Source organism: Python bivittatus, unplaced genomic scaffold, assembly GCF_059951505.1.
Source record: "Python bivittatus isolate LINGU-HERP-01145 unplaced genomic scaffold, Pbiv_v1 ctg000220_np1212, whole genome shotgun sequence".
NCBI lineage: Eukaryota > Metazoa > Chordata > Lepidosauria > Squamata > Pythonidae > Python > Python bivittatus.
This window is the reverse complement of record NW_028277048.1, coordinates 2,157,650-2,301,095: the sequence shown is the minus strand read 5'-3', so window position 1 is coordinate 2,301,095 and position 143,446 is coordinate 2,157,650. Positions and strand designations below refer to the sequence as shown.

The window sequence follows — 143,446 nt, the reverse complement described above, 5'->3', positions numbered from 1 at the left end:
GGAGGCTTTGTTATATTAACATAGGTTATAAATGAAGCAAACTTGCTTCAATGTTCCTACTCAAAATTGTTCTCTGTGAATATGTTGATGAACGTCAGCTATTAGAACTTTTGGGAAATGTTTGCTTATTTGACATTATCATGACATCCAGTGAAATAAGGCTATATAACATTTTCTTGCTGTGGGACCTTAATCCAAGGAGGAAGTTAGGAGATGTAGAATTGAGGGCACTGATCTAGCCAATGAAGGACGCCTCCAAGTCATTAACCATTGATATATACTTGTATGTTTCTTTATGGGAGAGTGGTTGGTTTGAGAGAGACTGGTTGGTATATGCAAATGGGGGGTCACTTAATTTTGTAATTTTTCTGGCAAGTAATTTTAATTGATTGATTATGTTTCATCAAGTTGGGGTTGACTCTTAGTGACCACATAGATAGATTTCTCCATGACGATCTATCTCTAACTTGGTCCTTCAGGTCTTCCAACAGTGCACCCATCACCACTGTAATGTGAGTCCATCCATCTTGCTTCTGGTCTTCCTCTTTTTCTCTTTCCTTCCACCTTTCCCAGCACTAGAGTCTTCTCCATGGAGCTAGGTCTTCGCGTAATGTGTCCAAAGTAGGATAATTTGAGCCTGGTGATTTGTGCTTCAAGTGAGAACTCTGGGTTGATTTGTTTGATGATCCATTGGTTTATTTTCTTCACTGTCCACGTTATCCTCAGGAGTCTTCTCCAACACCAATTTAGTAGCTATTAATTCAGTTAAATTAATTTTTTTCTTGATCCTACCCTTTTTGGGAGTGTGGCTTCTGGCAAGTATATATGCACATAAATAAAGTACTTTTGTTTGTTTATGGGGTTTGTCCGTTGCCTGAAACCAAAAGGACTCAAGGCAGCTTAGATATGAAATGAAGTACAGATCAATATAATAAATAATTAAAATAGTAATCTAATGAAGTCTTGGTTTAACGCTAAAAATAATAAGCTAAAAGTTATTAAATGTGATACTGCTGATGTAATTAATCCCAAAGGCCCTCCAGAACAGCCATATTTTAACCAGCTTCTGGAAGAACGTGGGACTAAGGGTCATCCATACACTTATATAGTACATATACACACTTATACAGGTAAACCTTGCTTAACATCCACTAATTCAGCGACTGTTCAGAGTTACAGTGGTGCTGAATGAAGAGAACTTATGATGGGTTTTTGTAGTTGTGGCTGTTGCAGCATCCCCACAGTAAAGTGATCATGATTCAGGCGCTTTGCAGCCAGCTCACAATTACAACATTGCAGCATCCCGCAGTCACATGATTGCCATTTGCAACCTTCCCTGTCAGCTTCCAACAAGCAGAGTCAATGGGGAAACTAGCAGGAGGTTGCAAATAGTGATTAAGTGACTGCAGGATTCACCCAGTGACAGCAACGGAGATCACTGGAGCTGCCATCGTAAGTCAGCGTGGTCATGTGCCATCATGCTTTTCAACTGTGTTGCTTAGCAGCAGAGTTCCTGGTCCCAATTACCATCAGTAAGCGAGGACTACCTGTACAGTGTGTGTATACAGTAAGTGTGTCATAGGCATGCATTTCCTGGCTTGATGGGATGGAATTGGCAGGATACATTCCATCTAGAGTTGGCAACCCTAGATTAACAAATATGGTAGCATTCTTGGCTCCCCAGAAGATTCATATAGGGCAAGCAAAATGGAATATAATGTATTTCACCTCAGTGCTAGAGAAGAGGGAGGAAAGTACAACACATTCTGTTCTGTACTAATACAATAATTTTGAGTCAGCTGATTAAGCAATCTAATTTGTGTTCACTGCTGCCACTCAGATACCGCACCCAACCTCTTATCTTGTCTGCAGTAACCATATTGGTTGGAAGCTGAAATTCAGGCCATAGACGCATGGGGTTTGATTGAGGCCCAGCCTGTCATTATTAGATGCTCAGTATATTGGATAAAGTGGAAAAATATGTCATATGAACCTAGCCACTTATTCTGTTCCCCCACAATTTATGGTACTCTTCTTGTTCCCTTTCAGTGACTTCCTTAGAGAATAAAATAATTTCTCTTGAGACAAATGCGCTTCTAGAGTTTTATTTCAGTGTGTTTCAGTATTTGAGAGTTGTCTTGTGTAATTGCTGGCTTTTGTCATCCAGAGATTAGATTTTGTGTTCATTTGTGCACAAACTTTGCATATTCCGGAATTGAGAAATAGTTTCAGTTCATACTGTCACCGTGTCTGTTTGTTGTTATCTGATTATTTTTGTTGGGGGCAGGTGTGTTAGAGAAAAGATCTCCCCCCCCAAATTTCTTGCATAGCATCGTCTTCATTGTAATTTTTTTCTCCTTCTGCACTCCCAGGGCAGAGTTTAGGCTACGGCTTTGTCAACTACGTTGATTCCAATGATGCTGACAAAGCAATCAACACCTTGAATGGGCTCAAACTGCAGACAAAAACAATCAAGGTGAGGAGCGTGCGTGAGGGAAAACTCGTCTTGAGAGGTGTGGGAAAGGGAGGCAAAGCGGAGCTCAGAAGGGGCAGGAACCCTCCACTTGTATGCCCAATTATGTTTCATCCATTATCAGCCTGCAGTATAATACAGTGTTTCTCATGGCTGGCTAGGGAACTCTGGGAGTTGAAGTCCACACATCTTAAAGTTGCCATGATTGAGAAATACTGGTATAATACTGTACATCAATACAAATGATAGGAGACCAAGTAAGTGTGGTAGTCTGCAAGCAAGACTATTGTTACTGCACTGTGAATAGTAGGGACCTTTAATTTTCTGGGTCTGTGGCTCTTTTGGAGTTTTGAGAATGCAGTGTGTGCTGTCACAAGATGGCTGCCGGGGACACTCGCCAGTTCCCAAATGGGCTGCCCCAGGGGGCATGTCTTATTACAAAGCACAGATTTATTGTAACACTTTTTGCTCTCCAGCCCCACAGGAGATGTTCTTTACTACCCCTGCTTACTGTTGTCCCTTTTCTTGGCAAATGGGCACACTTTCCCACCAAACACCAGGCTGCAGCTTTTCTTCATTTTTACTGTATTTTCTAAGAAAGCTTCCTGTGGCCCACTTTTACTCCTTGGAAAGAAGGGTAGTACTAGAGGTTGGCTCTTTGCTGCGTGCCAGCTTCTAATTTTGTAATTAAAAGATTTTAAGGTAAGAAGTCGGGGGCTGGGGGGGGGGAAGGGAGATACCCACAGGCATATTGGCATTTCCTTGGGCCCCATGTTGAGGCCCAACATTCATCTCTACCAAATAATCATGGAAAGGAGGGTTCCTGCCCCACGGAGCTTGCAGTTGAGATTTTGCAGAGAAAAGCTGTAGAGGAAGGAAATAGAGGTTAAAGAAATGGAACCAATAAGATAGGAATCCTGGCTCCCCTTGAAAGTGCGTGCGTGCGTGCGTGTGTGCGTGCGTGCGTGCATGTGTTTCTTTCTTTCTTTCTTTCTTTCTTTCTTTCTTTCTTTCTTTCTTTCTTTCTTTCTTTCTTTCATGGTAGAAGGTTGCTTTTTTGATGTGTGAATGGAATTCAGAAGACTGTTCTTTGCTTCTTTCTTGAGGTCCCTTGTAACCATGCCCTCCATCCCACCAGGTGTCCTATGCACGGCCGAGCTCCGCTTCTATCCGTGATGCCAATCTCTACGTCAGTGGCCTGCCCAAGACCATGAGCCAGAAAGAGATGGAGCAGCTCTTCTCACAGTATGGACGCATCATCACCTCCCGTATCCTTGTGGATCAAGTCACAGGTAACACAGGAGCAGGGACTCTGTCCCACACTGGTGTCATTGTTGGGAGATGGGTGCCAGGGGGACAAAAGCAGGAGTGTAGGGAGAAATAAGTAGGTTATATTAGATATTGGGGGTTGTGCATGTATTGTAAGTATTGCTATGTATGTAAAATAAATAATTTCCCTCTGTGATGCTGCTTGTATGAAGCCATGTGCTCATATGTACATATTTTGCCGCTGATGCCTATCTCTCTGTTATACATGGGTCGCTCTTAGTCTGCGCTGACGAGCAAAAAACTCTGCCAAATGGTTCTCATTTTGGAAATGAATGGGAACTCCCATTCATAATATCATATAGAAAATTCTAAACTCCATATATGCCCAGAAACATTTAAGCAAGTTCCTGGACTGAGCTTTGGCTCAGCTGAGTCGACTTGAGTTGGAACCACTGGGCAACATGGAGTGTAGGCAGTGGTTCCAACTCAAGCTATAATATCCAGCTAGTAAAAGAAAAGGAAAGGAAGTTAGCTCAAGGAGATGCCTAAGAGTAGCAATTGATCTATAAAGATTGCCAAATGCATTTCAAACAATTGCCTTCCTCTGGAAAATTAAAACCAGTAACAATACTCAACAAGAGACATTACATCCAATTTCAGATACTAAAAGATGAAATCTCTGCTTTAGCTAGGAGACTTTGCTGCATAAACAATCACAATATGCAGTACTCAGCATTAATGCCCCCATTTCTCCATTTGTAGGTGTATCTAGAGGTGTGGGATTCATCCGCTTTGACAAGAGGATAGAAGCTGAGGAAGCCATCAAGGGGCTGAATGGGCAGAAACCGCTGGGTGCTAGTGAGCCCATCACAGTCAAGTTTGCCAATAACCCCAGCCAGAAGACAGGGCAAGCATTACTCACACACCTGTATCAGACCACAGCCCGGCGGTACACAGGGCCTTTGCACCACCAGACTCAGCGATTCAGGTGAGACATCTTCCCTTCTCCTTTGCTGGAAGGCTGAGTGGTCAGGTCCTCTCCTCACCCAGTGCCTTGCAGCTGTTGTCCCTCTGTTTAAGGGAGGTATAGGTTTCAGATCCCATGCTTGGAAATACTCATCTTTAGTCTCTATGTTAGATCTGGGTACCATTAGTCCACAAATACGCATGATAGGAAAAGCTTTTGTTTCCTTCTACAGCCCCATGACACTATCATACTGGCTGCTTCTTAAGAAACTGTTTCTTGCCAAAATAATCCATTGGGCTTGGGTCATATGAATGGTTCTCATCTTGTAGACTGTTCCCTAAGACATCTTGGATCCCTTCCTATTCTTGACAAAGCCTTATATTTAGGCCTGATGGCCACGTAACAGCAAAACAGGAGAGAGATTGTTTCTCCCTGTAAATATGTTCATTGTGCCAAATTATGTGGGGCAAAAGAGGACAAAACTCAGAACAACTTTATGTGCTTTGCTGAGTCTGCCAAGTCTTGTTCTTGTGAGGAGATCTCTGGCCTGCTAGATTGCTGCAAGGAGGAGTGCTGGAGCTACCATTCCAGAGGTAGAGCACACACATCTGAAAATTGCTCTTGATAAAGGAGATACCGATAGGACACGTAGTTCTGAGTCAAGTAGCTTTTTAACACCTAACTTTCTCCTAGTAATTTTAGTAGCAGTGAACCTCTTGTCCTACCCAAGAATTTCCTGCATCTTAATGCTGCTAATGTAACTGGAGGTTGAGTTTTAATGCTGAATCTAGAGTATTGCCAGATTTCCCTTCCTTAATTAGAGAGCCATTTTTTTAAAAGAACAGTCTGGGCAACACTGTCCATCAAGGAGCAAGAACCAAGGCTCTTGAAAGCATTTACCTGTTAATTCTTAGGATCTTTTTCACCCTACAGGTAAATAGAAATAAATTTGAAAGAATCCTTTAGCCTATGTTCTGAGCCTAGTTTTGAAGATATTTGAATAACCAGAACAAAAATGGTGTAAAACTCTCACTCAGTTTGTTTTGGAATGTCTGCTTGCAGCTTGAAATCCATGTATATAGCACATATTCAATATTCAATCTGTTTTCTTCTGTGTTTCTCACATATTTTGTGTGCTAGGGCTCTTTCAGACATGATATGTTTTCCTCACAAAGCAGTACAGAGGTGTAGAGCAGCTCCCCATTATATAAAGATAATGCAGATGTCTACTTTTCAGTTTCTAATCATGGCTTATAAAGTTCAAATACAACTGGAAAAGTAGATACATGAAATTTTCACATCTGGTAGTGTAAGGTATGTGGATTTATATAACTCTTTCCCATACCCATGTGGGAAAATAATCATGTGAGATTATCCCTTTTCATAGTAACATCGTGTGGCACTCATTATATAGTATTTCCGTTCATCACCCATGGTATCTCCAAGGCTCAGCAGTTGCTCATCCTTACAATTCTTTAGGGTAGCTAATGGTCCCATTTTATGATACAGCTGAACAACTGAGACTGTGAAACACCTCAAACTATTGAGAGAGAGAGATAATTGAGAGAGTTTATATTGGTGGTACAGCATTAGTTTTTAGGTATGAATCCATCATATTTCCTACCCATCAATCTAATGCCAAGGGTAGAGCCCTCAGGAATGGCTGCAAAGCAGGGGGCTATTATGTTGCAGATTCCCCTTTACGAAATTGTATTTTCCGTGGCCAGCTGACATGACTGATGAAAGGGGATCAAGATGGGATGGGTGGTGTATTAGGCAGTTCCATAGTAGGCAGGCAGTACGGCCAAGCATAAGGGATTTTGGCATGAATTGTGCATCCTCGATTTTGGTAGGGAAGATTGCTGTATGAAAATAGCACACCGGCTTGTGGAAGAGGACAGGGCTAAAGCAGTGAGCATTTCTATCCTCTGAAAATTTTTTAAAAAATGCTTTGGGTTTTACTGACTTTATAGAGCAAGAAATATTTTAGCTTTGTCTTCCCAGGGAGCCATTATAGATGTTTCCTTCTGCTTCTGGAGATCATTACTGCATTATGAGGTGAACTCCTATGCTGTTTTCTTCTAAGAGGCTGACCTGGGCCTAATCTTCTGTGCTCTCAATCTATTGGGGGCTGTAAAATGATTTTGTATGGCGTTTTGTTGGTGTTTTAGACCTAGAGAACACAAGAGAGACAGAGAAAGAGACAATAACAACCCAACCTGCACTTTTGTTGCAGTTCATTTTTTCCAATTTTATACAAAGCATAAATAATCTATAGGTATTCTCTGGTATGCTAGTCAAGAGTTGGTTATCAGTTGCGGTTGAGTTGAAGACCAAAACCAGAGGATGTCTCATGTGTTGGTCATAAAGATCACGTGTAGCAAAGTCAGAATTTCTAAAATCCTGCTGATTGTTATGAATATACATCCTAGAGCTTGCTTGCCTGCCTGATCACTCCCAGTTGACTCGTCCTGGAAACTCAATAGCTAAATAGTTAGAAATGTTACAATGGAAATGTTTCTGATCCAATCCTGGGTTAGGAATCCATCTCAGACCTCTGACTTCCCACATTGTGGATGTGATCAGGCACTGTACAGCAGCAGGCTTACCCCTGATGCCATGCCAGGATTCTGGTTTAATGATTTGTGGGAATGCAGCCAATGTCTAGTTTATCCAGGAGGTGGGAGAGAATTCCTGAGGATAACAATCCCCAAAATGTAAAACTCAGGAAATTCCTTATACCCCAAAGCAAAGCAAAGCAGTTGTAACAGTCCTGCCCCCTTTGACTGAAATTGCGAAGAATTTCAAGTGATGGTTTTCAGCTAGTCCTGTAGGATGGAGCCAATAAGTGTCCTTTGAATTGTATCTTTTGTCTTCTCTTCTGGATGCCAACTAGCTTCGTGTGATAAGATGGCTAATTTAAATTTCTTCATTGATGGACTGAAAAAAGCAGCTGCTCACAATTTTAAAATGTGCTAGAACTACTTACTCATATTTCAATGGGGCACTTTCCTTCTAAACCGGTGTGTAGTGGATTTGGGGGTTGGAATACCTCTCGGGCAGAACGATCCATGTTTGATATTATCAGTGAGATAATCATCATGTAAGTTGGGGAGTCAGATATCTTTGCTATTCACGTCCCAGTTATTTTGAAAATGCATGTAATGCTTCATTGCATTATACTTGTCTTGATTTGTAGAGACAGAAGAAAAAAAATAGCAAGCCAGCACAATTATTTCCTGTTCTTTTGTCTAGATGATACTCTAACCACCAAATAATAGACTCTGGTTAATAGTTATGAATTTACAGAATCCAGGAGTCCCATCTGTCTATAAACCTCCCCAAAAAGCAAAATCATTGATCCAGTAATTATTATCTGCCAGACCTGCCAAAACAATCTACATCCAGTAGATGTAAACCCATGAAAAAAGAAATTTGCTAAGAATTTAGCTACACTTCCAATCTGTTTCTTAAAGAGCTGTGTAAGCCTTGTGTATGTACATTAAGATTGGACTGAATGGTAATTCAGGATCACTTGGTTTGAACTTGCTGCTCATGCATTTCTGCCCATACATAAATGTCACATATAAAAGCATGGCATCTGCATGGCATAGAATGTAAAATCCATACAAACCCATGGAACATGTGAACATAAGGTTCTTTCTTTTCTTCTTTTTCTGCGCCTTGGCTAATTTTACTGTTTTTGGATAGAGCCATAATATACAGACGGAAGTTCTTGGGCCTGGAAAATGTATTTCTGCCATCACACCATTAATTGCTGCACATGGAAAGCAGCAAAATGCCCCAGTTAAAAGGATCATAATTCTGAAATGATATTTACAAATCTGTAGTAGAAAAAACCGCTACATTATACAAAGTGAGCACATATTTCTATTCTTGTAAAATGCACAATTTGTGAAAGGAAGCTTTTAAAGTATTTTCCTTTTGTACAAGGTTCCTTGAAGAGCTGGGATGCTGGAAAAGCATACAAATACAGGTGATGAACACTTGAGATTAACATAAGAACAGGACAATTACAAAATCAGGAAAGTTAACTGAGAAAGGACTAAGATTTTTGATTTTGACAGCTGAAAGCTCTAACAACCAAGGCACTTTCAGATTTTTTCTAGCAACCACAGTGGCTATAAATTGCCTTTTCTGAAGAAAAAAAACCTTTTGATCTTATACGATAATGGGAATCATGTGTATTAGAAAGCCAGTGGGTAGATCCCAAGTCAAGAGAGTTGCTATATAAAATCTTGGAAAGAAAAATCCATCGTAAAAATGGGGATGGGATGCCAAGATGAAACTATTAAACATGTTTGCCATGTGCGCTTCTAGTCTTTATGTGTCTTGTTTTTAAAAGGAATGAGTGTCATAAACATCCTCATCCTCATTGTGATGTTTGAAATACAACGTTCATTGCCCTTTAGTACTTAATGCTTCCCATTTCCCACACTTTCCAGCATAGAAAAAATAGATGTGGAAAAATAGGTAGAGCACCTGACCCCTTGTTATTATTTTTGAACTATCCCCCCCCAAAGACACGAGGGCCTCAAGATGCGGTTGCGCACATTAAATGGCAACTTCTGTTAGTGACAGAATCCATGTGCTGCCTTTCTGCTGCACTGATAACCAGGGCAGATGACCTCGCAGGACCCTTTTGTTACGAAATTGTCTACTAACAATGGCCTCTCCTCATCTTCCTCTTCCTCCCACAGGCTCGACAATTTGCTAAACATGGCATACGGCGTCAAGAGGTAAATAGCCTTCCAAAGCCTACGCTCCTCGCCCCCTCCTCTTCCCCACCTTGGCCTACAGCACAAGGCTGGATTTTTAAAAGGTGATCGGTCAGGACAGCCCCCCCCCCCAGCCAAGAGCTTCCCCCTCCGCCTTGCCAAGACCTCCCTGCAGTGCAGCCACACTTCCCTTTTGTAGATACACGAAGAAAGCTGAGGGTTGTGATTGATCAGACCCAGCACTGAGTCTTGGAGGGGGCAGAGTCTCTTATAGTGGAGGATCATTTTCTTTCCCAGTCTGAGCCATGTTTAAACATAGACAACATTTGTTTGCTTGATTCAGTGCTTTTCCCCCTATACTGATGTTTTCTTTTTAATCACCAAAAAACAAACAAACCAACAACCCTTCCACACCTCCTTCAGTGAAGATGGGAATTGAAAAGGAAAAGCTAAAATTACAGTGTCCCTCCAATTTCTGGCTTAGGCTGTGGAATTCAAATGTGTGTGTCTTGGGGACACACTGTAGTCTTTCATATGTTCTTTTGGTTCTGTTTTGGGTTTGGCTTGAGAGAAGGGCTTGCTGTTTGCTCAGATGACTGGCTGTTCTTTATGATTTTTGGTCTTGTGTTTCTTAGATTTCATTGTGTTGGGTGCTTCTTGGTTTCATTTAATTCCATTGCTTGTGGGACAGAAGTTAGTGGTTGTTCTAAAAGTATATCAGAGAAGCAGTAACCCCATTTTGTTTTTCAATTTGTGGGCAACCTGTGAGAGCTAAAGGGCTGTCTGTGTGTTTGAACAGTGACGTTTACCCAGATACCCCACTCTTCCATAGAAAATCTGGCATGGCTTCCAGGGCTGCCAGGGGTCTCCCGTCCAGGCACTTATCTAGTTCATACGTTCTTATGTTCAACAATGCTGTAGCATTGTGTTTTTAAACTAAAATTACTCAGCATATCAGACCACACACTTCACTTTAAGTTGATATTTAAAAGATGTACAGTGTTTGCTGCCTTAGCTTCCTTTGTGGAGCTCCAGTCTGCCCTGGAGTCACCTGGCAACACCCAGCTGCCTCCTCAGATTCAGCAAAGAGAAGCTGCCCATTTTGTAGCGCCACCCTTCTTCAGTCCAGATCTACTGCCGACATGATGAGAAGGGAGAATTTTTATCAAGGGTGTAAAAGCATGCATCCATTTTCTGATTTTGCACCCAAAGGTATAAGAGCAGTATCTTATGCCTGCTTACTCAGAAATAAGTCCTACTGAGATCCATGGGGCTTCCTCCGGTAAGTGTGCATTGGCACTTAGCCGCAATCAGATGAATCCGAACACTGAACATGGATGCTGAATCACACAGCTACTCAGCTAGTTTGGCTTGAGGGAGAGTCACTTGACTGAGCCATTAGCCCAGTCAGTCACTTCCTGTTTGGCTTAGCAGCACACAATGTGATACTTTCTGGATCTAGAACAAAATTGATCCTGCATATACAAAGGGATTTGCACACTGTGCAAAATTATGGTTTATTGAATAAACCATAGTGGCTATGTTTGCCCAACCCCACAGGCCACAGACAAGGAAGCTATGTTGAAACTTAGCACAGTGCGTAAATCCCGGTAGAGACAGTTTGTGTGAATCAGTTCCTGGATTCAGGTTATTCAAGAACTTTTTAGTGAAAACTGTGTTGCAGCAGACAAGGGGGGAAGAAATTGGGGTGGATGGAAGACAGAAGGACAGGAATGTATGGTGGACTATCCCCTGCCACTATCACAAGGTTTGCTCAATCTCCTTCTGGTTTTTGAACTTCTATTGAAATCATCCTTTGTTACATTGAAGTTACCTCAAATAAGTTATGGAAACTAAGATCTTCATTATGCAAACAATTCACCAGATTCTAGTTTCCATGCTTGCATGATAAGTGATGGTTACAGTCCTTTTTATTATGAACCCTTCCATAATATGCTAGTATGCTTATTTAGCTATCAGGAAGCCCAATAGATAAATCAAAGGTTTCTTCCGCCTTGCAAGCAGAATTAACCACTTGAGAAGAGCCCAGGGTAGAGAGGAATGTATTTGAAGAATGTGGATTCAAATGTTAGCTTCTAGATTTGCCTTGGCATGTAGGGAAATTATGGAAATAGGAGCATACAACTTATGCCAGCTTTCTGGCATAGATAAAATCTTAAGAGAAACTGCCTTTCTGATGAGTGCCCTTTTGAGCTAAGAATGGTAGGATGAACAGTGGGCGCTGCTCTCTCTTGCTGGGCAGTTGGCACCACTGTCCCTAACCTCTCTGTAATGCAGTGAACTTATGCTGGCAGAATGCCAGCCTTACACCCAAAGTAGTCCTCTCTCCTTGATCTCCAGGTTCTCTCCTATCACGATCGACAGCATGACCAGCCTGGCGGGAGTCAATCTGACCGGGGCCTCCAGTGCTGGCTGGTGCATCTTTGTGTACAACCTCTCTCCAGAGGCAGATGAGAGCGTCCTCTGGCAGCTCTTTGGGCCCTTTGGAGCCGTCACCAACGTCAAAGTAATCCGCGACTTCACCACCAACAAGTGCAAAGGCTTTGGCTTTGTCACCATGACCAACTATGATGAAGCAGCCATGGCCATCGCCAGCCTCAATGGCTACCGACTGGGTGACCGAATCCTCCAGGTTTCCTTCAAGACCAGTAAGCAACACAAGGCATGAGTGAGCAAATGCGTCAGAGAGATGGGGGGGAGGGGGGAGCAACAGTGTGCTGGAAGCAGCCCTCTTCCCCAACTCGCCACAAGAACGGAAATGTTCATTGACTCAATGTTGCAGAATATTCAACCGCCAGACACCGTGATCTTTGGGAAGCGGGAGGCTCCTCCCCCTCCTTCTCCCCATGCCCGACAGCCCAGCGGGAAGCACGGATGCAGCAACTTGTCAGCCACTTCTTGAAAATCAAACCCTGCTCTGACAGCATGCAGGGGTGACATCTGCTCAGAATAGGACACCTCTCTTGTTTCTATGCTTGGTGACCCCTCCCCCTTTCAAGGCTTTCTTAACATACATGCCCAGGTCTGAAGCTTTCTCCAGTTGTCCATGTCTTTCCCTCTATGAATTCTGTACCTGTATGGTTCCTTTGGTGGACAGTTTTTCTGACCCTGGAGGATGAAAACAAACACTCCCTGTAAGGTGTGATAGAAATGCCCCCACCACGTTAAAACATTGTGGACCAACAAATCCAAGAAGGTCATGACTGTTACTCTGAGCTAGCCTAGGGGGAGGAATTAAAAAGATTCAGCTCACCACCTTTGTTCTCTTATGATGCAGAAAGAAAGAAAGAAAGAAAGAAAAAGAACAAATGTGGTTGGAGGAGAATGCTCTCATCTCATCTGTTGGTCTAACATGTTAGTGATACAGGTTCTTAATCCCATTATTTTGCTTGGCCCCTAATTAGAATGATGCCATATTTGGGAAATAAATCTAACCCTGTATGTCTGAAATGAGGGTACTTCCTGTTTGATTCCAGAGAAAACTCATTCCCTGGGAAAAGGAGATCCATTTTACACTCGTATTTTGTAAAATTTGCTGATCAGGTTTGAGTATTTGCTTATTTCTTCAACCACTTTAGATTGAAATGAAAGTTTGGGCCAGAGTGATGTAAAAAAGGGCAGCCAAGAATTTGGCACAAAGTCCAAGATTTCTAGAGTCTTTATGACTTTTAATCAGGTTGTAAGGACTAGATAAGTTTCTTACGGGTCAGAAGTATGGACTTGCTATTTGAGCGTTTAAGTGGCAGTAAATTAAACATTTTATTTTTCTTCTTCCCCAAAATGAAATGTTTTTCTTTTCTTGTAAACTGATCTTTAATGAAGAATTTGTAGAACCAAGCACAGGGGAAGGAAATCGACCCCAGAGTTGTGTTCATTGACAACAAAATAGATTGAAAGGTATTTTGGACAAAAGGGAAGATGGTTTAGTATGGCTGAGCTGATGGGTGGGGTCTTCCTTTCTCTTTTTAAATCAAACAAATGACCAAACAAGGGGAAAATAATAAATTTTAAAAGGTGAAACTGAAACAAAAAAGAAAACCCAACAAAAATTTTAAAAAGATTTTAAAAATCTATTTTTATAAAAAAGGAAAAGAGACCTTGCTGGAAATTTTTACTGGGATTCTTGAACTTCATACACAGTCACCAATAACAAATTCCAAAGGGGGGAAATGAACAAGCCACTAAGTGCGATTGCTGTGCATGGTCCAATCATTCCTTCCAGTGGGCCTTTTCAGATGATTAACAAAGATACCACACACCTACAGAGATGGCTAGCAAGTCTTAGGCGTCACCTGATGGGTGACACACAGTCCTCATGCACTGAATTAGGGTAGGGATGTTAGTATTGCTGTAAACTCTGTTGTTGACAGGGTGGGGATAGATTAGCCAAGGACTATTGGCTTTTCCGGTTCAAGCTGGAAAGGGTCCATCCTAAAACTGGCATCTTCCTCTTGGTCCATTCCACCCAGCTTAGTGAAAAGGTAGGGCAGCTCAGAGGTGGGGCTGAGTTGGCTTTTATATGTAGGACGTCTGAGACCAACATGGAGTGGGTCACTGTCACGTGATTCACAGGGGAGCACACAACACCTGAGACACTTTAAAAAGTTATAAAAGCCTGCCAATAAAAAAGAAAGTAATTAGCAGCAGAGGGATGGAGACCAGAGAAAAATCAGGTTCTTTGACAGAGATGTCAGGTCTACCTGTTCACAAGCTTTCTCAACAGTAACAGGCAGGTGCTGAGGCAAGGCATTTTCCCCAAACAGGAGCATTCCAAGAAGGTGTCTACACCATTTAAAACAACTAAGCATCAAATGCATGTTTTAAATTGTGTATTTTTCTGGGAGGAGTGGGGGGCAGGGAAGGTTGCCCGGAAAGGCCTTTGGATTCTTGTGCAGGAGCAAGACTTTGTGTCTCGGGTCCCAAAGATTTGAGTGATTCTGTCCCAACCTATCAAGGTCGGGGAATGAAGACAATTGCTTTTATTTATTTTTTATTTCTCTCTCTTTCCCTTTTCCCTTTGCATTTGTATCTTTTGTGGGAGGCGAGGAGGGGGCAGAGAGCTTGATTGTATCAGTAGATTTTCAGCACCATCGTTCTCTCACTATCACAAAAACGAAAAGGACAGGAAACTGACAGCAGTTTTGAAAATGAAAGTTGTGTGCTTAATAGTATAACCATTGGTTTTACTCACATCAACTTCCATAGCTTTCTTTTTTAAAAAATGTTTTCTTCTGAGTCATTACAGAATTGTTGAACAAAGAAGAACTCTCCCAAACCAGGAAATGCTGTTTATGCACAGATACTGATTTATGCCCATCCGTAAGCCTCCATGCATAATCTCTTTAGAAGGTATTGTTCTCCTTCCAACCAGGGCACAGCAGTAGGCTGCTCCTTTTGCTGTAGCTGAACTCATGAATCCAGAACTGACCTAGAAGTCCCTGTCAACAGTGATGGGAAGAAATGGGTTGTTCAACACTATTAATAGTACCTGATAAAGGGGGAAAAGAGCTCAACTGGTTAGGGTGAGGACGCCAGGCCGTGATTGTGCTTAATATACAACTCAAGACAGCGAGAGAGCATTTAGAAAGTTTCTGTGCAATTAATTTAGCTTAACAAAGTTGGATTCACTACAATTTTAAGCATAAAGAGCGTTTTGCTTCTCAGTGCGGGGCAGGGCTGCCCTAAAGAAGCAGCCAAGGACAGTTCTGGACAATGAGATGGTAGTGAGGTAGGAAAAAATGGTCCAGAGAAAGTCTTGAAGGTAGAGATTGGTTACTATATCTGGCAGCAGCATCCTGAAGGGCCGCTGTGCTCCTTCAGAAGAGCATAGCTACAGCAGGTCATGCTTGTTCTGGGGCATTATGGGATTCTTTCCCAAATTCCCTTGGCTTGAAAGGAAGGAGCGTGTGCTGGAAGGCACTGCTTTCTTTCTAACACACCTGTCTCTTTCCATACAGTTTGAATAGGTCTCAGGTGGAACGTTTGCCACTTGCCCTTTCCAGACAAGCTAATGCAACCCCATACTAACTCTTGGCCATCTTCCACCATTAACCATGGATTTGGGTGTCTGTTTTAATGCCTATATTTATTTTGCTTGTGTACTCTTTGGAAGACCAGAGTGTAACCCCCCAGGCCCACAATAGAACCTTTATTGCTTGTCTGGGGTGGGGGGTGGGGAAGGGGGCTAAAATAATTCCCAGGACTACTGCTGGTTGTGCAGGGAAGGAAGAAAGTGCTGGTGTGACAAGACATAGTGGTGCAGCATCTTCAGTAAAAGGCACAGTTCATTGTTCCTCGCATTTCCCAACTGACTTATTAGCAGGTTGTGGTGGGGACACTGGTAAGATCTAAGTCGTCATTCCATCTTAGCTAGGATTTTATAACCAGGATGCATTCTTATGGTTCCACTTCCATTCCCCTTAAGGTAATATTTTTGTCCCTTCTCCAAATTAACCAGACACAATCCCCAGCTCTGAAATGGGGCACGTTTACACCTTTCAGCTAGATTTAGAGCTGCTATGTAGTGGCTGATCGTCCCCAAGAGAGAACATATCCCTCAATGCCAATCACCCCTGTAAGCAACACTGCACTTTAGCATCATGGACTACCACAACTGAGACTCTGCTTTGATGCCCACCAGATGCTGGCTGGTGTGCAGGACTTTTAGATGCAGGGATCAAATCTCTCTTCTATGCTGTTAAGCAATTGTGGAGCAATCAGACCATAAGAAGGCCTTGTGATTCCCATGCTTTAAGATTTCTCTCAGGGGACTTCTCTTTTCCTTGTGGCAGCAATAAATCTTCTAGTCCTTTGAGATGAACACTCCTGCTTGGGCTCTTGGCCTTTTCTGCAGGCTGAGGCAGCATGGGCTGCTGGTTACAGTACAGGCCAGCATGACTACCTTGTGCTCATCTCACAGTAAGGTGGGCTACTTAAGACTGCCTTTCTGGTCCTTGCCAAAGACATGCTTCTTGTCTGCTTGTCAGACATCTAGCTTTCAGCCTGATATTCCTTCTCTAATTCTAACCTGATGGCATGTGCTCTCCTCTGTGCTTTGATACTGGACCACATTAAAACTAGTCTGGGTGTGTATGTGTATGTATGGGGAGGCGTGGGGAAGAGATGCAGCAATCCCATGTCCGTGTTGCAAACAGATACTGCCCTAGCAAAGATTCTGGAGCAGCCAGTGATGTAGCGGTGAGCTCCAGCTGTGTGGGTCCTTCTACTGAGAACACAAGAGCAACCCCTTTAGAATCCACCTGTCAAAACCCATGCACCTTTCATAGCACAGCTGGATCCTTGGCATTCACCTCTACCTGCAAAAACAACACAGAGCAAGGGATTCAAGTGCTTTGACACGGCTGGGGTGGTCGGGGTGGCGGAGTGCCTGCACATCTATCAACCAGGATTTTTAAGCAGATTCGTATTATGGAAGCCTAAATCTTCCAGGTAGCCTCCTGTTCTAGCCTTGCTTTCAGTCATTGGACCATGAATCACTGTCCCAAGTGATGGGCTTTTTCCCAGTCTCATACTCTGGCAAGAGATGATGCCCAGAAATTAATGAAGGGATTGTCTCCAAGGACACACCATCCTTTTTTCCTTTTTCTTTTTAACAGGCTAAGCTAACTCCTGGACAGGGACTCCTGTCCAGCAGGCCATCCTTGAACCTGTCTCTGTCTCATTAACATAAAACTTTGGTCAGGGTGAAGCTACAATACACTCGCCCACCACTTCCTTTTAATCGTCCTGTGTGGGGTGATGCTTTTTAATGGAAAGCCAAAATGATGCAAAGGTTTTTTTGGCTGCCTCAATATTTACCACCCGGCCTTTGTCCCATCAGCCTTGGCTTGGAGGATGCTTTCCTGGTAGGTCTTGATGCTGAATGTATTCTCAGTGACCTCATAATAAAGTGAGAAAAATGCTGGAGGGTGTCATCCTACAGTATGCAAGTTCTCCTGCGATTAGGAGGTGTTGTGACAGGCTAGCTGTCAAGGGGCAGAGGTGAGACTTCTCTTCTTCCTTGCTGTCAACGGACCATTTTTCAACCTTGGCTGTAGGTAGGTGGGGAAGAGAGGCAGGGGGCAAAGATACAGGCCAAGTCTTTTTCTCACGACAGGGCTCTGTAACATTGGCCAGCTTCTGTTTACTTGTTTGTTTAAAAGCAAGAAGCTGAAAAAAAAAAAAAAATCTGGTGAGTTTTTAGCCTGTCTGGCTGCCATAAATGCTGAATAAATACTTTTGTTGGAGTTTTAGCCATTTCTTCAGAAGGATCACTCAGTTTCTCAAATCTAAGCCAAAAGAGCCCAGAAGGATTTTTTAAAATTTCAGATGGTTTCTCTGTAGGGCTGCTGCTTAAAAATGTGTTTCTTTATGTTTCTGGCCATCTCCCTTCAGATTGGAGCCTTGAAGTGGGATGAATCTATTTGTAAAGGTTGTACTCCAGTGACATCCATGTCTACCTTCCTCTCCCCCTCTTCCTTCCCACATGTCGAAGGGAATGAGAATTTCTCTTAAAATCTAATAGTAAAAGGGGACAAATTGTGGTTGCCTTTCCCAAGGCATCTCTATGGATCTCTGTTAACAAATCACATCTTGAAAATGCACATGACCCATTTTCCATTTTTATTTATTTATTTATTTATTTTGGTTGGCTAAAAACGACGAGTCATCGATAGCACTCGAGCAAGGGACTTTATTTTCTTTTGCTCTCAAAGGAAAAATGGGGAAAAAATGAACAACATTTAAAAGATGAACTTAATGATAATTAAACATTTTAGCATTAGTTCGAGTTTTAATTGTTTAATGATTTAGAAATTAGTTTAGGATTTCTTGATTTTTTGACAATAAATGTGTTCACTTGTGTTTTGTAAGAGTCTGTGGCAGCTTCTGTTTGCGATAAAATGAGAAAAAGAACAAAAAAACTGGCACCATTAACTCTTGTATCTTTTTGCGAATTTTAGCTTCTTGTAGTTTTAACTTATTGTTAACTTAAATATTTATTACTGCCTTGTAAGAATACATTTGTGTATATTTATGTTCTCATCAGAGTTGCAAGTTAAATGGGAAATATTTTTAATTTGCTGAAAAATGATTATTCCTTATTTATTTATTAAATAACAAACAAAATTGAAACAATACTAAAAGCTTAAATGACAGGCTCTCCATCAGGGCAAAGTGCACAGAGGTAAACATTTTAAAAACAACCTACAAATATGGCATATAGAGCAAAATCTATAGACAAGTTTGTTTGTGGAATTTGATCACCTATTTTTGTCTTGTTGGAAAAAACACATTTTGAGTTCATTCTAATAGAAGGTTAAGGGGCGGGTGGGAGGGAAACGTGTAGCTTGTCCTTTCCTCTATTCTTGTGTTTTGTACCCTCTGGCCTTCACATGCTGCCACTCAGCATCCCTCCCACATGTTAACAAAAATTATTTCAGTGACAATTTGCTCTTTTATTTTAAATATTTTAAGCAAGCATCACAGGCAACTGATTTTTTTTTTTTATGTAAAGGACATTCCTAAACTTTTCTGGCTCTGATTCACTGAGATCCTTAAGCACAAAGGGAAATTTGTTTTGGTTAAGCAACATGGATAACATCTTGTGTTCAGTTCTGTAGATATTTACCTGAGGAAAAGTCCCATTGAATTCACAACATTTTTGCATATGAAGAGTAGAACTGGAACAATTTTAAATATGCATTTCCTCCTCGTGGAATATTGCAGAAAGGAAAGGTGCTTTGCTATGCTCTGTGACCATGCAGTAAGTGATTTTTCAAAATAGTAAGCCACTCCTTAAGGATATTCAAACTATCCAAGCAATTTTTGGCTGTCATGTATGTCCTTTGTTCATTGGAATCAACACAACTGTTTTGCTAAAGTCCCAGGTAACAATTTGAGAGAAGAATTATATTAAATTATTTTGAACAAAGAGAAATAGTGAAAATCATTCTTTCCAGCTTATTTTGATTTCTTCCCTGCCGCACGGATGATTTAGAATCATGCAGCAATTGGGGGGGGGGGAACCCAGGCATAGAATACCCCCCTTTGGGCATCTGCTTTAGATCCAGGAAATGGGGTCTGTTGCCAAAGTAGTCAGTATCTGAAATGTTTTGGAAGGCAATGATGCTCTGTATCAGTCCAGGTTTTTCTGCACAAAGAATATGAAGAAAAGTGCAAAAGACCTTGGAAGCCATGCTATATTTTTCTAAAAGGAAGATGACCATGATTTAAAGACAATCCCCTAAAAGGAAATTAGCTTGTCTACCTTTGTACCATATTCTTATCAACACTGAGATTTACTGAGAAACTATTCCATTTGAAAGGGTTAGTTTTTGAGAAAATAAAGCAATTCTTTCTTTTCTGTAAAGTGTTCAAACAGTTAAAAGTAGATTTCCTAACTGCTGAAATTTAAAAAGTTGGATGTTTATCCCCATTAAAAATAAATCTGAAAGTTTGCATAATAAAGTCCCTAAGAGAAGAATGTTGTGTCATATTCCTTGTTTTTAACTAGAAAGTGTGCTGTAAGAATGCAGTTTTCTCCTCCATTTGGTCAGTTTCATGACTGATTAAAAACAACTTTAGCAACAGTTAATTCTTACATCTAAAGCACCCCAAATGTTCTGAAGAACTCAGTTCAAAAGTCAGTTAAAGAACATGTACGTGATTTTTGAGCCAAAAGCCTGAGCTTGGTATGTTTGAACCAGAGGGGTTACCATTAAAAATATGATTTGACAAATCTTAATTACAAATGCTGGCTTGTGCAAATCCCAAATTGTGGTTGCTTTGCATTCAGAGAAGACAGGCTAGTGGTTTGGTGAGAGAGATAATTGCACTCTGTGAACTTATTGTGCGTCCAAACTTAGCCTCTGCCTGTTGGAGCAGCTGCCCCACGAAAGGCCAAGATGTGCAGAACAGCCCTTTCTGCAGATGTTGGGCAGCTCCCACTATCCTTGATAGATGGTCAGGCTATCAGGTTCATCTGGAAGCCCAATTCCCTGCCCATGCTCTGCAGCCATCCAGTGGGGCAAAGAGGCTCGGACATGCTCTTTACAGGCTGCTGCTGGTGCTGCGTTCTGCCCCTCCCCCAGACCCTTAATGTCTTTGTGAGAAATGGCCATAGCTTATTCATGGCACATGTTCAAATTAGCGCATATGCAGAAATGTTAAAGTCACTGATTAGCACAAAACCTCCTGTGCCATGTAGATTGTAAACACAAGTTTGCTTTATGTGTCATAATGCCAGTGTTTTTAATATATAACAAAACGGAGGCATTTTTGCTTTTCATCTGGACAACAGGCTATTGCAGAGTCAATTAATGGCACATAAGTGTTTTTAATAATGCATAGCAGGGAATACTTCACAAAAGGATTTTTATTACGAAAAGGTGCATTGCAAGCATAACTGTATTCTCATTCGAGAAGTGGTGTGGTTTCTCAGTATACTTCAAGCAATAGCTTAAGTTGTTTGTGCAGTTAGCCAGGCTTAAAAGGGAATGGCTAAGATTGCCCATCTCTGTCTGGTGCCTGAGAGATGGTCAAAATAGGGAAGGTCACCTCTTTTTAAATTTGGAACAAAGGAGGCAGGTAATTTTCAGGTTGTTCTTAAAAATAACTTCACAGCAGTACAACGCTTGCCTAGTCCCCATTTTTCAATATACCCCAGTATCTAAGGTTAGACCCTCAAAACAAGGAAGATGTGAATTGGATATTTGGACATAACCAAAACACAGCCTTTTTTAGGCTTCTTGGCCATCTCTTGAAATTACTTCTGTGCTTAAAGAGCTGTTATGAACTGGAGCCATCAAGTCAAGCTGCATACTGGCGTTCACGGCTATTAGTAGCAGGACCTTTGCCACCAGTTTCAGTTGCGTGATCCACCTGCTTTGCCACTGGTCAGATCCTACTAAATGTCTAACCCTGCAACCTTATCCTGCATTGCAACACGGGCATTTAGTGGCAAACAAAATTCTCTTTTAGGATCTGTTGATTACCAAACAGCTACAGCAATCTAGCCTTTTTCAAGTGTATTTTTTTCAAGTAGCAATAAGTGCCAGTTTGAGTTTACTAAAAAGTGAAGTGGCTTGATTAAGGATTGAATCAGGGCAGGGAGGAAAAGAGAGCCTTTTGCCTGGTGGCATCAGAGCAGGGAGAAGGGCTCATGAGACGCCCTTACTGTTGGCTAGGAAAATTTACTTCCAGTGGTGGGTCAGGGTGCAACATTGAAGGTAGCAGAGGGTTAAAGAATTGTCTGTTGTCATGGCGAGTTCCTAATAACTTTTACATGCCCCCTAGCCTCCCACCAATGTATTTAGTCATGGGATATGGCGGGGCTCAGGGGAGAAAAGGGTAAGTCTGGAGTGCCTGGCCCCCAGAGCTCCTTTAAGCTTCACACTTACGTATTGGGACAGTTTTTAAAAATATATTAAAAAAAAAACACATGAGAGTCAGTTGATGTGGGAAAGGTTTAAAAACTGTAAAAAAAAAAAAAAACACTTTGCATTTAGTTTAGACTATTTATTACTGGGATTTCAGGCACGGTGGCTGTATGAAACTTTTACATGGAATTGTTTAATTATTTGTACTTTTCATGCCAGAAAATAAAAAGTTCAGAATCTTATGAGGGTCTGTGTCTCATATTGAAGAGAATTCTAGCAAGTTCCATGGAGCTGTGGTTCCACACAGCACTGACCTGTACAGATTGCCCTTCACTCGTCTTATTTGGAACAGAAAAATAAAATTGTGTGCTTTCTGATTTTTACACTCAGCTCTACTCCTGAAGACTGACAACAAATGATGGTTTGCTTAATATACAGAACTACATCAGAGCCCACTGTTGTTCCAGTACTTCAAACGTAAGCAAGTGTGGAAAAGTGTCTACTACATCACAAACAGCAGCCTCAGCTGAATTTTAAGACCTGGTTTTCCAGGTACAATATGTAACAGTCACAGCAATCCTGTTAACATTGCTTGGAAGTCTCTGACATCTATGCCTCCAACAAGCTCAAAGCTTTGCTAGTTTTCACCTATTTTTGCTATTAAATGGAGAAATCATTTAGACCAAGGTTGTTTTTTTTCCCAGGTCAGAATAGATTAGCAGATCTGCTTCCTCAGGTAATTGGGAAGAGAATAGCTGTGGGGAGGTCTGCAGGGTCCAAGGAAAAAAGTTGGGTGCTTGGTTTCTCCCTGTGGAGCACTCTGCCTACTGAAGGGAACTTCAGGCATCCTATGACACCTGGGACATCCATAAGATTGCAGTCCCTGGCTGAGTTCAACACAATGGATTGATTGAGTCAAAACTGACTCAAAGGCACACACACACAAAAAATAATCCAAAATGTGCAAACTCTGGTGGGTTGATGGTTTGGTGTATTGTGTAAAACTGGATTAAATCCATAAATCCTGGTTAAAACAATGGGAATACCTGATGGAGTAGCACAATCCAAATATCCCTGTTATAAAGTAAACCTGACTTTCTAGCATTATGGGGGGGGGAGCCCTGGAACAGTAGTGAAATTTGATAGTGATAACAAGCCAAAGGGTCTGTCTCTGTCTCCTGGATCTGAACCTGATACTTTTCTGTCCTTATTCTGATAAATAGTGGCATATGCTGATTACTTGGGGCCACAGAAAAAGATTAGGCATAGAGGTTCTTCCTGCTATGAGCCTCTCATTAGCATACTGATTGGCACATCTGGAAACCAAGGACTACCCTCTATTTTCTCAAACACTGAAGCAATAAAGCAGAGCTCGGAGATGGTAACAGAGCTCTGCCCCTTGCCTATCTGGAGAGATGTAGAACTTGTTCAATCTCAAAGACCCCCGATAAGTTGTATTTGTGGGAGGATAGGAATAAAACTGCCTTACTTGCTGATTAGAAACTGATTCAAATGAAAACATATCCAATACGCCATGGCTAAACCTGGCAGTACTCTTCAGATACAGTGGGGCAAAAAGTATTTAGTCAGCCACCAATTGTGCAAGTTCTCCCACTTAAAAAGATGAGAGAGGCCTGTAATTTTCATCATAGGTATACCTCAACTATGAGAGACAAAAGGGGGGGGGGAATCCAGAAAATCACATTGTCTGATTTTTAAAAAATTTATTTGCAAATCATGGTGGAAAATAAGTATTTGATCAATATCAAAAGTTCATCTCAATACTTTGTTATATATCCTTTGTTGGCAATGACAGAGGTCAAACGTTTTCTGTAAGCCTTCACAAGGTTTTCACACACTGTTGCTGGTATTTTGGCCCATTCCTCCATGCAGATCTCCTCTAGAGCAGTGATGTTTTGGGGCTGTCGCTGGGCAACACAGACTTTCAACTCCCTCCAAAGGTTTTCCATGGGGTTGAGATCTGGAGACTGGCTAGGCCACTCCAGGACCTTGAAATGCTTCTTACGAAGCCACTCCTTCGTTGCCTGGGCGGTGTGTTTGGGATCATTGTCATGCTGAAAGACCCAGCCACGTTTCATCTTCAATGCCCTTGCTGATGGAAGATGTTCACTCAAAATCTCACGATACATGGCCCCATTCATTCTTTCCTTTACACGGATCAGTCGTCCTGGTCCCTTTGCAGAAAAACAGCCCCAAAGCATGATGTTTCCACCCCCATGCTTCACAGTAGGTATGGTGTTCTTTGGATGCAACTCAGCATTCTCTCTCCTCCAAACACGACAAGTTGAGTTTAGACCAAAACGTTCTACTTCGGTTTCATCTGACCATATGACATTCTCCCAATCCTCTTCTGGATCATCCAAATGCTCTCTAGCACATTTCAGACGGGCCCAGGCATGTACTGGCTTAAGCAGGGGGACACGTCTGGCACTGCAGGATTTGAGTCCCTGGCAGCGTAGTGAGTTACTGATGGTAGCCTTTGTTACTTTGGTCCCAGCTCTCTGCAGGTCATTCACTAGGTCCCCCCCTGTGGTTCTGGGATTTTTGCTCACCGTTCTTGTGATCATTTTGAGCCCACAGGGTGAGATCTTGCGTGGAGCCCCAGATCGAGGGAGATTATCAGTGGTCTTGTATGTCTTCCATTTTCTAATTATTGTTCCCACAGTTGATTTCTTCACACCAAGCTGCTTGCCTATTGCAGATTCCATCTTCCCAGCCTGGTGCAGGTCTACAATTTTGTTTCTGGTGTCCTTCAACAGCTCTTTGGTCTTGGCCATAGTGGAGTTTGGAGTGTGACTGTTTGAGGTTGTGGACAGGTGTCTTTTATACTGATAACAAGGTCAAACAGGTGCCATTACTACCAGTAACGAGTGGAGGACAGACGAGCCTCTTAAAGAAGTAGTTACAGGTCTGTGCGAGCCAGACATCTTGCTTGTTTGTAGGTGACCAAATACTTATTTTCTACCATGACTTGCAAATAAATTCTTTAAAAATCAGACAATGTGATTTTCTGGATTTTTTCCCGCATTTTGTCTCTCATAGTTGAGGTATACCTATGATGAAAATTACAGGCCTCTCTCATCTTTTTAAGTGGGAGAACTTGCACAATTGGTGGCTGACTAAATACTTTTTTGCCCCACTGTATGTGAGATCAACTTCTGTAATCCCTTACTGCTTGCCTTGCTGGCTAGGGCAGAAAGTCCAAAATATCTGGAGGATACCTAGTTGTCTGCCTTTGACATCAAATACTTTAATTTAAAGCCTGCTCTCACTACTAGTGGAAAATGCCCCCATAATCCAACAGGAAAGGGCAGAGCAGGAAATCATTTTTCTCACTCAAATACCATCTAATATGCTCAACATAAAAACTCCCAGAATCTCCTTCCTTCCCAACCAGCAGAGATCTGAAGACATATAGTAAAAATGTACTCCCCATCACCAGAGGGCCTTTTGTGAGAGGCACTGCTTGCCCCCTCCCATCCAGCCCCAGAAAGCAGCAGATGCTTTTTTGAAGAAGGGCTCAGATGGAAAACAATGGGGGCTGGGAGAGAAAGAGCCTCTGTTTTGTTATGGAAATGGCTGGGCTTCGACAGCAATCAAGGAGAGCAGGTGAAAGGCACCAGCTTTTCCCTCCCTTCCTCCCCCGCCCATCTTTATCAACAGAGGAAGCCCAGAAGAGCTTGGGAGGCCTTGTTCCCCAAGGACCCTGGGGGTGGGCGGAGAAGAGGCTGGTCTGTTGGCTGTAACCCATGTCCCCAATCCCCATTAATGCTTTTAGGCAGTTTCAGGGGAGGGAGATGCTGTGTGTTTGTATGGCTGATACCAGCTGGCCTAAACAGGCCATGTTTAGGCCATAGCTCTTTAATGCAATCCAGCTCACCCGCACCTTCAATTCCACAGAAACAGAAAAGATAGAAGGGACTGTTTCTTTATTGGGTGGGAATTTGTTTCTTTTTTCAGGAAGAACAGCAGATAAAAAACAGGCGGTGATTTTTGTCCCCTCTTCTTTCTTCATCTGTCCAAAGTTTCAGACTCAGTGGAAATCTGGCTCAGAACAAAGGCCAGCAGGGAAAAGCTTCAGGTGGACAGTATTGAGGTCTCTCCACTATGGGTGAGAAGTAAATGCATCTCCTTCTCCATAAAAGCATCAAATTTTGGAGTGGAGGAAACCTTCTGCCAGCAGAACAAGGCCCAGGAAGTTGTGCTATCCTAGGTGGATGTGTTCAGGGCAGATGATACCTGGTCACAACTGGGTGGATGGGGAAAAGACTTGTGTCCCAGTAGCTGACAGAAAAAATATAAGTTTTTCAAACCTCAAAGTCCACTGGGCCAGAGTAACACTAATCGTTGGAATCCATGAACAGCAGATCTCGGGGCAAAATGTGTGATGAATTCTACAAAGTTGCCTGGAATCATATGAATTAGAATCTGGCTTCTCTGGCAGGGGTGGTTGTACACAGCTGCAAGAAGAAAATGGCAGACAGGAGGAGTCAAGAAAACAAAGATGGAAACAACAATGGTGCTTTTTCAGTATAGTCTTTGAACTTAAGGGCTTAAGGGTTGAAGGGTGATGCCCAGTCAGTCAAATGCCCAGTCAGAAGGAAAGTAAATCTTACTTGAAGCACATTTGTCCTTTCATTTCCCTTAATAGTCCTCATGACTATTAAGCAAAGAATGTGGCTCTAAGCTGATGTAACTCACCTCTCTCAGAGTTCATCGTGGTTGATATCTTTTGGCTCATGGCAAGCTGCTGGGGTAACAAACTCCATTGAGTACTCGCAGCGGCTGGGCTCTGTTGTGGATGTGATTATTGTCTCCTTGCCACATGAAAGTTTCACCTTAGTAGGAGAAAAATCAGAACAAATGCCGTTGCCTCTTAAACCTTACTGTAATTCAAGCCAGCAATTGAAGAAGAGATTGACTCCCCATTTATTCCACAAGATACTACAGACAGTACAAGTAACTAGTCCCAGAATATCAGCCAACATTTGAAACTAATCTGCCCTGTTCCAACCAATGACATAATATACTGGTATCTTATCAGTATAGATCTTATTGTTATTTCTTATAGAGAAAAATTACTTGTTCCAAAATCTTTATCGAGCAATACTGAAGGGATGTAAGAAAGCTTCAGTTTTCCCAACCCGCACCAATTCAGGCAGCAGGTGGTGGTGGGGGGATTGCATGTTGGTTGATTATCCTCAGAAGAAACCTCCCCTTGCACACGAAGCCAAAACTAGCATGTGACAGAGATAGCTGTGCTGAATTCTGTCATGACATGCTCCTTTTCTAAGCACAGTAAACTGTTCTTAGCAAGGTAACATTCAAAACATTCTAGCTATCAGGAAGCCCCATGTCCACCTCCTTACAACTCAAGATGAAAATTGCCCACTAAAAGAGGATTTGTCTCCCACATTCCACTAGCTGAGGGATCAGCCTCTGCTGCCCAGCACATAATCTACTAGCAAACAAGCAAAATAGCTGATTTAAGCTTTCGTCAGGGGGGGAAATGTATCTGTGCTGAAAGTCTCTCACCAAACAGCTATGGAGGAAGGATAATCCCCAAGCTGGAGAGACCAGTCCAATCCAGAACTTGAAGTAAAACTCCCAATCTGTTTAATTTTTCAAATTACTAATGCAAGGAAAGCATGATCCCTTTCTCCCATCTTCACTGCCCAACCTCTCCAACTGATTCTCTGTACAACTGGAAGCCCAGTTATAGCCCACTCGTTTTCCACCATGTTCCAACAGCGTGTTTTATGCTTACTTCACTGCAAGTGTACACATGCCTTCACTGTATGGGATCTGGAGATGACATTTAATGGGCCTGCCCGGAGGTACATTTGATGGAATTCAGAATTCTAAAGTCTGTGAAAGTCAATATTCTTCCAAGTCCACAACGATTGGCTTCCCATAAGTCAGTTGTACCCATTTTGTCCCACTGAAACAACTCACCGTCGTAGATCGATTGGGGCCCTGCCAACAGCCTGTGCCATGCTCATACTTCATGATGCTGAATTTGTTATCATCTGAGCCAGCCCAGGATCCCCATGTACTAGGAAGAAAGTAAGGCAGTCAGTGCACCAAATCAGCTCTTGCCAATTGCAATCCAGGAAGTTTGTGTACCGTGAGAAAAACAGACACAACTCAATCAAGAGAAAACCATTTAAAGATCACCCAGTTTCAAGGGCCAGGAGAAAATTTGGGATGCATATACATGCTGCTCTTCCCCCTATCAAGTGAGGTCAGGTCATGAGTAGTAACAGTTTACAGATAGAAAAGGCTGAGGGTAAGTATTTTAAAAATATCATATGTTTAGTGAGTGGTTCTTTCCCAGTTTAAGGGAGAAAATATTTTTATCCTGACAGTACAGGTAGTCCTCATTTAGTGATGACAATTAGGACTGGCAACTCGGTTGTTAAGTGAAGCAGTTGCTGAAACTGGCTGTGCTTATGATCTTCCTTCAGCTTTCCTTTGCTTTACAGACCTGCAAAGGTCATAAGTGCGAGGACTGGTTGCGAAGTTACTTTTTTATCACTGTTGTAACTGCAAACAGATGCTGTATGAGGCAGTTGCTAAATGAGGACTATCTGTAAAGGGCAATATTCTTAATATACATACTTATAAAATGAATACATAGTAGGTATATAAAGTGTTCACTGTGCTTTAAATATGTGATACCTGATGCAACTATTACAACTGCCTTCCAAAATAAGTTAGTTGTACTCTTCCTTTTCAAAGACTGGGTTGGGGTGGGAGAGGAAAACTAGGTCAGAGTTTGATATGCTTAGGGACTTCAGGGCAGAAGCAAAGCTCAAACTAAGGGCTTTCTAATTCATTGCTCAGCCTTTTAACCACTACACCAGATCACCTCTCAGTTTAGTTCAGGAAGCAGATGACATCTGGTTGCTATGAGCAGCGTGGATGGTATGCCCTCAATCCTCAAAGGGGGTAACAGCATCAAAGCCTCTTACCCAAGGCTAGTCTCTGAGCCGCCTTGCTTAGGTTTTTGAGACACTCTGTTAAAAGGGCAGAGACGATAAATATATCTGGAAAAAGAAAAGAGCACAAAAGAGATACATGTGGTTCCTTGTATGATGGTTTCCATATCCCTCACATTAAGCAAACCAATTTGCTTCTAAGATTGATCATGAACATGCCTTCGCCATTAGTCCATCAAGTAAAGGCACCATTCCTGGGACTCTCTTCTTTCCCCATCTCAGAATTAGACAAATAACAGGAGTTAGTCACTGTTAATACTTGTATAAAACATCTGCCAACTTTAAATCAGTTATGATCAAAGAGAACTGAGATTGCTAGTTGCCTCTGCAATGGTTTGCTAGAACATCATGTAGACTGCATCCTTGAGTTGAGTATCCTGCAAACACTACCAGAATTGGTGAGAGCTAGAAAACAAAACCTTGCACCTGTAAGCCTGGGTATAGATAGGTCAGCTCATTTTCATCAAGATACAACTCTCATACTTACCTTTGATCTGGTAGGAACACTGAATCAGCTCAACAATCCCATATGAATAACTATTTACTACAGTTATCTGCAGAAGAACTGCACCTGATAAAAAGCTACTACATTCTTCATTGCTTGAGGGAGATATATAATCAAAAGAGATGTTGCTGAACTGAGGACAGAGATCACTCCCAACAGAAACACAATTTAATGGAAGGATATAGGCACCTACTCATTAGTGGTGAGTTCATAGCACTGGCCATACAAATAAGAAAATTCCCCATTTGGACCAAAATCAAAGGAGATTTCTTTCTCCAGACTCCTGGAAAAACAAACAAAAGAAAGGAAAAGAAAGATACTGTTAAAGAAAAACAAAGGTATACATAAAAACAATAAGACTTATTGCTGGACTAATAGTGGTGATTAAAGTTTTAGGAATATTTCTAGGTCCATTTAACAGAATATGGTATGATTTTCCAAATATCCAAAAGGAAATCCCAAGTTCCAAATCCTTTCCAAATCAATTCTCCTTGATACCCAACTTCTTCAAAACAATACTAAAGCTGTATTCAGACAGTAGCAAACCTTTACAGACACCCAACTCTTTAAAGTACCCATTGACGTTTGAGGCAAAACCAAGTGGCTGGAGAGGAAAGAAAACAAACTAAGGCAGCCCCTGGTAGTTCAGCTGATAGTTTTGGGGAGGGAGTTCATCACCATGGGGGAACTAAGGGGGGTGCAAAGAGCAGGAAGTGAAAAAAGAACTGCAGGCATCAAGGAAAGCTTTTGTGAAATATGTGCATTTTGAAGAAAGATGAAAGGTAAGCAGAGGATTTCTCTCAGTTGTGGGGGGGGGGGGAACAGACCACTTGTAACCTTATGCATTTAACCAAAATGTGAGAAAGGGGAACTTCCTCACACTGAGCCAAATCAGCAATCCACTTAGAGGTATTGGCCACTCTGATTGGTACAACTTTTCGAGAGTTTGCATGCTGTGCTCAGCCACCAACATTAAGATGCACAGAGAGGGAAATAAGCTGAACAGCAGCCTCTTCATTTCACCCATTCATGGCTCAAGCATGAACATGGCACCTATCCACCCCAACACACACAGAGTGGTGAAAGGCAGGCTTCACCTGCATCAATGATCAATACCCTTTTTGCTCAAACTCTTCCTTTAGAGCTACCATATCTGGGTTGTAAAGGTCCAGGCAACCACTAGATGGCAACAAGGAGGTAGTGCTTTCTGTATTCCTTTGCTTTCATCTAGTGGTCATCTGGATTTCTTTTGCAGCTCAGATCTTATAGCTTGAGCTTTGTCAAGAAGCTGCCTTTGTTTCTTGCCCTTATCATCTGTGTGCAGACCCGTGGGACCCCACAGAGCAGCAAGGCGACATGTTGGGGAGGCTGAATCCCATGGTTACCGCCCTGTCACCAAGGCTACCCCTAATTACGGGTCTCTCTCCCAGGCACACAGATGGATGCAAAGCTCTTTGTTTGATGAAAGGCCTGCCCTTAGCTAATGCTTTGCCCCAGTCAGATGGAAAGAGCTTTCAGGAAGAAGGAAGCATTTTCCTCTTCCCTGGGCAAAACTAATTCTATTCTTCATTCTTCAGAAGACTGATATCCTTCCATTCCTCTATCTTGTACACCCAAGCCAAGCTGGCAATCTGTCATGGCAGAGCATTCTCATGGCATGCATATGGATTCTTTAACCAAGTCTTGAGGGAAGTGCCTTTAACCACACGGCCTCTCTGCCAGCAACAGCCCCACCTGTCACAAGGAACAGCAGCAACCCTGTGCGAGGAGGTGAACAGTCCAACTCTGAAGAAAAGATAGTTGGTAACCCTAAAAAGTGAGTTTCAGGCACCCAACTTCCAGAAGGAGGATAGGGAAGGGTGTCTTCCATTCCCCAAAGAGAAAAACTGCTTTGAAAAATGACACCAACAAAACAGGTCTCAGCTGCTTCTCACAGCTTCCATTAACTGCTTGCTTAGCTAACAGATCCTCTTTGCCCCTCCTGTCCCCTTAAAAGCTTGCCTAATGGGCCAAACCAGAGAACTCCCTGGGGTGGGGAGGGGCAGGTTGTGCTGTAGCTACAGCTGAGTTATGGCTGGATGGAAACCACCCCATCTACAGCCAATTTTAAAGGACTTCAATTAAGGCTCTTGCTTTGCACCTGCCATTGCAAGCCACTTTCTCCCCAAGGTCATGATCCAGCATCTTGCTTGTACCACCTTAGATAACAAAGTGCTCCCCCCATAACTCCTTCAACCATTTTCTCTTTGGATATTTAAGTAGAGCACCAGGGACAAGGGTTCCAGCCTAGTATTTTCCTTGACATGCTAGTTTTCTCTGTGCTGGGGAGGAGACCTAGGTATGAATGCTTACCTGCCAATGGAAGTACCAGTGGCTTTCATGTGACTTTATAAACTTTGGAATGGAAATTATAGAGAGAAATAGGAATTCTGCTACTGCAGGAACTGAAGGCCCATATCCCTAAGTGCTCCACAGATCTAGGTCAACTAGGACTCAGCAATGGAGAGACCCAGCCACCCACCCTGGTAATTAGCTCTGCTACCCAAAAGGCTGGGCTCCCTCCCTCAGACAAAGCAGTCTGCATCTTTTGGTTTAAAGAGCCCATACTTCTGGGTGGAGGCATACGTATATCGGGCACCAAACAGTAAATATTTGCAGGGGCATGGGGGGGGGGGGAACAGGAGGATTTGTGCAAGAGGTGCTTCTGATAGCCTGTGATGGAGGCAACTATATTTAAGATGCATTCAAACTATAGAAGAGCTGATGTACAGAATGATGATGATTGATAATGATTGTTTTGATGATTGTCCTTCTCCAGTGACATTTCACAATATAAATTTACTTAAACACTCATCTCCCTCAGTGGAATTTTTGCTAGAAATTACATAGAGTTATATGAATGTGTGTGTGTGTGCGCGCATTATATACAGTTCCATGGGTAAAGGAATCTGTTCCAAAAAATTAACTTGAAAGGACTGGCTGGTTGAGTTGATCAGTGTTTGAACTGGAACAAATCTGTATTCACGTACTTGCAAATACACACAATTGTTTTCAGGATGAAGTAAGAAAAGGCTTGAAATTAAAAGCACAACCAGATAGGATACATTTAGAAGATCCAGTATATCTTGTATTATGTTTCTTGGGTTCCTTCCACTGAGAGTGAGGAATCTCCCGAAATAAGACTTCCCTCAATAGCTAAAAATGAAGTGTCTGTCACCAAGGTCAACCAAGCTAAGCATGCCGAGGTCTCCCATCTGCTCCCTGAAACAACCCTCCCAGCCTAAGAGCTCAGGAGTGGTGTGATTACTGCAATAATTATGTATGCAATCAATAGGAGACAGCTTGAAATTTATTTCTGGCTTCCATCCTTTCCCCTCCCCCACTTGAGACCTGGGGAGAAAAAGATGTGACTCGAATGACAAAACGGCGCCCAACACCTCCCCCCCCCAGAGCAAATCTTTTCGTCTTTATGGAAAATTCAAATGGAATATCCAAGTTAAGAAGTATCAAGGTAGCAAGAAACGATAGAGAACATCAGGTCTAAGAGAGGACTATACAAATCATTCTGTTTTTCTAATGTTCTCAGTCCCACCAACCCACTCACCCCCCAGGGTAGAATTCATGTTCAGATTTTCAGTTCATGAGCCCTCCAATATCCATCTTGCTGGGTTCCCAGAAAGAAAAAAAATGGCACCTCCCCATTCAGATTGAGTGCACAGGGGAATACAAAGGAAGGAGAGAAGACTAGCTCTCCAGAAAAGGTTATGAAAATAAGGTGGCTCTTTCAGTTGGCTACAAGCAAGCGGACAAATCTAGCCAAACCTTTGGATTCCTGGGGATCAGTAGGAGTTACCAATGCCAGAAACTAGTGGGAAGCAATGTGACAGAGGCTAATAGAAGATGGGCTTCCAGATGACCTGTAGGGAAAACTGCCACTTTCTGAACTGCTCAAGAACATAATGAGTCAGAAGATTGGTACTAAATCTGAAAGCCTTGGTGGGTGTCCCTGAACCAGGCTTGGGTATCTATTACTGAGGGATTGAGCAGCAAGAGGGTAAGATGTACCAGGAAGACATACAAAGATGGGCAAAGAAGCAACATGGATGTTGTTCATGCTCTTATTCACAGAAGCCACCACCCAGTTGAATAGTTACAGTTTTTCTCTCTAAAGTCCTACCTGATTGATTCCTCCATTTCTTTCAAGGACTTCTCTACCTCTTCAAATTGTTCTCTGGCCTTCTGGGCAGCTGGAAGACAGACAGAAACTAAGACTGGCTGCAAAATTGAATAAAATCATTACTTACCTTTGCTTCTCCACATAATTCCCTTCTAGGCAGTAGCACTGGAGCCTGGATAAATCACCATACTGTATTACTATTTCACGGAGAGCAATAGTAGGTGAGAGGGGAGGGAATGGATAAAAACGAAAGCATTTTCATGATAGCAAGCCCTCAAGCTGCCACATTTTCATTTTCAGTGATTTGTTGTTCTTGCTATCTAACCAGTTAAGCATCATAGCCAGCTGGAAAGGTAGGCCAGTATTCATCCCATTTACAGTGGACAGATTTCACAGTGGACAGCTGAAGCCGAGAACACAGCTCTATCATTTGGGTGAATGTGCAAATCTGACTCAGGATCATTCATTGGAGTGATTAGTGTTTTCTTTGCAAGTTTATTCCCTCTTCACCTTCAGCCTTTCCAAACCTAGTGTTTTTAGATCTAAACTGCATGTGGAATGTCCCAAACATCTTGAGGGCAGCAGAATGGGAGTGCATGTTCTTTAATTCTTAAGAACTGGGAATTGCTTTGCATGTTTCAAATGCAAGCAAAAAAGAAAAAACAAATGACTTAAATTTCCTCTCTTCACACCACTGGATCTTGTCCAAAGGAAGTAAGGAAGACAATATAAGAAATAATAGATTTGCTGCTCTGATTCAGCCTATTAATAACTATGTGAAAGGACCATTTCCTTCTTACTGCAAACCAACAGCTCACCGTCGGCCAATTTCCATACTCTTGGGGCACAGCTTAAGAGAGCACAAGGGATTCTGCTCATCTTTGCCCTTGGCAGAAAGGAACAAAGCTATGGAGAAAGGCAAAGGGATGTGCTTCAGCATCCAAAGCAATGTATTGACCTTGCAACTACAGGTCCATGTTTTCTTCATTTCACTTCTGTGTTATTGGTATCTGCTGAGTTATTCTTCAAGCCAAGCATTTTTGAATAGACCAACAAAATTAAAATCTAAAGCAATTTTCCAAAATTTAACACACAGTGTTCTAGCTACTTTAAGAAATTATGTCTGATTGATTGGCTTCTTTTCTTCTCCCTATCCAGTTCCTTACTAATTCTGTACTCATATCTTACAGATGGGTTTGAGCAGACACCTTGATTAAGTCATTGCTATACAGCACTTGGGAAATTATAGATACTTTATCAGTAATAAGCAAGAATGAACTACGTGGCATCATCATCAAGGAACACAATAAACAAACAAAAAAGTCATCAGATTGAAGGCCTAGGAAAAGTTCTTCTCCTCTATGTAGTTCGAAATTGGGGGACCACCACTGAAAAGCCTCCATCTTGAATCACTTTCTGTCACTTTTGATGGCAGGAAGACCTGGATAAATTAGCTGAAGTGGATTTAATATATGAGGTGGCTTATCTGGAAGACAATGGTCCTTCAGACACTCCACTTGTTAAAGCTAAAAACAAGTATTTTGAATGATGCTTGGAAATTAATTGAAAACCAGCAGCACAAGAAGTGTTCCCATTATGCTTGGTCTTACTCAGTAACCCAACTGCTGTGTTTGTTCCAGCTCCACTTCTGAATAGCAACCAATAGTAGCATTAAATACAATGCATTGCAGAAAACCAAACAAGATGTTACTAGCACTTGGATAATTGTAGCACCTACATTCTTTGCAACTACCCCATGAAAAAATGTGCAATTTTTCAGGTGCTGTTATGTCCTTTTGAAGCAATCTTGTGGTGTTAAGACTGCAGGTCTATTTAGCAGAAACTTGTCTAGCCCAACTGGTAAAGTTCCCTAGGGAAGGATCTTTCCCAGCCCTGCCAAATTTTTAACTGAACAGCCTAAGGATTGGATCTAGGCCTTCATGTACACAAGATCCTCTATTTCTGAACAACCTTTAACGAACCAATGGATGTCTCTGTTTTGCATAACATGCATGTTATGCAAAACATGGTTCATACAGAGTAGAAAAGTACAAGAAGGTTTCACTCATTTTAACATATGCCTGAACTTTTGAGGCCAATTACAGGCTGAAATCCAAAATATATGAAAAAATAAGAGAAGCCAAAACCACTTTTTTATTTTGCAAACTATTTCACCAAGAGACAGACAGACAGAAATGTTACAGGCTGGTGAATAATTTGGTATCAACGATCAAGATGCCAAGTAAGCAGTGGTTTAAAAATTAGGACCTGAGATAGAAGAGGGTTGTCCATGGAACTTCTTGGGAGCCACTGGGTAGCTAGGCAGAGAGTTTAGATTAGAAGAGTGCAACCTATGGCCCCAAAACCTTGGGTGCAAGCCAGAGGCCCTCTGAAGGTTGCCAAGGAATTATATTCCTCTAATAGGAAATAGTAGGTAAATGATTATGGGGAGAAATCATATTATGGTACCTAATAAATTTTAATTAAACCTATATTTAGATTTTGTTTTGGCCCACCACTTATCAAAATGCTGTTCAAAAGCCAAGTCTATCCTTTTGCCCCAAATGGTTTTGCACTGTTGGAATGCCTTGCTATGCCCCACAAAAAATCAAGGGAACAATATTGTTGGGGAGGAGGTAGAATATGGTGAAACAATCAGCCATAGAGGATACTTCTTTTTTCCCACAGCTCTGATTATTATTATTAATTATTTAATTATTAATTATTAGCTCTGATGTGGATTATGAATCCAGAACTGAACTTTCAAATTATCGCTCTTCTCTGTACCCCTCTTAACTCAGACTTTCTGTACAAGTAAAACCAATATATGTATTTTTTATCATAAAATTCAGTTTGTCTATTAAACTACTGAGCAGAAAGTGAGAAGGACAAATTGACTTCTTTGATTAGAGAAAGGTCATTATTGACATTCATCAATGACTGGAAACCCCTTATGGACTTTTTGCATGAGAAAGAAAATTATTTTGTGATTTATGGTTCTGATGATTAGAAAGAATAGGTTATAGAAAGATGGGAATTATGATGAAATTGGAGAAAGTGGCTTGATGAGAATTGTATGTATAACTGCCGAGAGGGATATCAGAAGCCATTTCTTTATATATGCTTTCTGTTTTTTTATTTTTTTTTCTATCTTCCTTTCCTTTCCTTTCCTTTCCTTTCCTTTCCTTTCCCTTTCCCTTCCCTTTTTTCCTTTTTCACACCTATTTTGCTATGTATTTTTCTTTGAATGCATTTCTTATTAACTATCTAAAATCTCTTAATAAAAATTATTTAAAGAATAAACAACTCAGCAGAAAGCATAAACTCCAAACCTTGGTCTTTAGGATTGGACTTCTCTTGGCACCTTCTTCATCAATGACTGCCTCTATATTTAGACCCCTCCTGGGAAAAGATTGTTGGATCTCTAATACCAATTTTACAGCTCTGATATTATTCGCCTTTCAGTTTAAAATAAAATAGCCCCCATCTATCTCCCCCCCCCCGCATATGTATCCATATTCACCATCAAGACCAAGTAAAAGTAACCAATAATTCTGCTATTTCTCAGAAAGAATTCATTATCTTGGATATACCAACACCATCTAGTGGATATCAGGAGAAGCAACAAGCTTAACAACCTTCAGTCATGAGCCAGTGACCAAAAGATAACAAACTCCCTTCCATATTTCAGGAATATTGAGAATAAGATTAGGACTTCATAGAGGAGGACCTGTAATGGAAATTTGCAATCCCCTAAAACAAAAGGCTATGTGCAAAAAACTAGAAAATGATAACATTGGGTGACAATCTTTGTAACCATAGTTTCTTGATTCAGTCATGACCAGAAATCATCAGCATGACAAGTTTATTAAAACAAGATATGTTATTTCTCAACTATGCTACTGTTATTTTTCTCTTCCTCCTCCAATCAATCAAGCAATATTAAAGCACCTCAGCTCTTCTTGCCCAGGCAAACTCAAAACATATATAAAATTAACCCAGCCATTACTTTAATGGCTAGATATGATCTATCTCAAATTTTTCTTGAGGCCAAATGTACCACCAAATCAAAATTTTAACTGAATCGTTATTTTGGATGTGTGTGTTATTCTGCTCTACTTACAGAATCCAACTATCTTCATTTAGAACAAAAAATAAAAGCTAAACCAGTTTTTCGTTTCAATGCTATTTGGTGCTGTATATGCAGGTAGGCTCCCCAAACAGCCAGACTGATGAAAATTAGAGCAAGCCCAGTGCTGATATATGAACTGGAATACCGGAAACCGAGGATCAATGTCTGTATTTCTTAAGATTCCAATGCCAAATCATCACACTGTGGCAATTTCCACTAGTATTCAGGTTGAGGCTAGAAGCAGAACACTCCTTTTAAGCTGCTGGAGCCACTTTAAGCAGCCAGTCCTGACTACCGATTGCCCTTTGCTTCCTGGATATGTGAGATCTGAGAAATGGTGCATCTGCTTAGAAATGCTAATGAGAATTAGCTATTTAGGCAGCAGATATCAGAATGCAAAGTGCAGATATGCCCTGGGCTTCCCAATTCATTTTATTATAGCTATAAAACTGCTTTTTTGCTTCATCAGATACATTTTGACAAGCTCTGTCCTATGGCACTGAGAGAGCCTGCTTGGAAACTGGACAGGCTTTGGAAGAACTGAGGAAGGGCCAATTTTGGGGAGCAGTAAAAACAAAAACAAATGTTTCTAGCTGTTTGGAAAAAGCCAGGAAGGGAAGGCCCCAGGTAAATCCCACCAAAGGTGCCTGACCCATTCCAGAGCATTAACATTTACATGGGGCTTAAGTCCTGTGCTGACACTGAATCTGTGCAGTGAAACTTTTGACAGGACAGGGGCAGGATGAATCCAACACTTCATGGCTCTCAGGAAATTAAAATGTTATGAGTATGAATTTCAGCTCTACTCAGAAAGTAGTTTGGGGAAACTCAGGAGAAGAATAGGAGGGCAGCTATGGTACCGCAACATACATCTAGTTGAACATACACAAAGCTGGCAAGCTCTATTTTTAGACCACAGGTAAAATTAACAACTCCTCTGCCCTTTCCAGGGAGGTGACTCAGCTTTTCCCGCTTGGTCTCCTTAAAACAGCAGATATGGTCAAGCAGTACATCAATTTAAGGTATTTTTATCCCACTTTCAAAGACATGTGGCAACTTACAGAAACCAATAAAGACACAAAAAACAATTAAGACTAACACCCTACCAGCATTTGAGCACTCAAGCATGTGACAAAATCAGTAACACCTTCACCTCCTGAAACAGCAAAGCCTCCCAGCTTCTACACATGGCCAGGGACCAAAAAAACAAAACAAAACATGGGCCATGGGTGTAAACCCAACTGAGGCATGATGGTTTAAGAAAGCTTACTTTGAGTCTGACATGATGTCCAAGGATTGTGACAGAGCCAACCAGAATCCAAAATCTTGTTTACAAATTAGAGTTTTTGCCACAATGGCTCAGTGCAATGTCGATGCTGACAAATTGTTATTAAAGTCATTATTTCACTTCCAAAGGCCAGCAACACAGGCATACTGGACAGAAAATAAAACCAAACAACTTTAAAATATGAGTTGCCTTATTATCTTCTAGTTAAAGCATGACCCCCCCCAAAAATTTCATCCAAAGAAGGTGGAGAAGGACTGCAAAGCTGGCTGGAGTCTAATGGGAACTGAGGTCCAAAATATCTGGAATGTACCAGTTACTATCCATGTTGCCAAAGCAGACACCGAACATTTTGCCAAACTGAGAAAGAGCCTTTCTGCACTCTTTTAATCTGGCCTTCCAGGTGTCTGAATACAGTAATTCAAATCATAACATAAAATGCTTTATATAATGTGGCCGAGAAAATTCCAAGAATGTATCCAGGAGTCAAACATGACAGCATTTCTGTTTAGTTTAATTTAACCTAATGTCCAGCTAGATGACAACACTTAGCACTGGCTGTTCTCAAACTGCTAAGCAGGGTCAGATCTATCTGATAATGGATAAGAGGCCACTACGAAAAGCCTATCTATAGACAGGAGTGGGAAATTTTAAAAAATCCCAGAAGGCAATGGAAAAACACTTTAGAACAGAAGAAAACTACATAAACTTCTGTGAAGTCAGCATGATTGAGCTTGACTTGAACATTTTTACAGTACTATACTGTGGTTTGTGATCTGTGCTGTACACACTCTTCTCCTTGAATCTAGAATTATCCACATTGATATGTGACTTCTGGTTGTCTTCAAAGAACCTTTACATTCAGATTCACAATCCCACTCTTTCATACCATCCACCCATTGTTGTTCTAAACCCCAACCTTTTCCCACTAAAACTTAGAGGTAAATTGTTGAGCAGTAATGCAAATTTCCATCTCAAAAAAGCATATTCAGGCTTACTACACTTATTTCACTCAGCACCCTCTCCCCAAAAGAAGTGAATAAAAGGCTACAAATTCCAGCTTGTGCCTTCTAGAGATGGTATTTTGTCAACACTTCCCAGTGGCCCCTGAAGCCTAGAAAAAAATATTTTGAAAATTGTTGTGGCTGGTCGCAAATGGTTGCCTGACCCTTATAACGCCTGAAGAAGCTCTAAATTACTCTTGAGAACTAGAATGGAGAGTTAGTTCTACGTCCTCTTTCAAATGAATAGTTCATATTGAATATGCAGAGTTATCATTTGGAGACAGGACTGCTGTGCCAAGAGAACTAGAAATGGCTCCCTCAGTCCCCTATCCTATCTTAACACAAACATTTTGAGAGAACCGGGGTGCCCTCTAAAGGCACCAAGATGCTTGAAGCTTTGTGCAAATGTAACGCATTAACTTCCCAACTGCCCCCCAAAATAATCCCTTTCTTGGATTCGTGTTTTATATACCTGACGTTTTCTCCCTCACATACATCTCTTTCTCCAATATTTCTGAAACTCTCAGGTCAACCAAACCAGCTCTAATGCACTCTGTGCTGGCCTCACCAAAAACTGATCATTGCCCCTGACTGTGATACTCCATTAATTCAAGTAAAGCTTGATACTGGATGGGAATCAAAAAAACAGAAATAAAATTCAAAACAATCTTAACAGATAGAGAAATGGTCTGAAAGCAACAGGAGGAAATGTTAAAGAAAGAAATACAAGTCCTTCACTGAGGAAACACAAATGAAATGCATGCATATAGGATGGAGATACCAGTTTGATCATGGTACTTCTGAAAAGGTCTTCGTATACACATTGACTGAACATGTGTCAGCAATGTGATACAGTTGTAAAAAAAATGACGAATTTAGATTTCTTCAACCAAATAGACCTTCCAGATAACAGCTCATTCTTTCCTTTTATTCTTCTTCTATCATATTCCATCTCTAGTACTGTGTCCAGTTCTAGACCTCAAAATTGAAGGAGTCATGGAAACTGAAATAAGGCCAACAAAAATCATCAGAATACTAAAAACTATGAAGTTTAGTTTAGTTTATTATGGTCATAGACCAAAGCAAATACTGATACATCAAAACTGAATATAACTAAAATAATAGAATTCATATTAACATAAAACACCACCTGGACTTAAATGGCCTACTCTATTTGAAGCAACTATTTACATTCTATCATAGCCAATAAACAGAACCTAGTTACACTACCTGAGATCTCCACCTCCTGATCAGCTAACAGGAAGATGAGATAGTCATCCTCAGTCCTGCCTAAATATTGTGCTGTAACTGAGAATTATATATAGCCCAAATATCTGTATAAGAGAGCACAACAGTGCATCACCAAGAGTTCTGATTTCTTCTTCACCACATGGGCTGAGACACTGTTCTTCAAAAATGTTGCAAAACCTGGACTTTCAGGGGGAGGTATGGCAAACTGAAGATGTCTCCACGAAAGCAGAGCCAATGACTGCAGCAAAGACAAAGGAACTGGTGAGCAGGCCAGTTCCTTGGAACCTTTCTGGATAAGGAGAGGACAGGAGATCACCCACATGTGCTCTGGATGGCTGCTCCTCATGAGGAGACTGCAGGACAGCAGTTTTCCAGGGGTTTGAGTGCTGGGAGACAAAGGGATCAGCCATCTTGCTTGCAACTGCAATGGAGCCTTTTAAAGGAACTAAGTTCGCAAATCTCACTTTCTAGACAGTTTTGGAAATTGCCTATTAACTATATTAAATCTATTAGAGACCTTTGGAATGACAAGTCTGAAAAGTCATCAGGTAAGTTTTATCTTCAAATCTGAACAAAAGAAAAATTAATTATAAGCTTAAGAACTTAAAGAATTTGACACAAATAACAAATAAGATTTTGATCTAAGAAAGTTATAACTGGATTAAAGGTCCAGATAAATTTTGAATATTTACTTTTACTATAAGATTTTGGAATTAACTATAAAAAATAAATAGCTTCTTGTGGGAAACAGACTTATTTTGGCTATCTTGGCTATTGCAAGTCATAACAAAGATAAATTATTTTATGATTTTAGAAATTGGACACTAGAGGGGATTAAAGATTCTAAGCAGAAGGAAAAAAAAAATACAAGCCTGTTCTTGATGTCAGTTAATACTGAGACTTACAAAATGACACAAAATGTTTTAATATCGGAAACATTAAAGGAGATCTTTGAAGAATGGAGCCAGAAATTAGTAACTAATACTGACAACACTGTCAGTAATGATGTCTGTTCTATGGATAGACTATGTCCAAAAGATGTTAATGAAGGAATGACAGATATGGAACAAATTTTATCTGACAAGACAGAGAAAGTACTGAAAGTCGAACTACAAATGACAGGCCAAGAGAATGATTTGGAAAAGGATGCTTTACTGGATATACAAAAGAAACTAGCTGAAGTTTTAAAAATTAAAAGTTAAATACAAATGATAAACCCAGAGAATGACCTGGAAAATGTTTTCTTACTGGATCTAAAAAAGAGGCTTGTTTAACCTTTGAAGAAATCTATGATGGGATAAAGAAGAATTGAAAAGAAATCAAATTCTATGACAATATTTGATTGAATTAAAGATTGAGACTGTTAAAAGTAAAAAGAAAGAATATAAAGTTGGTTTATTTGATCAAGGTTAAAATAAGACTTTTTTTGCAAGTTCTGGCAACCCTTTATGGACTTTTTGCTGATACCAGGATTGAAAAGTTGATATTTAATGGATGGGATATGGGATGAAGAAATATCTATTTGTAACCTTAGAGGGGGTGAAAATTTACTAAATTTGTTTATACTTGTTCTGATGAAGGTTGGAAGTCACTTCTTTATATATTTTTCTTTTTCTTTATTATATTCTTTCTTTTCTTTTTCTTCTTTCATTTTTTCTTACACTTTTTATTCTTTTTTCTATTGTCGTCTATTGTTTGTATTAGTTTTTACTACTGTAATCAAAATTCTTAATAAAAAATTATATTTTAAAAAAAGAAATGTTGCAAAACCTCCCCTCCAAAAGAGGAGATGGAATGGGTATTTTGAGTTGTAATATTAAACAAAAAATGGACAGGGGCAATACTTCTTTCTGGGATAAAGTAAGGTGGAGCCTGACTGAAATCATTCTGAAGATCAGTATCTCTGCCATGCTGCTTAAATAATTGTTTGGCCTGTTCAGAACCCACTGAGATCAGTATATTAGATGAAAGTCCATAATACCTCAGGGTGCACCTAAGTCTTTTCCACCAAGACGACTGGAATGTTTCTTGAAGAGTCAGAACAGCCAAACTACTTGGGTCAAAAATTAATTGAAGCTAATAGCTAACACATTCTATCTGCATTTGATTTTAATTGACACCATTCCAGCCTTAGCCTGAAGGACTAGGTTTGGGATCCAATGTGGAACCAAAAATATGTCCTTAGAAATCCTGATTAAATAGCTTTTAACAGCTCTATGTCCTTATAGGCACAAATTTAAAAGCCATAAAATAACTGTGTTCTTACTTTGGCCTCAAACACTTTCAGTTCACCTGCTATATAAGTATCTCCTTTTGTTCAGAAAAGCCTTAAGATGGTGGCTCCACTCTTTTTTACCTTCTCTTTTAAAAACTGAATTTGGCCCCTCCAAGTCCCTGTAATCTGATAACAAATCCAAGATATTTACCTCTTCAATAATATTCCTGTTAATTTGCCATCTATGTTTATATCTCTCTTTGAAAAAGCCATGATTTTTGCTTTTTGTTAATAACCAGTCACTATCCATGCACTAAGAAGCAGCTGATCTTAATGCCCTCCTCAGTCCAACAGGTGAAGCTGAGATAATGGTTGCATCACCTTCATATAAAAGTAATGCAATAGGTCTACCAGCCAGACTTGGCAGACAATATTCTGGTTTTGTGAGGTTTTCTGCCATATCGTGGATATAAAAATTAAATAGCAAAGGGGCCAAGATACATCTTTGTCTTAACACCCTTGGAAGTAGGCACCACAGCAAAAAACTGACCTTGATTGTCAAGCCTAATTTGGATATAGGTATTATTATCATGCAGCATTTTAATAAGTGCCAACAGGTGCCTGTCAATGTAAGATCTCCAATTCCTTCTGTTCTAGAAACAGAGTCAAAAGCTATTTTGAATCAGTGAATGCCATGCACAGAGCTTTTCTGGGGACTGACTGATACTTGTCAATACGAAGGTGTACTGTAAAACCAAGTACTGCTCCATGCTAGATCTCCCCATCCTAAACCCAGCCTACTGTTTGGCAAGTATGCTATTCTGCTCCATCCAGTGCACTAGTTTCCAAAATAAGTGCCTAGTATAGAGCTTACTAATAATATTTAAGAAACTGATTGGACAATAGTTAGAGGGGTCAGACCTGTTTCCTTCTACAAATACAGAGACAATAACCAAGGCATTGCATTCAGCATCCAGCACACGGCCATGAACAAAAACATAAAAATAATTAATTTGGGTGACGGGGGGATTCTTTAACATGGATTCCTGCACTGAGGAGGTTGGACTCAGTGGCCTAAATTTCTCCTGCCAACTCCATAATGCTACTTTCTGAGAGACCCCTTTTTAGCCAAGCACTAAAAGCAGCTGCTCATCTCCTCTTAGAGCAGAAGCCTTTTGTTTTGTAGATCATAAGCCTCTTTATGACATTTACTGAAACAAAGAAATGTGCACTGGCGTTATCATTGGCAGTTAATTCCATTAGAAGAACAAACAGTCCCAAACCCTCCAATCCCCTTAAAGAGTTTCTGCTAAAATGTACATGCAACTAAATGCATTGACAGTTTACAAACCAAAACAGAAGTTTAAAGTGTAGATTTGCCCTGGGGATAGGATAGTGATCACGGATCTGGAGTGCAAAATTACAATTTAGTTTTAAGTTCAGAATTCTGTTTCTTAATTACACCAATCCACATTGTAAAAGCATTTTTTTTAGCTCTTACAGATGGCAAAATATGTTTTAAAGCGATCTTTCCAGCACTAATAGCAGGGGGGAAAGTATTTGAGTTGAGTTTGCCTTATTTAAAGAATTTTGTTTTCCTAGGTGCAGAATGTGCATTTCCTTAACAACCAGGTTTTGGCCAGCCTTAGGAAAGCAAATTGACAGCTGCCCTTTTTGCTCTACAGCATCAAATTGCTAGATGATCTCATTGGGGAGTTTGGGGATTATAAAATGCCCAAGAGGACCACTGCACACACAAACAGACACAGCATGCCACTCTTCAATTAGCAGGCATCATTGAAAAGGTGAGAGCTTCCTTACTTCAATGGTAAGAGAGTCACATGCTAAATTTCTATCCACCATGAGCTGGCAAGGTTCACCAAATGCTTGTCTTCAACAAAGGTTGCTCTTTTTATAGAAAACCACAGACTAGGCATTAAAGCTATGCTATTCTTCAACTCCAGATCTAGTCAAGTGGTTTCTATTGGTTTGACTTATATACTGCCTTTCTCCCAGGAGCATGAGATGGTGTGTACTGTATACCTTCCTACTATCTTTCCCCCCACAACCACCCTGTGAAGTAGGCTGGGCTGAGAGAAAGAGAGAGAGAGGCCCAAAGTCACCCAGAGAGATTTCATGGCTGAAGGTGGGCTTCAGCTTGGGTCTCCCTGGTCCTAGTCCAGCACCTTACCCACTTCATGACACGGGGTTTCTGTGCCTAGAATTCCAATGGTCCCACTTGCTCAAGTAACAAAAAGCATCCTTCAAGGTAGCCTGAGAAAAAAGTTCCCAGAGTAGTCAAAGAGGTTGCAACCTGCTAGTAAACGCTACTCAGCACAGGGCAGCTTCATAAGACTGCAGAAGCTATTCACCTCAGCTCCTAGAACATGGCCCAACTGTTTCTTAGATGGGGATGCATCCCCTCAAAATACCAGTTGTCAGTGCCAGGCCATTCGTTTAGTACTGGGCCTATGAAGAGAGACTCCAAAGGACCCAGCAGTAGCAGCTCTGTCAATACTGTAAATGATTCCTTAGGAAACGTCCCTGAGCTAGCCAGCCACAATCATCAACATCAAGGTCCTACTGATCAGCATTTAAAATCAAGATATTAATATGCTTGTAGGTATCTTCCCTTGAACAAACAAACAAACAAACAAAGACTTGCAAATATACAAATCCACAAGGAGGTCTGGTAAACTAAGAGAGCCATTACTTTGGATTCTAATGACAAATAAATCTGTAAAAAGTGATATGAGGTATCAGCTGCCCCATATTACTCTCTCCAAGAAAGAGATCACAACTGCAAAGTTGCCAAAAACACCAGATCATCTCAAAGCTGAGGCACCCTTCCTGAAATCATCGTAGCAGGAATAATGCAAGAAAAACTCTGACTTGTAGCCTAGTCCTCTGTCTCAGGTGGAATATCCTAAAAAGATAATTTATGACAAATATTCTAATTGCTATTTGCTTTGACACTCCCTTCTGTAACTCTAACCCCCTATAATCTCTTCTTGATATTTGAAAATATTTACCATCATTTTGGTTACTTGTTTAAAGGCAGATTCCAGAGCAGACTATTCAGGAGTTTCAGTTTTATATGAGCTATCAAAATTAGTAAATGTATGCTGTGTTTGTAATTGTCATCTTCACCATAAAGTTTTAAGAGAGCAACTATGAACCAAGAGGGTTGTCTCTTTTCTAACCAACAAATCTATGTGCAGAAACTTGCTTCTCCCAGATCCCTTCACAATCATAAACTTTGACATGGTACTTTCAGCAGCCTACCATCAATTAGAGCTTGAGTGGCTTCATCATAAGGGGGCATCTTCTCTATTTCTTCCTCTGCTGCCTTGCCATCTGATGATGGCTTGGGTGGTGGGACCTACAGAGACATTAAGCCAAAAGAATGCTGTTAGTTCTTTGAAATCAATCAATACCCTTGTGGAACAATGGGAAGAGAAGAAGAAAAGCAGGATAAACTGAAAAACAAGGTTGATTTTATAGACACCATGTGACCCGAGCTTCCAAAGAAAGCACATTACCAAATCAGGAGGGAAAAAGTAATTAGAAACCCTGCTAAAGCTTAGTGGACAACTTTTTTTTTCTTTTTAGCATTTGTCCTGCTTCCCTGCAGGGCCCACTTTTTTACATTCTGCTTGCCTAGTTCACACAGCAAAGCCATCAGTGTGTGGCGCGACTAAGGGCCTGTTGTTCAGCCACCTTGTTACAGAGCCCAATGCTGTTTTGGGGCTGAGAGTATGTGAATCACCTAAGGTCTACTAGCTGGTTTCAATGCTTAAAGGAGAACTAGAACCTGGGTCTCCATCCTCCCAGTCCAGCACCTTTCCCACTTCACCATGCTGACTCTCATTTATGAATAACTCACTATTAACCATTAAACAATAGAGTCATTTCAAATATTGCCAGCTTCAAATGAGTGAATGTATTTCAACAGACATTGTAAAAAGTGTTTAAATACTGCTTTTTTTTTTTTACAAGAAGAATGCCATGGGAAAAGCATGCTGTGGTCTACACTGGGGATGGGCAACCCTCCTGGTTTCCTTTCAACAGCCCTCAGAGCTCTTCTGATCACGACTGCTGAAAAATAACGGCAGCACAGTTTCCCACCATTTTGAGAAGGAAAAACGTGAGAGTGTGTCATGTACGCCCTAAAAAAGATGTTATAGTTAAAAATAAATAAAATCCCCATACGTCCTCCCCCAAATCAACCCATTCTCATATTTAATGTGGCTCTACCCTCTCTGCAGTCCTCAGCCCCCAACTACAGGTACTACTTGGCCACCAAGGTTACCCACCCTTGACTTACACAAATGGCACCATTTAAATTGTTTAGCAGGCAGCAGGCAACACTGTCTTTGTACTGTCCAAAGAGGGAATTATTAATCTAAATAGTTTGCAAGACAGATAATGACTGCTGTATGCATGATTCTCTATGAAATATTTGGCTTTACATAGAAATGTTTTTTCAAATAAAGCAAAGCAATACATTTTTGACTCTATGTACAATCAGTACAGGTATGAGAAGAGGCAAATATTAAGGATCATTGTAAGTATTTTTTTTCTCTAGCTTATTTTTAAAGACTGGGAAAGCAATGCAGGGATTTGGGTAGCGCTGGAGATGCCACTGAATTATAACTCCCAGCAGCTCCAAATAGCCTGGTCAAAGATGTGGGAACTGTAATTCAATAACATCCAGAGAGACACAAGTTCCTTTTCTGTATTTGGAGAAGTTTCTAACATTAAAGAAAATGTTTAATGTTGCTTAAACTACAGATTTAACTACAGATTAAACAAAACCAGTAAGTTTCTATGTTTTAGGTCTTGATTAGTGCGGTTAATGAATCCCACAAAATGGTTACATTATTCAAATTTGCACTATTCGAAGTGATATTTCTATGGAAAACAAGGTAATTGGTTCCAGCTTGACAGAAATAGGCAATTAAAATTTTTAAACATAAATTTTTATATGTTTATTAATGAAATACTGTGCAACAGTAAAAGAGGATTAACCCATATCAAAAGTGTATCTGCTATCTCCTGTATTCTGCTGTAGTTCTTTAAAATGAGCCTCTTCTTTTTGAGCTTTCCTTGAACAGAACTTTTCTCCATTTTGCACACATGATTAGTATCTAAAATCCCACTGTCAACTGCACATGTGCTAGCCTCAGCTGCGCAAGTGCTACCCTTGTGTTAACTGAATTTTGGCTTGCTTTAAACGTGACCTGGTATCAATTTATAATTTACACTAAATCGAATATCACACTATTCAAATTCGCACTAATTGCAACTTACCTGTACTTTGTTCTATACAGCCTGAAGTGTCCCATTCCCCACTGCCCCCAAGAAGAGGGCAAACCTGGGCCCTTCCTGATTTTATCCACCTAAATATGAAATAGGACTATTTATCATCCAGAATTCCATGCCTGCAGAATTCTCCATGTCATTTGGGTTATTAAGCAATTTTGGAGGCTTGAATACATACACATAGCATCTGTAAAAGGCTCCAGAAGTTACTGGAGAGCTACCTCACTACTGATCTTTCATAAGATTTGGCCAAAGTTTATTAAAACATCTCTTTCCCCTCTCCTCAATACATAATTTACTGTTGACTCTTTTTAAGTCATACAAACTATAAAGAACTGAAGAAATAAAACAAACAAATCTGCATACATTTTCCTATGGAGCACAAGTTTGCAGATGGAATCTAGGAGTACAGTGAGAAACCTTGTAAATTTCATTGATAGACCTCATACAGTAGTTCAGTGTTGTACCTTCATCTCTTCATCCAGACTATCATCGTCAGCTTCCTCCTCCTCTTCCTCCTCTTCATCATAGTCCTCCTCAGGAGGTAACTGGTCCACTTGGGCATCAGACTGATTATCTGACTCGTCTTCCACTGGAGTATTTTGTGGCGGCTGTACTTCAGCCAAGTTCTGTAAAGGAAAAACCAAGTTCAGCCTAAACTATTCCTGTTCATGTGCTCAGTTATCAAACTCAACTTGGCTCTTCAACAATTTGAGAAGCAATGAAAAATGAGTACTACAGATGTTATTTAGGAATCCAAAATAATAAGAATCTATCTTTCCTCCAAGGCTTCACAGAACAGAAAGAGCATTGTCTAGGATCTTCAATATTGCCTCCCCATACTATCTTGGTCACATCAAAGACTTTTCTCCATATCCTGACTATGGTGCATGTGCAATTGTTAGAGAAAGAAACTTCTTCATAGAGCTTTCGATATGTGTCACAAGAGGCTAAACTGGTATTCTCTTTGAGGTCTTTCAACAATTGGTGGACACTTCATTTAAGAATACATTTGTTCAACATGGAAAGTAAATTTCATCTGAGATTTTATTTTTCGGTTTGCTATTTGTCTGCTCCTAACTGTATCACTCTTCTTTGTTAATTAACATTTTCAGTCTTTTTCATCGATTTTAATTGCTGTTAACTACCCTGAGTGCTGCCTGAGCGCTAGGAAGATAGGATATAAATATATTTATGTATTAAGTTTCAAACTGTGTTGAGCAGACCCACTTCCTAAGGAGAAAGCTTAATATTAATGCCTGCCAAGATTTAAAAGTACAATCAATCAATAAAAGATGCCACAACTGAGCTATCCCCTGAGAATGGGTCTGCCCACCCAGCATGAATCCTCTTATGAAGGAGCAGCTGCCCTAAATATATATTCCAAACCATTCTTCCAGAAGTACTTATTCTCAGTATTTGGGACACTGACCTCCATTTTGAACTTCTCCTTGATTGCTGGCCACACAGTGTCCTGGAAATGGCCTCTGTCCACCTGCAAGGAGTTATCCAGCAAAGCCTGGAAGAATAAGAGCAGAGCTGAGCCACTGTATCGTTCTAATGGAAGTACTAATACAACTCAGCAAGTGAGCCTCCTGCTTCCCAGAATGTGGATGAAATTTGCAAAGACAACAAGGTAGCATTTTTCTTAAATAGAACCAATCACAATAAGGAACATGACTACAGTAATCCTAACAGACTGTCTCCATCTTTATTTTATTGATTTATTTAATTTATATAGCTGCCCATCTCACACTTGTGACTCTGGGTGGCTTACAAATAGCTTCAGGGTTGAACTTTTGAATATGAATGTTTAAAATTTTGCATCACTCCTTAAGATTACAAATCTGTTTATATTTCTTTTTCTCTCCCCAGCCCCCAAAAAAGATGAGTGAAATTGAAGTAAAAAAACTGCCTTTCGACAAACACTTGTGATTCAACGCATACAGCTATAAGTTTATAATTTGTTCACATACATTATTTGTGTCTAGTGCAAAACAGTATTTCCCAGTTCTTTTAGCTGTGAGCAGCTTTAAATCCACTTCAATTCCAACTAATTGCTGGAAGAAACAAGTTGAATTAATGTAAAAAAAAGTGCAGAGAGGAAGAGGTCAAGCAATACTCCTGACATCTCTTAAATATGGTTAACAATAGGGAAATGTTTCTTCTGTCCTAGACCACGTACCGATGTTATGGGTCAATAGTATTTTTGGTGGAATAATAGAAAGTAAATTAACTCTCAACCTCCATATGAATTTCCACTGTCACATGACTATAAGATACTTTAGGAGGAGTCTATGTGGGCATCACTGGAGAAGATGACGAATGACCAGGTGAGTCTATATTGTATAAGCAACTCTCTTTTTACAACCCCAGGAAATAATGCTGGAAAGTATATGTTCACCAACTGTAATTTGGCATGGAAAATGTTCTGTAAATTACATCACCACATGGATGTTAGCCTTGGCTCTCAGATAAATGGTGTGTTTCTCCCCTCAACCTTGGAAGATGAACAGACTGGTCTCCAATGCAATAAACACTGAATATCCAGTATATCTTGCCAGAAATCAGGCAGTTCCATAAAGAGAATTACTAAGAACAAATAGAACAAGGCACAATGAAAACTGCTGAAAGAGGAACTGGCTAAAGAAATATCTTCACAGAAATGTCTGCTAAGCCAAGAGCATCTGCACCTACAACTTTGTCACCTCCAGCTTCCCTCCAAGTTTAAAGTGGTATTCATTCTGATCTTACAAGAAAGAGGGACAGAAGAACCACAAAGCATAGAAAGTCCTTGAAAGAAGGATGTTTCCCTGGCAAAGATGAAAATGCCTGCTTGAATCAGAAGAGCCTTCCTTTATAGATAAGTATTTCCCTTCTTACCTGAGCTTCCGTTTCTGATAGAATACCGTCCCCATCAACATCCAGCTCAGAGTGTGCCTGAAGCTCCACAGTAGATATCCTGAAGACACAGGAGGCAAACAAGCCAGTTAGGGCGACAGCCAGTTGGCCAAAAATCTGGAACAGGAATTACCAAAAGAAAACTAGGTTCCTGGTTTTCATTTTAATCAAAAATAGATATTTTCAGCAATAATTGATCTTGAAGATTCATTAGGCATTTCTGGCCAACAGAATATCTTGCCTCAAAAGGAGAGAAAAAGAGCAATTGAGATTGGATTAGATGATCTACAGATCCTTCGTTCTTGGAGGTGGAAGGATTACAAACTGCTTGGTATTACAGTGGTACCTCGGGATACGAACTTAATCCGTTCCGTGACTCTGGTTGCAACTCGAGTTGGTCTCAAGTCGAGGTAAAGTTTCCCATAAGGTTCAATGTAAATCCGGTTAATCCGTTCCGCCCTCCGAATTTGGTCGCAACCCGAGGCAAATTTCCCCATAGGGTTCAATGTAAATCCGGTTAATCCGTTCCACCCTCCGCCCGAATTTGGTCGCAACCCGAGGCAATTTTCTCTTCAGAGCCTTACTCCTGCCAAGCCTGCTCTGCATTTTCTTTGGAGCCATGCTAACACGCATACCAAAAACCTTCGCAAAACACCACAAAACACACAAGCCTCACCGAACGTCTCCTTGCTACCGTGACCTCGCCCACAGGAAGCCGCGACCACGTGCCAGCAGGGAAAATGGCCGCGGATCCGGTTTGTAAGTCGAGGCGAGTTTGTAACCCGAGGTAAATTTTTCCTGCCGAAGCTGGTCGTAACCCGAAATGTTCGTTAGTAGAGGCGTTCATAACCCGAGGTACCACTGTATTTACAAATTAGGAACTATTGCATGGACAGGTGTATATTACTATTTTTTTAAGAGAAAGCATTCCTTGTGAATGGCAATGGATGCTCCCCAAAGGAATTGCAGAGTTGGACACTAGGGGAAGGAAGGAATAGAACAACATTTGCTCTGTTTACACCTTGACCCAAATACCGAAAAATTTTGCCACTGAAAAAAGAAATTGAATTAAACTCACATTCCATCTGCGTTATCATCCAGTTTATGAAAAGCTTCTTCTGCTTTGGCTTGATCCTGTGCCGCTTTTTCAGCTGCTTTCTCTTCTGTTGCAAAGCAGATGGGTAATAATTTATTTTAAAGAACATCTAAAAGAGCGATGCCTGTGACCTGCCAAGAGGTACACCAGAAAGCAGCTCACCCTGCCTTTGAAGAAGCCAGCCACAGCTGCTGGCAAAACATCAGGACAACAGAAAACTAGACCATGGCCATTAAGCCCAAAAGCTCATCACTGCTTGGACAGCTTACCAATTTCAAAGACGGTGCCATTCAGCCATCAAAATATCAATATCCGCCTGAATTCAAAATCCTTCCCTCAAAGCTGCAATTCCACAAACAGCTTTCATTTTTCCTATTGTTTTGATCTTTAAGAGGTATCCAAGATCACCTGTACCATCTGCACACTAAGCAAAATCACAAGAGTCAGAGGCATGCCCAGCATTTGTTTTTTACTTATGCCCATGCTTAACTCGTGACACATTCAATAGAAAGAAATAACTTTATTGTGGTCATTAACCAGCACAAGGGAATTGGTGTTCAAATATCCAAAACTAAATTGACAATATCAGGATAAGTAGGAAAGGTACATACAAACAAAGAGTTTTGGATAAAAGATAATATTAAATTAAAAAACGCTAAGATACTTGCTCAGGCTACCTATGTGTGACAAAAGAGAAAGAGATTAACATTAGCAATCAGGGTAGTATAAACTTTAAAATAGCAACATAAAATGCAGTGTGTGTGTGTGTGTGTGTGTGTGTGTGTATAAAATTATCCAAAAGGGACTTGAGGATTATAAACTTCTCTTACAGACCCCTGTCAAACCTGAGAAGAATATAGTTCAATAGCTGACATGGCAGGTACATACCAAAGCATCTTTTTTTAAGTTAAAAAGTAGCCCATGGTTAATGCTGAGCCTGAGCCATTTCTGGCTATCCATCCTCAGGCAGGTTCAATTGCTTTTAATTATTCTTTGCTTGATTTTTCATGCCACCATGCAAAACCTGGCAAACTTGTGTTATTTGACGTATTAAATATTTCTAAAGTATTTTAAAAACTGAACTGTTGTGACACTTAAGAAAAACATTCTGCAGAGCTCTAAACTCTGCTGCAATTCTTAAGCATTCATTAAGCTACTCACATTGTTTTTAGGTAGCTTAATGGATCCTAAGAAATTCTATGAAATTCTGTTCCCCCTCCAAGTCCAGCTAACATTTTCCTTGTTAAGAACTCCATGTTATCCCCTTAAGATGGTATTGTGCTAATACGCAATCAAACCAAAAACATAAAAGCAGCCCTTCTGGTGCAGGCCAGGATGAGTCCATTAGTCCAGCACTCTGTTTTGAACATGGCCAGAGAAATACTTATAAGAAACTGTATCAGATCATGAAGATGACAATTTTCCTGTATTGTCAATATTGTTATACAAGTGATATTTAGTGACATTCTGTACTAACCTTCTCCTATTAATGTGGGTTAAGCCAGTGTCCATGACCAAATCTTACAGCATGTAACTTAAATCTTCCAGAACGTATGCCTACACAAGAAGACCCATATGACTCCACCCACAGTAAGAAAAGAAGAAAGGAATCCCTCTCTCTGGCACCCTTAGCACCCTAAGCATTTGGAGGGAAGGCCCAGCAATGAACAAAGTAGTTAACATCAGCCTTAGAGTTATATCAAGCATCCTAAGTCTGGTTCCAAGCAAACCAAATTTGGGGAGATTCAACCTGCAAAGAAATCAACTACAACAGTGCCTCAGGACATGGAAAGGTTCATTTAGGAATGCTTGGTCCTTGTGTTGGGGAGGAAAAGACAAAAAAGACTCAGCAACAGGGATGCACAAAACCCAAAGTTCTAGAAACGGAACATTCTAGATTACTCTTAAACATTTAATTTTTCCTCTGGACCATGCCAATGCACCAAAACATTTGGCTTTGCACATCCCTATCAGGTAATGTGGCTTTCTGAACCAAGTTCATGCATCTGCCATCATCTCCCCAAATCTTACCAGTTTTCTCAGGCACCCTATCATTTCAGATGAGAAAAAAATGTCATTATTTTCATTCCTAAGCTACTCACAACTTGCCACCCATTGTGATTCTCACATAGACCAAATGCTCTTTCCTGTGGTCTCATTCTTTTATGCTAAATATTCACTGTCATTAAAGCCCTCACTAGAGTAACCCAGACTTACCTTCCCAGGCTTTCTGATGGACATCTTTGGCCTCTTTTTCAGGTTTCTCAGCAGCTTCCTTTGCTAACCGCAGTGCCTCCACTTGTTCCTCCACAGACTTCTTACCCTCCTGTAGCTCCATTAGTTTTTTCTAAGATGAGAGGAAAGAAAGAAAGTCTCTGAATATAGTCCGAGTCCAAATAGATTCACAGGAAAGCATTACAAATCTGTAACCAACCCTTGCTTGAATCCCAGTTAATCGCCTTGCAAGATGAAAAGAAAAGAAATAAGCAGAGGTAGATAATTGCTGAACAACTATTCTGTATTGCCATACATGACATTATTACATGTTAATAATAAACATACATGTTATACAATATTCAGTTTAAAATGTACATGGACAATCAGCATTTAGAACAATACAGAGAACAGAAAGACTGCCAGGGAGTCTTCTCAGGATACTCAAGAATAGGGTGCACTCCCAAATTTTGCTTATACAACCACAAAGTTCTAACTTTTCTTAGAGGAGTATCAAATCCCAGCCTAAGAAGGGCCATAACTTAGCTCCTCTCAGTGTCTCAAAAGCACTTTAGCAAGAATTAAAACATCCAGTCCAACTACCAATAAGTATTTTCTTCACAGGCTACCTCTCACCTGTTTTTCTTCCTTTCTCTTACTTGCTTCTTCCATCAGGGCCTTCTTGATTTCAAAGCCTTCTCTGGCTACCTCAGCCATCTGCTTCAGTGCCTCCCGCTCCTTTCGGCCCATCTCTCTGCAGAGGGATGAGGGAATAGAATGCCAAAGTTTAGGACAAGACATTGTTCAATCATGGTATCTATCAATGCCTAGAAATAAATCCTATCCTAGAAAAATCCCATATTTACACAAGTGTACAAAATGGCATAGATGCAGGACAGTGTCTAATATCCTGAAGGCTATTATTACTCTCCAAATTCATAAGTATGGCACATAATCCTGAACATCATAAAGTGGTAAATAAACTAAAAATAGTAGTCATAAAGTTGGCGTGCTGCAAAGCACCAGGTTATGGCATTCATTTCCAAAAAAGGGTCTACAGAAATTCTTAAAAAGTAAGCATGGCAGGTAATTTCAGCCCAGTTCTGCTCCATGAAAACATAAAAAGAAAATTGGGGGTGATAGCATCCTGAGGGGGAAAACAACCTTACTACTTCACCTGCTGGTAGCCAGCTTTTCCCCTCATAACCACCATTAGCAGCCATATTGTGAACAGACAAGCCCCCATAGCAATTATTTTGTAAGTGCCCATGACGAACTCTCAGATTTCTAGATCACTGGTTCTTAAACTGTTTGACCCAGTTACCCTCTTTCCTGGCCTTGAATGATGTCATTACCCTCACAAAAAATCTAGACTGTTATTTTACACAAGTGTCTCAGTGGCAGCAGTCCCAAACTGGATCCTCAATTCACAATCAACTACAAATTGCTCATTACCCCCAGGATGTGCCCAAATTACCCACTTGGGGGTAATTACTCCCCGCTTAAGAAGCCCTGTTCTAGATGCACCCCTCTTCCCTAAGTAGTACAACATTTGAGAGCTAGCACTTGAGGCTGCTTCTGAATCACTCCTCTGAACAAAGAAGGGGCTTCTTATAAAACAAGTAGTCTTACTTGCAGGTGTTTTCACACACTGTGCCACTGTTGTACTCATCTGTTGCATCACAGCAATCTAAGGGGGCAAGAAGGAGAACTGTTAGCATCTGTCACTTGTGTTCCACTCTTCAGAGCCTAAGGATTCCTTTACAACAAGACAGCAATGCTTACCACAGATCCCATCATTGATGCGGGAAGAGGGGATGTACATAGGACGGTATCCAGCATTGGAGCAATGGAAGCGGCCATTGGGACATGCAGCAGTTCCTGGGCAGAAAGAGAAGACAGTTGTGAGCATGTTGAACAAAAGGGGAAGAAGGGGCTGGAGAACAGGAGAAAGCAGGATGAGGGCCTCCTTCCTTCCATGTGTAGGATACTGACTGCCATCAGCAACAAGCTAGCTGATGCCATTTACATGGATGCTCTGTTTAGTAGAGAGTTTGCATATGCGGCTTAATTTATGTTTTCTCCAAACAATCACAATTTGCTTGTTATTCATAAGGTATCATTAAAAGCTATGGCAGCAAAAAAGGCAAGGAAACTCTTACAGAAACTGAAGAAGATTTTTAAGAAGTTCTGGAGATTTTAAATAATAAGGCTAATCACAATGATGTATTCAATTTCCATTAAGTGATATGTACAATATTATACTTCATTTTACTCATTTTAAATTTTTAATTGCCATTATTTTTATCTTGGCCAAAAGCTGTTCATCTATGTCATCAATATTTTGCAGTGAGAATCCACTTACTATCATCTGTATCATAAATATGGTTTTATGTCTGGACACCAAATTTTAAGACAATCTCCAGAGATTAGTGTTTAACTGCTAAGCAATCTAATAGAATTAATGGAGCACTGGAAGATGAGTTATTGTCCCTTGCCAAAAGAGAGATACATGCTGGCTAATGTGTATCCCTGCGAAACACAATATTAACAAACATTCTTACAGCAGTAATTACAAGCAGCAAGATTTGGAGTTGGGGGGGAGAGAGGCAATGTATGCAACCAGGGCAAATTTAAATATTCCTCACTTACCTGGCTCATCTGAGCCATCTTTGCAGTCACAGTAATCATCATTGACTCTATCAAAGGATATTGTTGCAGAGCCATCAAGACAAGTAAATGGTTTTGATTCATCATAGAAGTGATGGTCTAAAAATAACAGGAAGATACACTTGGATTCAAGCAAGAAAAATACTGAACAAAGATATGCCAATTCAGAAAAGTATTCTTTCCTTAATTCAACACTTAATATTCCATGCCTAGTTAAATTATTCCATGTCTTATGTCTATATAACTTATATTCAATGACAAAGAAAGATGCTGAATAGGATGCAATTAACTATCACTCCAGTTCTATAACTTATCATTAGTATTCAAAACAAATCAGTGTGGAGGGCAAGAGGCAGCTGTATGTACAAACAAACTAAATTCAAACACTAAATTGGTTTTTTCTTTTAACTAACTCATTTGCTTTAAATCTGTCTCCAGATTCTAACACATGATCAGCTTTCTCTGTCATGCCTCCATTTTAAATCCAGGAAAACAAACATCAGAGAATTATGGGGGTTTGTTAATACAACATGGATGCAATCCTTTGATTTATAGTACAAAAAGATACACACAACTTGTTTCCACTCCCTGATTGCTAGAAATAACAAAATTGTCTGACTGAGCAATATATTGTAAGAGGAATTCTAAGCTGCCACTTAACCCACTATTATCTGCTTTAAAACTCACTTGTTAGGGAGACACCTCGTGGACGTTTCACCTCCACAGGATAAGCCAGGCCAGAAAGTGAGAGCAGCCCAAGATACAGAAGCAGCATAATGGAGGCTCAAAACCAGCAACTCCTGGAACAAAATGCAAAGGACCTGTTACTCCAGAAACTCCCAATTCTTGGTTGTACTAGTGATTTGGGTTTGATATTTCATAGCTGTTTTGTATTTTGATTTTAGTAATGTTTCTAATTGTTTTTAATTTTAATTTAATTCTGTTTGCTGCCCAGAGTCACTTGTTGAGATGGGCGGCCATATGAATTGAATAAACTTTCCTGTTACCATGAACAGATGGAGGAGGAAGATGTAGAATATTCCTCCCCTCTCATCCAATTTCATTTTAAATATTAAGAACTTGATTTGAATTCAACCTATAAGGACTCACGAACCCATTTAATAACTCCTCATCTGATAAAATATCCTGGGAATTCTGATCTTTTTTATATCCAGTTGTTGCTATCTGATCAGAATTATTTAGTTTCCCTGAACGTAGCTAAACTTTGTTATACTGTCTGCAAAATTAGGCAGATTTTGACTGCCCACTGATGATCCCACCAATCTGTAAATATATTATCATGTTCTGTTCACTTCATTTAATGTATTTTTAATGTATTTCAATGTATTTTAATGTATGTTTATTTGTAATTCTGGTCTGTGACCGTAATAAAGATGATGATGATGATGGAATTCAACCCTCTACAGTACACTTAAGATCTGCCTTCCCTTTTAAGTTACACAGGTTTCAGGTAGGATCCTCACACGTGATTTATAATTTTTCTCTGAGGTTGAAAAATTCTATGAAGCTGATCTCCTGAGTGCCTAAAATGCAAGTCCAAAGATTTCTTTTCAGTTTCTAATAAAATTGGTACATATTTGCTTGCATTCTTGACCAAGACTTGTACTTGTTTTGCTATCACCTAAACACATTAAAATTATTCCAGTGTGTCTCCCTCCCACTTACGGTAATAAAATATCTCATCTCAAATGTGAGAACCATTAAGGACCATCAGGTCCCAAAACTGAACAGGAATACACATGAACCAATTACGATAGCTCTTCTACTCCCCCAAATGGTTTCCACAAATGTCAGACTATTTATTACAGCTGCCATAAGGATGCTAACAAAGGGATCCCTGTTCTGGATACAATATACCAAGATACTTAGAACATGGGCCTGCATCATAACACTAAGCATTTTAATGGTTTTTCCAGTGGAAAACTTAAAAACAAGATGATAAAGTTGTTATAGCCAGAATAGAAGTGACTAGGTGTCACCACCATGGCAAATATAAGCTCTGGGGACTGGGCTTTGCTTGACATATTCTTCAAGTTCCAAGAGTTGACAAAGGATCCAGGGGAATTTTTCCTTTCCTTTGAAAGAGGGATTATCCCTTTAAAAAAATCAAAATCAATAGCAGTACAGTCAGGCACTACAAACTACCTGCAAATGTTAATTGCTGTCCTTCCCAATTTTACTGTGCAATATTTTGCTTGAAAATGCTATTATAGAAGGGCAGAATTTCTCCAACACGCTGAAACATAAAGCAACACAAGTAATGTAGCATTGTATTGCTTTCTGGAATTCAACTACTGTCTACTATTTCCAGCCCAGCAAGGTGGTAGGGACCAAGACAACCTTGGTTTACCTGTGCAGCTGGTATTTCAGTGACAGACCATCAGACACCCCAGGGCTATAGGCTAAATTAAAAAAAATTTAAAAAATGGAAGAAGGAATGACAAATCACTTCCTTAATGTTGCCAAGAAAACTGCATGGATAACTCCACGAAACTGGCAAGAGTCAAATTTCCCTCAAGAAACTTTGCTGTTTCCAAACTACCACACAAATGCACCAATTGGTGCAAATGAGAAACATGCACCTCTCATGTTCTGAGTTTAAAGTCCAGCTATGATAACCATGGCTTAATACAGCCAAGGTTTTACTTGCTTGACATTACCAGCTGCCATATGAAGCAGAAACCTCCGTTTGGGGATTAAGCTAGTAAATGGCAATGCATACTTTTCTGTCAAACTTTATTCTCTTCCCACCTTCCTAATTAATATGGTTCAGTGTCTTAAATACTCTAAGGAAACTTCCTAATTCCTGGACACACCACATTAAGCCCAGATAGAGATAATTTTGAAACAGTAACTTTTCTAGACAAACTATAGCTCAGTATTTTGATTTTCAATTTAAACCAGCCCTCATAAACATGGAAAACTGAAATTTCAATTATACTGTTTTTAAATCAGATTTCTGAGATATGCCTCACAGCTTTTATAATTTGAAATCTACTGATGGGCACATAAAGCAAAAAATGAATAATCACTGCCTCTCATTCATGTTAGAAGTTCTGTTAAGGGGATGAATTCTCCAGAAGCTTTTCTGCTAAGAGCTAAGATTAAGTGTTCATTGGTCTGTAGCAGTAATTTGGCTCTTTGTACGACTTAACGACTGAACAAACAAAAAACCTAATGGACAAAGAACTAACAATTAAGTACTGTTCTACATTAGTCAAATGCACTTTAGATATATTTTCTAAAGTTTAAGAGTGAACAATTAATAATACAAGGCCACAATACTTTTTGCAGGAAAAAAAAAGACCTTCACCCTAATTCGCACTCAAACGAGGAGAGTACATTAATGGCAACAATGGCTAATTATCCCAGCCATTCCCAGTCTAGAGCCTTCAAGACGTGCTGGACTAGAACTCCGTTCATACTGTCTGTGGAGGATGAAAGCTATAGCGCAAGTTATCTGAACAGGAGCAGGTTAAGGAAGGCTGGGCCAGCTTACATCGTGTGAACGAGATGCGGTGCGAGCCATGCTATGCCTTCTAACCCAGCGGGCTCTCCTACGTGGCGACCGACTAGTACACCGACTGCTAAAGGCAGGTGCCACAGCAGCCCAGCCCCGCCGTTTCCCCACCCCCGGGAAATCTGCCCCAAGAGCAGCCTCCGACAGGTGCGCCCCTACCCGTGAACTCGCCACCCCCAGCCGCCGACTTACTCACCTCCCGCCGAAACTCTCGTGGAGAAAGGTTCTAGGCCCCCCACCCAGAAACCGGAAGTAAGTTATGAAATATCCGCTCCGAAGCATGCGAAGGGGGCGGGGACTTTAAACGGCCTTTCCTCCAGTCGCCGTTTTGACTTCACCTTTCCTCCGTGACCATCATAAGAGTGGCGGAAGTGCTTTCCTTTCCCACCCATGCCGTCACGAGACACGATTGGCCAAGGACTGAACGGCAGTTTGCCTTCATTTGTTGCTTGTTCCACTTGGAAAATGAAACATTTCCATTTCATCTCTTGCGTGACGATAACGAGGGATAATTCCCGCCTCACTTTTGGCCGCGGCAAGGAGAGTTCGACCTTTTTCCCATCATGCCCTGCAGAACTTGCTCCTTCCACCAATGAGCGCTTTGCATCGGAAGTGGTTGTCATGGAGACCAATCCAGGCGTAGGGATGCTGATGGGCAAGTGAGCGGCGGCCGCCGACAAAGGGCGAGGGGAAAGCCTGGAAGGGCGGCGGTGGCCGAGGAGCAGTAGCCTTTGTAGGAGGCAAACGGAAGAAGGGGTACAAGAATCCTCAGGCCGAAGCACCAGCTGCTCTCAAGTGTGTCTTTATGCGTGTGGCAACTTCATTTTCCTCTTCAGTGCATCCCCTGTTAACCCTCTGCACCCGAAGAATTGCGACTTGGCTCTGCCTACTGTTACCCCAGGAACCCTGTTGAACCACGCTGGTGTTTTGTCTCCCGTCCACTTAATCTTTCCAGCCCTTTGACTCTCCACTCTCTCGCCACCATCACCGCTGTCATGCCAGTAACACATCTGGAAGGAATAAAGCCCCCTATTCATGAGCAGATCTCGGAGCTGCAAAGCAAGATTCAGCTTCTAGGTAAGGGGTGCTGAAAATGTGGAGGGTGAGAGGAAAAGGACATTGCAAAACTATGTGCATTGAGAAAAAAGCCTCATTATACCCAGGGGAAGACTCCTTGCTCTTGTGAATTTCCATGGTGAAGTAAGAGTAACTAGGCCAGATAAATACATATATACATATACATAATACATGCATATACATATACATATATTCAATGTATTAAAAATATACAGAACAAAAATAGAAAATAAGAAATAAAGTAAAAAGAAAGACATAAGAAAAAGAAAAAACATACAATTATACCTTCTGCCCTTCTCTCTATTGAGTAATTATCATCTTAAACTTTTCCCCAACCTCTTTGTGTTTAATTCCCTAGATAGAGAATTTTTAATTGTTATACTTTATTTGCCATAACTACATATATTGTGTGCTGATCATAGTTTCAGATTGCTCAGCAAAAGATTTACTTCATTCACTGTTTTTGGCATTATAAATTAGATCTTAATTATCATTTTGTTGATTGGGTGCTAGAGAAAGAAAAGATCCTCGAACCTGGGATGATCAGAACTACATTATGATCTAAGTCTAAAAAACTGAACTCTTGTGAAGAGTGTAGTGTCTGTGTAAAACATGTATCAGTATATTAAAGCCAGAATGTGGTCCCTAGCATATAATGCCCATTATTATATATTCTTGGATGTAGTAATAATGTGTAGCTTTATGCTGTGTTTGTGTGATGAACATGTATGAAAGATGGAATATATGAGATCTGTTCAAAGTCTTAAATCTAGCCTGGCTATTAAATTTTAAATTGAGTAGGTATGCACGGATATGTGAATGAGTGGAGCTTTTTGTTCAGAAAAGGAACAATTAAAGTTGTAAACTTGCATTCTTTCTATGTGTCTGAGTCTCTAGGTAAAAAACAAACAAGTAACATTGGAGATACCTTCTGATCTGAGGTATTACTGCTGAGGAAAAGAGAAGGATCCCAATGGAATCTGAAGTTAGATAAGGATTTCCTGGAACATAAACATTAGTTTATTAAAGTAAATTAATCTTGCAAACAAATTCACAGAAATGTTTTGTTTGAGCAATTGTTTAGTAATCCATGTATATTCACTTTTAATTAAAACTCTTCTGGTAGTTCTTCAAATCAAAAAACTCCCAGACAGCTTACAAATCTCAGTTTAAGAGTCCCTGTTGTCAGGGATGTACTCTAAATAGTATTTCCTAAACTATGTTCTGTAGAATACCACTGTTCCTATGAGGTTTTGAAAGAGGTTCTGAATTCTTTCAGTTTCACTAGTCAAACAAGTTCTCTGTTCTTGAGTGTAGAAGAGATATTGGCAGATCTCTCCACAGACTTCATATTGAAACAGTTGAAAAGAGTTTCTGTGGAAAAATTTATCTTTGGCATTTGTTACAACTAAGAGTAACTATTGAAATAGGCCAAATCTTATGTCAGCTAAGACCCTTTATCAATTTCAATATCTGTAATGAGATGAAATATGCTGTCATACACAAGTTCATTTATCATTTTAGAAGTAATAATATAAGTGGAAAGGGATATAAAGAATATTATTGAAGCATGTTTCATTTAAATATTCTTTTTTTAAAACAAATTGTAATTGGTGTTCCTCAAAAAAGCAAAAAGATTACTGTTCCATGCCTTTGAAAAATTTGAGAAACTCTGTTCCAAAGACATACTACATGAGGAGAAAAAGATAAGAAAACAAGAAGAAGCACAAAGCAAGTTAGGTAGTTGTTTCTACATTTGCAGTTCTTTTTCTGACTGGGATCAAAGCAGTTTAAGTAGCTTTATAGAAAGCTTGCTGACTTGACAGTAGTTGAGAAGAACCATAGGTTTGTTAACAGACAATAAAATAGCCCTGCTTCTTCTTTCTTTTTTCTGCTGCCAAATGAATGGGTATCTGTTCATTTGCACTATAATGTGGGAGTGACATCATAAATATTTGTAAATTCCTGCACAATTAAGATAAATATTTAATATAGATAAAAAGGTAATGGGGATTGAACAACATAAGATGGAATTTGAAAATCAATTGTGTACAAATGATGAACATGTGATTGCAAAAATGTACAAACTTTTGTTGAAATTTGAAACAGAAGAAGAACAAGTTAAAGATTGCATTATAAAATAAGCTAAGAATTTTGGTTACAGTTTACAGATGGATCAATGGGGGAGAATGTGGATAAAGAGACTGAAATTCACAATGTATTATAATTTAAGAGAGAACTTTTACAAAATGATGTACCATTGGTATATGACAACAGAGGAATTATCTAAGATGTATAAAGGTACTTCTAGTCAATGTTGGAAATGTGAAAAACATGAAGGGACATTTTACCATGCATGAAACCAGAACTCTTTTTATTGGGACTTATGGATAGTTAATTAGAAAAGACTTATGGAAGACTGATTTGACATATGGTAACTGCAGTAAGACTATTATATGCATGAAGATGGAGAAATATTAAAATACTGACAATGGAGTAATGGATTGTGAAGATGTCAGGACTAGCAGAGATGGCAAAACTGACCTGTTTGGTCAGGGACAAAACAATAAGCACATTTATAAAAGACTAGAAACTTTTTATGGACTTTTTGCTGAAAATGGAAAAAATGAAGTGGTGATTTCTGGATTTGACAATTGAAACAAGATTGAATAAGGGGATGAAGGGATTATTGTAATGTTAAGGAGGGAGGAGGGATAGAGTTTGTAGCTGCTGTAAAGAAGGGCAGAAGTTGTTTCTTTAACTATCTTTTTTTCCCCAAAAGACTTTTTTACAGTCTTTAACTGTATTCTTTTCTGAACCTTTTCTTTTCTCTTTTTCTCTTTATATACTTCTGTGTTTGTCTTTTAACTATGTAAAAACTTTTAATAATTAATAAAAAAACTTTTAATAATTAACAAAAATAAACAAATATTTGTAAAATCCTTTTTTATTACTTAGGATGAATAGGCTGTTCACATGTCTTAGGGTTCTTTGCTCAGCCCTTCAAATTAAACACACACAATTGTATTTAACAAGAATCTGACAATGATATGGTTTTGTATAAACATTCCCCATAAGGATGAGAAAGACATTGTAAGATCACATCACAGCTATACTCTTATTGTTGTCAAGTCCAGTTAGACTTGGGGAAATGCTAGCTTTATCAGTGCCATTGTCTGTATTCATATAAATATTCCCATAGTATCAATAATCTAATTAAAGTTAGCAACATATATTCAATTTAATTTATTTTTGCTGGAATATAGGATTAGTGAATGTGCCTGGGAGAGATTTTATACCAAACAGGGTTTCTGTTTTCTTGTATGAGAAAGTTATTTACAAGCTTACTTGTTTTCAGACTTGAAATGGAGAGATGAACAGTAATTGTTTCAAAATATCATTTTCTGCAGATAAATAGAAATTCATATAGAAAGAAGCTCTGTCATCCACAGGTGATTTACTGCATTAGTTCCTTCATTTTATTGGCACATTATGCAAGTTGATTCAGAATTACCAGCCTGTCATCCTGGGACTGTTTGGCCTTGTTGGCTTTTTCAATGAGCAGTAAGTAACTGATCAGCAGAGTAGTTTCATTTCTGCTCATTACAGAAGGTGACCGGAAAGCTTTCTATGAGAATTCCCAATGGAACATCAAGAAGAACAAGGAGTCTATTTTGCGGCTGAGGCAGGAGAATAAGAAATTGCATCAGAAGTTGGCAGACCTCCTAGCGGTGAGCTTCATGGCTTTCTCCTGCTGTCTCAGTAAGCCCTTGTCAAATCATGACCACCACCTCTTCTTCATATCTTTGCTATTGCTCTTCTTTTCTTGTGGGTACATGAGGTATGACATTGGAAAAGAAAAGTATCCCAACTCTAACCACATATTCTCTTCTTGGTAGAATATATTTAAGCTCTCTGTTTGTTCCATTCAGGCTGTTCTCTTCAACTGAGTTTTCTAACAGCCTGCTATGCTTACTACCTCCTCTCTTCAGGGCAGATGATTTTCAATTTTGCCAAATTGAAACTTGTCACTGGCAGGTTCATTTCTCAAGCTCTGAAATTTCTGGTTGCATTGACTATAAATGTGTGGCTGCCAGAGCAGGGTGGCAAAAATCCTAACAACCACTAGATGGCAAAGAGAGTCAGAACACAAAAACTGTTTCTTGGCATCTGAAGCTTGTCTGTATTTTTCTGCCCAGATCTGGTAGCTTAATAAAGGCAAATGGCTGTTCCTGTCATGTTTGGAATACTGTAGCAGCTCTTTGCCAGTATATATGTAAACCCTCTCATGCTGAATCGTTTGTGATGAAGAACAAAAGGAGAGTTGCAGTTTACAACTTTGCTGAAAATCACTTCCCTTTCCATTGTGTCTGATGGGCTTGCTTGTCACTTGATAGCTCAAATGCTTCTTTCCTAATGCTGATCTAGCAAGATGTTATTATAACTGTGTAGTATTTCTTGGAAAATTGTATTTTAAGCCTTTTCTGTATATCTTCTGTATTTTTTAAAAGAAGGAAAGAAAGAAGGAAGGAGAGCTTTGGAAGGGTCTGTTGCTTGCGTCCTTCTCTCATCCCCCATTTATTCTACTCATAAGATGACTTCAGGCATTATGTAAAGCCATAATCTGATTTGTTTGTTTTGGTCTTGTGTGATATATGGACCCACCCACTATGGTTTAGGATTATGTATGAACTAGGCTACTAATTCTTATTCAACAAAAATTAATACTGAAACCCAGCCAATGATGGTAGTTCTTTTTTCAAGAAATGTGGATGTAGGTTACTTTCACATAATGACTATAATTATTTTGGATTGTTGTTGCTGTTTTCCAGGGAGAAGAGAAAGTAATTAAGGCTGCATTCCATGAACATCCAACTGAACAAGGAGCTGTGAAAAATAAAACTGGGGAGGTAAGTGATCATTCAAACATTTCTGTAGTTCATTGTATAGATGAAAACTGAAATTTGAGAGGTTGGGAATACAGGAAAAAAAATCTGAAAGTAGAATTCTAGGCTCACCCATGTAACATGCCTCTACTGAGTTCCACAGGACTTATTTCTCACAAGTGTGCATAGGATTCCAGCCTGTGGTTGTTCACAAAAAAAGAGCAAATCTCAGGGCTATAAATAAAAGATTATACTTTTGGATTAGACTACAATATGCCTGGTATTGTTTTTGACTATGTTAACTCCAAAACTCCAGGTTCCACAAACGATAACCAGGCTAAATGATATGATCATACCGTACCAATTTTAAAAGGTTTGTGCTTTCAGTTTGTTTCTACATACAAATGTGCTGATTTTAACTTTAAAAGCTCTACTTGACTATTTGAAGGTCTACTTTATCCATACTTTATGAATTTGCTGATTGGTAAAAGTTTTTCTCTAAATACCTTGCTTTTAGAGATGAGATGCTTTGCTTTTAAGAAAAAAAAATCGTTTCAGCAATGGCACTCTATTTCTGAACTACTCTTCCTAGTACACTAGAGAGATGTCAACACTGGCATCTTTGGGCCCTTTTGAAGTATCACAAAATATGTTATGCCGCTGGCATAAAATGAAGTCCTACGCACTACTGGCTCACATGCTTCCTCTGCTTCCAGCATGACTGGGAAGAAAAGTTTAAAAATTTTCACTCTGTTTCAGGCTACTTGCAAATAAATATTTTATTTGAACCAGGAACATTGCAGTGACTTAGCTATGGTTAGCCAAAAGAAACCAGCCATGCCTTCAATCTGATCAGAATCTAATTAGAAACAGATAATTATTTTTACAGATTAAGGAATTCATCTAGCTGTTTGTGGCATGTGGGGTTTATCTTACTTTTGCTTTTGCTAAATATTTTTTCTTTACATATTTTAATTTTTTAAATGTGAAATGAGGAAAACAAAAACTGAGTGAATTGAAAGGAAAAACTGCCTTTACTGAAAAACAGATTTCTCAGGCTTTGCAGTGTCTGTTTGCTCAGATGAAATAATATGTGAACACAAAATGATCTGGATACCCACAGGAAGGTTGGGGTGGGGGTGGAGGGGCAAATGACAAAACAAGCATTGCAATGCAAGCTCTGCCCCTTTTGTACATGCAGTGAGGTGCAAAGCTTGTGTTATGGCACTCATTTTGTCATTCTGACAAAACCATGGGATTCTGCAAATGCCTCTGCAACATGGGAAGGAAGATTCCTCAATTTAGACACTTTCAAATCTATTAAAGACTTTTAGCTATCTGTAGTCCAAATCTTCCTCTCCTCAGTAAATGAACAGCCTATGCAATTGTTCAGATTCCTTTAAATGTTTTCCTTTCCTCATTGCTCTAAAGGGTGCTATTCAGATAATCAATCACCGACTATGTGAGAAAATCAATCAATTAAACAACTTGAAGCATCAAGTGGAGATGAGGAAGCTCAGGCTGGAAGAGCTGCAGACTCAATACAGTACCAAGGCACAAGAAATCAATGATATGCAAGAAATGGAAGAAGGGAACATTGAGGCAGCCAAGGTGAGAGAAACCTGAATCTCTTGGAAGGAGGAAGCCAATATATTCCCTGAGCTTTCCTCACATGGGCTGGGGCCCCTTTCCAATATCCAGATAGGAGCAGTCTTTCCTCCCTGTTTAGCTAAAATAAAGGATTGCCATGACACCTCAGAACATTGTGTTGAAGGCTGCTTGGAACTTCCTCTCTTTTAAAAGTGCAGAGCACAATAAGATGTTGTGGATGCAGTAGGATGGGAAGGCTTGAGAGTGAGGACTCTTGCCTTCCTTGTTTTCTTACAAAAGAGGGACCAAAGGATTCAGTGCATGAAGGGATGCAAATGGCTTCAGTGTGCTTTGGATAAGCAGTCTGAGCAAAGCCAATATCTAGAGTCACTCAGAGAGCATGAGGGTCATGCTTTAAAACAGAGGTGAGTGAGTGTATTGTTGCTCCTCCTGCAACTCCTGTTTGTGGAGTGCAATGATAACTAAGGGATCTCTTATTCTTTGTTGTTTTGCTATTTAGGCCTTCCAGATATTATTAGATGTCAGCTCTCATTTTTTACAAGTGGCAGCTGTCCTCATGGGAGAATTGGTAGGTATAGGAGGGAAGGGCTGATTTGGATTGGGTCTGTCACAGGAGTAAATAATTTTTTTTCCTCTCTGTCTCTCCCTTGCTATATTTTCTAATCACCTCCCCTACTGTAGCTGCTTAACAATAAAAAAACAAGCATGCAGCTGCTAATTATAAGCTTAATGTAATATGTAATTTGTTGGTTATTATTGGAAAGTTATGTAAACATACCATAAGAGGGAGGCAAAGAACAAGTCTGCTGTTGTCTCCCTTAGTTCTGTCCTTATTCTAACTACCTGATTTATATGTAAGTATTAAAAAAAACAGACATGATTTATGTACCCTAATGAGCTAATAAGCTCATCAAGGCAGAGAGAGATGAGGGAAGGAGGAGCTCAATTAGATTTCCAAGCAATGGACAAAAACTCAGTCTCTTGGATCCTAACCATTAATTGATCCAACAGGTTTCTTTGTCTTTCCATATAGTATTGATAGAGATGCTCTGCCATTTTGAATGTTCTGCTACTCAGATTTGAATTATTTCTCCATCTGAAAATAAAGAAGTATGCTACGCAGATACGTGCTATAAACTGAATGTGTGCTCCGCATTGTAATCACTAGCTCTTTACATTTTAGCCATGATGAACAAGGGCTCCAGAAAAGGGCCCATAATACAGGGCTGCAACATTTGGTTTGAGTAGAAAAGATTCCTGGTTCAGTTTCTAGCATTATACCCACATAGGAGGTCATATGTTACAGGATTAAATTGGAATACAAAGTACCGTACTAAAAGTTTAGACACATATTTGTTTGGTATGATTAATTTCTGCAGCTGTCTGTGTTTTTGTATGTGCAAAAGAAAAGCAAAATAATAATCTTAAAGAAAAAAATAGCATTTTTGAAAATAGAGGCAGAAATCCTTCACTGGAAGTTATAAATAGTTTAATAGTTTCAGGTGCTTATAGATTGGGCTTTTGCAGAGTTGGATCCACATATTTCTGTCTTCCATTTATAATCAATTTGTTATCATCCTGGGTTTTTAAAAATTATTTCTGCCTTTTTAAATTTGATAAAACCTCTTTCTGGGAGTGCCCTTTATAGTCATATGCAATTGCTACTTACTATGTAATCAGACTGAAATATTGAGGTGATTAAATTGTTTATTAGATAATAAAAGCATCTCTTAAGAATGAACCCTGACCACAAACAGATTGGTCACTCTTCTTCTGGGATGCTCAAAATAAATAAAATGCCCAACAGCATTTTACATATACAATACCTGTCATACAATTGAAGCTATACACATTGAAAAAAGGGAAGAAGATTAACCAGATCCCAAGTGTCCAATAAGAGGTCCTGGACTTTTACAAAATTACAGTTCACGCTATTTGCAGAACCAAACAATGCAATCTAACAAGAAAGCAACCACCATGTTCTTCTGTTTATAAATTCCCCCAAACTCAGAAAAATATTGGGAAACTTCTCTTCAGTAGTAGTGTGATTAATGTGGACATTCCATTCCTAGACCAGGAGGCCTTTCTCACTGTCACTCCTGTCTTGGTTATCAGTCTTTTTTTGAAGACCACTTGGAAGCTACAGATGGTCCAGAATGCAGCAGCAAGAGTGGTTTTGAGTGTACTTTGGTACACCCAGATAATACCTCTACTCTGTGAGCTGCACTGGTTCCCAGTGGGCTTCCAAATGCAACTCAAGGTACTGGTTACTATATATAAGCTTTTCATGCCATAGGGACAGAGTATTTGCAGGACAGCGTGTCTCCAATAATTTATTTTCATGTTCTGGGACCCTTCTATTAAACAATGATGCCTAATAGAAGGAAGGAAGCTCACCTCTGTTGCAGCACTACCCCATAGCACGGAATATCCCGAGATTCAGTTGGCCTTGATCCTGCCAACCTTTTGTAAGACACTGGAGACCTGGCTCTTCCCCAGGACATTGGGCCAGGCTAATGGGTAAATTGTGGCTGTATGTGGTATGAGTTACTCCAGATGAGATGTGTTGTTTTTAAATTGTTAAATTCCACAATCTGAGAAGGAAAATTGGACTCTTTGGGGCACTGAGGCACTGTAAAGCAATTAAATTGCTCACCTTCCAGCAACTGTATAGCACCTTGCAACAGGGGCCAATATGAATTGGATGGAGTTTTGGAGGCTTTCCAACATCCTTGGCTCAGCTGCTATCTTAGTTTGCTACTCTTTGCATCCAGACTCTGCGAACACTGGAGAACCGCTTGGAAAAGGCCCGATTCAAGACTGAGGAGGCTGTACGCATCACCAACATGTATAAGAAGCTAAAAGCACATATGCAGGTATGATGCATTCATTCAAATAGATTATTTCAAAAGGAGGTGCCACTCTAGCCAATTCCCCATCATCTTGAAAGAAAGAAGATATGTTTCAGCCACTACTAGTATAGGGCTACTCAATTTGCAGTAACCTAAAAGCAACATAAAGGCTTTTGCTCGTGGGTTTCCTGGGGCGGGGGTGTCTAATCTTTGAACTCCTGTTAATATCTGGATTATGGACTACTTAAGAATTGTATGACCTCAAGAATTTTGTTGTATCTCTGCAATTCTAGTGACTGAGCATGGCCCACGATGGAGAATGTGGAGCATTAAAGTTGATTGTTCCATAATTCACTCTGGAATTTTCATCCCCTTTCCAGGAGGAAAGCCTGCACTTTCAGAACAAGCTGGATGCCCTGGAAGCAGAAATCTTACACCTGCGCCATGAGCTCCAAGATCTGGAAAGCGTGAACACTGAGGCGCAACATGCTCGTAATGTTGCTAGGGTAGGGGATGGGATCAGCACAGTATTAAATAAAAGATGAAGTATCAGCAGTAGAAGAGAATATGTAACTGCTTTGTTCAGCATCACAACCATACCTTAGGATCTAACTAAGATAGGTGCTATTGGTTTCTGGTTTATCCAGACTGGTCGATTTTTAATGGGCATTAGCGGTGTAAGGAAACATTGGAGCTGCAATCAAAGAGAGGGTGCCACATTGCCAAAGGTGTATGAGAGAAATGGCATGGCATTTAGAAATACAGGAGTGTGCAGGTGAATCTCAGGTGATGTACCAGGATAATGTAAGGAGATCTATCTTATAGGTTATTTATCTGCAGTCATAATATTGCAGAATTAATTACATTTGTATACAGACACATCATTTCCATTTTTTCTTGATTTCTTATTTCAGGCTTTTAAATAACTTATGATTTGTCCTGAAGGCCTTTTTAGAGGAATCATATTAGGAAAAACTCTTGCTAAAAATAAATAGGAAATAACTGATATGCTCCATGTTCATAACAATGTGCCCAATAATAAGCTCTCTGCTTGTTATACCTGGAAGTTTTCATTAAAGGTTCATATAGCAAATGGGGTGGATTTCTATGAGAAGATCCATACAGGTTGGGGAAAGATTAATAAGAACATAAACAGTGCCTTGCTGGATCAACCCCTGGGCCCTTTAGCCCAGCAGTTGTTCTCACAGTGGCCAACCAACTGTACAAGGAAGCCCACTAGACTCCCAGCAGATGCCCTTCAGAGGCAGTCCTATTGCCATCAAGACCAATAGCCATTGATCTCCATAATTTCCATGGATTGATCCAACCCTTTTTTAAGGGATTCTCAACTTGGAAAAACCAGTACTATCACCACATCAGTATATCTAATGGACCATCTCAAACAGGCTTAAGAGTAACAGAAGTGTGCAGATCAGGGCAGTATGTCATGTTTGCTTCCCCTTACAATGCAGGAGCAACTTTTGACTCAAGAAGAAACCATCTACCGAGAAAGAAAGATTCGGGATAAGAAACTGAAAGACATAAAGAAAATGACAGAAGAAAAGAGAATGCAGAATGAACGTCCAGAAAGACGGGTAGTGTAGGATTTTTTGCTATCCATGAAGTGATTGCCTGTTTTTCTTTTCACTTTGACTACTGGCCAAGGGAATGTTTTGCCTGGCATATCCATGAAGGTAAAGATGTACCATATTTACCACAAAGGAAGATGACCTTGAAGTTGATGCTCTTCCCCCGCAAATAAAATAGAAAAAAAAATGCAAACAAAAGTCTGTGCAATGCCTAGATTTCTTATTTTAGCAACCTAGAATTGCCAATTCCCATTGAAACTAATCCTGTAAATATCTCACTCTTCCATAAACGTGTGGCCGAGTGACACGCATATATGTATATATGCTTAAGAACATACAAACCTGGTAGAAGTAACATCATTTAAAAGCCACATCAAAAACATAAATTAATTGAATAAAAACTACATATTAAAATTAATTGCCTGTAAAATAAGCCATCACGTGTTAAAAATTAATCCTTCCTCTTCATATATAACCATTCTCCTTCTCACATAAAAACCACTTTCACATGAGAAAGAGGCAAATATTCACATCTACCAATTTGTCCTGTTTCCAGTAGTAACAGCATAAACAAACAAACAAACAGAAAAAACAGGATAGGGATGGGGAAGAGGTAGCTGTCCTGGAAGGGAAGAAAAGAGAAAAAAGCTGTTAGATATTAGTAAAAAAAGGAGTTAAATTTACCAGACAAACAGCAGATATGAGCCCTACCCCTCCTAAATCAAGCTGGCATAGCTAGTCTTTAAATACATCCAAATTTTTGGCAGCAATATCTGCAGCCATTTTCAAATCCTGCTGGCTCATTTCCAACAGCACCTTTTATTCTCAGGAAATATAAGGTTTATTTATATATTTATAAGATTTATGTATTGACCCCTTCAAACCCAAGGAACTCTAGGTTGTGTACAAGATGCAACATCCCCCCATAATTTGGGGTGGGCGGGGAGCAGGCTTCATGAGACTAATATTGAGAATTTAAATCCTGGAGTCAAACTAGATTTTAAAAAATGATAATGATATCCCCCCACTCCCCCTTTTTATTGGGATTGCAGCACACTAATTGGAGAAGTTTAATACTTCCATCACCAGTGTAAAAATCACACTAACGTGTTTCAGTAAGTTTTCAAAAAGCAACCTTCCATTGGCTGAATTATATAACCCTTACTAATTGCATGCAAAGTGTCTGTCTACTTATTTTATTATTAATTTTTAGTTAATTTAATTAATTAATTTTAATATTAATTGCATCTGTCTACTTAATTTTATACATTTTTGGAGCCAAGAGAAAGTATATATGTGAGGCATTGAAGTCATCTTCTGTTTTTGGAAACTCTTGTCCCTTCCCCAATATGCAGATTCATTATTTGCCCTAAACCATGGCTTGGTTTAACCATGGTTTGTTAAATATGTTATAATTACTGAGTTCAGCCATCATCCTGTCATATAAACTATAGTTTTCAAGCCACAGTGGCTGGATGTACGTAACATGTTAAACCAAGCAAGCCATATTATATTTTAAAATACCATGTGAACCAAACCATAGTCAATCCGCCTTATTCACAGAATTGTACATAGCTTATTCCAAGTAATGATGTCTTCTATCTGAAATAGCAGCATAGTGTCTTTTGGATGGTCATAAAGAAACTGTCCATCTGGAAAAACATATGTATGCATGACAGATTTCAGGCTATGCTAAAAGACTAGAAACAGCCTTGCATTTTTAACTGAAAACTGAGATTTTTATTATGATGCCAACTTTTGGCCCCCACTAGCAAATCTGTGCTTTGGTATGTATATACAGAAGTGGAATCAAAAAACAGTCATGAAACAGTTATTTGTTGGTCTACAGTTGTCATGTCCCATGTGTATTTTATCTGTTCCAGCACTCCCAGAAGGATCGTATCCCATTTGGAACAGAAGATCTGCTTAGAGAGCCTCAGTTTAAGAAATCAAACATCTTAAAGACCAGACAGGCTGTGCTCACTGCATCTGAAAACTTTGACAAAGTCCGAGCAGCCACTGGGGTCACTGAGGCTAATGTAAGAGCTTTGTGTATTATGTGCTGCAAATCCTTTGTACTCGCTTTCCAAAGCGAGGGTTTTTGGCCTCCCATTCAGCCCTCATCAAAAATAGTTAGGTCTATATAATGACAGAATTGAAGTCCTTGGGCAGGTATGGAGAATTTGGAGTACTTGATTTTCAAGAAGAACTTGGATAGAATGGCATAGCAGACACGGTGGAAGGGTATGGGCATCTTTCTAGAAACCCTATAAGAAGAAAAGGGGAGAGCACACTGAGGGGGTGCTGCTCTGTACCTCAAAAGGGCATGTCAGACAAACCAGAAACCCCAGAAGGGAAGGTTTTCCATGGAACTGTTGTGGATAACAATATCATTTTGGCCATTCCTCTGATAAAAATTCTCAAGGTACTCTTAGAATTAGAACTTTTCTAATTATAGTAGAAAATGAAATTGGAGAGGTATCCAAAGGAGAAAGTTTTGTGGTAATGGGTGACTTAAATCAGCCCTCATACAGCTGGATAAAAGACTGATAAGCCTTTTAGTATCCTAGCAGATGGAAATTTAATGGAGGGGAAATCCCCCTGGACTTAATCCTAAATATCATCCACTTCCTTGCACAAAATGTGAGCGCCATGGAACTATTTAGAATAGTATCTACAGTGCCATCAAGTTTCATTTATGTTGAACAAAGTGACTATTCAAAACGTAGGGGAGTGGCAACACAGAAACTGAAATTGAAAATCAAGAGATCCAATTTTTTTCTAGAATGCTCAGGGATTTCCCAAAACACTTGAACATATGCAACAAGTGAGAAAAATTATTACTGAATCCAAGAGGATCCTGCATGATAAATGAACAATGACAAATTAGAGGAGGAAAAACTCTTCTGAAATTAGAAATCTTGTCCAAATGAGGACAAAACTGAATAAAACCTTGCACTAAAATGCAAACAGGTAATAAAGGAGGCCAAAAAGAGAGAATGGACTTACACTCATACCCTGCTTGTGAAATTCCCATTGGCATCTCTTGGTGTGGTAAGAACAGAATACTGATCTAGGTAGGTTTTTACTTTGATCCAGTACACCTATTGGGTCACGTTCGCTTACACTGTAAATGGTATCTCATGAATGGTCCTTAGACATTCACTTTCTGGACCCCAGAACTCAGAAAAAGAAATCTCTGTTTCATATGCATAGCAACCCAAATTCAGCTGCTGGATCAATCAATGAATAGAAATCAAGCAAATCCACCAATCATCTGGAATATGCCATTACAGAATTTAAGCTAGCTCAGTAGGAATCAATCAAAATCAGTAGGAGAAAAATACCAGAAAATAAAATAACACGCAAGGTGATACAGACTGAAATAATTTTAGCTATCCATCTTTTTTGTTTCTTAGTCCGAGGAGCTGATTATAAAGCTCAGTTCTGATTTGTACCCTTTCAGCCCTGTTTTGTAGCAGCTCCCTGCTCATCCCATGATCACTCCCTACTAAGGCACACTTGACACCAGAAATCAAGAGTTGCTTAGGGCACTCATCATTCATGTGTGACTAGAAAACAGCCCTACTACTCCATGTACCAGCTGCCACTAGTCATTCAATTTGGAGGTAGCGCATTTAGAGTTGTCCGTAGTCTTAAATTTTTCCAAGCAAGCTATTTTTTTTTCATTGTATTGGAGAAGGAGTTAATTTTTCTTATCACATTGACCTTGCAGCATTGGAGGCTTATTTCTGCCTAGCAATGGTACTTGTCCTTGCCCATTCCCATAGATATCCACCCACTCAGTATACTAATAAAACTAATACAGTATGATCATCTCCACCCACAGCCTGGGCATTATGTCCCCAAGCAAAATGCTGCTCAGCCAGCAGAAGGCTGAGGTTTCCAAGGAAGCTATCTCTGCAGACTCCATTGTTACAAGAAGCCACGAATATAAAATCTGGATCTTTTCCATCAGTGCCCAGAATCTGTGGCTTGTGGTGGGACTGGAGTCACTGAATCCATGACAATCAGAGGATGGAGAAAATCACAATTATGCTCTCTGGTTTATATTCTGTTCTAGCTTAAAATGTTTCATTGCCTTTCAAGACTGAAACTTCAGTGTCAAACCCTGGCCTCAATATCTATGCTTCTGAACAAGACCACCCACTGAAACCTCCAGACCCTTGTGGGGTTTTTTTCCAAGCTGCTCTGTGAACCAATCTCAAATGGACTTGATCTATCAAGGAAAACCACTAGATACTCAAATCAGTCAGACTAAGAAAGCATCTTCTTGCTCCTAGATGTCCTTGCATTCCTGGGTCATTAGGACCTTCCCATCAAAATAATGAAATGATATTAAACTGAAATGATGCCCTTTGTTGAGGTTGCTCTGGGTACTGTCAGAGTTCTCCCATTCCTTTCCTTCGGCTCCCTATCTCAGAGCTGTATTATATAGTTCTGTGCTGTACATTGCTCCCCTTTCAACTTGGCTACTTAAGCTGTAAGATGAAGGCCAGCCTGTTATTAAAAACCAAATAGACCCAGGGGGCTATGTTGGTCATGGAGTTTCCTTACTGTTTTTATGAGATGAATGTGTTAGAATTGATTGATAAGATCTGCAGGCTTTCCTCAGAGGTATATAAGCATATTGTCTCTGATTTGCATGCAAAGACTAGCCTGTGAAGTAGGAAGAAGCCAGGTTGGATTGATTGATGATGCTTTGTCAACGGTATGGTCTTGTGATAGGATGTTGTGGCCTGTTTTCTGGCTCAAGAAGAAACATTCAAGCAGCTGGAGGAAATGAAGAATGAGAATGAAGTGTCCCTGGAACAGCTTAAAGAAGAGAAGGATGCATTGCTACGTGAATTAGAGCATACTAAGTACTCAGGAGAGGCCCGGAAAGTGGGGTGAGTACTTCAACTTGCTTTACTTTGGCTGTGAGATAATCAGCAGCACTTGCTTATCACCAGCCTGCAGAATGGTAACCTTTCTTTTCTGCTATCCAGTATGAAGTAGTGTGTAGCAAGTAGCAAACTGAGCAGTGAAAGTTAGGAGCCAAAGTTCATAAGTTCCTTTCTGGAGTCCAGCACTGTTTCTGTTTTGCTCTAGAGCTCAGAACCTGATGAAGGAGTTACATGATCACCTACAAAAGGAAGAAAAGAGGCGTGATTCAACCCAAGCTGATCTGGACAAAGTGAACCGGGTTCTGCTGAATGCCAAGGCTGGAGTGGAACATTTGGCTTCCAAACTTCAGCACATCAAGCTGGTGAGTGTTAAACAATTACTTGCTGCAGTCATCAATCACCCATGCCTAGGGTGGGGTCAATTAGTTTTCTAATGAAGAACTCCTCTAAACTGCATGATACCCAGCTGATACAAAGGTTTCCCATTTTCATTCTTTATTTAACACCATGGCTGTTTCTCATGCCCAAGTTTTCAAAAGGGAGAGCTGATTGTGTCTTTCCATAGAAGACAGAAGGAAGGAAAGAGATGGAGATAGGAGAGGCTAGTGTTTGTAGCAAACACTATGAAGACTCCTAAGGTTTGTTGTCCTAATGGAAACAGTAAGTTTTAAAATAGGGCAACTAAAAAACAATACATTTGATGTTTTGCTGTGATTCTCTTTATGACCCTGGGCAGATTAGCTTTCTAGCAAATTTCTCCTGTTGTGCTGTGTTGGAACCCGGGCCAGTTAGCAGCTCTTCTTTTCCCTAGGAAGATAGCCGCTTTGCTTCTATGGAGTTGGATGAGAAAGCGAGTGAGTATGTTCTTGATCTCATGGCCCAAACAGAAGAGAAATTGCTGTATTTGGTAGAATCCCTGAAGGATCGAGACAAGACAGAGCTTCTCCGGAGAATTGAAGAGGTGGAGGTGAGTCCAGATCAGGCTAAAGAGCAAGATAGATAGATTTATCTTCTTTTAATAATGTATTTGACTAGACATTATTGTTTTATAGGGATTTTTTACAGTTATCTGCTCCCTAATTTACCAAGCAGTGAAATTCTAAAAGCAACACTCCAAGGTTTAGATTTTCCCTTGAATGAGATGGTATTGGATCTGTGGTATCTTTTGCAATATTTTTTTTATTTACAAATGACCAAATAAAGCACTTTTCCTGCAGGCTTCTACAGAAGTTCATGCTGATCAGTAACCATAGTAAAGATGCTACAACAGTTGGCAGGACTTTTAATGGCACTCTCTGGCTGTATGCATGATTCATATAATTATAGACAGAAACTGGTCCTTGGTCTGTTCTTGGCCTGCCCAAGTTCACTTTGAAATTTCTGCACCAATAAGAAAGCCTTCCAGTTTTGAAGGACAATTTTTATTAAACCTCTGGCCCCATTAGGTGGCATTTTGAGTGTCTCTCATACAAACTTCAAATTTAAAAACTTGGCTGTGTTTGCATAACATATTTAACATGATCAGTGTTTTAGCCCCTTTTCTGAGCTTGCATGAATCAGTGAACCATAAATTAATCAAATGGGCTAGGTTTGCACAACGCATTAAGCCACAAAAGCAAACTAAGGTTAGAAGTAACCAAGTTTAGCATGTTATGCAAATGCAGCTGCTAGATCTTTCACTGACTTAGTTTAAGCATGTTTTGTGATCAGCCAATAGATGATATTTTTGTGATAGGCTAATTGTTTTAATTCCATATTATAAAAGGAAAGAAACACCAAATGAAAGTGGTCATCCTAGGAAGTACATGGCTGATGAAGAATTTTAATTTTGCTTTTTAGCCCAAAATGCAGTACCCTACCCAGTATATATTAATAGCTCCTTCTTTCCTACCTGCACTTCTTTGAATGAGGTGTGCTATACAGTTTCATGAGCTTCTGTGCCTCTGAATTAGCACTATTGATTTGGGGAGAAAAATGTAGATCAGAATTGCTGAGCTATCAGTTTTGCTAGCTTCTACCTCAGTGCACCAGCCATTGTTGCCCTCCCCCATGTCTACAATCTAAAGTCCAGTTGTGTTGTTGCAGTTTTATTCTAAACTTGAGAGGAGGTTACCTACCTTCAACACCAGAGTGAAACTGCCCATGGCGCAGAAGCCGGATATGTATTATGGTGAGTAAGCCAGTCTTGGCAGGGGTTAGAATAGAAACCATATGTCTAGTGAGATCTTTGCATGGAAGATGATCTCTGTTGCCCTTTCTGTGGCTCTGTATCCAGGGGTTCAACAGGTGGTGGGAGTCCAGAATCAAGTCTTATCAAGCAGTTAAAGTTACTGTTTTCCAATGACTCTGGACTGTTTATGATCTTAGTTATACCATGATTCTGTGGAATTTCTGAGATTTTCAGTACTTTTTTAAAGGATAAGCTGCTTGCCTTTATGGCTGTTAAGATAGGCCTGCAAACAAAAGAAGGAAGTGACATAACATTTCATTTATTTATATGTTTAATATAATTGTTGACTGCTCTAATCTTACCACTCTGGATGGTGTAATTTCAGTGCTGAGAGTGGTACTTTAGCATTTCTTTCTGGCTTTTCATAATGTGAAAAAATGCAATAAAATTTTGCAAAACAATGTATGCTATGTATATTATATAAGATACACAGGGTGCAAATTTCAGCTTGTTTGTTTTTAATCTGGAAATTGATTGTCCAGATTTCTCACAGTCTTGCACCACTTGGCTGTGGTCTCTGATAATTTGCCTTTATGACTCCTGCGTAAGTACCAGTATTCTCTTTGTACAGTTCTAGTGGCCTTGAACTCATGGCTTTGGCTGTGCAGACACATTATCTCTCTCGGTTATAGTACAGCTATGGAGTTGTTGTCTTCTGACTCTGGCCTGTTTTATGGCAGACTTTTACCACCCATGGTTAGTGTACCATATTCTCCTGTCATGATGGATAATGTTCCTTGGCTTATGGCACTGTGAAACACTTTTGGTCTCTTCACAGATGATGAGGACAGTGGAGAGGATGATGCTGATGTGGTGACAAGGGCAGCCCTGAAGCGTCAATCTCAGCAGATCATTGAGGCCAAGACCAAACGTCGCACTCGCTACAGAAAGAAGGATGGAAAGCTGTGATTGCATCCTATGTAGCCTTAGATCCTGCTGTGTTTCAGTGTCCTTGGCTATTAAAAGTGCCTCCTAGTTACTGGTCTCCCACGTGAGCCAGTCCCACACTTTATTTGCATCAGTTCTGCAGAACTCAGGGGGAAAAAAAGACCCATTTGTGGATCCGTTCTGCCTTCCTGTGCAGAGTACACAGGAACTCAGTGAGCTGAAGCCAGTGCCTAGCTCCTGTTTTCCTGCCTTTTACCTCTCAGCTGTATGAGAACTGTAGGTTCACCTGTGGAGATGTGACCTTGAGGCTTCTGAAGGAGAGAAGGAAAATGTATCTAGTTCCCTTCTGAAATAATCCAGATTATTTCTCAGAATTTGTAAAATCTGTATACATGTGTACCTGCTAAGCCTAAATCTGACTGATTCTGACCCCCCCCCCAACTTTCTATCACAAGGGTGGGTGTCAGAGCAAGTGACTCTGTGTAGATTAGATCACTCTTTGTTTGCTGTGTATAATGCAATAAACCCTGTTCAGGCTGAAATTGCCCGTATGTTGTCTGCCTCTCCCAAGATAAAAAAGATTGCATTCAGAGCTGTGTCAGTGCCCCAAAGGCCATTGCTACAGATGGCTTTGAAACCAAGCTCAATAAATGTGTGTAATTACTTAGGAATATTGTCCTATGAAATTGGGAGAAAAGTGTTTTGATCAGCTACCTTCTGGAACATATGCTCAATGTTTCTTTAACTCTGTCTGCAATTTCCTCCTGCTCTGTCTCAGGAAAACACTTCAAACTAGGTTAGCAGAGGGTAGAGGTTCATTTTTAACTTTACAAAATGCATGCATGAGATGATGTGAATTCTTTCATTTTCCCTGCTATACTTCTTCGTTCTTGGTTGCCCAGGCATCTTTCTTCCACCCCAGTTCCAATTCCAAAATAGCCAAAGACCAAAGTTATTTAAAATGATGCTATTAAGCAAAATGGGACAGGGTAGAAAATTAGACACAATGCAGATAAAAAGGGCATTTGATAAAACTTTAAATTGCCCCAGCTGTTCTACATAATGCAGATCAGCATCCAAAACAATTTTGATGTAAAATTTGGATGCCAGGTTCTATGTGAACAGACATCTGAACACCAAACAAACCTGCCAGAGTTTGGTTTTTAGTATTTTAAAAACTAGGACCATTGTGATGAGAAACACTGGCAGCCTGAATAGGTCAACCCGCAGGCCACACATGCAGTCTGAGGAGCAACAGGGAACCTATTTTTCTCACAGGCCTGTAGATCAGAACAGTTCACTAACAAACAGGAAATGGACTGCTGGTTTCCCATTCCTATTTATGGCAGGAAACAAGCAATATATTCTGCATCAGTGGGCTGCAAGGAACACGGTAGCCAGTTTCCCACTTGTGATGATGGCAGTAAGGAACCAGTGATCTGCAGTGGGTCATTTCAAGGAAAAAGGAAGCCTTGGCTTTCCCCTTCCTTCTCCTGATGATCCTGCTTCAGCTTAGAGGGTGTGGGAAGGAAGTGGTATATGGTGAGTGATGTGAGTGAAAGGCTGCAAACATATACATACTGGAATGGGACTGCAGTTTCTTTAGCCTTCCCTTTCAGTGCTGCAAAGACTGCCTGTCTTTGACATAAGATAAATTATACTCACCTTTCCCTGCTGACACGTTCTCAAGGCAACTACTCAAATCTTTACAAATCAGAATAAAAAAAGTTACAATTATTAATTAAAATGTACACTAGCATTGATACTGAGATCAAGTAACAAAAACCTGTTAAAATGGTTTACAGATTTTCTGAATGGTGACAATATGGGGCCAAGCAGAGCCCACAAGGGAATGCATTCCATAGCTTGAGAACAGCACGGGAGCAGGTCCTTTCCTGCATGCCAGGTAGATGAGCTCTTGATAGCAGGTCATCTTCAAAAGGCCTTTCATGCTGATTTCAGGGGTCAGAGAAGCTGGAAATGGGAAAGACGGTTCCTCTGGTTGTCATTTGGAGCACTAAATTGTGCCTGATGAGCGACTGGCAACCAGCGGAGGTGGTTTCTGTAAAGGCATAATATGAGTCCATTGCTTTGCATGACTTAGCAGTAGCCGCTTACTATAATTTGCATCAGCTGTAACCTCCAGACCCTTTTCAAGAGTACAATAGCTTCATGCAGAATACATTGTAATAGCCCAGGCATGGGTCAATTGTTACCAAATCCAACCAGATCAAGAGGAATCACAGCTGGGGTGCCAGGCATAATTGTGGAAAAGCACTCCTTCCCATAGCCATCGCCTGTGAATCCAGTAATAGCTGGGGATTAAGGGCTGTACATTTGGGGTTTTTTTCTAGAAAAGATGAACTGTGTCAAAAGCAGATTGAATTTCAGTCCCCAAATCTAATTTTCTATTACTTCCATCTTGTCTAGCCTATTATTGGATTAAGTTGGAATGTAAGTGCAATAGAGTAGGGTGTCATCGGCATCCAGCGAACTGATGACATCCCATTCCAACTCTCTGGATAATTTGTCTAAGCAATTTCATGTAGCTGTCGAACAACTTGGAGGATAAGGGGTAACACAGGTCACTTCCCTAAATGTGGAACAAGATAGTCTCCTGGCGCCTCTTTTTGATATGGCCCAACAAGAAGGACTAGAACCACTGCGCATCCCTGCTTCTACGGCCCAATCCCACTAGGCAGTTGTATCTTGACTGATGTATGGAAAACCGCTAAGAGATCCAAAGGAAGCAGCAGAACCACATCTGCTTTCCAGCACAGGTCACCCAGCCAAGGCAGTTTTGGTTCCGCACCCCAGCAAAAAGCCCGGGTGAAAGGGGTCCAGATATTCAGTGTAATTTTGATGCATTTGGAGATGCAAGTTCATCATCCTGATAACCATTTCCAGAAACGGAATATCTTCAGAGATTTCTGATTATCTCTCTGGATCCTGTTCAGATTGCTTTTTTCCACACACTGAGTAAAACCACTGTTATTTTTAAATAATATTTACTTTATTTAAAAACAACAGTGGTTTTACTCAATGTGTGGAAAAAAGCAATCTATATTTGTCTTTTTTTTCTGAAAAAGAAAATTAGACACAATGCAGATAAAAAGGGCATTTGATAAAACTTTAAACTGCCCCAGCTGTTCTACATGATGCAGATCAGCATCCAAAACTTTGGATTCCTCTAGGAATTTCAGTGCAGTTATCAGAGAAAGGTGGAGATGGAATTTAATACTATTATGGAATGCCGAGGGCTATTCTAGGCACTGAACTGAAATAATTTAGACCAAGGATAGTACATTTGGAGGAGGGAAATTGGAATGCGAGGAGCCTGAATTATGCTGAACATGCCACTCTAGCCCTCTGCCTTAAGACTTGCAACAGCCCCTAACCCATTCCTTGGCAAGGACAGTGATTGGTAGACATTTCCCTGCCGGTTGGGTGTGCTTGTCGGGAGGGGAAGGAAACAAAGCTAGGAAAATTCACTAGACCCTATCCTCAATGAGCTTTGTGCATTCTAAATAAGAACAGCATCATGCTTGGAACAGGATAACTATTGCCAGTAGGGATAGCACATTTTATGCTGGTATAGTTTCCTGCTGTCTCAAGGATTAGCAGAGAGCACTTTAATTTGAAAGTGAGAAACAACATCAGGTGCGTGTCCACATCAAAGTAAGACTTTTTGTTTTCTGTATAATTTAATCCCAGGTAAATGTGGGTGGAATTGCACCCCCCATCATTTCTGACATAAGATCACTTCAAGCATTTCTCCATGGGAAGCATGTCTTTCTAAGAAATAAGAAATATGTAAGATCATGGAAGCACAAGCTGGAATAATGTTTGGCTTTTATAATGTGAAACATCTTCACGCAGAAATTCAAATAATCACATTTATTCATGAGTACAGAGTTTAAACACATGGAGTGTAATCCGATGCACATTTACAAGGATTAAATTACTTGGTGCTATTGGACCTGATCATTATGCCAGACTCTGAATTGGAAGGGGGTCCCATTTGTGTATGTACCTGCTTTACATTGCTGTATTTGCAGTTGCTGGGGAAGAAGCTGCTCCTGACAAAATGCTGCAATGTTAATTTTAGAGTTAGGACTAGAATGACATTTTTTATGCAGAGAAAAAAGACTAAGCTAGAAGTTCATTTTACATAGTGTATCTTAGGAGAGAACTTAGTATATTTTTGCCATCTACAAAAATATTTATACTTTACCCGTTTTTAGTACTTGGTATTTTTTAAAAACTCTGTTCCTGCCATAGACTGCTTTAAAAAGCTGAAACATCTACATTTTGTCTATATGTAGCAAGTCATGTTTCTCCTTTCCTCCTTCCCTTGGTAGCTGGATAATTTATTAACCCTTATGTGGACTGGAATTACTCTCAATTTTGCTGATACCCTTTAATGGATAGTTAATGGGTATTTTTGCTGACACTCTTTCCATGTCTAGTTTTTCTGCTTATCTAAAGTTTTCCCTGTAAATAAGTCTAGATGAGAGCCAGTAGTACTATTACTACTAGAGCCAATGTGGTTTTGTGATTAGAGAGTTAGATTGAAACTAGGAAGACCCAGATTCAAGTCCCCACTTTGACCCACAGAGCTCTCTGAGTGACTTTGGATCAGACCTCCTTACAGGAAAGGCTCATCTATAGGTAACAAATAACTAGATTAATTATAAATGTTGTAGGATTTAGAAAAACAGGATATAATGTGCTGAAACTGATAAGTTTTTAATTTTTTTCATAACTATACTGCAGTCCTATAGCGTGTGCTCAGATATACATCCCACTAATTTTCAATGTAACTTACTTCAAGAAAAAGATGATTGTATTTTTATGTATTTCAAAAGTAAACATGAACATGAAAAAATCCATTTCAAACTTTCAGATGTGCAAAGACTCATCTAAACTCCAGTTTTTCAGCTCCCCTGCTCACACCCAACAACTATATTTGACAGATAGGAAGGATTCTGGCATCCTACAGCTTGCTAAGCAGGAGAGTTGGTTTGGATCTTTAAAATCTGGTGCCTGCCGTACTTGTAGTTGCTTAATTATTGCAAGAAGTAAATGCTTCATTTTCATATGCTATCCCAGCTCCTGGAGGGAATCTAACTTCTAGCTCCAGTCTCCTTGCACTCTCCTTTTCAGCTTCCTTTTCCTCACCTCTTCAGCACAAAGTTATTTAAACAGCATTGTCATCTTTGGCAGAATTTGTATTTTCTTCCCCTCTAGTAATCCATGAAAAGGAGGAGCAAGGATATATAAACAGAAAGCTTATTTGGTGTTTCACACGTGGGCAGGAGCTAAAGCCGGTGACACGGTTTAGGGAGAAAGTGATAGAAATGCCTTACAGGAAAGGTCTAGGGAGGAAGAAGTGAGAAAGACACATAGGAAGATGCTGAGGGCTGGACTGGCATTGCAGTGAATAAAAGCAATTTGCAGGGCATAAAGTAGGGATACACTGGGGAAATTTAGAAACCCGATTGTGCCCTAATATACAAGCAAACTGTCTTTATTCCAATGAAATGCACCCAATTCCATGGCTTGTGCATCTGAAGAAATGTATTAGGGAAGGTCCCATCCAGCACCAAGCAACTTATATTTATACACCCATTCACAGCTCCCAATAATTCAGTTACATGAGAAATTTCTGTGTGGACATTTTCACTCCAAGTCTTGGTGAAGAATGTGCCTCAGCTGGTTTGCATGCTGGGTAAACCTAACCACTATAGTTTGTAAGTTATGGTTTATAATATACCATAATCCCACAACTGTAGTTCGTTCAACAAACTATGGCTAAAACAAACCAGAGCTTAGTCTATGTGTGAATCCAGACAAAATATGAGCTCTTTTTATTCGTCACAGCAATCTGATCAGTTTCAACTTCCTAAATTTCTATACTGCAGGAGAACTATAAAAACTTCAGCACTTCAGTTCTTCCAAGGAACAATAACTGAATTTGGACTGGGACTATGAATGCATTATGTATCTTTCAACGGCCTTTGGGCTAAATTATACAATTGCTTTGCTTGCATTAGAAGATTGATTTGGTATGGGTTTTTTGGTGGAGGGGTGGGAGTGAGTTGGGGGGAGATTATGCTGATGCTGGCGCAGTCATCTGAAGCATACATCCTAAGCATAGATCACAATCTTGTGCAGGCATATACGAAACTCACTGTAGCAGTAATTTTCCACTTCCTGATAGCCTCTTTTGCAGTTTTTTCTGCCAGTTTATATATATTTTGGATGGATCTAGCTCATCTGGAAATCAGCCCCAAAACCCACGGGCCACAATCTGAGACACTGAACGTTGTTGAGATTTAATTAAAATCAAAGTTAAAATTTGTTTTCATCTTGGCTATATTTCGTTTTGTTTTTTAAGTGTGACCCCCAACACATCAAGTTCTTGTGCCCCCTCCCCGAATAGTTGTGCGGCTCATTTTACTTTCAAGTTAACATGCGAGTGTAAGTCAGGAATTTCTTTTGTAACAACTTTTATTTCTCACAAAAGTGCATCATCTTTTCTGTTTGCTGTTCACCCTGCTATGCAGAGTGGTGCATTCCAACTTCCTTCTGGATGAAGCCTAATGGGAGATCCAGTCCCTGTTTTTTCTGTTTTGGTTCTGCACAGAACCTGGGAAAATCTAGCAGAATCCTTTCGTTTGGAGGGCAGGGCCAGGATAGTCTCAGCCTCAGAAAGGCAGACACGGGGATTTCGAGGGCCGAGAGTGACCCCCGAGGGCGTTCCTGTGGGGCTGAGCCGTGGCTTGAAAGGATTCCTCCACAAACCTCGGGCCTGGCCAAGGAGGAGGCCATTCCGTTACTCATCGTCGGTTTGGGGCTGTGACCCAACCCAGCCCAGCCCAGCCCAGGTACCCGTCTTGTTTGGCGTTCAGGAAGGGAAACGACCGGACTCCGACAGCTGCGGACACGCCTTTTTGTCAACGTCCGAATGAAACCCGGGTTGGTGGGTAACTGCCGAAAAGTAAGGCTTGTGCCAAATAGAGAGGCAGCAAGGGAGAAAAGGCGCCGTTTTACGAGGCGCTCGTAGTCCAGCTCCTTCCTTCCATCTCCCGACGAGCGAGAAGGAGGCCGCGCGCGCCTCGACCGGGCCCCCCGGACCTGATCCTCAAGGGCCAAGCGCAGGAGCCAAACTTGGGCAGACTCCCGTCCGTTGCAAGAGGCTGCCCACCCGCGGCCGTGGCAGTCGGCTGGGCTGCTGCCACCTCGGTGGAGCCCGAGGGCCGGCTGGAAAAGTCGTCAGGAGGGGCAGAGGCTCAGTCCCGCCCTCCCACAGGGCGAGCGCCGCTGGTGTGCGCCCACTTTGCTCCCGGCCAGCGGCGGGCCAGCGGCGGCCGAGCGTCCCCGAGGAGCCGATGGGCAAAGCGGAGATCGCGATGGTACGCGCCGGGGTCTTGGAGGAGGGCGAGGGGGGCGGCATTCGGCTTCAGGGGCCTCTTCAGGCGCAGCAGGAGAACAGCGAGGCGGTGCTCCCTCGGAGGGAGAAGGCATTTCGACCCGGGCAGCTCCTCCTCCCTCCGGGGTTGCGCGACGCTTCGCCGGGTGACCTCCCTCTTTTGCCAACTCTTAACGAGTCCCAGGCATCGGTGGGTCTTATTTTGCGACTGATCGCCCTCGCACTCCCGGAGGATGGTGCTTGTCCATCCGTTGTCTCGTTTTTCAGGGTCTTTCCACCCTCCTTAAGGCGAGCTCAGGAGGCGGCTCCTCTTAGTTCTCGCAGTGCCTTTTTAATTGATCTGCAGGGGCTGGTATGAACCTCGTCTAAGGAAGGCCCCTCGGCCGGCAGCCCCAAACTTAGCGACCTGAGGGGCGACCCCGCGTATTCTCTGGGGCTCACCTTTGGACAAAGATTGCAGTGAATGGATGCCTCCAATGAGAGGCACGACTGCTGGCTAGCCCCTTCTCCCTTGTCGCCCCATAGTTAAAGAGCAGGACTGACTGAGCAAGGGAAGGTTCTCCTCCGGACTCTGTATGAAGTATAGGATTTGCACAAACAATTTATAGAATGATATTAATATTAGTGATAATGTCACTAATGATGGAGACAGCTTTTTATCACTACAGTGATGGCTGGCTGATGCTATGTATCGCAAGTTGGAAGTGCCCAGGAATTTTGACCTCCGGTCATGAATTAAGCACCAACTATTATAAAGGGGAATGATTAAAATCCATCATCACCATCATCTTAAACCTAGAAACCTGGCTTCTGATCCCTTGCTTTCATCTTCTTGTAATTCACTTCAGACACACACATGGACCATCACACCCTTTAGAGTGAGTGCACAAATGCAAGTGTCGAATCCAGGGAAAAGGGTAAACATTTCTCTTCAACATGCAAAAAAGGCACACACTTAAAGAAAAAAGGGGAGAGAATTGGGATGTGCATTAATATAATAAGGGGAAATATTTGAGAATTTACAAAAGTTTTTCCAATATTTGGGAGCAGGATCATACGTTTCCTCCCCGTATACATGGCAGTATTGGCTTAATGAAAACACTTAATGTCAACATTCTTATCTGTAAAGCAATTACTCAAAGTTGGTAATATTAGGCAATAGGTAGGTTGTATTTTACATATGAGAATCTGAGACAGAAAGATTGAGCAATATCTTGGTCAATTTATTTATGTACTTTCCTTGTGACTTTGTAGAGTGATTCCAGCTAATAGAGAAAATAGAGGCGGGCGGCTTTGTGGGGAGAGAGGAAAGATGCAGCCCTTTTCTTTTGTGCCAATACTGGAGGATACCTGCATGCGCCCAAACATGCCCTGCCCGGTGCCTGGCACCAGTTAGTGTGCAGATGATGGTAGTATTACATTCCCACCTCTTGCCAGACCGGTCCGGTGGCTCTCCTCTGTAGGAAATGTCAAGGAAGGTCACGGGAGTGAAACAGCAGTAACTGGATCAGGAGATCCAGAGGTCAAGAGGGCAGAATACTTGTGTACTTTGGTGGTGGCTTTCCCACTGAAGGGGGAATTACACAGTTATGCACATCTGGTGTGAAGGAGGACTGTGGGACGCCTGTGTACAGATTTCATTCCAGGGGTGAAAGGAAAGACTTCTGTGATATTCCTTTCACCAAAATGACTTAACCATGTATCGACAAACACCTGGAGAGAAACTAGTTAGTTTCTTAGCATGTCTAAACATCGGCATAAAATGCATATATTAAGCAGCTGGTGAAACTTAATTGACATAAAGGCTGCTGAAAGCTTCAGAGTGGCTGAGTGATACATTTTGAAATGAAGAACTCATCGTGACAGTTCCATAACCCTGTCCCTAAGAATCCATAACTATATACCCACTAAATACAGTATTGATATTCAGCTTCTCTATAATTGCTCTCTACTCAGCAAAGCTAATATGTTGGTTAAAAATAAAACAAAGCCAGCCAAATTAAGCAAACTTTTAATATAATTTCATGGTTTATGGGAATAACTATATCCTATGTGTAGTTAACATAAAGTAATGTAAAATAAATTTCACCCAACTCAGTGGTACTTACTGAAGGAAAGGTTTAATTTGTAAAGAACATTAAACAAAGGATCTTCATCCCTCTGAAATGTAACCATCAGCTCTTAATTAAAAATCTAAACTGTGATCACAAGACTTGTGTACCATATTTACAATGAGTTAACCATGATTTATTTTTACCCAGTTTTTTGTGTTCAGTGAACAGTCTAGGGGAGAATGTGTTGGCTAACCTGTGGCTTCTGGTGCAGCTAAAATTCCTCTATCATTAATATGTAAAACATTACCTACAGTAAATACCTATCCCTCCATACCCATGAGTCCTCTCTGTAGTTATATATCCAAACTTCTGTTGCTTCTGTAAGATTAGGAATTCCAGGTCAGGAAGGGAGCTGAAAATCTGTGAAGAGGGATCCTTAGATCACTCAAAGGACTGGTTTATTTAGTCCCATAGGCTTCTGCCTTCTCGACCCCTCTGCTCAAGGGAAGAGGCTCCAAAGCCAGCTGTCTGGAATCCCTTAAGGGTGGTATCCAGGACTGAAGGTGGCAGAGAAATTATGTGGTTGGGAGGAGTAAGCCTCTACAACAGGGCTCATAGACTCAAAAGCACTCTGCTCCCAACACTTTGAACAAGATTGCACAGTGCTAGTAGCGAAGGCAGGAAGGGTGGGTTCCCCTCTATTCCACTGTCCTGAGACGCTCCCCTGGGCTTATTTTAAAGGGAACTCTTTTCTAATCTCAGTTCTTGTGGAAGGGGTCTCAGCAAAGGAAAAAGGGAATAGAGAGAGAGAGAGGCATGAATTCTAATTGATGTCCCCATAGCTGTGTCTCCTACTCCAAGCTCCTCCAGAGGACAAAGCTACACCCTGAGATCAAATGATGTGCTGTGGGCTGCCTTGTGCTTACATACTGTATACATTCCTTAGCACCTGCAGCTTATTTGCAGAGGAAGGACAAGGAAACTATAGAAACACAAAGCATCTCCCTCCAGTCAAGTACTGTATGGGTCGTGGGCAGGATCAGCCTGATCCCAGGAGTATAATAATAACAGCTCCTGGGTGATTCCTCAGACATCTGCTCCCTTAGCAGCATAGCATGAAGTGGAAGTGAGCAGGCCAGGGGTGAACCGGGGAGACACTTTTTTCACCTCCACATTCCCCTTTATGGATGTCATCCATTGGGATTGTGGGTATGTGAGTGCATCTTTGTATTTGTGCACTCACTCTAAAGGGTATGAAAGCGTATCTGTTAGGGTTCTGGAAACTATGTTTAACTGTCCCTTTAACTGCTCCCCCCCTTTTTTTGGGAACTGGAAAAATAATCTATACAGTACATTAATTAGGGATAGATGAGTTAGTCTATTTCTAGCCCATGACAGTTCTTTTTAAATGTTCATGAATAAATATATTATTATCAGATTGCCCCATTGATATGTGATTTTTAAAAATATAATGCATCAAAGCATATTTTAATACATATTTAAATTTGCATGTCAATATTTTTTTCACAAAATACACTTTTCTAAAAATATTTCCCTTTTAAATATATATTATTTTTATATAGGTCTTGGTACATATTTTTGATTAAGAACCCCATCACAACATTTGGAGACATATGAAATCCAGAGGTTAATTCCATTTAATCTGCAGCTTCATTTAGGAGGTGTAGATCAGGTCATTTGCTTCCAAAGACAGATTCATCAAGGCTTCATAGATGACCTTTTTCTTAGCTGACAAATCTTCCCTCTTTCTCTTATTCATAAACAGATCTCCAGGTTTATTTATGGGTTTATTTATGTCTTAGCTTTTCTCCCAATGTGCTAAAAATGACTAAGACTAATAAAAAATATAGCACTATGATGTTACAATGATTTTGAGTAAAATAAGGTTGGGGTTGCTAACCCCTCTGAAGCAGGAAAGGGTTTGAGAGCATGTCATGGGCCCTCTCACAAAATACACACTTATCAGCCAAACAAATGAGATGCTCCCCACACCTAATCCCCACTGAGTTGGTCCTGCTCTTTAAGACTTTCATTATGGCCCTTTGCAACTCACCTTTGTCTTTTTTTCTGGTGGACCACCACATTTCCTGTCATTTTTAATTTCTAAGAATGCCTCTGGGTTTCATGGAAACCAAGGCATTGTTGGAAACAAAGATGAGGTTGGAGACTACTGCATTGGTTTGCAACATGCAAACCTCTGTGTGTGTGAGGGGGTGTGTGTGTATGTGCACATGCACATGAGTCATTTGATTTCTTTCTTCAGTTGAGGCAGTGAAGTGGTGGAAACTCCAGAATAACATATTAGTGGTTTTTGGCATCCAAAATGTCTTTCCAGGCTTAGCTCTTGCCCCGTCCTGTCATAGCCACGTTGTTTGAGCAACCTGCCAACCCTGGTCCTAGCATTGCTCTGGTTTATTCTCTCGCTTTCACCAGACCCCCCTACAGCAGTGGGGAGAAGAGGCTGAAGATGGAGCCATCTACAGCGTCGCCCTTGAGCGAGTGAAGGCAGAGCCTGCAGCCAGCGGAGCATCTTCCTTGGTAGGTGCTGCTACAATCCAAAGAAGACCGGGCCCTCTCCTTTTTTATCGCAAGGGAAGGAAATTGGTGGAGATCAAAAGGAAAATATAATCCACTGAAAATCAGGCACTTTTTCATGCAGTTAATTTTATTTTAAATATTTTAAAAAGTTTGTCATACCATTGAAGTGATGGGAGGTTACCCCTAGGTTTAATGTTAGCTGGAGGACAAGGGCACTCAGTGGCCAGTGGTCCTGATGACTACATGATACCAACAGTATCTGATGCAATCTATATCTCAGTAGCAGTTGTTGGGAAAGTTGCTGCTGCCTTCTTACTATTCTTTGGACTTCCAAGGCCTCAATGATCCTCCACTCAGAGGAGAGAATGCTGGACTAGATGGGCCTTTGAACCGATCGTGGTAACTCCCTGAACACAACCATGTGGTTTTCTTGGCAGCAGTACAGAAATGGGTTTTCTGTGTCTCCTCCTGGTATATTTCTAATTTCCCAGTCTAGCCTACTACCCTGAGATTTGCTGGTAGTCTCCTACTTAAGTACAAGTCCCATTCTTCTTAATCCTTTGGGATCAGCCAAGGTGCCACCATTTGCTTTGGCGAGTTTTAAATATATTCCTTTGAGTATATTATTTATACTTAAGAGTAGTGCTGCTGCATGACTTAGCCTGAACTTTCTGTCTGTGCCTATTATCTCACGTCTACCCCTTTCCCAGCAGGACCACCCAGGCACCCCAGAATGTCCTTTTGTCCAGTACCGTACTTGCAAGAGGCGGACAATGCGGGCTGCCACACTCCCCCGGCTGGTGGAATGGCTGCTGACAGCCAACAAGGAGGGTGACCTTGACTACACATCTAGCTTCCTGGCCACCTATCAGGCCTTTGCTACTCCCATGCAGGTGCTGGAGTTGCTGCTGCCTCTGGGACCAGACAAGTGAGCCACTGGGTATGGGGTGGATGGTGTAGATGGCTGGAGAACACAGGAGGTTCCCAAATCAGACCTCCAGGGAAAGTTTGAGTTAGGAACTTGGCAGGGCAGCAAAATAGAAATACAGGCTGTGTTGCTGCTGCTTCTGGCAGTTTCCCTGTAGATTGACTCTTTCATGCTACAGTAACTTAGTGTATCTTCATAGAAATCTAAGCACGGACTCATTGCATATGGTACAAAAGAATACCAGGAAACAGCAGGTAGCAAAAGATAGCATGATTTCAGGACAATTCAATCCTAAATGTTCAGCCATAGGGAATAATCCACCAGGCTTCTTCCAGGATCCAAAACTATCAGGTTCACACATCATATGAGCAATAAGGTGGTTTATTACTGTTGACTTGGCATGTTGTGTGAATCCACCCTGCCTTTGATGCATCCATATTTGTGGATCTCAACTCCCAGAATTCTTAGCAGTGGCCATGCTGAATGGGGAATTATGGGAGTTCACACAACTGGAGGGAATTCAGATTGAAGAAAAGTGATTTATGCGTACCACATTGTGTAGACCCATATAAATAGTTCCAACTAATGGTTGACCCAGGGGTTTTAAAGGATTTCTTGTGTCTAAAAACTAGTCCTGAACCATTAGCTCTAGCTGCTCCAAGTCTAAATTATGGATGCTCCATAGGGGATAAGTGATAGGTCTCCTGCCACTGCAAAAGGAAGACCTATAGTAATTAAGACATTTTTTTGAAAAGAACATTCTGCCTCTGACAGTTTGGTTGAGTAGAAAAGGGAAATATAATCCTACTTCCAGGAGGAGGAGGAGGAGAAGCAGAGGAGATGTTATTGTTTAACAATCTCCTTTTATGTCTTTGGGGGGAAAAGGGGGGGAGTCTTATAAGAGGGAGTATGCAGGAAAAACATTAGGTGCCAGATTAGTGTGAACCTTGATATGGGAAGGGCAACATTATTGGGTGAGATGATTAAAGTGGAGTACAGTAGGGACAGTTGAGGGCCAGGGGTAGCTTGTGTGGAACAAGTGTAGCCCCAGGGCTTGGGGTGAATGGGGTCAGGAGCTGACTGCATTTCTCTTTGGATTGCAGGGCAGTACTCCAGGTATTGGACCACTGGCTACAGGATCACCCTGTGGATTTCTGGGAACCCCCAGAGTACCCCAGTCTGCACAAAATTTTGCACTTCCTTCATCAATCTGCCCCTAACTCCCCAGGGTATGCTTTGGCGAAGGGGCTGCTACAAGCCCACAAAGAAAAGGAGGCAGATGGTAAGAATAATTTAGGGCCAAAATTGCCAAGCACAACCTACTTCTCAGAGCTTCTGGTCTAGATCCATCCATTCTGACTTCTGCTCCCAGCAATATGCTACTGGAGGTGTTGTTCTCATATCACGTGCATCTAAGATGTTTGGCTTGATTCAGCCCACTGGAGCTGAAACCAAATTCCTCACTGGCCATCTCTAAATTAACTCAAATTTAAGGATGAAGTAACTGCACTGAAGGAGACACACACCAGCCATGCTCTGTGTATGCCTGCCTGCCCACACAGAAAACTCTTTAAGCAATGGTTGCTGCATTGCTCTTCTTGCAGTAGGCCTTTTATTTCCAATGGGTGCTATCATCCAGTAACACCAGTTCAGGAGCAGAAGCACCAAATTCTGTGGTTCGAATAAATCCATGTGCAGAAAACCAACTAGCACTACATGCAAAACTTGTCATTTAGAATGGATCAAATCGTTTATTTACTCTAGCCTGTGCACTCAAGTCAAGTCAAGTCAAGTCAAGTCAAGTCAAGTCAAGTCAAGTCAAGTCAAGTCAAGTGTGGCTTTCACAAAGGTTTCTCAGCCCAAAGGAGCAGAATATGAATGAGGTCTGCTTTCTCACACATGTAATTCCAGGTGGGTTAGACACCAGGTTAGACTTAGCTGAAATTATCCGGTTGCCCTTATGCTTATCAACCAGGGGCATCACCCAGCTCACACTTACGCCCCCTTTGAAAATGCTATTATTAGGCTTCCTACAACAGCCTTCTCCAAACTGGTGCCCCTCAGGTGCCGAGCCTAAAAGTCCCGTCTTCTCAGCCCATCATCCAGTGATGTGCTAGTAAGAATAATGGGCATTATCCTGCCATTCCCTGCTGCTAGGAGAGGTTGTAAATTAAGACCTCTGGAGGACACAGAATGAGGTGGTAACATTTTGGACTGTACTTCTTTGCACTGCAGGTGAGAAGGGGTTTGGCCTATTTTTTGTATGCTCTTTTTTGTAAAAAGCTCCTTGTATGTAGCAGACTAAAATATCAGGAAAAGGCTGATGCTATGCTGGCTGGAGCTACTGAGAACTACATTTGAACAGCCCCTGGAGTTTCCCACACCTGTGATTAAGCATGGTGGCCTTAACAATAAAGTGTACACAGACCTGCTATTTCCAGAAAGGAAGTTTCAAAATACAATTTTTCCTTTACAGGAGCAAAAAGGCAAAAGGGTTTGAGTCCCCAGCTTAGTTACAGATGAGTTGTACTGGACTGGGGAAGGCCATTTTAGGCAATGAGATAAAGGTACTTTAACTCTGAATCTAGCTAGTCCTATTGGTTTATATGGACATGCAATGGAAGTGGAATCCCCTGTTCTTTTGTCTCAGAAAGACCATTCTGATCCCAGGATGAACAAAATGGCAGGAACAGGAGCAATGATGGTGCCAAATGTGCCATAATCTCTGTTCCCATGAGAATGTTGCTTCTGTAACCAGAGGAGGAGGAGGAGTCTCCTGGAGTTGCCATTTTCATTTGGACAGTTTGCTCCACTGAACTTTTTAATTCCAGGTCAATGGAATAGCAAACTCTGGAATTTGTCCCCTCTGGAATTTGCAGACTTTCAACCCAGTGGTGAGTGGAATCAGATGAAAAGACTCCAAAATATTTATTTATGTATTTATTCAATTTATATGGCCACCCACTTGCCAAGTGACTCTGGGTTGAAAATGTCAAATACAAAGGAAAATGATAAAACAATAAAACAAAATATATTGCACTGAGAAGTAGACACAATCTATGTACAACCATGGCCTGGGGGATGATCCAAGTCTTCAGGGCCTTCTTTTTTGTGTAATTATTTTATTACAGTTTACAAATACAAAGATAAAAGACTAATACAAACTAAGAGAAACATAAATAGTGAAGTAAAGAAAAAGAAAAGTGCAAAGAGAAAAAAAAAGAAAAGGAAAAAAGAAAAGGAAAAAAGAAAAGGAGAGATATAAAAAATGACTCCCTCCTCCCTCCAGACAAGTATAAACAACTTCAGTAATTTAACATCTTCTCTAATATTTGAATAATAAACTCTTTTTCCCATATCTCATCTCTTATCAATAAACAAATTGTAAAAACTCATCATTCAGTCCTATTCAGCAAAAGTCCATTAACTACCAGAGATAACATATTTTTTAACCTTAATCAATAAATCCATTTTGTATTCCAACTTATCACTTTCTCTGAGGAATAAAGTAAAAGAAATCTCTCCCCGTTTATAAACAAATCTTCAAAGCCACATCATTTGGTCCTGTTAAAAAGAAATTCCATTAATAGGTACCAAAAACCACAACATATGTATTTTAACCCTGATCAAATTAATTCACTTTATAGTCCTTCCATTTACTTTTTAAAAGCTTGACCTTTAATCCCATCAAGTAATATCTCACAAGTTATTTCTTATCATTTTCTCTTTGTCTCCTCTCAGGAACAGCTTCAGTAGTTTAACACATCCCTTTTGTAAATCCAAGATTAGAAGGCTATCCATGTCAGTCTTCTGATTTATTATTTGTATGTCCCCTTTAGTTATTAAAACATCAGCCAGTTTCATTTGTAAATCCATTGTGGAATCTTTTCCCATATCACTCTTATGATATGTCACTTTTAAATCCGTTTTCAAATCCACATCATCTTTTTCCATATCGCTCTTGTAGTCTGGCATTTTTTAAAAATCCATTTTAAAATCCACATTCAAGAGCCTCAGTCTCTGTTTTGTCCAGTAAAATCTGTTTCTCTTCTGTAGCCTCTGTTAGATACATTTTTATAGTGGCAGACAATCTTGAAAGTAATTTCTGAGTACATTGTTCCCAGACAGCCTTAATTTCTTCTATAGCCAGATAATATTGCTCCATTGTACTGATAGGTCTCTTCTCATTTAATTGTAATCCTTAGTTCTCTTTGGTTCCCTCTAGTCAACTTTCAAAGTCCCCTCTTATCATAAGTTTATTTTCCAATTAGCAAAACTTTCCCACGGGAAGATTTCTTACAGTTAATTTCAAAATCTTCATATATACTTTTATAAAATTTTAAATAATCCACAGGAAATATTTGCCTGGCCCTTCAACTTTCAAAAAACAATATACTAGTCTCTCCTTTCCTGTTTTCCAGAAATTAAAACTTTTCCTTTTAATCCTCAAACTTACATGAAACTTCTTTCATCTAGGATAGAAGGAAGCTCTCCTGGCATAATGAAACTTGCCTTCAGAAGGTTCTTATCATCCAAAAGATCAATAACAAGCAATTTCCTAAGGTAGTTAAGAAAGGAAGTGGGCAAACCCAGTGTTTGTTTGAAGGAACCAAACCGCAGCTTAGGCTGGATGATTTTCCCCTGGCTCCCAGAGTTCTCAAACCCACCAGAGATTGCTATTTTGCAGTCTGTTCACGGCTGAGCCTCTGTATGGAGCAAACTTGTGGATGATCTGAGTCCTCTCCTTGATCCGGAGAGGAGTTCCAAGGAGCTATCCATTCACTGGCTCCTCTTTCTGCTGCGGCCATCAGCTCTGCTCTCATGGAGCCGTCTTCAGTCTGCCATTGAAGACAGCTCCATGAGAGCGGAGCTGATGCCCGCAGCGGAAAGAAGAGCCAGTGAATGGATTGACTCCTCAGAACTTCTTAAAGGCCAACAAAGTCAGCACCAGCCAAATTTCAGGGGGGGATGCTGTTCCACAGGACAGGTGCTGTGACAGTGAAGATATGCCTCCTGGCTTCTGTTAGGTGAAACTTCTTAATTGATAGGACCTGGTGCATGCCAACTCTGTCACTTATTGTAGGATGAACAAAGATAATTTGAGACAGAAGATCCCACAAATATCCAGGCCCTATGCCATGTAAGGCTTTATAGGTAACCACCAGTACCTTAGAATTGCACCTGGAACCACTGTGGCTCATACAGTAGTTATGTTATCTGGAGTTACCAAAGTGCACCCATTACTACTTATGCTGCTGTCTTCTGGACCAGCTGTAGCTTCCCAGTACACTTCAACAGCAGCCCCATATAAAGTATGCTGCATAGTCCAGATGAGAGGTAGCTGTAAGTAGGGCTCCCTGACCCAGGAACAGGGGCAATTGGCACATAAAAATAATGTGTACAAAGGCCCTCCCAGACATAGCTGCATCTACTCTTTTAACAGAAGCCAGGAGTCTGCTGATTATCTGATCATGCTGGATTATGACTTCTTAGATTATATGCAATTTGTGGACTGAGAGGAATGAGGGACAGAGAAGCTGCATTCTGTTTTGCTGCAGATGTTAAAACTTGTCAGGGCAGACAAGAAATTGAACAGTCATTTCAGGCATTAAATTTATCAGAATGGTATATACAGTCCCTTAAGCTCTCAGAGTAGAGAGATACAGATGTTACATGATGTGGAAGTCATGTAAAACCCCATACATGGGGGCATGATTCAATGTAACATTCCTGTCTCTCTACTCTGAGAGCTTAAGGGGTGGTAGACTGCATATGCTGTTCAGATAGATTCTATATTTCCCTTCTTGTGCCCAGTGAGTACCAGGACTTGGATACCTCCTAAAGTTAATGCACTGTATGAAGTCACCTGAAGTGCAAAGGTCCAAAAGTTCAATTGCTAGTGGAGGTTTTTACCCCCCTAGACTTACATCAGGCATATAGTGGTACATGATCCAAAGGGAACTTTAGAAGACTGTTTATAACATAGTCCTAAAACAGTTCACAGCTTGCACATCATCTCCCACGATTCTTGGGGTCCAGAGGTTCTTGAGGAAGCATATATTTAAAGCTAATGTGGTATGATTATTTTGGATGCAGGTATTTTGGTCTGGTGTGATGGCTTCCTTGCAGCCATTGCTTGGATCTTCTTCTTTCTAGAGATTACATTATTTTCTTATAGGAGGCAACTCCCCAGGGATGGGACAGTCACAGATGATCACAGAGGCAGATGGGGCAGATGACTGTGAGGAGATACCAGCGCTGCTGTCCTTCTCTGTGGATGAAGTGGCTGAGCAGCTGACATTGATGGATGCTGTAAGATCTGTTGGGGCCAGGGATTGAAAATAAGTTGAAAAAGAACGCAGTCTATGGTTATGATTGGGCAGGGTAGTTTTGAAACCCTTTTGAAATTGGCTTGATGACAGAAAAGAGGATCTGTGTCACTTTTTACAGTGGGCAACCTTTTGGTGGCCATGGGCTACATTTAATGTTGGGAAGAGGGGTACTAAGGACCATAAAATGGACGAGAGTTGGCTGCCATGGGGGTGAGTTTGGGGTGGGTACGTTGCTTTTTAATATGCCTATTTCATGCCTTGGAATTTGAAAACCTGTTCTGAAATCAGTTAATGCACTGAATGGCACCAAGCTGAGTTCCTTCCTTCACCTTCCCTTCCCCCAGCACCTCTTTAGAGCAGTGCTACCCTTCCACTGCCTTGGCTGCATCTGGTCCCAGCGAGACAAGAAGGAGAATCAACACATGGCTCCCAGTGTCCGTGCTACCGTGACCCAGTTCAATGCAGTCACCAGCTGTGTCATCACGTCTGTGCTTGGGGATCTGGCCATGCGCATTCCCCAGCGTGCGCACCTGCTGGAGAAATGGATCCAAATTGCTGGAGTAAGGGAGAGGGCCAGAGTGTGGTAGTGGGAAAGATGAAGAAGGCTCTCAGGGCTGAGCATGGTGCTAGGGATTGCATATTTGATCTCTTGGGGAACTGGGAGCCAGAGATGTAGTGATTGCCCAGGTGCATTCCTTATCTGTGACAAACTTCCCATATTTCCCGTCAATGTTTACCACTAATGCCTCTTGCAACCTTTTCAGTTCACATCCCTGAAAGGATTTTCTTGTTATTTTTCTGCATGATGTGAATTCTTAGTTATTGTGTGCTCTGAGCCTGTACATATTTCTGTTCCCTGAAGTAAAAGCACCCTGAGTTTTCTGGATGAATAAAAAAAAATGGAGTGGAAAACTGCAAGAGGGAGAATTGAGCATGCTTGATGGTCACAGAAGTGGGGACCCACACTGGCCAATTGCTAGTATGGCTAGAGAGAAAAGGGCAGAGGTACTGGGGCAAAGGCCCCAGAACTGGTCAGCTGGATGTCAGAGTAAACACCTCTTTTAAACTCCATAAAATCTGGTGGGGCTTCTTGGATGCCTTTGGATGGGCACAGCAAATGACTTTATAGTCCTCTAAGGAAGTCTCAGGTCACACAGTGCTGTAGTGTTGAAGTATCTCAGGCAATGTTCTGCGGGCAGGTACATGAGGAAAGGTCAGAGTAGGCATGGCAATGAACAAGGCACAAGTGGGAGCTCTCTTGGACAGTAATAGGCTGAATCCAATTTCGTCATATTTAGACAAATCTCGATTCAATCTGTTCCCACGTCACAATGATCAATAGTTTGTTTTAATTATCATGCTCATTCCTCTGTTCCTTCACAATGAATGGTTGGGTTATAAAGATAGGCCTCAATATTCTGCAGGCCAAAGGCCCAGGTTGCTTTGATTAAAAAAAAAAGCAACCTTGACCTATGTTGAATGTATTGAACATGAAAACTATCTTAATAAATTGCCTTAAATTAGGGAAATTAACAAATTTAAATATTCATTTATTAATCATATTTAAAAATATAAATTTAATTTTGGGTGTACATTTTCAGAACTTCCATTCCTGGGTTGCTAAAAAATGTGAGATAACTTCCAATTTACAAATGATTGCCAGTTTCAAAATATTAAAAAACACACATTTTCATTTTAAATTCAGCCCTCTGCTTAACACTGGATTTATTTGATTAAACCAATTACGATTATGCTCTTATTTAACTGATTGTGCCTCTCTCTCTTCCTCTCTCTCTTTTACAACCTTTGTGCACATGACTATAATCTTTCCCCCTTTGCTGAACTGTTCATCTCTTCCTCCCTGACGCCAAACTTCCAGCGATGCCGGGCCTTGAGGAATTTCTCCTCGCTGTATGCCATCCTCTCTGCTCTCCAGTCCAACTCTATTTACCGACTAAAGCGCACCTGGGCTGCAGTCAACAGGTGAGCCTTTGTAAGGGAATGAGAAGAGGGAGGGCAGAGGCTGGTCAAACATCCCACATTGCCACCAGGCTTCCCTTCCCTTTGGCAAAAGGCCACAACATCATGGCAGTTCCCAGGGATTTTCCTGGAGAGCAAAATTCTACAAGAAAGGGAGAACTGGCTCATTGGACTGACCACATTTCAGGCAACTCTGCATGTTATCCCACAGAGACACCAGGAGCTCCTTTCGAAAGCTCTCACAGATCTTCTCCGAAGACCACAATCACTTGAACTGCCGAGAAATCCTACTGCAGGTAGGGCCTGTGTCTTCTGAGAAGAAGGAAAGGGAATGCAGTGTACAAGTGTGGTTTTCCAAATGGCAGGATCTGCCTCCATGAACGCTGAGCAGGATTTAGTCAGTTCTGTTTAAGGGTGGAGAGGGCTCACTCAAAACTGACTATGGCACTCTGTTTCACCTGGGGCCAAAGGCACCAACTTCCTCCTCCAGCCAATAGGGAAGCCTATCCTTTCACCAAAGATATCCCCACCCTACCCCCGCCAACGTTCACCTGCAGGACAAATAAGTCAGTGAACAATAACTTCCCACCCTCTCCTGCAAATGGAGAAAGGTATTCATTGTTCCCTTTTCCCCATGCATCCCTCTCCTTCCATCACGTGGAGGTTAGAAGAGCAGGCTATTCCCATATGAGCACAGGAACATCAACCAGAGGAGACTTCCCTGCTCTCAGGGTTGACAGAAGGACGCATATAAATGGAAGGATGGCGGGCTGTCAGGCCAATCAGTAGAGGAGACCACTGAGCTGGGTCATTAGGGTTTCACAGAGCTGAATCTGACACCTTTGTTAATTAGTTGCCGTTCTGCAGCTTCTGAGTTCCACGTTCATTTATTTAAGTACCAAATAACTAGTTAAAAGAATTGGCTCAAGTTGCTATGCTCATTTCTCGGCTGACTACATCATAATTTATCTGCTGGAAAGGAACACTGGGACTGTCTCCTCCCTTTTCTCGTCTACTCTACTCTACTCTCTTCCTTGAAGTAGGCTGAAAGGAGAAAAAAAGAGGGGAGAGGCAAGAAGGGACTCTTGTGGTTCCAGTAGTTGCATGATGATGATTTAGCAAGCTGGGACAGAGTATTTGAAAGAGACCAATATTTCAGAATATTTGGAAATCTCCACTTTAGTTTTCAGATTCTTTGCTAAAGGTACAGCTTACATTCCTTTCTGTTCTCTTTGAGCTGCTCAATCTGTGTCTGGATTGAATAAGTTTAAAGTTCAAGTACAGACTCACATGACTGAATGCCTCTGCAAAGCAAGTAAAAACAGTAACAAACAGAAAATTCCTTTTCTCTCACATTCGTTTTTGATGTGATAGATTTATTTCATAACAGAACGTTTTGATTTCTGAGCTCCACTTGTAGTGAAGATCTGCCCGCTGAGGCCTGTGGCACTTCCTTCTGAGTTTCTGATTTAAGGGGGCTCCCATATCACAGCTGCAAAAATCCAGGGAATCACTCTCCATCAGCAAAGAGTTATAATTTCTGTATTTCTTTGCTGCCATCTAGTGGGTCTCCAGAACTTTGCGGCCAAGATCTGGTACTCTACTTACCATGTAATCGTAGAATAATTAGCATGTAAGGGATGATATCCTCTAGGCCAGCAGTTCTTAATGTGTGGTCCGAGGACCCCTAGGAGTCCCCCAAGACCTTCTCAAGGGTCTGCGAAATCAAAATTATTTGCCAGATATTGAAGATATTTGCAAGAAATTAAAGCAATGTCACTCTTCTCATTGTTATTTTTAATTTGTTAAAAAACAGGATTTTTTCATGAAAAATATTTCATTTATGTTAATATCTAATAGGTTTAATAATGATATTTTTACATGATTCAGTAAATAAATATTCTATGAATGTGTCAGTTTTAATATTTAATATGGTAAGCATTGATAAATATAACCCATACAAACATAAGTTTTTTGGGGGTCCTCCATAATTTTTAAAAGTGAGAAGGGGTCCTGAGAGCAAAAAGTTTAAGAAACACTGTTCTGGGTCACCTCCTTGCTCAGTGCAGGAATCTACTGTTACAATATCTCCAACAGGTGGCCTTTTAGCTTCTCTTTAAGTAGCCCCAGCAAAGGAAAAAACCCCATCTCCTAAGGCAATCTGATAACCTTTAAGACATTCTTCCTGCTTTAATTTAATTCTTTTCTCAGTCAAAACCCCATATTCTTTCACAACCATTTTCTCTACTTTTTTTCTCATTGGAATTATGTGTAATTTTTCATCCAAGTTTTTATTTTCAAGAAGTTCCCAACGCTCCGGCACTCTCTTTGTCCTGAGGATTTCAGTCTATGGGATCCCACTCCACTTAGTACTTCTCTAAACTTGTTGAAATTCACTGTGTACTCAGAAGCAGGTCCCAATTATTTTCATCAGGCTTAGCCCCAGGATAGTAGGTGTAGCACTATAGCCTTAGCTTATCCAAATGCCCATTTTTTTCAAATAAACAGCTAGGGTGATAGGTGGTTTAAGATTTTCAGTTCGTCCCATTTTCTTAATCCACTAATTCCTTCTCCAGCTGCCATTTCTTAGGAATGGCCATAGAAGAAAAAGTTAAACAGAACTAATACAAGGGGTGGATGGCTGGTATTGTATGTCTGGCATCAGAAAGGGTGCAGTTGTGTTAGTTTTTTATTTGTAATGAAATGGGTATGTTTAGTTCCTAGGTGCGGTTGGCTATTTAACATGCACTAGGGATAGTTAGCTATGTGGCATCCATGAACCGCTCCAGATGTGAGTTGGTGGCACGGTGAGAGTGGCTTCTGTATTTTGGTCAGCTGCACAGAAGAGGAAAAATATTAAAAGAAAATTAAAGAAGGTTCTCACCCAAAATGATAACTGAATGCCAATTATAGGAATCAAGCATCAACTTGTCCTTTTCCCCCTCCTCCTTTTTTGCCTGATTTACTGACAAAGCAAAGGATATCTACAAAGATACCTGCAACTGGAAATATGCTGCCCCTTTAGAGAACATACCGAAATGAAAGCTATCTGAACTCTGCCCTTCTTAGTATCTCCTGGCCTCCCTAATGACACTTCCTTGATTCCTCTCCATTAGTGCACGTGCTTCCGTCACCATCAGATGGAGCAGTGGACTTCAGAGTCATTGCGGAGGCAACATTATGCCAGATGAAAACCTTGTAGGATTGCCACATTTTTAAGGCAAGGTAGTGATTTGTTGGTTGGTTGGTTTCAGCCTGAGGTTCAGCTGAGTGTAGCATCTCTCATGAAAGAAAAAACTACTGACATTTTTCACTGACTGATTCTGGGTGTAGTTTAAGGTGGTCAGTTGGTATATTTTAATTTGATACCATCTAACATCAGTTTGCCCTCTGGGTCTCTTCTGTAGGAAGGAGGTACTCAGGGTCCTTGTGATGGATGGAGAAATCATCAAACACCAGTCAGGACTTCTCTGAAGGTGAGACTTCAACTAGAGCAAATGGTAAGAGCTTTGCCTCCTTGGTTGCATCCAGCCAGGGTTGTCTTTGCCCTTTGATGGAAGGTAATGGCAAAGGGTCATGCAGGACACTAGGAAAGGAACATTCAATCTCTTCCACGCTACCTTAGATCAAAGTTCAAGTAACTTTAAAGGATCAAGTAATCTTTTACAGGTGGGTGAGTGGGATTCCACAAGGAGTGAGAGAAAATTATATTATCCTTCTTCCTTGCTTGGCACTGCTAATGTTATGGCATCTAATGGATCCAATTTTTTGTTGCAGACTCCTACCATCCCATACCTTGGCACCTTTTTAACTGACCTGATCATGCTGGATACAGCACTGCCAGATTTTGTGGAGGTGAGCATCTTTGAAAGAGGGCTGAAAGAGGTGGAAGGAGAATGTCCTATTGGGCTGAAAGAGCTTCTCAGCCTTCTTTCTTTCCTAAACATGCCTCTGCACCCAGAAGCCACTGATGAAGTGGAAAGGAAGAAGGCAGCATGGCTGGACAGCAGTTCTTTTCTTCTCAGTGCAACCTCTGAAAGCGTGTGGGGGTGTGTGAGTTGGGAAGGGGAGAACATCTCAGCAACTGCTAGGGGGCTGCCTTTGTCTTGTGTCAGATGTAGTGTTACCCAGTCTATCCTATGTCCCAATACCTTTGTTTACTCTTTAAAATGTCACAAGTTTCTTTCTTACTTTTCTAGCTGGCCACAATGGTCTAAGGTCTCAGCTCTGCTGAGGAATTTGAATTCCTTTTAGCTGAAAAAACTGGGGATGATTGAGCCTGAAACTCTGCACACAAAGGGATTAGTGGGGGCTGGTTCAACTAGCTGCAGCTTAAGTTCTGTCTCCATGCACTGCCCACAGTCTCCGTTTTGCTTTCTTTTTCCAATTCCATAGGGCCACCTCATTAACTTTGAGAAGAGGCGCAAGGTAAATCTAAGGTGGAAGAACTGGAGGGATGAAGGATAAGGGTAGGAACTAACATTTCCTAGAATGGAAGGAGGGGCCGTACTCCTTGTCACCAAGAGAGTGAACAGGTGTACAACCACAGCAACAGCATGACTCTGTCATATACCCCACTCTTTGGTTTTTTTCTCCAGGAAGCAGCAATCCTCTCCTGCATCTGTTATCTGCAAGAGTCATGTCAGGGATACAGCCTTTGCCTGAATCCATCCTTCCACTTGGCCTTCTACCACCAGCAGCAGCTTTCTGAGGACCAAAGGTGGGAAAGGGAATTAAAGTTCTCTGCTGGGGATGAACGGAAAGTTGTATGGTGGGTGAAAGCATTAGATGCTTCTAGCGTTTGTATTACCCTGGTTGCACCTCTAGCTAGAGATTCTTAGGTGCAACAATAATTGCAAATTAAAAGGGTGCTCAAAAGAACTTACAGTGGTACCTCAGGATACAAACGCCTCTACTAGCGAACATTTCGGGTTACGACCAGCTTCGGCAGGAAAAATTTACCTCGGGTTACGAACTTGCCTCTACTTACGAACCGGATCCGCAGCCATTTTCCCTGCTGCCACGCAGTCGCGGCTTCCTGTGGGTGAGGTTGCGGTAGCAAGGAGACATTCAGTGAGGCTTGTGGTGTGTTTTGCGGTGTTTTGCGAAGGTTTTTGGTGTGCGTGTTAGCATGGCTCCAAAGAAAATGCAGAGCAGGCTTGGCGGGAGTAAGGCTCTGAAGAGAAAATTGCCTCGGGTTGCGACCAAATTCGGAGGGCGGAACGGATTAACCGGATTTACATTGAACCTTATGAGAAACTTTACCTCGACTTGAGACCAACTCGAGTTGCAACCAGAGTCACGGAACGGATTAAGTTCGTATCCCGAGGTACCACTGTACCTCTTTTTTGTATCAGAAGAAAGCAGCTTGCAGGGCCTTTATCCAGATCAAAGATGGCAACGCAGAGAGAAGCAGCTTGATCCTGTGCTCTGTGTGCCCTTTGCCTGCTGAAAATCGTTTATCCAAATTACTGTTTTCTTCAAAGATACTATTAGTGGAAATCCCTTTCTAGGTGCAGTTGAGCAGGGAGCAGCTGGCTTGCAAGGCAAACTGAATGACAAACTAGCCAAGTCATTTGAGCCCAGCCACCCAGTCTATGGCCCTGCCTCCCCTTGTAGTTTTCTAAGGCATAATTATGTGTGACAAGTCCAGACTTCTTTCATGGTTACAAGATACTACCCTCATCTCATCTCGTGTTCAGTCCATGAGTGAAACAGTCGAAAGCAGTGTTTCTTAACCTCCACAACTTTAAGCTGCGTGGACTTCAACTCCCAGAATTCCCCCAGCCAGCGTGCTTTCCCATTATGCTGATATTATCCACCACAACTTCAAGATGAGTAAAGCACATAACTCTGTGTCACCCACCATCTTGGAGGCGAGGCCAGCCGATCTATTGTGGGTGTGACTAGAGGTGTCTTTTCGTAGTATAGGCACTCTCTCTTTTTGGCCTCCACAACAGCTGTTTCTGCCCAGCAGTTTCTCTCCATATTAGCACTGTTTCCTGAGTTCCTCTCATACCTGTCACTCTCCCCATCCCTACTTTTGAAAAAAAATTACCTCACATTGCCAAAAAAAAGAGAGAGAGAGAGGAGAGCAAACTACTTTATTTGGGGAGGAAGAGACATATTTATGCTATTACACTTCAACAGTATTGTGAAATGGCATCAGTGGTGATCTTTCTGTTAACAGGCAGCAGCCGTATTTTTTTCAGAAAATTAATGAGGGATGCTGAACTGTTTTTTTTTGTGTTGTCGTTGTTGCTTGACAGATTTCCTATATTTGTCAGGTTCCGTCATTGTCCTCTTTCCCTGCCACCAAAGTAAGAGAGTGGTTGTCCACCAGCTGGTCAGATTCAGCTGTCCTGCTTTTCAAGACCTAGACAAGGAGCAGGAGGAAAGAAGAAAGGAGGCTGTTTTTGCCCAGTTGCTTTCCCATGTTTCTTCATTCCACATTATTTTAACTTGGGACATGCCAAATAGGGTGTGAAACCAGTTTAAACAACTGACAGATAGATAGAGTCTTGGAGGCAGACTAACTCCATTCCTGCTGCAGTGAGCTGATGGTGGACATTCCTCCTTTGCATAGTAACTTGCTGAAAGGGGACAGCAGCAAGGTTAGCAAAGGCACCTTACCCAAACTAAGTGGCTCACTCCTAAATCAGGACAACACTGTGCAGCAATGACTCAGAATAGACTCAAAAGAAGCAAAATAGAGGTTGGCAATGGGAACAACAAATGCTCTGTTGGCATTGTTTTTGCCAGCTCAAGGATGGGTGAATAGTATTGACTCAGTAGTGGTGAAAGATCCAATGAGAGCATGGGGCAAGGTAGAGAATCAAAAAGGAGTCTGGGAATTGATGAGTAAGCAAGCAGTAAGGGGAGATTATGGGAGCTAGGAGCGCAGACCTTACATCCCAAAGAGTCATGTATGTACTTAGTCAACAGTTGAGAAGATATGGATATAGGGTCTGTCTTCACTGTTCTCCTCCAGCTACCGCATTTCTCGTATGATAGAGCCACCAGCCGACTCCTGTCCCAACTCGCCAAAGCTGCATCGCAGCCTGACCAAGCGCTTCAGCTCGTAAGTCAGCCCAGTAATTGGTGAGGGGAGACTGTTCATGTTCCTTCCTATCCTCTGCCTTCTCACCTGGCACTTGATCCTTCCCTCCATGCTCCAGACAAGCATCCCATCTGCCCTGTGATTTTTTGGCTCCTACAGCCTGCTGTGCTTGCTGAGGGGAAGGGCAACCAAAGGTGGGTTAATTTGGGTATGGACAGATTAAAACCACTGTGGAATGTATAAGTCAACAAATCAGCTGTTGACTTAATGCCTTATTTGTGGGGTTCCCTGAGGCATCTGGGTGGCCACTGTTGAAAACAGGATACTAGACTATCCAGAGTCACCTAAATTGATCCAACAGAGCTGCCTTTAAGTTAATAAGTTCTGTAAATCTGGGGCACAGTGTTCCCTTCTGCATATACCCTCAAGTCCAGACAACCTGTGCTGCTGGAGATTTGCAAGGGGTCTGGGTGTTCCAGGTCATGCAATTCCTGGTTCAGAGTAAAATTATAACTCACATTCTCCCAGTATAATGAGAGAAGTCCTGGAACTCAGGCTATCTGGAAGTTAAATTTTTCTATGAATTAAGCACAGTTTGGAAGAGGTGGTACTCCTAAATTAAATTAAATTAAATTAAATTAAATTAAATTAAATTAAATTAAATTAAATTACATTACATTACATTACATTACATTACATTACATTACATTACATTACATTACATTACATTACATTTCCTAAGGGGGAATTTTCAGAAGAAATGGGCTGTTACAGGATTATAATGAATATGCAGAATGAATGAAGTATTTTGAGTGTATAACTGTACCAGCGTTAGAAGTTTAGGTTGTCATGAGAAGAGACGTTCAGAAGTTTACTAATTTTGATTAGACATTTTGAACAAGGGAAATATTGTAAGTGGATTTGCAAGCTGGTAAAGCTTTCTAAATGATAATTGGAATCATTTCTGGAGCACATTTTATAAATGAGGAAAGGATAGAGCGTTGGTCTGAGAATTAGGGAAATGATACTCAGAGGAAATGATAAGACCAAGACCTAAACCCAGTGATGAATACATGGCAAAAAATAACTTTGACCTGAGCAGGTTCTGAAGTACAAAATCCACATTCAATCCCCAGATCTACACCGGCCTCTCAAGCTCATGCCTGGTGTCGGGCTCAGGTACACAAAAGTTATTTGTGCTGCTGGGTTGATACAGGGTGAACTCAGGGTCTTAAGGGAGAGTGAAATGAGGGGGGTGGATGTGAGGAGATGCTGGGGGTCCATTTGGTTTATTCTAATGAGGAGATAAAAGAGAATATGTGAAACTGCATGCTTCCCTTGACCCCCTGCCTGGACCCTTTCTCAACCCTTCTTTGCAGACTTCTCTTGGGCTCAGAACCATCTGCAACTCCTTCTGGGCCTGAAAAGGCTGGAACTGTGCAACTGGGGTCCTCTAGCAGCCTTAACTCTGAGGATGGGTCCAGCACCCCTTGCTCCCCCACACGGGGATCCCCTGGAATCAAGGTGACATGTTTATTTTATTTCTAAAATAATTTCTGTCCTACCTTTCAAGCCTTAGGATGATGTGCAGTTCAGAAATGGACACTTATGCAATTGGTGGAACACAATCACAATACAATACAAGTGCAACAACCAAAAGCTGGCTTTATAAGATAACTCTCTTCAAATGGTTGTATTTTACTGTTTTGTTGTTGACCATTGTTCTTAGGGTTTTATGAACACCACTCAAGGCTATTTTGGGAAATCATCATCATAATTATCAAAAACAGGATTTAAAAACCTAGCATTATCATATTGTTGCCACAAAACAGAAGGAAAGAAAAATTCAACATTAAACACACATACCCTGGTTCTAACAAATCAATTAAAACCAAGCATCTGTAAGGTATTAATGAGAGAACCTGGCCTACTTATTTTTTTCTTAGGAGGACATCCTGGATGCTATTATCCCAAAGACTCTGTCTTGTGTCTGTAACAAGACGGAGAATAGCAGAACATGGCACAGATCTGGACCACAGATCTTGGACACAGTGAACAAGAAGATTAAACACAGGCCTGATTAAGAAATTGGCCCAGAGAGTAATAGAAGGGAGTGGATGTCATTCTTGCTAATAAATACTGTATATCCCATAAAGGAACATGAACATCAATTGTTGAAGTTGACCTTACAATACAGCAACCACAATATGTATTGTGTCTCTATATTTTTACTTCTCTGGTTGAAAATGATGATAACATTCAACCAGGTTCTTTCACCCATACAGATTTTGGTAACCTTTTTCAAGCTGGTGGCTTCCAAATGTGTGAAACTATGATACCATCATTCCCACGGGGTGGGGGTGGGGTATGCTGACTCAGATTTACAGGTTGTATTTGAAGGCCACAAGATTGGAAGAAGTCGCCTTAGAATAAGAAGGTTATTTTCTTTCTTTTCAGCAATATAAAAACCTGGAATGTGTTCTAGAAAAGTTGATGCAGCTTGCACCAAACCCTGGATCAAGTTATTAACTGCTGCTTCATTTTTGGGATTGATTGCAGGTTATCTGCAGTGACACAGCCAAAGTATGTCAGCAGGGAAGACTCCCTCCCCCTGGTTTCATTGGCTGATCTGTAGATGGGGTGGGATCTATGGCTGGCAGTAGGATTGCCTTGGACACAGACTGATGGGCTGAGAAAGGCTTCATTTCAAATCACATGTTGAATATGTAAGGTTTACCCCGTTCAGCTCCAAAGAAACTCTCGTGACACGCACGTTCAGCAAAGAAGTTTACTAGAGTGTAACGTAGATAGGTACAGACAAAGCCAGGGTTGGCTTGGCATAGATCACATGGTATTTTATAGGTTCCCCATTCCCGCGCTTTACCCCGTTGCCTCGTTACCGATCACCCACAGTAATCCCCCCTTGCCCAAATGGCAGATTCAGTCCGGTTCTTTTGTCCTGTTGATTGCTGTCTATTGTTCGTGTGGTTGTTGTCTTTGTTGGGTTTTCCTGTTGCGTGTAAAGCCGGGCGTTCTTGATTGCGCATTGATTGCTGTGCTTCCAAGCCGCTGCGCTTCCCTTTGTCTGTAGAGCTTGAGGGAAGCTGGCGGTATCCGCTTGCGGGTGGAGTTAAGCGCTGCCACCTGTTGGCAATCAGTTCAGGGTTTGAACTTCCCCTTTCTGCTTCTAGAGCCTGGGGCAGTGAAATTGACTAGGTGAAACCGAGCAGCTGAGCAGCGGTGTTCGCTGTGGCGTGCCGGCTGAATCTGACAGAATACTTATTTCACAGCCAGCAGTTTCTCTCCCAAGGAAAAGACTGGCAATGAACCACGTTTGTTGGCATAGGATAATCAATTATGAGGAGTTGTAACTTACTTTGTGTCTGGTGAGGGACAAGGAGCCAAATCAGTTGTGGCACCTTCAAGCAATGTATTGTCTAAGCCAGGGAAGCAGATGCACAAGCCATGATGTCTTCTGAGCAGCCCCACTGGCTTGTCCTGGGCAACCCTGGGCCAAGGTGGGGGAGGGGGCGGGGCAGCAGATCTTGAAAAAAGCACATAACACACTTTACATTTATAAGCTCCCAAAATTATAAAAAAGGTTGAGGTGTTACATAATTTTTATTCAACAGAAAATAGTGTTGTACATAAAATACACATATACATAACAAAACAATGTTAAAAAATAACTTAAATAGGAATATCTGAGTTAATACTGTTTTTTAATCAATTTCATCCCTGATTCATTCTTTTCATTATTAGCATGAACTACTGCCTCCCCCATAGCTTTCCCCTTTCCTTCATTTCTTCTTTCCCTCTGCTCCGTTCCTTCTTCTGCTTGGAGCCTGGAGGAAGGCTTTAATCTACTGGTCTAGCTCTCAGGTCAGAAGCCTCCCTCCCTCCCTCCCTCCCTTACTGTTTTGCAAAAACACCCTTTATTAGTGCATCAACCTTGACAGACAGTGGAAAACCAAGTTTTGCACATGGTCGTGTGATGGGTGCTGGGTAGCCATGCACGTGCACTGCACAGAGGAAACTTTGCCTTTAAGGCTACACTTAATGTGACATCAGCTTTTTATGGAGTAGATCCTGTGGAAGCAAAATCTATGCTATCCTAAGCAAGTAAGTGTGTGTGTAAATCCTTATGTATCCTGGGCTATAATTATATTTGTAATTCAAAATATTAGTCATATCATTAAGGTTAGGCAACAGTGTTGTCCTTGAAACTTGCATAGTTTGCCAAGTCATCAACCAACATGCATGCGCACTCATTCATGTGAGTAGGTGCACACACATACTCAGCTCATTCCCTCATTCATACCTTCTCTCTCCCCTTTCCTCACCCCCATCCTACTCATGCCCAGTTAAAATCAGGTGGGCCAAGCACTATGTGCCTTTGCTTATTATTAATGGCAGCTGCCAACAATCATGTTGATCGGCTGACCTCTGCAGAAAGTGAGTGGAGCTCGCATTTCTCCAAAGGTTGCATCTTTTGTGACTGAGGAGTAAATGTGCCCACTGGGTTGCAAACTATCAACGTAGGTACTCATGCCCTGCCTCATTCATCAACATGGTATTTGCCATAATGTGTGAGTAATGTCCTATTGCCTTCTGTATAGAACAAACATGTTAGTTTCTATCCAAAAGAATAAATGGACGCCAATCTGATACTAGAAATGGCCATTCAAGTATTATTTAGAAAACACTTAAATCTTCCTGGTCCTTTTTTCGACCGAACTGAAATTTTGCAACATGGTATGGTCAATCGTTTTTCCAATTCCTGCAATGGACTTTAGTTCTTTTTCACTGCCTAATTCAGCAACATTTCTGGAATGTGTTTTACTTCGGATTCTGGATACTTGGCTCCTCTGGTTAGGCTCTCAGAATACACCATTTGTTCCACCAACATCATAGGTCACAATTTGCATACACAAAAGTCTCTTGTGGCACATCAACAATGGTGGGGTATGCCATACTTAAAGCCATGATATATTTCACTTTTGGTCATATTCCTCTGCTCAGAATCCACCTGCAACTCAGTTGAAAACTTGCCCTCTACGTGAGCTGCCTGTGCCACCTCCCATCTCTAAACAAAGAGAGACAGAATCTCGCATTGTCCGTGTCCGTATGAACAATATCTGTGGCAATGGAAACCTTTATCGCAGCATTGTGGTAAGTTGTCAAGAGAGGGCAGTGTTGTGGAAGGGAAGCCATAAGTTCTGGATTGCAGGAAATATCTGGGGCAGGTTTAATAACCACATGACCAGAAAGCATGCCAGAAGATCAGACATGATGAGGGTTCTCTGATTGCGTAAGGAGTGTGGAGACTTATTAGGAAGCCTCAGATATGAACAATGAAGAAAATTGGGAGGTTCCCCAGGGTTACAATTTCTGTAAATGGAAGCTGTGAACCAAGAAAGTGAAGAACAAGTCTCACAAAATAAGTGATCTAGAATTAAAATGAACCAAAGTATCTAGAACGAGGTTTCTCAACATTGGCAACTTCCAGGTGTGTGGACTTTAACTCTCAGAATTCTCATCAATAGCCATGTTGGCTGTGGAATTCTGGGAGTTGAAGTCTACACCACCTGGAAATTGCCAAGATTGAGAAACTAGTGGGAAAGAAGAGAGCTAAGGAATCCATACATACTTCTGAAAACCTTTGTGGTGATTCTGTCCTTGAGCATTCGGAAGTATTTTTGTTGGATGAGAATAAGACTGGATTGCTTCCATCCTTTAGAGTAGTTTTTTCCAATCTGATGCTTTCCAAATGTGCTAAATTTCAAACTTCCATACTTCCTACTCAATGTGAGCAAAGGCTGAAAATTATGGGAGTTGTCCTATGCAACTGGAGGACACTAGTTAGGAGAAGGCATTTCTGGAGATTTAAACATCAGATTTGAGGACTGTGGTGTATACAGACATATAATTAGTGTACTGTATTCTTTTTCATTTTTTTCAAAAGCAGGCAACATTTTTGGATAAGGGATCTACTTAATGCAGTACATTAAAGAATGTGCAACTCAGAGCCCACTATTTGTCCACTGTCACCACGTTTTTTCTTTGGTTGGTAATGCAATAATACCTCGGTTCACGAACGCTTCTGTTCACGAACAATTCGGTTCACGAACAGCACCGTTCGGAAAATTTTGCTTCCGTTCACGAACTCCGCATCGGGTGACGAACAGGATCCGCGGCCATTTTCCCTGCTGTGACATGTGGTCGTGGCTTCCTGTAGGGAGGGGGACTCTCCCTCCAAACAATAACCGCCTCCCCACCCGCCTTCCTGTCCTCCACACCAGAAGTCGCATCAAGCAAGGTTAGTGTTCTCTCTCTTCGTACTGCACTGTACTTTGTTTCATGTGTTTGTGGTTTAAAAAAAAATACATATGGTTCAGAACAGATTAACTGTATTTACATTGAACCTTATGGGAAAATTTGATTTGGTTGGCGACCAAAATTGGTTGGCGACCACATTCGTAGGAGTCAGAACGGATTAACCGTATTTACATTGAACCTTATGGGAAAATTTGATTCGGTTCGCGACCAATTCGGTTCGCGATCAGAGTTGTGGAACGAATTAAGTTCGTGAACCGAGGTACCACTGTATGTCATTTATATGTGTTGTTTCATCCTGTAACAGTGTTTTACACTGAGTTGTCACATAGTTGGGCCTATCAGACTCACCTCTTGTGACCTGTAAGGGGATGAATTTTCCCTACAGATCACTAGCCAGGATAAGACCACAGCTGTAATACAGCGGGCCTTGCAGAAGCACAAACTGGAAGAGGACTCACCATGCAACTACCAACTTCTGCAGCTTTGGGGGGGTGGTCAAGGTAAGAATCACAGAGGGGGATGGAGGGGAGATGCTGCCGGGATTGCTCACACTCTTTCATTCTTTCTGTTTCCCTTTTTCTCTCCTGAAGAGCTGCTAATTCCTGACAATGCGAATGTTTACTATGCTATGAATCCTGCTGGACTCCATGACTTCCTCCTGCTCCAGAAAAAGGGAATCACCAGTGAATCACACCTGAGGACACAACCTGGAAGCAAAGCCGCTCTTCGCCACATCCCCTCTCTCAAGGATTTTGGCACCGGTGCTCTTGCTGCCAGTTCATGCTTCATATTTTCACACAGTGCACCAACTAGCCCAGTTTCACGTTACCCATCACTCTCTGCTGAGGATCCACACTTTAGATCATGTCTTTCAACACACCCATTTCCAGCTCCTTCCCCCTGGTTCCTGGAAAATCAGCCAGCAATAGACACCCCTGACTCTCCCCCTCCCTGTCTGTCTCTTCCTCAACACCCACTTCCTTTGGAAACCATGAGCCCAGTTCTCCCTCATGTTGTACAGAAATTGCAGGCACCTCCTCCTGTGCCACAGTCACCCCCTTACACTTCCCAGAGGACATCATTTTGGTCAGAGTCCCCACCTGTCTATCCTCTAGAAACTCAGAGTGATCAAGAGTCCTTGAGCAGCATAGGAACAGATCGTGAAAGCCAGAGATAGCTTGTCTGATTATAACATTTCTGTAACACTGAATACACACAAGTGGCCAAGGAACTGAGGAATCCATGAGAGACTCTGATTATTCTGGATTGGTCATCTGTGGGATCCTGTTGCTTTGCCCACCCAGATTCCTCCTAGGAGACCTAGAATCATAATGCCAAAAGGTAATCAATTCTAAAAGGCACCTTATACCATCCGGGACTACAAGTAGCAATTTGAGAAGCCCCAAAATGATAGTGCCTGGTTGCTTCAAAGAAGTGAGCTAATCTTTTGTTACAAGGGAAGGGAATGTTCACACATTTGTGGCCTCCAAAATTCAATAGTGTAGTCAAGGTCAGACCTGTATAGATGAATGGTTTGTGATAGCTGCTATCTATGCTGTGCCAAAGCATAAATTTCTTTTCACATGATACTGTAATATTTCTCATTTTTGTTGCTTGTGGAATTATCATGTGGAGTCTACACAATCTACCCCTGTTATATGCTTTGCTGCAAAGAGACCCACCAAATCCCAAACACAGTGGTAGGCAGGTATGACAAATTTCAACATGCTTGCCCTTCTTCTTTCCTGCTCCCCAGATATTCCAGTTATTGTGAGAATGTATGCATAAGTTTCATATAGCAGTACAAATCTTTTTTAATTAAATTAATCAAGGTTCTCAATGCCAGAATATCCTAATTATTTAGTGCTACTTGCTGAATTCTATCACAGTTATCAGTAACTGGGTTGGAATAACTTTATGAACAAGATTCATGAAGCAGCTAATATAGGAACCAAACAGTCGTCCATAGAAGTGCTATGGCAAGCCTGCCCAATTCCCTTGAGGGTAGATCTGAGGCTTTGAAGATAGTGCCCCACTCCATGGCTGTAGTTCAGTCTAACTCATTCCCTGATTCAGAAAAAAAAAAGGGGGGGGGTCCCTGTAGCATTAAAACAAGAAGGTCCGGGTCTTTCCTCCTGCTATTCTTAAATTGAGAATCTGCTTAGGATTTTGAACTAGACTTAACCAAGGAACCCATGTAACGGCTGAGTCAAATATCAGAAAGCAGAGATGGGCCTAAGTTCTCAATTACATAATGGGAGCACAATTTCAGAATGGAAGCCTACTTGAGAGTTACTCATTAAACCCAGATGTCCTTGCAGCCAGAATATGTATGATGGTCACCAGCTGAATAAGGGTAAAATACTTTGAAGGAATGCTTTGCTTTGATAAAACTTCAGCCAAAGCCTCTGCCCCAGAAGAGGTTTCACAGTGGTCCCCTCACTTCTAAGATCAAAGCAAAGTGACCCTGCTGCTTCTCTTCTGCCTGCTTTGGAGCCCTTCCCAGTCCTTGCTCACAGAAGTCGCACTACTGGAGAAAATGGAAGACGTTTCTCCCACAGCACTGGACCAAGTGCTTCCAGGCTGGGAAACACTGCAGGTACAAAGCCTGGAGCCCCTTCTGCTCATGCTGAAAGTCTCTCAGAGTGGGATGCTTCAGCGAAGGCTTCAAGCAATCCCCAAATCTTCCAGGATGGAAGTATTTCTGCCACTGCTGGGTGAGAGGGCTGAGAGGGGCCTTCTCTTGCAGTACTGGCCCCAAGTGATTCAAGGCCACCCAGACTGCTTTATCAGACAAATGTGGTTCCATAAAGGTTACCTCCATGGCCCAAATGGCTTCATCAAAATTAGGTGGTGTTGCTTCATACAAGCCTAGTAGCTACAGCCTCCAGGAATGTGCTTGAAGCTGCTCATTGTGGAAAAATGAGTTATGCAGATCATTGCCAGCTTGTGAGACTGTGAGAGGGGTCATCCTTGGCCCTTGAACCCTGGTTGTTTGGCCAATCTCTGGAATACTGAGTATAATCTCTTCACTGCCTCAATGTTTTGTCTTCTTGTCTCTTGACTAAAATATGGACTGGATTGGCTTGTGTTTCTGCACTGACTTACTGATTCTCTCCTGTGTTTCCATATTTGGAAATAGATCTTGGAATGTAGAGCTACACTTGCTCATCTTAATCCCTAACCTCTGAGAGGACTGACATAGGTTTCCCATGTACCCCTGTAAGAAAATTGTGAAATTTATTCTGAAACTTCCAGATAGACATTTCAGTTGAAGAAAACACCAACAGAGTATGGAGACTGCTTTCATGAAATGCACTTGAACAAGATTTTGTTTTTCCTCCTCCATGTTAAAATGTCGTCAGATCCAGCACTGGGAATGCCTGTTTTCCAGTACTAAAGGAGAACGGTCCTTGGTAAAGAAGGTAAAGGGTGAGGGCGTTGAACAGATTTATGGGGATGATTTTAGCAAGGAGGTGGACTGAACATTACAATGTCTGATTTGACCTTGCAACTCCTTGATTTGTTTGGTTGCACTGCTGTCAGAGACTTGGTAGTTCTGCTGGAGAGTAACATTCAGCTTGGAAAGGGAACAAAATCAGAGTTGCAAGGAGGAGGAGAACAGAAGGGAGAAGAAATGTACTCAAATGGGCCCTGGCCGTTTGAAAGGGGTTGGGATTGAGTGTGTGGGGATGCACAATTCGGAGACCCCCAAATTAAGATTCAACCATTACCCTCCCAAGGATAGGCTCAAGTGCAGGGCTGATCTGGTATCTTGGCTGAAGCAGGAACTTTAAAATACTGTGTCACACATAGCTAATAGATTCTTTTCCTTTGCTGATGCTTGAGATCTTAGTACTTGAAATGTGTGTTGTTCTGCAGTCTGGGGAGAGTTTCTCTCTCACACAGTTCATCTGGCAGGCCCTGCTTTCTCTGTCTTTGCTACTCACTTACTCCCTAGAGCAAAAGGCACTTAAGTTCAGGTCTTTGGGTGCTCCAGTTATAGTCGTCCAGGCAAAGGGGAAAGTGGCTAAGTGGCCTTTGGCTGAGTTCAGTTTGTGGGGTGCAACTTCTATTGGACAGCCTTAGAACAGTATATTTCAGGCTGCCCTAACCCTAACCTTAACCTAATTAAATTTTAATATACATTTTAATTTAAGAAAATATGTATTATATTTTAACACACACGCATGCACCCACATATACTGATCCTCATTCACTTATAACTTGACTGCTGCTTCCCAAGTTTAAAATAAAGTAAGAGATAATGAGAGTGAGTGTACATATCCATAGGAGTTTGGTGGTGTACCACACAATCTGGGGAAATGCAATCCCAGGCCACGGTTGGTGCACCTAGGCTTTAGCTCAAGCATATAAAGAGAATTCTGTCCATGAGATGGGATTATCTTGTGGTCCCTCCCCACTATGATGCCAGTGTGCCTAGAGATACCTACTCTGAGGCCATAGTATCCAAACTGGCTTTCTATGGGTTTTTTTTTCTTCTTGATTTTAAGTCAGTGTTAACTCCTGGTGACTGCCTGGACTAGTCCCTGCAGTTTTCTTGGCAAGGGTTTTTTGGAAGTGGTTTGCCATTACCTCCTTCCTAGGGCTGAGAGAGAGTTACTAGCCCAAGGTCATCCAGCTGGCTTCATGCCTAAGGCGGACTAGAACTTATGGTCTCCCGGTTTCTAGCCTGGTGCCTTTAGCCATCACACTTTCTGGTTTTTTGATTAGATTCTTTTAATTAAAAAATAAATACATAGATGGGTAGCTAACTTGATGCAAAGCACCAGTCTGAAGCATCACCTGGGTCATAAAGACCAGAGGTATTTCTAAAAAACAGAAAAGATTGTAGCTGCAGCCCATGGTATGGAAGGCTGCCCAGAAAAAAAAAAGGTAAGCATATTAAAATGTTACAGAGGATGCAGAGGAGCTGTTCCACTAGAGAGAATTCTGGTAAATGGATATTTTGTATACGGCCACAGCCAGCAGGGCTTCCGTTTTCTGATGCCAGCCTGGACACAGTCTCAGCTTCCTGAAAAGTTTGGGATCTAGATACAGATGTTAGGAGAGTAAAAGGAATGACTGCTCTGCAGCGCATGACCTTCCTGTGACTGGGAAATTCTTGATAAGCATAATCATCCAGGTATCTGTCTTTGAGATAAACAGACAAGTCAAGGTTTCCTCCATCTTCTGCTAGAGGAATATCTTAGTATTTCTTTAGAGATTTAATTAAGTGTGATTTTGAAACGGTAATTCGTAACAACTCCTGACTTGATAGACTAGCCATCAGTCTTAAAACTCTGGTTACCTTCTTCCAGAGCCAAAATAGAATAGAGCAACACCTTTTAAATTCATGTCCCAGCCCTGGGACTTGTTGGGACCTTTGCAGATATTCAGAGTAATATCCACTAAGGCAACTATTCTCTCTAACAAGCCTCATTTGGAAACACTGTTTGAATTAAACAGCCATATTTCTATGGACTATTGTTAGACTACAGTTACACTCTCCAGCTTTCACCGTCTGGAAACCCAAAATGTTTTAGATTCAGATGACGCACAAAACACCATAAAGTCTGTCTAAATAGTTGCACACAACTAAATTAAAAAGTTCATTAGCTTATTATGTCATACAAGCACATAGTGTGGCCACCCTTAGAATCTACATGCAGAGTTGGTTTCTGCATCCAAAATGATGAAGTGATTAGAGCACTTTTCTTTAAGAGAAGTATGAGATTGTTCAGTTTAGACTAAATGGTTTACTTTAGAAAAAGCGGCCAGGAGATCCCCTACAGAGAGTTCTCTGGGAGGTTTAAAATGAATTGTTTAACATTTGTTCAGCAATAGAAGAGGATATATATGTAGTTCAGGGTTGAACTGTTGGGTTCCTGGTGCTCTCTGAGTTTGGTTGTTTTCTTGGCAGAGGTTTCATTACCAGGCTAGGTAACACCATCAGTGCAAGGGAGAGCAGGGTTTTGCTCACTATTGAGAGTAGCTTGCCCTGCCAGTCTTGATGGGGGTGTCCCTTCCTCCTTGGCAGTTCCTTGAGTAGGGTATGGCTTCTCTGATAGTTTATCTTATAAACATCCAGCAAACCCCACTCTCCTTCACATTGATGATGTTACCCAGCTGGGTAATAACGTCTGCAAGAATATAACGAAGCTTGGAGACCACCAAGAACCCAGCTTGTTCAACAACTGCTACAGTAAAATAGATTTCCAGTGCCATAAATTATTCTACTGAAATGATGAAAATTGTGTTGGGATGAGTGGAAAAGTAGAAATTAAGGTTTCTTTTTTTTGTTTTGGTGGAAGAATGGCAACCTGCATTCATTTCCAGTCCTCAAAATATATTAATCAAATTCAGAGCGCTCTAATTCCAAATGTCTTTTGCCCAGGCTTTCACCGCTGGGGTTCTTCTAGGAAAAAAAATTAAGTAGATCCTACAGATTTTAGGGCTGCCTGCTCTGGGGCTAGGGAGGCCAAATATGTCTGTAACATGATGCATGATGAGATTTGGCCAAATATATCAGGAATGTTAGACAGTGACATTGCTGTTTCATCAGCGATATAACAAGCAAGCCAATAAATAAATAAACACATGTATTTATAAAGAGAAAAACTTCTTTGAAAATAAGTTTTTTTTTTTAAGCTGAATAACAGCCAAATGGGAAAAAAAAGGATCAGATAAGAGATTATGGCTCTACTATCTTTATGAAGATGTTTTCAAAAACGCAAGTGACTGAAATAAACAAGTCCTCTGCAGAAGAAGCCCTCTTATCATCCCTAAACAACTTTCTGTTTGTTGTTCCTCCTTTTTTCCTCAAAACCCACACCTCCCCACTCTAACACAGGCTGCACATTCACCACCTGCCACTGACTTGTTGGAAAGGTGAAGGATGCAAAGGGAAATCATTCCCAAACTCATTTAGAACAGAAAGGAACCATATCGGTATGGTTTTCCTATTTTCTACTCTCTGTGCTGCCCATGCCATCAGAAATTATCCCGCAAACATGCCCAGTTGAGTCCTGGAAGAGAGGCCTTTTCCGCTAAAGCATCAAGAGGGGTCAGTTGGTATGGTCTGTATTGTGTTGTTATCCCCAGTCTTTGGCTAGGTACATGCCCCTTTTTTTCTCTGCAAACCACAAAATCCAGAGACTCCCTTTGAAATTTACATGGCAGAGAAGAGAGGATGATTTGAAAGAGGATACTATCACACCAACAGCCACCCGAAGGCATAAATCAGGGGTTTCAAGCTCCAGTGGCTACAATATGCAGGGCCAAAACCAAATACATCACAATTGTGTTTTAGTGCAATGTGGGGCCCCAAATAATGAAAGTATGCCACATAAACCATTAAAGGTCCTGCTCCTATGAATCCCTGCAGTTGGGAAGTTCTCCCTAACATTAGCATAACCTTCATGGTAGATGGTTTATCCTGCCCTCTGTGAATCACAGAAAAGTACTGACTAAACCTCTTGTCCATTAGATTGTTAACAGTCCTTTTCCTCTCTCTCTTGCCTGTTGGGAGCTCTGTCTTTTAACCAGGAACAGCCTGCCTTGCACACTGAATAGCAAAAGCAGTGCCTTTGGCAGAAGGTTGGAGATGTCCTGTGACCAGGACAGAAGGTCTCAAGAAGAATATGACTGGGGAAAGTGAGCAAGTTTCGTGCTTTGGGGTGGACTGCGAGGATGCTGGGCCTGGATCTTGGCTTCCAGTTGCTGTCGGGGTACAGTAATTTTGACACAGCCTTACCCTAGAAGTAGGGAGATAGTTCTCTATCATACACAGGAGGAATCCACAGGGGAGAAGGGTCTCCAGCCGGCTCGCAGTTGCTGCAATTTGTTGTTGTTGCTCCACCGCTGCCTCTCTCAGCCCAGAGCTCGCCCTCTTATCTGCAGCCTCCAGCTGTGGAGCAAAAGCCCAGGCATCAGGCTCTGCAGTCAGTTACCAACTGGCAGAGCAGGTGAAAAGGCTTTTCTGGCAGGACGGCTGCCCACACACCCACCCAGCCTCCCCCGAGCATGGAGCGGGCCTGGAGATCCATCGCTGCCCTTTTGGCCCTGGGGTTCTGGGCCTCTGGCTCACTTCAGGAGGGCGCTGGGAACCTTGGCGCTCACTTCAGCAACAAAGGTACCCTGCTTGAGCAGGGCGGGCTAAGCGGGGCCAGTGAGGGCAAGGGGGAGGGAGGCAAGTGAGTGTTGTCATGGCGTTGGGGGGGAGGAGGTGGCACCAAGGAATGAGGAGTCAGAGGCACCGTGTTGTCAAGAGGTGGCATCTGAGGCCAGCCTGCCAGGGGTCAGACGTGGTGTCTCCTTTTGGCACCTGTGCATTCATGCAGTCCATATTGCGCTGGAGGGAAGATTTTTAAAAAAGGAGAGTCACCCTGTGCAAAATTGATTGAACCTGACCTTCCTTGATTCAGGTGTGCCAAAAGTCTCTTTCTCTGTCATTTTATTTCTCTTGCCACACTACCGTTGACAAAAGTAGCATGAACACTTTTGGCAGACAGTGTAGGAAGAGGAGAGCCACGTTAGTTTAGGAGGCAAAAATCAGGAGTCTAGAGTGGAACAGCCACTCTCTGCACAGGATGAAGTCAGCTGCAGCTCATGAAGGCTGATGCCTTTTAATAACATTTATTAGCTGGAAAAGCTGCTACCAGACTCCTGAAGACTGGGCAGGCTGGAAAGAGGCTTTTTGCAACAAGGCAGCCATTGTTGCCTGATTTTTTTTCCCCCCTTTCAATTTGAGGGCAGTTTCTTGTAGGGCCAAATGGATCTGAAAAATCTCTCCTTCCTGAAGGAGCTTTCAGTTAGGTCCCACTTCACGGTTAACATGGAAGAAACTTCTGAGATCTGTTTCTGTTGAGGAGGAGAGGTCGGCGGTACTCTGCTGCATCAAAGGGATGGCTCCCTGGAGACCGACTGGCACAACCTTAGCTCTCCATGCTTTGATATTCTAAAGCTGGCAGCTCTGCAGCAGCCTTTCAAATTTAGCTTAGCACTTTCCTGGCAGTGCTAAAAGCCATGCTGGCTAGGAACTTCAAGAAATGTTCTCTCTGGAGGACTTTAGGTTGGAAATGTCTGGTGCTCAGTTATAGCCATTTAAGCAGTGGTGGCGGGTGGGGGGGAAATCACAAAGAGACATTACAGAAAGTGACAGAGGTCCTTGGTAGCATCAGCAATACAGTTTAGCTTGTGTTGCATCCATCAACAAAAGCAGGTATAAAGAGCCCAAGCGCATAATCACCATATATTTCCCACATGCTAATTTAACATCAGCATTCCTTCTCAATCTATTGGGGCTACCCTATCAGGGCCGCAAAACTCCAGAGAACCACTAGATGGCACCCCTAAAATACTGAAATCAGAAAACATTCCTTTATATAAAGCCAATGGGAGAAAAAAGGGCTCTCTAATTTTAATTTTATTTCTTTTATGCATATAGTCATGGATTGATATTTTACTGATTTGTTAATTCAACAGTTAAACATGTGGAATTTACAGCATAGGGAAATGCTTACTTTAAAAACAGGTTTCACACTGACCGTATAAGAACATGTTCCTATGTTACATAAACATCCAGATAACTGGATATGAATGAATGTAATCATAGGTTGTGAAGCATATGTGATTTGTCACTGTGTGTGCATTTGTGTATGTAAGGATCTGACACAGCTTAGGCTTATTCATAATTTCATGACTGCAGTGAGGTCTCGCAATGTAAAAATGAATCCTGACAGATCCAGCTCTGCTAATAAAGCAAGCTTTTGTGCTACTTTAAACTACGCTTTTCAGCTGGAGTAGTTTATATTGTAGCCTGCAAAGTGTCACGGGCTGAATAATCAAGTCAGGGTACACTGCCTTGTATAAACCAAAGGATCCATTGAAAATAGCTTCAACTGGTATGATCCTAATCTAAGAGGAGGAAATGAATATACTTTTTCAACTGGTGAGCATGTACTACTTCAGCACTTTCTTTTCAAGTACATTGTGCATTGCAATAGGGCAAAGGGATTGCCCCATACATACCTTTGAAAAAATTGCCTCGAACCATGGAGACTGGTGGCCAGGAGCTTCCTCCATTCCAAAGTTCTTGGAATTAAGAACTTGGACCTAAGGAAAGGGACATTCTCACCACATCCTGTCCTGTCTTGTCCTCTCTCTAGCAAATATCTTTCTAAATATCTATGAAACTCTTCACAAGTCTTCTCTCTCATGCCTGTTTTCTCTGGAATGTAGCTACTGTGCTTAGATTTCCATTTTAATCCTCCCTCACACACACTCGTTCATGTGCACCCTCTTCAAGTTCTTGGCCTTTCCTCTGTGGCTTTTTGGATTTGTGAATCTCCAGACTGAAATACTCAGAACTCAAAGACAATAAACCACTCAGAGGAAGCCTTTTGCACAGCGCCCATTCATTTCGAAGGGGCTAGTGCCTGGCAAAGGTTAATTATGCAAGCTCGGGGCAGCGATGCAGCAAACACTATCGCATACTCCATTGCATCTCTGGAGCTCTGTTGTTTACTCCCATCTCCTGTCCAAGAGCACCATACCATAAGGGGTTAAGAAATTATAATCAGATCTTGCTAGCAAGTTCAGCAGTCCTAGAAGAAAGTACTCCCCAGGATTTAGCAGTCCTCATTTATTTAATTTCTATCATGTCTATTACATAAGTTATACCTTTATTAGCACTTCTGGAGTACAGTTACTTAAGCTTACACTGGGCATTTCACAGAACTGTAAAGATGAAAGCATGCGGACTGTAAAAAGAAAAAAAAAGCAAAAGAAATCCAAATGCTATGTGCAGATTCCTATCATTATTTTTTGTATTCATTTATTTACTGCATTTCTATGTATAACTGAACCTTTCAGTTGACGTAAATTTACCTATGGCGGGAACGGAAAACGGGGACAGTCCCCTTATCTCAGGAAACACATGTCAGATGGAGATGGTTGCAATAGAAGTGTGTGTATGTGTGTGTGTGCGTGCGCGTGTGTGTGCAGGCATGTGTACGGGTAATGTAGGGAAGCAAAGTCACACAATGCATACAGTATTGTGGATCATGTGATTCTGGCAAACAGTATATTGTTCTTACATTCCACCGCCACCAGCTAGAGTCCACATGTGGCTATGTATCCCTGAGGTGTACATATTGCTGAAGGAATTGAAAGAAAGCAAGATTACAGCCAAGACTGTATTAGAACACAGACTCTTCTCTTGGTTATAATTTCTGTTTGGGCAGAAAGCTTTTATTTTCTTTAGTTTTAGCCAGGTGCATAAGGCTTCCTCATGCAACCAAGGAAGTGGTCTGAAAAGGCCTTTGAGTAGATCAAAGTTTGCTATGACATCCCCTGAGAGCTGCAAGCGATTTTTGACTGGGAATTCAAACCAGACTCATCTGCAGCCTGTAAATCTAACAAGGGACTGCACTACAGGGTTACTGTAAAGTTATCTCTTGACCCAGCCTTACAATCCATTACACTGACCTCAGGTTGATTGTACTGCATGCTAGTCTCACAGTTCAGCCTACGGTTGCAAAGGAAAGCAATAGACAGTTATTGCAGAGCTGCTGTAAACTAGTTTTCAACTTCAGCCTGACCTACAGAAGGATACCTCTGGATAATGCACGGTTGCTATAAACCTCGAAGAACTTCACCAGCACTAGTCAATGAGAAAGCTATGCAGTACTGCAGGGCTCTCAAAGCTGAGCTGCAAAGATCCGATGACCGCTAGATGGCACGAGAGAGAAACAGAAAACGGTTAGGGTTCTCTGTCTCTCTCCATTACCCCCTAATAGTTGCGTGGGTTTTTGCAGCCAGTATCTGGTATTGCTAACCTTAGTGCTCTTAAGCTACTTTCTCCCTGCTGCATTCTCTCCAGCATAGGAAGTGCATTTGCCTGGAATTGTTTATTAGCAGAATTAGAGTTCACAGTAAATAAGGGTTGAACAGCAGGAACTCTACTCTTTTTCTTTTTGATGTCTTTCTGAGGATGTTTGTGGGACACAGTCTTGCACACTGAATTTCTTTAATTCTTTTTATGAGTAGTTCACACTTCAGTCCCTGGAGACATTTTAAAATAACTTCTTATGGTGAATGTGGACATGACCTAACCAGATAATAATGTGCTACTTTCTACAATTTTTACAAATCGATGTGACTTACCTTTCTTCTATTTCCAGGCACTCCGTTCCATTCCTGCTCTAACTTGGTTATTTTTTCTGACTTAATCAGTTAATGTCACCAGTTTTGGGGTCACTATGACACTGTTTGGATTTTTTTGGCTGGGATTTTGCTTAATTGGGGGAATATATACAGGTTGTAGAACTCCATAATGTCATTTCTGTTGGCAAAACCTTTTGTGTTTTGCCAATAGAAGCAAAGCAAGCATTCTTTTGTGTGACCTCCAGAAGGCACAATTTTACTGCTCAGGGATCAGATAGGGATGGGTAGGTTGTGGTCCCTGCTTTTCCATGTCTGTGGGTAACATTAAACTTGTGTCTCGCTGCTTTGTATCCAGTTACACGTCTGTTGACAGAAGAGCCCTTGAGCCCCAAATGTTTCACCCAGCAGCTGGAAGATCTGGCCTGTTTCTGGGAGACATCAGAATTTCAGAAGGAACAAAAAAACCAGAGCACATACAGCTTTTGCTACAAGTTTGAGTGAGTGGTTTATATGTTGTAGTAGAGTCAGCCTGTCTCAGGCCATGGTCTGATTCCAAATGTTGTTCTTCAAAATGACAAATGCTACTTTGGGGTCTTAAATACAGTGAGCCCTGACCGAGCCCCCCTTGTCCCATCTGTCTCTGATCCCTTCCTGTGATCTGTAATACCCCCCACATCAGACCTATTTTCATCTTAATATATGGAGCAGGTTAGTATCATCCTTTAGCCAGCAAGGTCTCCATTTGAGGAAGACTGTAATAGAGCATTTCCCATTGTTCAGACTTATTCCTAGTTTAGATATTATAGTTGTCCCCAACCCATATCTCAGTCCAGGTCCTGTACTCTGACTGTTATGTTGTCCTGTTTCTCTTGTCAATATTTATTTTTGCAACCACTTCCTGGTCATGTTCACAAATTATATGTGTAGCTGTAAACTTAAAACACATTAGGTTTAACCCTAAGAATTGTGTAAGCCTGGATACATCAAAAATATATACCATTATTCCCACCCAACAATGGCTAGGAAGCAGTATGCATTTTGTAGTCCAACATATGTGAAAGCTGCCTGGTTGGCAAGGGCACTATGAAGTGCTCCTGAGAACTTCCAGAGTATATTCCACAAGGGATGAGGCTATGTGTTTCATGCCTTCCCCCAAACCTAAAGAGCCTTCCACCAGCATTTCTAAGAGGAGCTGTTGAATTGCCAACATATACGTTCTTCTACTTCCCAGACTCCCAGAGATTGAGGAAGAGGATTGGTTTCTCTAGATCAGTGTTTCTCAACTTTGGCAACTTTAAGATATGTGGACTTCAACTCGCAGAATTCTGGGAGTGAAGTCCACACATCTTAAAGTTGCCAAGGTTGAGAAACACTGCTCTACACAGTATAAGCAGTATACATTGAAGGACTTTAGATACTTGGAGGTATTGGTACTGGTGGTGAGTCCTTGGGCAGAGATTCAATGAGTTGCACTATTCTTACAGGGGGCAAAGCAGAAGAAGAATTTCTGACTACCTCCGGTGAAGCCACCATGGAAGAAGAGGCAGAAAAGCCTTGGAATATTGGCTTAGGGGACAGAAGGGGACAGAAAAGACCTAGGGGATCAGGAGAGGGGCCCCAATCAGGAGCTGTAAAAATAAAGAAGAGTTCACATGTGGATTTGAAACAACCAGCCAGGTCTTCATTAAAATATGTGCAGATGTCAGTCCTGTGCTTTGACTAGTATTGACAGGGAGCTTTTAAAAAGCCAGATAGCAAAAGTCATAGTTGGGTTGAGTTCAATGCAGTCTTAACCTCAAGACTGGAAATCTACCCTCTTGCTTTGACTCTGTGGTTTCTGCTGGGAACAGTGTGGAAATAAACCTTCATAATAGCTTCCTCCCAAGATTAATCCTTTTACCCCTTGCTTTCACCCAGGGAAGACAACTCCCTGCAGTCCTGTAATCTGACTGTGGAGAACACATCCAAGAATACAACACGCTACACTTGCTTTTTTCAAAGGCAGGATATCTCGGCTTTCAGCCCTCTGGAGATCAAAGTCTTTGATGGGCTGTCCCCTAACAGCACCCTCTACACCAGAACGATATATGTGGAAAGACTTGGTAAGACCTCTGCAGATGGGTCTCTGTGTGTGCGCGCGTTGGAGTGAATAGTCTGATCCCTTTTCACCCCAGAAATGGAAAGAATCCAATATTCAGTGCATTCACAAGTTGGAGGCTAGACTGGAACTGCTTCCTCCTGTTCAGGTTTCTTATCATGCAGTGGTGGAGAATATGAATGAAAGGAGAAAAAGAGCATCTTTCCCCACAAATAAGTTGCAGGCTGAGATTTCCAGTGCTTGCAAACCAAGAGCTTCCAGCATTATTTATCTGTTAGGTGGATCTCCCACCTTTTCTCCAGGAGCTCAATATGGTCCAACTATTTCTTCTTTCTCTCCTTGGATTTTTTTGTGATAAGGAAAAAAAGGAGTAAATAGTAGGAAAACACAATAAGGTTGCAAGTGAAAGATGATGTTATGACTATTTGGAAGCGCTTTTAGGCATTTTGTCTCTCAACTTCTGTTCCAACCTTTGCTTGTAAGAGAGCCCTTATCCCATCACAGAACCAGGCAAATGAAACTTTTCCATCCCTTTGTCTCCTTATCTAAAAAAGCTTCAGTGATTGAGTGTTGGTACATCAGGTAGCTATTAAATGAACCAACACACACTGGTGGGACAAAACTCCAGGTTCAATACAGTAGATTGGTTTCATGCATCACACTAAGCCATAGGCTTAGGTTTAGGTTTAGTTTGTTATGTGTTGGTCACAAGAAATCCAGGTTCAGCATTCAATCAACCTGTGAAAGTGTCCTGAGTTCCCATAATCCTAAACAGCATATCTAGGGTTAAGGAGGAATGGAGGCTCCTAGAGTAACATCCAGAAATTGTGGTTGGTCCTAGATGGGAAATAGGAGCTGCAGAGCCACTGCCTATTGTATCTGCTAAACTGGAGAAATGAAGGTTGCTTGCCTATTCTCATTCTCTTCTTCCTTGGTCCCCAGTTTTCCTGGACCCCCCCTCTAACCTGACAGTGCAATTTATGGAGTCCCCTGGGCAGCTGAATGTGAGCTGGCAACCACCTCCCATTGCATACATGGAAAACAGTATCCGCTATGAAGTGTCCATCTCCCCTGAGGGCTACAGACCCCAGCGGGTAAGTCACTGACCCTTTGTTTCTTGCCCCGGTAACCTCCTGCTTTCTTTTCTCCTTCTCACTCAGTTTTATCCTCCTCTCCTCAGGTGGAAAGTACCAGTGGGCAGACATATTACCTCTTGAATCTGAAAGGGGGCACCCAGTACACTTTGGCTGTTCGGGTCAAGCCTAATGGAGTCAGCTATGATGGCTATTGGAGTGAGTGGTCACAGGAAGTATCAGTGATGATACCAAATGGCAAGTGCCTCATTTATTTGTGGTGTTTAATGTTGGCCACCCAACATCACCATTCTCTGGAGAGCTCACAAAATCTCACAGAGTGATAAAACACATTCTAGGCAGTATCAGCCCACCATGAAGCACCTTAAGGTTCTAATAGCTACACAGTGGAGAAAGTATTCTTTCAAATAATCTGGTTCCACACTATTATGGCAGGAATAAATAATCTTTTTCCTTTGTAGGTTCCTACAAACATAAAAAGGCCCTCTTACTCAGGTGGAAGAAACACAGATCTTTCCTTTCCCAGCCCCACCCCCCAAAGCAAGAGATCTGAGGGTGGGGTGGGAACATCAAAGCCACTCCATTCCTCCTCTCAGTAATTCTGTAGCAATCAATATTTCTTTCTGCTACTGTTCTGGTATTTCAGCCACAAAATGGTGGTTTCAGTTGCATTTTGATTTCAGGGCGAAGGCATATGAAAGCCTGCCCCATAGGGATCCTATTCAAGACTGCTATTTCCACATTTTATTAACAATGGAAAACAGGGATTTTGGCTACAAAGAAAGCTCTTAAGTGTCTCTACAAGTTAAATAATGATAACTGGAGCATAAATAAATATCACCAAAACACTCTCTTCATCAAAATATGGGTATAGCCGGCATGTCAGTCAAAACTGATTAAAAGTGGTTCAAGCCATCAAGGCGACTTTTTCAGCTTCTGGAGACAACATTAGAATTGTGCACATTTCCAGATAGTGAAGCTGATCCTTCAGATTGAGTGCAAACTTTCTAACTAAACACCACTTACCAAGGGAGCTGAGCCCTAAATTGCTTCTCCTGCAGGACATAATACCTAGATGCTGTAAAGTGGTCCACTGTAAACACTGAGAAGTTCCACTTTCCCTGTACACTCATAAAACCAACTTTTCTCTCAATTGCTTCGTCACTGGCTTCATATGCATTTTTTTCTGCTTTCATTGGTAAGACTACCTACAAGGTCCTCTACCTTCATTTTATGTGCGCCATAGAATGGAGAAATATACAGAAATACAAACTACATGGTCCTCTTGGCAAAATGCCAACCTCCTGTTTCAGGCGGAAGGAACCAAGAAACCTTTTTCTTCTTTTGGTATTAACCAGGGAGAGAGAGCTACTTGTCTTTTCACAGAGGGCTGATAGCTCTGGGAGGACAGGAGTCAGATAAACTATGCATTTTTGATCCTCAAGCAAGAGAAATGCAGGTTAACTTCATGGTGCGTCTGGCTTTCCAAATGGAACAGATAGTGGGGTGGCAGAGCTCCTGGTCTGGACTGTGACATTTACACATGGTTTACTGAATTAGCACTGTTTGGGCTGAACCATAAACTAGCCATATTGTCTGGGCTTGTGAGCAAAGTCAACCACAAACTAGCTGGTCACATTTTAACTTAGCATGTTATATAAACTCATTGAGAATGTGGGCAACAGCTGTGAGGGAGAGCCAGATGAAAACATCCACCTGTTTGACTAGGAATCTTCATGGTTTTAGAGGGATGCTTATAAAACCATGAGAAAATGAATGCTGATTAAAACAGAAAACCTTAACCCACCAAAGTATAAGGCCTGCTTTCTAGCAAAACAAAAACAATAACAATAAAAACGATATCTTTAGGAACCCCATTCACTGGGGCAGAAATCGCTATTGTTTGTAAGCATGAATCCCTTTGAAGCGATTAGGAGTTGCCCTATCACAACTCCCAGTGGAATTAGGGCAAGCACACAGTGTCAAACCAAATTTACTTTAACTACGGTCAACGACCAGCAAAGTAAAAAGAAAAGAAAAACACAGAAACAATGACCAAATCTGGGAAAGACAGTGTAACAGTCACATAAAACCTAACGTTCAGACTTCAAAACCAAAGTAAAGGAGAGATGGAATAAAATACAGTAAAACAATAAAAAACATGAGATAAAATAGAAAGAAAGAGCAAAGAGATTTCATAAAGTCATCACGCCAAGATTAGGATATCATATAACAGAGGAAGTCCCACTTGCATAGGTTAATATGGATGAGAATATTAGTGAATTAAAGAATAGGAAATCTCCAATGAAAACAAAAGGATATTTGGAAGAATGAGCTATCAACATGAGCTGTGTCAGAAAGTCATCTACATGTGAGAGATGACTAAACTTGTGGATCCAGTTATCTGTCAGACCAACCCTCAATCACAGTGCTGGTTTAATTGGTGGATGGTTTCCTGCAGTAATGGCATGGCAGGTAGTATCCATAGTCTTTGGAGTGTTTGTAAAAATGTACATGATAGTGAACTTCTGTATTTTTATCCACTATTTTAATTATCTAGTATCTTGAAATGGGTTGTAAGAGAAAAGCTAAGGTGACCAATTAACCAAGAGTGCTGATAATAGCAAGCTTAATTCAAGAAAAGATTGCGTATCTTTCAGTAAGTGTTATATTATTTTTTGCCCAGCCTAACCCCGGGGATGGGTTACATAAGTTCATATATCTTTTAGGAGGTCATGGGATTGCAAAGTTTGAGAACCCCTGGTGGATGATATCCAGGTTTGAAGCTCATAAATATCTGTCCACCATGGAACTCATCCAGAAGGACCTTCAGCTAACCTAAATGTACAGCTCTGTTCGGGTCTGGTTGTTAAGCAATAGCTTTACCAGTCTTTATGCATAAAAATATTAGATATTCTATAATAAACATTAGATTAGATATTAGATATATTAGGTATCTGTGTGAATACTGTGCCATGGGAAACTAACTTCATAATTCTTCCATGATTTTTGCCTACAAATGAGTTTTATTAACAAGTTAAGACCCCAGAGAGAAACATGTTGTCAGGGAAATTTGATGGCATACTTAAAAACTCTTAAGTGTGTCCGAGAAACTAATAAGGTAATGCTAAGTAAAACATATATTTAAGAGGATTTTTGGATGCAATACAATTGCATGCAAGATTCTTGGCTGCATTGCTAACCTTTTCATTGCGAACAATGTCTTCTGTCAAACTCTTTTCTAAGACTGGTGTCTAAGTTGGTGAAGCTGATGAAATGGGAGAGACTATCCTTGTATATACATATATGTGTGCATATGGCACTGGCATGATATTTAAAAAGAAGGATGTCTTTTTTAAAGGAGTACAGCTGGAAAGGCTTTTTTTTTCCTGATTCAGTATAGAAGCATCAAAGGGTTGATGCTACAGAATCACCAACTGTTTCTCAGAAGATGCCTTCTCAGAAAGCACAGCTTTCAGACCATATCTTAGGAGTGGGGCAGGATCACTTCTCTGTGTGTATGTTTGTATGGGCCTGCAATATTACTCAGACTACAAAGAGGAAATAGCAATTCCTGACTCTCACCAGGAAATTATTAATTAAAGGGACAATAGCTAGAAGAAATCTCAATAAGACTTTGCAATCCCACACTGGCAGGCCTTTAAAATAACAGGCATTCAGAGTGAAAGCACTTGATAGACTGCATAATTAATTAGATTTATAAATATGATTTTTCTATTAATATGAGCAAAGTCTAAACCAGTAATTGCAGCAAAAACCTATTGTTTTTACTACTGCACTATGTCACGAGAAATACAAGATACATTCAGGATATTGATGGTTTTTGTTTTATCTTTGTTAATTTTAAGGCCTGAAGACACATTGAGAAAAAGAAACTTCTCCAGCTACAGATAAAACTTACACTCTGTTACTGTTAAGACATTATTGTTAAGACAGTGTCATCTCTTACTAGCTATTTTTGAATATATCCTACCTTTTGATTATTACACCTATTATTTTAACAGTGTTTCTTGGTATCATTCCTGAAAATTCTAGAGAATAAAGACATCTTGTCTTGTGCTTGTATTCAAATAGAATAATTTTGAAATATGACATATAGTCACTATTCTTGCAACTGAGCAGTTATTAATAGCTTCAATCAAAGTAAAGTTTTCTCCCAAGTTAGAGGCATTTAATGTTCAAAAAGGAAAGACCAATGTTATGAAAAACTTTTCAGCATTTAAAAACTGTAATAAATTTTCTGATTTTACTCTGTTGACCTGAAAAATTGTGTTGATGATTTCTATACATTATCCTTTAACTATTCCTTGGATAAAGGTACTAATTAACTCCTTTTCTATGACTCCACTCTTGTCTATCTGCTTTCATTTTTCTTTTCTTTTTCCTTTTCTTTCATAGATTCCATTCTTGAGAATTGCCATTTTTACCTCAGGTGGTGCATTTAGATAATTAACTATGGATCACTCCATAGTTGGCATGGCAATGTCTATTTTTTCACATGGGGTAAACCAGCCTCTGCTGCTACATTTGGAAGCATCCATTTCTTCCCCTGAATGGAGCTCTTCAAAACAGGGTTTTTCAAGCTGTGTGTCCCATGGAACCCTAAGGTTCTGCAGGAAAGTGATGGGCTTCCATGTAAGACTACAGGCCAAAAAAAAAAGGGGGTGGGCACTCGAACACAGCCAGGGACATCCATAGCAATTTTTTTAGGGAAAGGCAATCACATCCCAGTCATTGAACATTGATTGGTTTGGTTAAAACATTAGCCTCCCAAGTAATTGTGAAATCCAAGTTTAAATTAAAAATTGTACATTGGAAAAGTTCATGGTGCATGTACAATAAACAGATTATTTTTACATTTATGTGTGAAGGAACTTTCTGGTACAGTAGTTGGGGCATTTGTTTTTGGAAATTTAGATCACTTTAACATATATATTTGCATAAAGAAATTAAATAATCATGCATTTTGTTTTATTGCCATTTTCCTATCACTAGAGCTTTGATCAGGGGTTCCAGGAATTAAACAGACAAACAAAACTCTTCAGCCTGAAAAAAATTGGAAAAACTCTGCCCCAGAGTCTTTCTCTGAGCACCAATGCTCATAAATTCTTCCCATCTTGGGCCATTTCTTTATTTAGCGCGCGCACACACACACACACACACACACACACATATTATATTATATTATATTATATTATATTATATTATATTATATATTTATATATCTCACAAAAACATGGTTCTGGACAGCTATTTCTATATTGCCTCTTTCTTGACATTTAGAGTCTCTGTTTTTTATTTGCGTATACACTGAATTATTGTCTTTAACTCTCTGCCAAATTTAAATACTCTGAAAGGTCTCCAGAAAAATAATACTTTAATCCAGAGGCAAGGATTGCCCTTTTACTCCCACTATTAATACTTTGTTATAATTGGCATTAAACACTGAATGTTCACCTAGCATCAGGAATTGTCCTTCACAATTATATCAGCTACTCTACTTCAGTCCAACCACAGCATGATTTAAGCCAACAGTTGCTATTATATGTACAATATGGTAGTATTATTTAGGATTAAATAATGCTCTATAAAAGAGATAGCAGGTATTACCCAGGAATTAAAGCCCATTTCACTATTTGCTTATCAAAAAATATTTTGCTATTATTAGTCATTTTTATATATATTGCTATTATTAGTCATTTTTAAATAATATTTTACTTGCTACTTTGAGAAATGCACTTACAAAACTTAATCACTTTATTACTTGGCCAAAAGATATATTCATTCACATTACCAGTTCAGTTAAAACTTCCAGAAATTATGAATGATGGTGGTATTAAGACAGCTTCAATGTTACAGAGAAATACATTTTGAGCATGGATTTGACTACTTAAATGTAGTGACAGTCATCACCACAACTTGACTGCACAGATTTTAACATGATGATCCAGTTAAAATAGTGTTCTAGTTAATCTTTTTCAGTATTTAATCACCAAGGTTCACTTTTGAAGAGCTACATAATAGATTACAATCCAGAAAAAGTGTCAATACATACATACTGGTGGATCATCCTTCAAAAATCACGGCTACTTTGATTAGTGCAATTTCTCCAGGTAGCTACTATGGAATAAGTACTGTACTTTTATAAAGTGGTCAGGTCCTTCCAGTGAAGATGGTTAAGTAATTCTCCATAGCATTTTTATAGAGTAACTTCACCTAGCCTAACCTGATTTTCTTCCTTGCAGATCTGGACCCACTCATCCTGATACTCTGTGTCATTTTGGTTGTGATTGTTCTGCTTTTGGCTTTCATCACCCTGATGTTCAACCGCAGGTATAGCTCTGTCCATGTTGAGAAACCAGTGTTCTTCTGCCACTGAAATCAATCAAATTCTTCATTATGGATTGAGGCAATATAAGAACATTTCTAGACTTAGCTGTAATACTAGGGATGAGGGGTGGGGAGAAGTGCTTCCGTTATTTTTTTTTAATGCTGTTCTTCTATTATTTTTCACCAGATTTTTGAAGAAGAAGATCTGGCCTGTCATACCCTCCCCAGAGCATGGATTCAAAGACCTTTTCACCATCTACAAAGGCAATTTCCAGGTATTGCTCTGCCTGCCTTTTGTGATCCAGTTCCTCCTTAGTCCTTTTTCCTACAGCAAAGCTCATTGTAGTTACATTCTTAATCCTAGGACCTAAATTAATGGACAGTTGGTGGCCAAACGCCTTCAGATCAAAGGATATAAAAAAGGACAATTAAAACAGGAATAAGAATTTTTAAAGAATTTAAATTGGGCAAGTAATTTGGAATTTTTAGGCATTAGGATCTGTCCATACAGCGTTAGGATGTTATGAAAAATCCTCCAATGTGTAGAGATAGCAATATCTGTCCATTTTGTTGAATCTGATGGCAAACTGTACATTAAATTATGTGTTCATATGCCTGCATTTGTAGGCCAGTGCAGTGGAGTAAAAATGTACACACACACACACACACACACACACACACACAATGTATTCCTTTGTATGGGAATCTGAAAAATGGCAAGCACTAACAATATTTCAAATTAGGACAGAGATTCACTGGAAAATAAGGACCATGTCTGAAATTTAGGGTCCATTTAAGCATGTTTGCATAATATTGAATAAGAATAGTCTGAACCAACTGGTATGTTTCCCAGCAATGTCACACTCTCTAAAAAGAACTGCAGATCTGAAGAATTTGAAACTTTTCAGCAATAATAGACAACTTATTCAGTAGGCCATTAATGATCCAGTAGAGCACATAAGAGACAGTGAGAGCTATTTAAAATGGTGTCTCTTAATGACAGCCATAGTGGCATAGTGGCATGGCACACTGTCATCCTGGACAGCTGCTTGACAAGCATACTTGTGGGGCCAAACAATCGTAATGAAAAACAAGAAAGATGAAGGTGGGACTTAGGAGCTCTGTTGAATGTTCAGGGTTCAACATATTCTCATTAATGCTATTAACCAGCTGTTATAAAGCTAGTTTGATATAAAGTGTTTGGAAACATGAACATTCATGGAATAAAGTGAAAAGCCAAAGAGATTCATATAACAGGATGCAAAAAAAAAAAAAAAAATGAAGACACTGGTGAAAAATTGGGTTCAAAGGAGGGAGAGAAGGGGATGTTCCACATCCTGTTTCTTGACACTGCCATTTCCCTTTTTTGCAGTTGTGGTTGGGGCATCAGAGCACTTACCTGTGGTGGAGCCAGAATACCGACTATCTGGAGGAGCAGCCATTTTTGGTGGAACTATTATCTGAATGTGATGGCCACAAAGTGGACAGCCCTCCCGTTCCTCCTCCCCTTCCCCCCAAGGGCTGCACTGTAGTGGAGCTCCCCCATATGCCAGAACTGTCCCCAGATGATTACCTAGTTCTGGATGAAGATGTGGTGCCATGCTGCTTAGGAAGAGATGGCTCCCTGTTTTTGCTGGGCAGCAACAGCAGTGAGGATTCAGACCTGGTGCTTGCTGAAGAAGCAAGAATTACAGAGCCCAGCCAAGCTTCCTCTAGCTTTGAATACACTGTGTTTGATCCCAGTTCTGACAGCCTCTCTCCACAGGGCCACCCAGCACAGCCCCAGCTCAAAAGCAGCTACCAGATGGTATCTGACTCGGGGATCTCTGCTGACTACAGCCTTATAGACTCCAACGCTGGCCCCACCAGCCTTTACACCAACCTCTGTGATAGACCACCACCACCCTTTCTGCCTGCCTACATTGCGTGCTCATAGCTTTAGCAAGCATGGAACCAGTCAACACACGAGAAGAACTGAGGCAGAAAGGTACCAGCCCAGCTGCTCAGTACTGTCTTCTTTCTTCCCAGGAGAAGAAGCTACAGTAGTGGAAAAAGCCATGGATCACCACAACAGCTCTGGCTGGCCAAGCTGCTCCTGTAGGAGGAAAAGTGGTTTACAAAACGGATGGGGAAGAGACGGAATGGATAAAAGGCAGGCAGCATATTTGCCTCCATGATTATGCATTGAACCTATCGACACTACTTTTTGACCATGACCTTGTTTGTTCTCACACAGACAAGCCTATTCTGCGAAGCTGTTAATTGGTAACTGTAATCAAGAGGTATTTTGGGGTATGGTGCAGGAGCTTTCCTGCCAGCAGTAACTATCAGCCCCAACACTCCATGTCAAGATTGGATGACATTCTCTTGATGTCACCTCAAAGAGTAGGGAGTGGAGTGTACAGTTTTCTTTGCTTCCGTCTTTGTCTTTCTATGTTCTTGGGTGAAACTAATTACCTTTTTTAAAAAATAAAAAATCTATTTTCATGATGCATTATGAAAACAGTTGTTTTAAATACACCATCTGGCCTGGGCTTGGAGACTCTGCAGGATTATTTCCAGCACCAGAAAGGGAGCAAAATTCAGGGACTGGAGCAGGAATTCTTAAAAATTCAGGACGTCTGGAGTTTCAGTTCAACTGCAGTTCACTCGATGGCCTTTGCTTCCCCAACTGCAAAAACGGATTTTAAAAAACTGGCTGAAATGCTAAGGAAATATCTGATAGACAGAATGCCCCAATTATCAGATTTTTAGAGCACTGCTTTGGTATTCCATCAAGTGTTTACTGTCACTGTACATGGGCTGTTTAGAAAATTACTGTTATTTGTCCTTGCAAGGATGACTTGCGATGTTCATGCTCCTCTGAGCAAGATCCTAGACTCTGCTTGTGTTGAGTTCCTTCAAAATCAGCATACTGGATTGAAATCACAGGTGTTTCAGACCAAGATTTTAAGTCTCATGGATATTAGACTTAACGTACATAGTGTTTTTTGTAATTATTATGATAATTTAGACTGGAAATGCACGTATGTTTAAGTTAGATCTTAAAGATAAATAAAGGTTCTTGTATTCTAACTCACTTGGAGAGAAGTGAATGAGGATACAACTTCATCATCTTACATTCATTCCAGTGCTTTCTCATTCCTTCTCCCAGTCCTTCATCACTTCTCATTGTCAAACTTTCTCTGCATCCCTGGGTCACATAGCTAGTGAACATGTGAGGCTTCTTTTGCCTTGTGAATCCATGTGTAGGCCAGCCCTGGATCAGACCCTCAGAGCAGCAGTCCAGGCCCCAGGATTAAAAAAAATAACGTTTTGTTTGAGTCTGGTTCCACTCTGGGTGACTTTGTGGATAGAACCATGCCATTTCTTGGTGACAGTACAGAAGTGATTCTTTCCAGGGTGCTTTTTGACTTCCCAAGCTAGCCTACAGTCCCGGAATTTTGGCAGTTTCATCTGATTATCCAGCTGAGATACTCCCATTTAGGGCTCTGGCTAGCTGTCTCGGTTCATTCCGTTAAGGCATGGGCTACTTTACTTGGTAATTACTTAGTATTGTGTGAATCTAGTCATTTAGTTTTATAAACTATGATTGTGTTGTATAAACCCAGCCACTAAACAAACCACAGCTTAAGGTGATATTTGAAACAGATGACTGTAGTTAATAGACTTCCTTAACTGGATACCACTATATCAATGGACACACAAAGGATTGTACGCGCACACACCCTTGATCAAGTGGCCTTAGTTCAAAAGAAGAGGGACTGGCAATTTCTATGCCAGGATACACAGGTAGCCACCTGGGGGTCACACAGCCTATGGGCTGCAAGCTGTCCATCCATCCAGAGGGGAAAACCTCATCTCCCCTTCCTGTACAGGAAGTGGAGGATTTTACCTTCAAGGTACAGTATGCATTTCCCTTGATCAAAGTCCTGCTTCTGTACATGCCAAACTACTGCTTCCATCATCCCCAGCCAATATGGCCAATGGTCAAAATTATGAGGAACTGTAGCCCAAAACATAGGGGGAATATAAGGCTGGAAAAGATTGCTCTACACCAGTTTCTCAACCTCAGCAATGTTAATATGTGTGGATTTCAACTTGCAGAATTCCCCCAGCCAGCAAGTTGAGGTTGCTCTACACCAGTGTTTCTCAACCTTGGCAACTTGAAGATGTGTGGACTTTAACTCCCAGAATTCCCCAGCGAGCCAATTCTGGAAGTTGAAGTCCACACATCTTCAAGCTGCCAAGGTTGAGAAACTCCGCTCTACACCATTAGGGTGTTAAGCAGATCAATTCCCTCCCCATTTTCAAATAACCTCCAATAACCTCCATAGCCTAGGTGGTACTGTCAAACCTTCTGGAACCCAGTGAAAGCAAGTCCTTGTTGGCCCATTCTGGTTTCACACATTTTCATTAAATCTTGTAAAAAGCACACAGGGAGGTGAGACAGCAGACTGTCTCTGAAGGCTTCAGCTTCCGATCTTGCACTCACAAACGGTTACATCTAACCTCACACCCTTTGAACAGCACCCAAGAACACTGGGGCTGGCCTTGCTTAATGGTAATGATAGTTTCTATCAGCGTAACAGAAGCCTCTCTGCAGCCACTATCAGGGACGCAGCTTTGCAGAGGGCTCTATGAGCCCTGCCAGCTGATATTGGATGGCAGCCAAGATGTGATCTTCAGCCCAGAACTTTGGGAGTTCCTTTAGCAGGTGGGTTGTGGATCTAGGTCAGTGTTTCCCAAAGTGGTCAATACCGATCCCTAAGGATCAGTGGGACGATCCAAGGGTCGATGTTGTTATTGTTGGTCACACAGCCAGCCAGATGTTTAGAGTGGATTTATCATTTTTACCCACCTGCCGGGTCCTTCCCAAGGACCCGGGATAGGCAGATGTTGTTCTTTGAGGGTGTTAAAGGTATCGTCGCAGGACGTAAGCTGTTTATATTATTATAATTTGCAATACTATTAGTTAAAGTAGTGGTATTTATTAAATTATTTTCATATAATAAATGCTTGAGGATCCATGAACAATCTGAAGCTTCATGAAGGGGTTGATGAGCTGAAGAGTTTGGGGACTCCTGCTTTAGGGGCTGATCTACCTGACAAGCCTGCCCCAGCACAAATATAGCCCAGTGGCCATTTCTTAAAGGCAGGACACACATCTTCCTCTATCTGCACCCAAGCAACCTTTGCCTCTCTTTTTCTGCTACACTTCAAACATGTTTTCCATCTAGGTTCAGCTCAAATGATGTTGCCTGATTTGATTGCTGTGCCCCATTTCATTGCAGGCAGACCCTTCTGCTCCAATTGGCTACTGGAAGATCCTTGCCCCTCCAGTAACTGTCTTCCAAGACCATTTCTTTCTCTTTTTTTCACAAGTTCACCAGTAGAACAGCAAAAGCTCCTTTTGGGGGGGGGGTCTGAGAAACTATGGCATTAAAAATATTTTTACAGGCTCACTAATAGATCAGTGAAAGGATGGACTTTTTAAAATTGGCCCAGTGGTGATCAGCAGGAGAATCCACCGACTAGAGGTCATGTAAACATGATCCACACTGATCATCAGGCCATCACTTTGGCCAAAGCAAAGTCAGGGGATAAAATCTGAAAAGGGATTCCTTAATCTGGCTTCATTTCCAGCCAGTTTGTACCCGGGGTGGCAAGCAGCCAAAGGCATCAGTGGTGAAAAGCCCTTCTGACACTATCCAGGCAGACATTTTAGAAGGCCTCTCCGAAACAGCTTCCAGAGAGAACATAGAACAGCTACAGTGCAGAGTAGGACTCTATTCTAGTGCCCCCTCCCTTCTGCCAAGTGCTA

The 143,446-nt window shown here is 41.1% G+C and overlaps 6 protein-coding genes across 13 annotated transcripts in view; 4 read left to right on the top strand and 2 right to left on the bottom strand.

Moving 5' to 3' along the window:
• ELAVL3 (ELAV like RNA binding protein 3) overlaps positions 1 to 12,615 on the top strand; it is a 22,008-nt gene extending 9,393 nt beyond the window's left edge. Inside the window, exons 2-6 of one of the 3 annotated variants that reach the window (XM_088138503.1) lie at positions 2,373 to 2,476; positions 3,612 to 3,765; positions 4,505 to 4,730; positions 9,431 to 9,469; positions 11,789 to 12,615. In XM_088138503.1, the coding sequence (XP_087994629.1) occupies positions 2,373 to 2,476; positions 3,612 to 3,765; positions 4,505 to 4,730; positions 9,431 to 9,469; positions 11,789 to 12,137 (872 nt within the window). In that variant the 3' untranslated portion in view covers positions 12,138 to 12,615. The remainder of the gene's footprint in view (positions 1 to 2,372; positions 2,477 to 3,611; positions 3,766 to 4,504; positions 4,731 to 9,430; positions 9,470 to 11,788) is intronic. The other 2 variants (XM_025163293.2, XM_025163294.2) reach the window with 2 other exon arrangements.
• Positions 12,616 to 25,779: 13,164 nt separating this feature from the next.
• PRKCSH (PRKCSH beta subunit of glucosidase II) lies at positions 25,780 to 61,516 on the bottom strand. Its single transcript, XM_007423030.4, has 18 exons — positions 61,381 to 61,516; positions 58,331 to 58,443; positions 57,626 to 57,742; positions 56,759 to 56,854; positions 56,606 to 56,663; positions 55,610 to 55,727; positions 54,977 to 55,106; positions 52,742 to 52,826; positions 51,646 to 51,724; positions 50,195 to 50,281; positions 49,230 to 49,391; positions 46,723 to 46,819; positions 33,551 to 33,620; positions 29,567 to 29,656; positions 28,842 to 28,916; positions 27,823 to 27,922; positions 26,569 to 26,705; positions 25,780 to 26,327 (listed from the first exon to the last, which is right to left on the bottom strand). Exons 2-17 carry the CDS (start codon positions 58,416 to 58,418, stop codon positions 26,574 to 26,576), a joined length of 1,584 nt encoding a protein of 527 aa, XP_007423092.1. The 5' UTR covers positions 58,419 to 58,443; positions 61,381 to 61,516; the 3' UTR covers positions 25,780 to 26,327; positions 26,569 to 26,573.
• A 134-nt stretch (positions 61,517 to 61,650) lies between these two features.
• Positions 61,651 to 81,908, top strand: ODAD3 (outer dynein arm docking complex subunit 3). Its single transcript, XM_007423039.3, has 13 exons — positions 61,651 to 62,261; positions 65,871 to 65,992; positions 67,094 to 67,171; positions 68,579 to 68,758; positions 71,533 to 71,634; positions 71,991 to 72,116; positions 73,083 to 73,205; positions 75,083 to 75,238; positions 77,949 to 78,109; positions 78,312 to 78,468; positions 78,918 to 79,073; positions 80,192 to 80,276; positions 81,115 to 81,908. Exons 1-13 carry the CDS (start codon positions 62,180 to 62,182, stop codon positions 81,243 to 81,245), a joined length of 1,659 nt encoding a protein of 552 aa, XP_007423101.1. The 5' UTR covers positions 61,651 to 62,179; the 3' UTR covers positions 81,246 to 81,908.
• A 5,834-nt stretch (positions 81,909 to 87,742) lies between these two features.
• On the top strand, positions 87,743 to 117,498 carry RGL3 (ral guanine nucleotide dissociation stimulator like 3). Of its 6 annotated transcripts, XM_088137637.1 has the most exons (17): positions 87,744 to 88,642; positions 93,168 to 93,272; positions 93,983 to 94,200; positions 95,304 to 95,482; positions 100,379 to 100,512; positions 100,877 to 101,092; positions 102,412 to 102,515; positions 102,724 to 102,808; positions 105,920 to 105,988; positions 106,290 to 106,367; positions 106,908 to 106,940; positions 107,111 to 107,232; positions 109,504 to 109,593; positions 110,952 to 111,096; positions 114,595 to 114,744; positions 116,297 to 116,411; positions 116,502 to 117,498. In XM_088137637.1, exons 1-17 carry the CDS (start codon positions 88,619 to 88,621, stop codon positions 117,086 to 117,088), a joined length of 2,454 nt encoding a protein of 817 aa, XP_087993763.1. In that variant the 5' UTR covers positions 87,744 to 88,618; the 3' UTR covers positions 117,089 to 117,498. The 6 variants fall into 6 exon arrangements, with proteins under 6 accessions (XP_087993760.1, XP_087993764.1, XP_087993762.1 ...); XM_088137634.1 differs by having other exon boundaries at positions 87,743 to 88,642; positions 116,297 to 117,498; XM_088137635.1 differs by having other exon boundaries at positions 93,986 to 94,200; positions 116,297 to 117,498.
• Positions 117,499 to 123,884: 6,386 nt separating this feature from the next.
• On the top strand, positions 123,885 to 140,663 carry EPOR (erythropoietin receptor). Its single transcript, XM_007423027.3, has 8 exons — positions 123,885 to 124,045; positions 128,435 to 128,576; positions 129,997 to 130,181; positions 131,120 to 131,271; positions 131,358 to 131,508; positions 137,538 to 137,625; positions 137,810 to 137,897; positions 138,995 to 140,663. The coding sequence occupies exons 1-8, from the start codon at positions 123,937 to 123,939 to the stop codon at positions 139,556 to 139,558; spliced, it is 1,479 nt and encodes a 492-aa protein (XP_007423089.1). The 5' UTR covers positions 123,885 to 123,936; the 3' UTR covers positions 139,559 to 140,663.
• A 2,004-nt stretch (positions 140,664 to 142,667) lies between these two features.
• Positions 142,668 to 143,446, bottom strand: part of SWSAP1 (SWIM-type zinc finger 7 associated protein 1) — a 5,384-nt gene continuing 4,605 nt past the window's right edge. The window contains exon 2 of the mRNA XM_007423026.3: positions 142,668 to 143,446. This exon is cut by the window's right edge and continues 2,608 nt beyond it. The gene's annotated coding sequence lies outside the window, so the exon portion shown is untranslated.

Bases quoted from the DNA above. Each gene is read 5' to 3' on its own strand.
- PRKCSH (XM_007423030.4), bottom strand. From the start codon at position 58,418: ATGCTGCTTCTGTATCTTGGGCTGCTCTCACTTTCTGGCCTGGCTTAT. The intron at 29,657-33,550 runs GTAGGACTTTAG...TTGTTTTTCCAG, and splicing joins GAAATGGAGGAATCAATCAG to GAGTCTGGAGAAAGAAATCT. The intron at 26,706-27,822 runs GTGAGTTGTTTC...TCTCCTACTAAG, and splicing joins GCCCCAATCGATCTACGACG to GTGAAACTTTCATGTGGCAA.
- ODAD3 (XM_007423039.3), top strand. From the start codon at position 62,180: ATGCCAGTAACACATCTGGAAGGAATAAAGCCCCCTATTCATGAGCAG. The intron at 62,262-65,870 runs GTAAGGGGTGCT...TGCTCATTACAG, and splicing joins AAGCAAGATTCAGCTTCTAG to AAGGTGACCGGAAAGCTTTC. The intron at 75,239-77,948 runs GTAAGAGCTTTG...GTCTTGTGATAG, and splicing joins CTGGGGTCACTGAGGCTAAT to GATGTTGTGGCCTGTTTTCT.
- RGL3 (XM_088137634.1), top strand. From the start codon at position 88,619: ATGGGCAAAGCGGAGATCGCGATG. The intron at 88,643-93,167 runs GTACGCGCCGGG...CGCTTTCACCAG, and splicing joins GCAAAGCGGAGATCGCGATG to ACCCCCCTACAGCAGTGGGG. The intron at 106,941-107,110 runs GTAAATCTAAGG...TTTTTTCTCCAG, and splicing joins ACTTTGAGAAGAGGCGCAAG to GAAGCAGCAATCCTCTCCTG.
- EPOR (XM_007423027.3), top strand. From the start codon at position 123,937: ATGGAGCGGGCCTGGAGATCCATCGCTGCCCTTTTGGCCCTGGGGTTC. The intron at 128,577-129,996 runs GTGAGTGGTTTA...GCTTTCACCCAG, and splicing joins AGCTTTTGCTACAAGTTTGA to GGAAGACAACTCCCTGCAGT. The intron at 137,898-138,994 runs GTATTGCTCTGC...CCTTTTTTGCAG, and splicing joins TCTACAAAGGCAATTTCCAG to TTGTGGTTGGGGCATCAGAG.